Source organism: Topomyia yanbarensis, chromosome 1, assembly GCF_030247195.1.
Source record: "Topomyia yanbarensis strain Yona2022 chromosome 1, ASM3024719v1, whole genome shotgun sequence".
NCBI classification, from domain to species: domain Eukaryota; kingdom Metazoa; phylum Arthropoda; class Insecta; order Diptera; family Culicidae; genus Topomyia; species Topomyia yanbarensis.
In genome coordinates, this window is record NC_080670.1 from 40,291,482 (window position 1) to 40,413,377 (window position 121,896).

Consider the following 121,896-nt stretch of genomic DNA (forward strand, 5'->3'; position numbering starts at 1 on the left):
TTTAAAAATCTGGCAGAATGAGAGGTTTGTCTTTTTGTGTGGAAGCTGCAAAAAACTCAGGCTGTGTCAGATAAATATGGCATAATGGCATCCCTGGTTGCGACTGTTTTGTTCTGTACGCACCGAATGACAGATGGCTGCGTGCTGCGAGAAGAATAACGCGAGCATAACGGAGTAACATATCGCGATTAACCCATTCGTGCCCACATCACACCTTTTTTTTAAAAAAAAAAACGGCTGATATAAAAAGAGACTGAATCCAGCAAAATGAGTTTGAAATTTTATTAAAATATTTAAATCTGCTACAGTTGTGATTCGCTGGTTGGACACTTTTTAACTGGACCGCTTTTTAGTTGGACCTCCGCTAGTTGGACCATTGTCCAACTAAAAAACATCTGAACGTCGAAATCTCGTGTCAAATTTACTTTGACAATCAATTATTTGACGCTTACTTTTTTTATTAAACAAGCAAGATTGAGAGAAGTTGTAATTCTACTAAATTATCACAGTTTGATATTCGAAAAAGAAAGCGAAGCATTGGCCCTAACTTTAAACGTGTGGCTTTTTGGTCATTTACTTTTGGCCTCTTACTAAAACATCAAATCTCGACAAACATATGATTACGGCCTGAAAACCAACTGTCAAAATCCACTTTGAATGGAAATTCCAGACAAACCGTCACTTGTCGAGAAATGGTTAATTGGCCTATTACTAAATTTATTTGTTTACACTTCAAAAAGAGTAATAAACCTATTCAGCAGTAGAGATGGTCGGGTTCGGGTTATTGGACCCGAAAACCGGACCCGACCCGAACCCGACGGGTTTTGGGTCGGGTCCGGCTCATAAATTTGGTGGTGTCATTATGGAGGCTCAAATTTAAAAAGGGCACATTATTTTTTTAAAAGCAGATAATTTAGGCCAAATTTATTTTCTAGATACTGTCTTTGTTGCATCAGACCTATACCTAGTTTCACTTCCGCCATGTTTCGTTGGTCATGACACTCTTATGGTGATGGGATAATAGCACCATTATCAAATCAGTGGTACATATATGATACAAGCACTTTCTGTCACATTGTTCCCAGGCTGAGCTGTTGCATGATCCGGATTTCTTCATGAAAATACATGAATTTCCACGAACTTAACGAAATGATCACAAAAATTTTATGTGTTCTGTTGAAGCCATTAACGGATTTTTAAAAGCTTGGAGTCGTTCCGAGAGCTCCATTGGAGATGTCGAAGCATCTCTATTGGTGCGCATACCGTATAATCTGAAGCATAAAATAACAACCCAATCATAGATCGTCCTAACGCTAATGATGGGACATCAAGAACACGTCAGAAAATGATTGATACCCTTCGATACAGGTTTGACCGTTCCAATCAGAAACGTGGGTGACGTCATGTAAACTGTCGAATACGAATTGCCAATTGCCATAGCTTAATTTAATACATGTAATAAATTATACGAAACTGCCTTTCAGGAATGGTTTCTGATAAAAAATCAGAAATTTTGGTTAATTACGACGGGCAAGGTTGTTGGAAACTGTGACCATTAAGCTTTCTGTTTCCCCATGAGTTGGCCGCCGATTTAACTTAATTTCCGGTTAAGATATCAACGATTTATCAAGTTTCTCAGCACGTTATAAATTTGACGTTCAATAATAGTAAATATAAACGCGGATTCTACTCGGCAGTGATTTGTTTTTTCATATGCAGATATAACTCAATGCGTATGGTGCTACTTCAGATTCGAGTGATTCTACTATTCTTAGATGAGTCAAGGGTCCAGCTCGGGTACCTTGAATTAAAAATCTTCGAGATCTTTGGTTGATTCTCCGTATTAGCAAGTTAGATTCGGATCGGGCTTCTCAAATTTTAAATTTTCGGGTTCGGGTCGGGTTCGGGTTTTCAAATTTTAAAATTCTCGGGTCGGGTCGGGTTCGATTGTTAGGAATGATTTCTGATTGTGCTGGAGCCGTTTTAAGGTTCAAAGAACTTTCGGTGAGCGTCTACACGAATTGAACGCTTGATAGTATGCGTTGGAAGAAATGCGTTCAACTTTGTCACCTATTTATCCATATAAAGCATTCATTAATCTCTAAAAGAAGAAAATCAGTCGATTTATTAGATTATCTCGATTCAAATCATGCAAAATAGTTGGTGGAAAAACAATCCACCGGGCGGAATGGTGCTTTTGAAAAAGTGGCGGTGATTTTTCGTCACACCACCACACTGTCCCGGGGCACGCAACACAACTGCGTTGTGAAAAAACCACAGCCACTTTTTCAAAAGCACTATTCAGCCAAGCCGCTGGTTTTTCCACCAGCTATTTTGCATGATTTGAATCGTGATGATTTAATAAATCGACTGATATTCTTCTTTTAGAGTTTTAAAAAGGTTTAAATCAATAATCCGGTGGCAAAGCTGAATACAATTTTTCCTACGCACACTACCAAGCGTTAAATTCTAACACATGTTCAAAATAGGTAACTTGAGCCTTAAACAAAAACACTAAAATTTAATGCCCCCAAAATGAATATTAAACGAAATTGCTTATTGGCCGATTACTCAAAGAAACGAACAACCTATTATTTCTCACCAAAGTATTGTTGGCTGTTTACTCAACATTGCGATATATTTTTCAAACGATTGCCTAATAGCATTTGGGCTTTTGTTTATTGCATTTGGGCTATTCCTATACTTCGACTGGAGATCCTGAATATGAAATAAAACGAAAATTTCAAATATGTTCTTTATAAATATGTTATATCTGTTGGTGTAAGGATGCCGTACACCTCGGAAATTTGAGCACGGATTTTGGCACAGGATTTGTGCAGTACTGAAAGACGAATGTGACATCACATCCTCAAGAAATGATTTCCTAAGAAACACTTGATTTAATCTGCCGTGTCCTTATCAAACCCACCATTTGTGGATTAGAAAGCGTTTTGTTGACACTATATAATCTAATTCAAGACTTCACAGTTTACTTCAATTATGTCTTTTTGTGTCTTAGGGCCGATTTCTTCACCCTTGCTTAACTTTTAAAGCATGTTTACCAGTACGTTTAAACCTACCTACTCTCTGTCAAGCTCGCTTCGGTTGACCTTCGCCGGGTCTTCTCTTCCCAACTACAACATCCTTCTTGACAGAGTTCGCCTACCTATTCGCTTTTTTTACCACCGGTAAGGACGAACCGACGTGCCACATGGAACAAAAAATGCGTCAGATGTTGTCCTAATTGTTTAAATGAAAATACGTTGTTACACTAGCGGCATCTGTATAATGGTTCGCATGGTAGTCTTCGTCGATAACACAACAGTACGCAAAAACCAAGGTGTATCGACGTTGTACCAGGTATGTTAGAACGAACAAACCTTTTTTGGCATGTTGAAGATCGTTTTTCCAGCTTTTCATTATCCTATGTATGTACTATTTAACAAAACTGTCCGTTACAAGCAAAAAAGAATACAAGCATTTTCAATGAGTTCTGAATACGATTTTGAAGCATATTACCACTACATACGCAGCTGAGGGAATTGCACAGCTTCTGTAATATCAATATACTTATCGAGAAGCCTGCCCAGGTTCGAACATGGCGGAGCGATCTGTCGTAGTTTGACAGTAGTGATCGCTTCATTTCAAAACAATCGTTATTTTGTATGGGACACTTTTCGAATGCCTCTGTCATGTCGGTTCGTCGGTGAAGGAACTGCAGCATTTGCAAGGGGCCCATATTATTGGCTCGAATCAAAACTCGTCGAAATGTCAATTGACGATAGGTTCATCCGGAGTGTTCATTTGTGTTTACCTTTTGCTAGCGTTGCCAATTTTATTTTGTGTCCAGCACCCAATGTGGCTACGCCACATCGCTTTTGCGCGTGCTGTCCGACTTCGCTACCGCTCAGTCGGACTTAAACTAGGGATAGCCCCTATGTTTGAGTAAGCCGGGCAAACGAGTGGATCACAGGTTCGCTTGCTTCCGACGGTGGGTCGGTGGCCACCTCGCCCGGGCCTCGGTTATGCGGCTAAGCCGCATCGAAATGGTACCCCTTAAACATTCTAACTTGAATCGGTTGTGTCACCGGAGCCGGAATACGAATTAGATCCAGTCAGCATTCCGGCTGAGTTAAACTGGGAAGTTTAGTAAAATTTAATCTGGAAATAAAATTTTTTTGGCAACGCTCCAGCAGTTGATTTCACCACCTGGGCGCCAGGTTGACGATATGAAATGAACTTTGTTTACTTTCGACAAGTTTTGATTCGAGCCAACAACATCCAGCCATTTGCAAGCAGTTGGGCTACACAGCCACGTATTGTGGAAATAAAAAAACGGTGCGGCAAATGCGAGGGAGAGCATGAGGATAACTCTTGCGGCAAAGAAACTGAAAAGTGTATTGCCCTGCGTACAAACAGCGCAGGGATAAAATTAAGCCCTCCCTTAAGAAAAGCTATGCAGAAATGCTTAAGAATGCTTCGCCATCCGTTCTATCCGGAAATACCTTTGGCTCGCGTTGAGCAAGAATCTAATGATCCTCAAGAGGGAACATCTCTCGTTAACCTGAGGTAGTTCAGAAAGAGAAGAAATCTTGCCTCCCCTAGACTACCTCGTAAGGGTACCAAAATATCCTCTTCTGAGAGTGTACCAACAACATCTAATAAATCCAACGGAAGTGCTGCCATAAACACGAAGCACGTTGCTCCAGGATTTTAATTATAATAAGGAGTACCCACCACTTCTAGGGACACCAGAAACCCCAAGTGTCCCCTTTTTTCAAACAGACACTCAATCCAGTAATGGACTAATGAAATTTTTTGACATCGTGGACTTAATTTTCATAGCTTTCAGTATTAATGATGCTCTTAAAAGCCTTCTGATACGTTTTCTCTCTATAGTGCAAACATTTTTCAAGCAGTTGGCTACTAAATGGTCCCTCCTCGCAGCGAGCGCATCCTTCGATGGCTAAGTCATCGAATGAGGTCACCGATTCGATCACTGTTCTACAGTGGAACAGCAGAAGTATCCTTACGAAAATCGATTCCTTCGAATTTGTACTAAACAGTTTAAAATGTGATGCTTTCGCATTATGTGAAACTTGGTTAACTTCCTATTCTTTCAACTGAACTAACCTCCCTTCGACACCAGGCATTGAAATTGTCGCTTGTCAAGTTCAAATCAAAGGCAAAGATCTTTGCATTGCTTCCATCTACATTCCTCCTAGAGCGCCCGAAGGGCACCAAACGCTTTGTAATATCACGTAATTCTTACCGGCACCGCAGCTTGTTCTTCACGTTGATAATAGATCAACATTAATCCAAGATCTTAGCGACAATTTCAACACGACCATCTTGAACACGGGAGAAATTACGCGAATTGCTACACCACTAGATTGCATGTGGAATGTGATCTCTGATCCCCAAGGTAGCAATCATTTGCCTATCGTGATTTCAATTGCTAACGGGTTAACGGAAACAATCAATGTCAATGGAAGAGTTACGCGACCGCGATATCCGAGAAAACCGAATCCACTCAAGAACTTCCTCCGGAGTAAAAATTTTTTGGATGGCTTGAATTAAGCTCAGACTAAACCAGTACCCGGTACGAACACCCACGGAGGGTCTCCCACTCCGTAGTGGGACAAAGAGTACTCAGAGCTTTTCGCGGAGAAGTCCACTGCATATAAGGCCTTCCGGGACGACGGATCACCCGCTAGTTATCAACAGTACGCGTCGTTATAAAGGCGAATGAAAAGTCTAATGAAAGCTAAAAAACGCAGTTATTGTAGCCGGTTCGTCGACGGGTTAACGAGAGAAACAGCGATGAGCACTCTTTGGACTACGGCTCGTCGTATGCGTAACAGTACCAACGAGAATACGGAATATTCAAACCGGTGGATATTCGCTTTCGCCAAGAAGATTTGTCCGGACTCTGTTCCGGTACAGAAAACGTACCACGCCGCGTCTCCACACGATTCCGCGACCGAAACATCGTTTTTGATTGTGGAGTTCTCACTTGCTCTCTTATCATACAACAACAACGCCCCAGGGTTAGAATCTGTCTGACACTGTAAAAAGGCGCTTGTTGAATTTATTTAACAAGTTTCTTGAGGGTAACATCACAGACTAACAGACATAACACTATGAGGGAATTCCCTCAAAAAACATCAATCCAGCCATTCTCCTAGAACACTAGCTCCACCGTTTTTTTCACTGTCCCAAGCACTTGTTTGCTGATGGGTTACCCCTCACGTTTGGGACCAATTTTTCACTAGTGGCCTGTCTTCGATATGCTGGTTCATATGTCAGTGGCGCCATAATTTAAAATGTGGCCACTAGAGTGGGACATGGTTATATGAAAAAAATTAAATTTCGCTCCGAGTAACTTTTTGGGTCCCATTTAGCTCCCAGAACAACTCTGCAATTTTTTAGTTCGATCGGTGAAACTATATTTTTGCGCCCATGGTTTAAAGTTTACATGGGATGTCGTATGGGGAAAACGTCTTTTGAAAATTAATTCTTCCAAGAGTCGCCAAGAGTAAATAGAAACAAAGTCTAGAAGACCAAGAAACGATCTGATGCTCTTGGAAAAAGTTATTAAGCAAAAACCAATTGATGCCTTGAAGATTAATGAAAAGTTTATCTTTCATAGCATCACTGCTGCTGGCGGTCGAATTATATACAAAATCTTTAATTTTCTCTTATTATGTACAAAAGAAGACTCAATTTATCCCTCAAAACTCTTACGAAGTGGCCAAACAGTATAGATAAATGATTTAGACACATTAAGAGAAGATCAAAACAAAATTGCATATAATTGGACAACCAACAACAGTGGTGCTAGAAAAAATGAATATTTTATCAATCACCAGAGCATCAATTGGTTTCAGCTTAATACATTTTTTCCCAAGCGTCAGATCGTTTCGTAGTTCTCGAGACTTAGTTTCTACACTAAAAAAAGTAAACGGTATTTATTTTACACGTAGATTTTTGCAATTAACGGAGGTATATAGACACTATTTGCTGGCACATACACCTAATGTGTGTATTTACAAGAAATATTAATCTTACATTCACATTTCATAACTATTAGGTACATAAAACCCCATTCTATATCAATATGCACATATAACTTATGTGTGTGCATACATAGTTTATACAGTTGACACATAGAAGGTATGTGTGCGCGTGATACCAATAGCATTTCTTCTTCATATGAATTATAAGCGGTTTGAAGCAAATAGAATTAACGTTTGGATTTTTTTCAGCGCATGTTAAATTTCCTACAAAAGCCACATAACGGTTTATTTTTAGAAAGCAATGGATGATTCCTGAAGGAATTATTTTGTAAAAGTTAATTTTCCCATATAAAATCCCATGTAAACTTTAAACAGTGGGTGCAAAAATATAGTTTCAGGGATCAAGCTAAGAATTTGCACAGATGTTCTAGGACCCAAATGGTACCCAAAAAGTTGCTCGGAGCTGGAATCTATTTTTTGTCCCACCCTAGTGGCCACAGTTCCAACTACAAATATATTTTAAATGACCGATAAAGCGGGCGAAGCATTGTTTTCGAGTGTTACGTCTGTTAGTCTTTGGTAACATTATCCCTTATGACTGGAGGCAAGTAAAGGTCATCACCATCCGAAAACCAGGAAAACCAGTCTCCGACCACAACTCGTATCGACCGATTGCAATGCTGTCCTATATCTGGAAGTTGTTCGAGAAAATGATCTTATTTCGCCTCGACAAGTAAATGGCTTACTGTCAGATACACAATTTGACTTCCGCAAAGGCAAAGGAACGAACGATTGCCTTGTGCTACACTCTACAGAAATCCAAATAGCCTATGCTAACGAAGAGCAGATGGCATCAGTCTTCTTGGATATTAAGGGGGCTTTTGACTCAGTTTTTATCAACATTCTGTCACAGAAGCTACAATTTTTATGTGAATGACTTTGACGATTGTCTTGTCAATTCATGCACGCTAAGGCAACTTGCAGACGACGGGGTGGTCTCTGCTTCAGGGCCCAAAGCTGCTGACTTGCAAAGACCATTGCAAAATACTTTGGACAATTTGTCTTCTTGGGCTCTCCATCTGGGTATCGAGTTCTCCATGGAGAAAACTGAATTGGTTGTCTTTTCTAGGAAGCGTGAGCCTGCGCAAAACCAGCAGCTATTGATGGGTGATCAACCAGGTCTTCACATTTGAATATTTCGGAGTCTGGTTCGACTCTACAGGTACCTGGAGATGTCACATTAGGTATCTGAAACAGAAATGCCAACAAAGGATCAATTTTCTCCGGACAATAACTGGAATCCATTAATTATCCAACCCGATTTATGTCCTTGTACTTCGACTACATGGCACACAACATCAATTCTTATTCGTAGAATCTCAAACGTGTCCGTTTCCTGGATACTTCTGATTCTACTATGTTTTTGGACACATCCATGAAGGAAGAGATTTGTGGAATACCGGATCATATACGCCCGCAAGTGATCCCTGATATATTTTATAATAAATTCCGAGAAATCGGCTGTGGCAAAATGTTCTACACTGACGGATCAAATCTCGATGGGTCCACTGGCTTCGGTATCTTCAATAATACTATCACTGCTTCCTTCAAGCTCAATGATCCCACTTCAGCTTACGTCGCAGAATTAGCTGCTATTCAGTACACCCTTGGAATCATCGGCACTCTGCCAACAGATCACTATTTCATCATTTCGGACAGCCTCAGCTCTATCGAGACTTTTCGGGCGGTGAAGTCTAAAAAGCAATTCCCGTATTTTCTAGGGAAGGTACGGGAGTCTCTACGCCAATTATCTGAAAAATCTTACCAGATTACCTTCGTTTGGGTCCCCTCTCATTGCTCTAATGAAATGGCCGACTCTTTAGCAAAGGTGGGCGCATTACAAAGGTGACATCTACGAAAGATCAATTTGCTTGAATGAATTTTTCAGTATTTGTCATCAGAGGACACTCGACTGTTGGCAAAACATGTGGAGCAATGGGGAGCTTGGATGATGGCTACATTCTACTATCCCGAAGGTGTCAACGAAGCCTTGGTTTAGGGGGATGGATGTGGGTCGGGATTTCATACGTGTAATGTGCCGGCTTATGTCCAACTACTACACATTGGATGCGCATTTGCGGCGTATTGGGTTTGGGAGAGTAGTCTGTGCGCACATGACGAGCGCTCTCACGACATCGAGCACGTTGTCTGGATATGCGCCGGGTATTGTGACGCCAGGTCTCAGTTAAAGAATTCCCTTTGGGCCCGAGGTAGAACCACAGACTAACAGACATAACACTATGAGGGAATTCCCTCAAAAAACATCGATCCGACAATTTTTCCAGAACACTAGCTCCACCTTTTATTCACAGTCCCAATCACTCATTTACTGGTGGGTTACTCCTCAGGTTTGGGAACAACTTTTCACTAGTGGTCTATCCCCCATATGCTTGTTCATATGTCAGTGGCGCCATAATTTTAAATGTGGCCACAGTCCCAACTACAAATATATTTAAAATGACCGTTAAAGCGGGCGAAGCTTTGTTTTTGAGTGTTATGTCTGTTAGTCTGTGGTAGAACGCCCAATGTCCCAGTTCGTGATGTCCTGGCAAATCGCGATCTCCCATATATATCCATGGCTTGCCCATCTCCTTTATTCCCCTTTTTAGAAGTTTCCTGTCCTGTCTTATGGAGCCGACCAGCACCAGAGTGTCACTATATAACTACCGTTGCCCTTACCACGCCTTCATAAGAGGAATTTAACGCGAGAGCGTCTCGATGGTCTGATCACTCTTGAAGAATTACCCGCGTGTACGAAGAATTCCACCCGTCAACCAGTTCCTTGACATCTTGGTAGCCTGAGGATCTGGTTCATACCGCTGATCTCCCATTTGCGTGAAAGTTGCAAGTTTTGTTCTCCCTGTTATCATGACCGCCTACTCTCTCCTGTACCTGATACAACTGCTGCTACTGCTGCAAAAAATCTAATTTGTATTATATTCCTAGTTTTAACCCTAGTACGTTGCACTTGCGTTTTCCACCCTAGAACCCTGCACTGGGGTATACATGTACCCCACGCGTTTGATCGCAATTTTCGCAGGAAAAAATGCAAACAAAAGAAATGTAGAATACATAATTTTCTTCGTTTTTTAATTGCGAAAACAGCTGTGTAAGTGAAAGTAAGGAATTTACTGAATCAATGATACATAAATTGGTTTGAACAAAATAAAAAGTGAAAAAATCGCGGTTTTGACTTTTTTCACTAAAATTACTATAACTTTGCGGGTTTTCAACCGATTTGAAAAAAAATCAAATGATTCTTAAAGTTGAAAGAATGGTCTTGAAACGGTATGAAATGGAATTTAGATATTTTTGAAAAAGTGCAAATATTTTGAAGAGTGAAAGTTTAAAAATCGTGTTTTGGGAAATACCACAAAATGGGGTGGAAATTGAAATGAAAAAATATTTCTGATCAGTAGTACATTGGTAAAATGCAACGTTACTGTTACAGCAGTTACTGTGCGCAAATTATACTTGCGAGCAATTGCTTTGAAAAACTATAAAAAATAAACAATAAAACAATAAGAATCAGCAAAAATGAGAACGATTTTTTGTTCCGCTTCAAAATTAAATTAAATTAATTAAAGGATTAAAAACGATTATATAATACTAATTGTTACGTACGTAGTAAAACAACTAGTATTTTAACTGGTATTTCATATTTCCACTGACCGCACGAAACCTGACAAAATACTAACGGCAACCGTACAATGGGGTACAAATGTACCCCACGCTAACTTTGACACCTGCTTCCACAAGTACTATAAGCAAACTAGCTATACCATCTTTTCCTACTCTTACTAGGAACTCTAAATTGAATTATGGTTAGGGTCCCAGGTCGGTAAATGCCGAATTCTCGTCTTCACACGGTTCCAATGAAGCCGTGGGGTACATTTTTACTCCAGTGCAACGTTCTAGGGTTAAGATAGCTTTAATTTTTTTCATAAAAAAAAACTATTCTTCCCTATCTTGTATTGCTAGTATTAAGATAGCTATGACATTTCTCATAAAAAAATGTTCCCCTTCTTGTATATTAAGCTGCATTCCTAGTCTTAAGATAGATGTAAAATTTTCCGTAAAAAACTATTGTTCAATCTTGTATCTCGAATCGTATTTCTACTTTTAAGCTAGTTTCTCTCAATATTAAAAAGTATTTGTGCATTATAACCTCTTAGTTTTAAGATATTCAAAATGTAAAAAAAAGGAATTTGTGCCTATTAAATAAACGAATTGAATAAAAAACTCAATCCAATTTTGCTCGAATTCTGACCAATTTCATGTAACTAGCAACTCTGCATACTCTATGTTCGAATCGAATCTTCCAATAATTTTGGCCACAAAATTTATGTTTTTATTTTGATTTGTTCTTGCAGTTATGCTGCTGGAAGTGGAAATGAAATCAATTCATCGAGCACTGAAACTATCAAAACTTGAATTTCAAGCAATTCAATTTTTTTCATGACATATTTCAAACCATCCTCAGGCTGTTCGTGATAAAATATTGATATGATATGATATAAATCATAATTTCAATTAATCAACAAACCACGGAGTGTCATTCACAATATCACCGCTCTATTCCGTCCTACTAGCAACCTGGGATCTAGCAACCAAGCGTCTACATTTGTTTACTTCAAGGCACCCACATGCTTTCACGCGGTTGTCCTCACGGAAGCAACTCGTGGGAAATCGGAACTTCCCCTCCCGGATCCGTTTAAGCGTGTGTGCGTGCTTGTATACTTTCTCTCTCGCTCTCTGCTGTGAGCGAAAGCACAAACTGGAAAAAATCCTGATTACATAAAACCAAGGGCCATTGACAGAAATTTCCTCAGTCCGAGCGAAGAACTTGACCGAGACAGTGAAAAAGGGCGTAACAATCGGTTCGGTTACGGCGGGCGCGTTTTGCTCTTACTATATTGCACTGTAGCTCCTTTAAGGCGAAAAAAGAAAAAAAAAACGGTGACCTCCCTATTTGTCCTCAGCATTTAGACATCGTGACACTTTTCTGGTTTCCCGTACGGTCCCCCGTCGGGTTCAAGTGTAATTGTCGTGTTCGGATCACTGTTGGATTTGATGTAATTAGTGTGGAAGTGTATTTTACTGAACCTGCTGGTGGACGGATATCCGTCCGCTAGGATCCATTGAGCAATCCTCTAGTTGACTCCGTTAATGAAAGGGAATCGACTAGATCTAGATTATAGTGCCGCTGTCAGGCTGTGATGTTCAATTTTGCCAAAGTAATTTAATTTCCTGACGAGGATAATCAACTGCAGTCGGATGGAAACGCTTTCAGCACAGGACAAGTGAAAATGTGAAAATTGTAATTTTTGCTCCCCTTGTGGGGTGCTCTCTTGCTCTCGCGCATTCAAGAATCAGGCACAGCACAGCAGTAGGATGGCTCAAAATAATGTCTAAAATCTGAAATTCCAAAATGATACATTGGGTTCACAAGAAGCTCCCATGGAATTGGTCAATGAAACCATATATGGCTCAATATGGGAAATGCTAAACAGATGTGTAGAGGAAAACGTCAGTTTCACATTTTTGATTCATAAATATAGAACCAACAATGTGAATTGATCGAAGTAATCGATGCATTTTCTTTGTGGTAGAATTGGAATCTACTTGAAGTGGGGAAAAATACTTGAAGAGTGGAGTACTCTAGGTAGAGTGTTGACAAAATGAATTTTAAGCATCCAAATGAGCAGGAATCTGACGTTTTTCATTGAGTTCTACAAGATGACGACACGAATGAACTCATGATGAATGAAGTTCACGTTTGACAATTTACAATACTTTACGCTGACGTCACAAATGAACTGAGTGTTCATTTTAACAGTTCGCTTGTACTGTTTACATGGACTTCTTGTAGAAAAATTCTTTACGATTTGCTTCGAGCGAATCTAGTCGTCTACAAATTTTTCTAAGTCCATGTAAACAGTACAAGCGAACTGTCAAGAAAAGTGAGGTTACCTGTGTCAGTAAAGAACCTAATTCTCGATGGTTTGTTTACTTTGTCAGTTGCGTGAGTTCGAGTTACAGACACTTTATATAAAGTGACTAGCGGAGAGAAAAACAGTAAAACTAGCAACCATGAATGTTAACTAGCATCACGGAAGCTCCCATAAGCTTTGCACGGGCTTCCTCTTGCACTCAAAACCCTCATGCTCGCTTGGCTGCACTTTTTGACAGTCCGTTTGGCTGCAATTTTTGACACTTCGCTACCCGCATAAATGTGCACCATATACCAACCATTGCATTAAACGTCTCAAACCCATTTTCAATATGGTTCGTTCAGCAATAGAATAACCATTGCCTGGTACAATATGGAAGATAACCAGTATCGTTTTTCCATACTCGACCTTACAAACAACGGGTTGTTAAGAACAGTCACCATATCAAAATGAGCTGTTTTCCATATACATTTTGACAGCATATTGCGCACTTCCCACCAACCTGGATTCCGTACTTTCAAAGTGTGAGTGATCTCAAAACTGCGAGCTGTCAAAACACATGTATTTCCAGTGATAGAGATGGTACTTTCATAGACAGACCAGTCGAACTAACCAGTCTATGAGAAGAATTTAATGAAAGAGTGGTAAGTGCGCAGTGCGGTTAGAATCCAGTTTTTAGTGCCACAAACAATACCATTAATGAGTCATACAGATTATGGTGACATGCATATTTTGAATCTAGCAATGCATAAAATATTTGGTGGAGAAAAAGAAATTCCCTTACTTCTTTCAATTTTATCGATTGATGAAATTTTATTTTATTACACGTCATATTCTGAAGAAAGCTTCGTTGACACTAAGTGGACTGACGCTTTGTCCAATTGAGCTATCGCCGTATTATTGGAAGACGAGGGTTGTTGACCATATTAAACTACAAAATTTCGTGAGTAGCATAAACAGATATACGAAGAACAAAGACCACCTAGAGCAATATTAACCTCTGACACAAAAGCACAATGTAGTATACTAATCTCCAATATAGTATACACGGAAGGTATTGGAAATGGTAACTAAATAAGTATGGTAGTATAATAGTTGAATGATAATGATGGAATGTATCAGTAGTATTCCCTATATGGTGAATATTATATGAATAGTTAGGAAATGGTTCCGAAGCTTTCTGGAATGGTATTTATTTATACGGGTAGTCTGTGTATAAAGCGTCTGTAGTTCGAGTGCAACGGGTGCTCATCTGTCACATTCGAACTCACGTAATTCCTATGTAAACAAACCACCGAGAATTGTCAAACGAAGTTCATCCGGCTCATTTTGTGGGGTTATGTCGGTTGGTGTAAAACCTAATTGTGTATACGTCAAATTTCTGCACGCATGGATCCATTTGCTTCTTCTAAGCCGCACTCTGAGTGCTTTAATAGAGAGCGGAAACCAATCGGTTAGGGAAAGGTTTAGTTACGAGCAATCAAAGTGGAAAGCTTGGGTTGTTTATGGTATTTTTCGAAGCAGCTGGCATTAAAGATATGTTATTTGTTAAATTGAATTAGGGTTCAACTGAAAAGGTCTAAATATTTGGCCGGTTTTAAAAAAAGGTTTTTCTTCGCTACCCTTCACACTAAAAATCAATCAGTATATTCGGGGTATTGTTAGACCAGTACGGATTAATTTTTCGTAAGGTTTTACTAACAGCACGCTCATTTTTTGCGTTTTCAAAGATTGCTGGTATTCTCAGTTGAACCTTTACAGGCCAGCAACCACTATCAAATAGGGTCGACGGTAGTAGTAAACATCGACCTGTACTGATTTGCTCATTTGTTTCTATTCACACATAAACAACAACAACAGTTCGTAAAGCCTCTTTTAGTGACCCACATGGATCTTCAAATTACCATGTTAAGTGCAAGATCTTGGAACAGTCTACTTCGTGGAGCTTGTTGCTCAATTTACATCGAAATATATCCGACCGGGATACACAATACTGCTCAAAACATTTTGGGTTGAGGTGTAAAACATTTCAGTGAATTTATATTTTTATTGTTTGATTACAAGTATATTAACTCTAAACTACCTATTGAGAGACCAAAATTACCACGTGTTCTTAAAATTTTGAGAGCTCCTAACAAAATATTGAAGATTCTGATTGGATTGATAAAGGTTGGCATTGATTGGTTCGGAATGGTTTCGAATTTCCAGCATTACTTGATAATGGTTTGAAATGGCTGAGGATGATTTGAAATGTGAAAAAAATCTAAATTGCTCGAAATTCACGTTTTGGCAGTTTCACTGCTCGATGAAACCAAACAAAACATTGCCTGCAGCATAACTACAGGAACAAATCAAAACCAAAACATAAATTTTGTTGCCAAAATTATTGAAAGATTCGAAAATAGAGCACGCAAAGTTGCCAGTTACATCAAATTGGTCGGGATTCAATTAAAATTTGGTAAATTTCTTGTAATTTTTTCGAATTTTTCAGCAATACTCGATTTGATAGAAAAGTGTTTAAATCTTCTAAAATTTCCGAAAAAAAATCATGGAAAATCAAACGGAATATAAAAATTATTCTGAAATGACGTTCTCCTCGGAAAGCTCCTTTAAAAGCAGCCCGAAGAGATGAAACTTCTTGGTTCTGAAAGGCTTCGAACTTCAAATGCAAGTCGTGCTAATTTATCCTAACGCCTTTTGCATTCCTTAATACTGATCGTGTAACACTCACACATTCCTACATCGAAATAATCGGAAAGACTATTCATGATTCTCTTACTTGCCTGCTCATACCATTCAGGTCCTCACTCGAAAAATACGCACTTTGGAAGATTTCCCCATGGCTTCCTGTAAATACTCTCAACATAAAGGCTATCCTCATTGAATCGTTGAGCAGCTAATTAGCAGGGTTGCCATTTTGCAAGATAGGCAACGTTTTTTACGTTTGTGAATACAACACCACCAACAACCCTCGCTGTGAAGGAAAAGTCGAACGAGCATTGCTCTCATCCACAACTAACAGCGAAGAAGACAAGATACCGGAATCACGTGGGAAGCATTTGGCGCTGTCTTGCGGGATTCCTTGCGGGGAGCCGCCAAAAATTAAAGTCTGCGGATCAAACCTGGAGTGGTGGCAACACTGGTCACAAAGCCGAATAGCGATATATATCGTTACGTTGCTACGTACATAGGCATTCGGTTCTGCCAAAGAGATTTTTTTGTGGTGAGATACCGATGAGATGGTGGCTTTGCCGTGACATTCGCGTTGCCTATATTCAGGGGCCACCGCACAGACCTGGGCCCTTGCTTATAGAGCTTGCCAAAGTGTGAGCAATAATATGTGAACATGAGAGCATGAAAGCCGATACCACCTGCTGGGCTCTCGTTCCTGATTGAAGAGCGAAGCATCGATTGCGGTATTTTCTGGTGCAGTCCTCCTAGGACAATTTGGTATTGAATTGGTTTAGCTTGTAGCCTGTATGGTGGAAGCGGAATCCGCTCCATGTGTCAGCATTCGTGAATGGTTGGCCAGGAGCTGGTTGGGAGGTGGTACTTTCCTGGGAAGCGAGGGTGCAGTGTTTCAATACAATTTGTTTTGCTTGTCATCGGTAGCTGATGGTGGTTCCTGACATTCGATCCGGATTGTGCCTGTACGAGTTTTACCGTTTACTTTTAATTCTTTTCCCACTGGTTTCTCGCTTTAGGAACCATCAGGAACGGTCGAAATGAGGACAGTTTATAATATGTACCTAGTTACTATAATGAAGCTACGATGATTGTGTCGATGAAATTAACGTCGTTTGAAGGATCCAACATGATTTAATCAGTGAAGTGGTGATTGCTAACAAGCGAGATAATCAGTAATGGTGATGAATAATGTCAACCTAGAAAAGCGGAAATGCGCGGCAGTAGCATCAATAGTACAGTGAAGCAAGTGTATCTAGATTGAAAGAAACTATCAAATTGACTGAATGATAGGAATAATAGCACCCAGAAGATTTTGAACTGGGATGGCTTCACGGACCAACGATATAGTATTCATCGAGTAACATGGTAAGTAAAGTAGGCTGTGTTGTTTGTTCTCATCTAATTGTGATGGATTACTCATAAAGTCAGAGTTTTTCATAGCAGAGTTTCGCAAAGAGAAACTATCAACACGTGGTTTTATCGATGTGAACAACTTTTCTTAGTGCTCATTCTATGTATGAATTCATTCGAAAGCCTAAATAATTATATTTTCACAACTTTCCTGATTTAGCTCGATTGGAAGACGCGTAAACTTCTTTTTTTAAAAAGTTAGAAGAAATCTGTTCTTATCTGTAACTTCCAAAAATCTGAAGATAAAAACACCTATCTATACTTATAACTTAAAATGCCGGAGCATACACTGAAAAAATATGCATTGTTAGCATAATTTCTATTCCCGTCTTTTTCTTCTGCTGTGATTTTTATGCATTTTCTACAATATACTTCTAGTAAGTATTCAATAGGGCACCTTACACGAGACGCTAGTAATGTCATTACTGAGCAGTAATGTTACTTTTAATGATCGTGTAAGGCGAGTAATGATGGAATTCCCATACAATTCTAGTAATGACATTACTTAGTAATGACACTTTTATTGTACGTGTAAGGGACTCTATTGATTCATACCTAATGTTTCCTCCCCAAGTGCCTTTAGAGTCGACTCCAAGATACTTACATGTTAAAACACGGGCGATCATTCTACCCATTAGCAGAAGCTAAAGTTGAGCTGAATCACGTTTCCAAGAAGAAAACCCTTTTCGCCGCAGAGAACTCTATACTCAGTTTTATAACCTATACAGACAAGTTGTCCAACGTATCTTGCTATGGTCTTTGCAAATCTATAGCTCTGGACCCCGTGATAGAAACCACCAGAATCTGCAATATGTCTTAGCGTGCACGAGTTGGCAAGGCATTGGCGTTAATGTCTAAGAATTTAGATGCTCTCTGCCCTTGCGAAAGCCAAATTGAGTATCTGATAACAAACTGTTCGCCTCAACTGAATTATTAAGATAAGATTATTTTCTCCATCAATTTCCGGATACAGGAAAGTATTTCAATCGGCCGATATCAATTGTGGTTGGAGGTTGAATTTTCCCGTGTATGGATATCAATCACTCTCACATGTCTCCAGTGACGTGGAACAATGTTCTGCCCATGAAACTGGGTAGATTGTTAGAAAAAAGTGGAATTTTATTCTGTTTGATCCAGCAGTATTCTTCTTGCTTGACAGGAGAAATCCAAAATCATTCACCATTCATCAAATTCATCCAAAAAGGTGAATCATTTTCGTAGTTTACCGGCGAGATGTCGCGCATAATTTTCTATATAGGGACAGAGTCCGAGTGTACCTTCCTTGCAAAGTCAAAAACTCGTTCGTTACATTTAGATAACGCATTCTTTTAGCAGTGTTTCTTGGAGAGCTCATCGATGTGTCTCTCGATAAACCATCGACAAACCGACGCCAATAACGGCATTTTCTCCCGCGAAGCAAATTTTTAAACTTGCTGTCTAAAACATCGTGCAACGCTGTAAGTGTTTCGGTTCTCCAATACCACGCTTCCGAAATTCTTTACATCCTCGAAACTTTTCCGCTTGAGTATCAGAACACTCTTTATCACACCGCGGGTTGGGGGGTTCGCATCTTTACCGTCGCACCAGGCATGCACTTTGTTTGAGTTTAAACCGCGGCATCAATGATCCATCCAGCGGAGAAGTCGTGTTCTTCGGTCGGAGGAAGCCCTTGTACCGTGATTAAGGTATCTGTGATCTTACTCTCTTACTTATATTTCTCTCAATCAATATTTCTTGCAAGGTCATACAAAACATTATCGAGCCCACGCGACGCCGTTGGGACCGGAGATTACCTCCTTCGGGGGTATCTCGGTCAAGCATATTGATGGTTAATGCCTTGGACGTTGAGATGTTTGACGTGAGCCATGTTTCATAAAGAGCAAACGCATCACATTTATGGCTATGTATCGAATATTTTAAAAGTATCAATTTTTTTTTCCTGAAATTCCACTGTAGAACAGTGATTATATTCCTGACTTCAGTCGATAAATTAGCCATCGAGGGATACGATCGCTATAAGGAGTCATTGGGCAATTAACTGCTTAAAAATCACTGCTGGAAGTGATTTAAGAGGATCACAAATATCGAAGGCTTTGAAAATCCTGTCGGCAATGTCAAAAAACTTCAGCAGTCCATCTACTCGCTGAGTCTCTGGCCGTAGATTGCTGGGGTTTTCGCTTTCTTCGATAAGGTTCTTCAGAGTCTGTATCACTAGAAGACAAAAAATCAAAATAAAATTCTTTGACATAAGAGCGCCCAGAGCGATTTTTAAAGATCGCTTTGTTTTATCACCTCGCAATTTGTATACGGTACATGTCAAAAGATCTTTGGTCTGGCCACAATAGAGACCATCTCTCATGCAACCATCTTCTTTGTGATGCTGTCTGCCCTTTCTGCATGGCGATCAAACTTCTTACATTTACGGCAGTTCATAATCCGTGCTAGCAAAACGGCGAACCGGCCGACGAACCTTATCAACAAAGACATGGCTTGGTAGAGCTGATCCGGCAAAAGTTACTTTAAAAGAGCCTGATGAGTAAGAAGTCTTCATCCGTTCTATGAACGATATCGAACGCAATTGCTCGCAGTTAAATATTTTAACTGACTGAAACGAGGAGTTCTTGAACCAGCAGTAAGCCTTCAACGGTTAAACTCGAGTCTGTGAGCGCCCCGTTAATCTCCACGTTCTGCGAAGGTACGTATACGTGGTCCTCTAACGACAACTCAAGAGCTGATCGGAGGCGACCGTGTTTGCTTGCTGCCGGTCAGACAAAACAACGTAAATCTTATTTGATCTAACGTTTGTAGTTTCGGTTACGGTAGAATACCGTTTTGTCAGGCCCTTCGCAATTTGGATTATGTAAAGTGGTTTAACTTTAGATCTGAATAAGACCACCCAAGAACCAACCAATTTCTCTTGATAAGCCCCTGAAATTCGAGATGGATGAATCTATAGTGTCGTCCATCTGCATCGTTATCATAATATTTCTGCATATTATTTCCCACACTTCGGTCATGGTTCCATGATCTTAATGATTGACAGTATACTGTCCGAATAATACCCCATAAATGGATCCGATGTACTTATCGTAAAAGTTTACCAATTTCATCCCACTAAAACAGTTGTCTGCTCGTCGTTCAGGAAGCGAGGTGTAGAAAGGACAGGTATCAAAGTTCAAGTATTGGCGTGACGCAGTGCCGAAAGTAGTACTTAATTAGTTACTTTAAATACCATTAAGTACCATAAAGTACATTAAATACCGCAAATATTTAAAAAGTACGCATCAAATTCATTCTACTTTAATTACAGAAAAGATTTTAAGTACAGCAACTTCGTATTTTAAATACGCAAAATATTTTAATTACCTTCAATGTGTACTTTAAATATTTTAAGTACTCACACATCGACGTTAATTACATTAAGTACCTTATTAAGTACAACAGAAGTATTTTTAAATACTTTCATTATTTACTTTAATTATATTCAAAATATGTTTGGTATTTTCAATACGACGCACTCAAACCTGCAAGTGCTTGCCCCTCGGTCGTGAATCTTCTATAAATCGATCTCGATCGAAACACAAAACGACTTGCACAAAAAAACGTGGTTGGAAGCCAACCGGCTCAACTACGATGGCCGCCTCTCGCACGATGTAAATAAACCGCCCGCCTTCCACCACGCTGACACACACCGTTTCGCGAATTCAGCACACTTTTCGACAGCAAGGGAGAATTGTGGCCGATCTAGCCCTATTTTACTTATTCACAAATGTTTAACAAAAAATACTACACCTATCTGAACTAACAAAATCGTTCATAAACAAAAATATAAACAAAATTTTACGTAAAAAGTAAACGATCATATCCCAGTCACGAAGGGCAAGCTGCTGGCTAACGGGGGGCTATTTGCCAACTCGGATGCGCTAATTGCCCTTCAATTTGCCAGCAAATTGCTGGCAATTAGGGGGCTATTTCAAATGCAACATTTGGGCTATTTGCCGCCGTCATTTTTTTGCCGCCCAACCCGCCATTAAATCGCCCCCAAATCGCCCACGGAACGCGCCATTTAGTCGCCCTTAATTGCCTAATAGGAAAATTAAAAATAATACTTATTTTCGGATTCATTATCTACTCACATACACTTACCAGTATACTAGGTAATCACCACCAACTTATAGGAAGAATCAAAGGTGAAATTGGTATTGCACACCAAAACTTATCACAATCTGAAGTTCATTAAGACTTTAGGTCAGAGATCTTGTTCTACTATACTTACACACGATTCCACAATTTTCTACATTCGTTGGCTAAATGAAGTGCACTAGACAAACAAAATACAAGTGAGAACACACCAATTGTTCAAAAAACAATTTTAAGCTTAAGCCAAACATGAACCGCCATGTTTGAAAAACGCAAAAAGCAACCAAGTCCATTTCAGCCGCCAGAAAATTTGTCTAAGAATTGAAATTGCCTTTAAATCGCATTCGCAAATTGCGTTTGTTCCTAGGGGCAATTAGCACAGGCGAGTTGAGTCAAACGTCAAACTTTTTAAATCGCCTGACCATATTCGTCCGCATTTTTTTTTTGACAGGAATGGAACAGCGGTGAGCATAATTTACGTAAACAAGTACACTAGTACGGAGTATATACACAAAAACAGGTATATTCCCACCCAGTGCCAAATTGTTACCCTGACGGGTTACACCTTTCACCAGTTTTTTTACATCTGCCGGTCTTTCTAATGAGCCAGTTGGACAGAAATCGTGGCCCAGCCAGCGGATCAAGACTGAAACCTGTCAAAAATGTTGTAATCAAGTTAATAATCAAGTCTCGACAAACATATGATTACGGCCTAAAAGCCAATTGTCAAAATCCACTTTGAATGGCAATTCCAGACAAACCGTTACTAGTCGAACACAGTTCACAACAGTTTATGAAAGAGAAAACTTTTCTCTTTCGTTTACTATCAACATCTGTGATTGGCGTGTAACGGTTTGTCCGGCATTTCCATTCAAAGTGGATTTTGACAGTTGGCTTTTAGGCCGTAATCATATGTTTGTCGAGAAGTGTACTTTATCAAACAAAAACAAAAATATTTTTTAATGGACGCTTCTGGTTCCAATTTTCACGGTTATTATTTTTTAACTTTCAATTTTTTTCTGATAGCGAGACCTTTTTTTCGTATTCTAGAGTATTATTTTAAACTCATTTATTTATTTAAATATTTATTGTGAGGGGACAGCCGAAAAAAATTGATTTTTTAGTTGCTTGATGGCTTTAGCCTTTAAAAAATTAACTGCATCAAATCCGCAATGCAGCCATATAGCATCAAACAGACTGTCATAATCCTTATCCTGAATTAGTTGCCGTAGTGCTTATTTTGGGGTAGTAATGACAAAATAAAATTAGGAGCCAAAACATGGCATCTATACGAAACGAGCATCACTATTCGCATCCATTCCGGTCAGTAAATTTATGAATTGCACATAAAATTCGCCAACAAAAATGCCTCCCTCAGTACCATGATAGGAGAAGGATAAAAACGTCATACCAACATTCGAGCTACCAGCAAAGCAAGCGTTAATTTTTGCATCGCCATCCATGTTCCAATGTCAGGAATTTAACGGCTGTAGTGGAACGTCAAATTTGAATGCTTTTGGATTGAAAAATTCGAAGCAAAGCTAGTGAAATGGTCTCATGTGCACATGAGAGCCTCTCTTTGTTTACGCTCTTTTTCGTTTGCTAGTCGAAATTAAAGGCTTTCGAAATGTACTGAAAAATCGCTGAAAGGTGCTGTTATCGTTATAATCGAAAGAGACAATAGACGAAGTGAGGTTTCATTTGCGCATAGGAGCATTTGAATAAGTTTTCTATAAAAAGATACAAAAAAACGAGTAAAATAGTAATGCTTTGCCGAACCTTTAGAATACACTCAGGTTTTTTTTACGCGGGGATACATGCCGTGTAAATGAAAACCGCGTAAATTTCAAAATCCGCGTAAATGAAAACCGCGTAAATTTCAAAATCCGCGTAAATTTCAAAATCCGCGTAAATGAAAACCGCGTAAATTTCAAAATCCGCGTAAATGAAGACCACTTAAATTTAAGAATCCGCGTTAAAAGGAACCTCGTTGATGGATACCGCGTAAATTCCAAAATCCGCGTAAAGGAAAACCGCGTAAATTTCAAAAACCGCGTAAATTTCAAAATCCGCGTAAATGAAAACCGCGCAAAAAAACCGCATAAAAAAAACTTGAGTGTACACATTCTACAGGAGAGCAACGTATGTGCAGGCTGTAGGAGCAGGATGTTAACATTCGCAATGAAAACTTTTCAAGCATGCTGATAATGACGACGAAAGCTGAAAAATTTAATGAGTTTTAAGCATTTTTTGAAATTACGAAAAATAGCCTTTCTATCCTCAGAGCACCTTCCTGAATATGAATGTTTGGACGCCCATGTGTACGACGAAAACTTGCTGCTCCAAGTAGGCTGTGCATTAATTTGGTTTCAACGTTACGTAGATAATATGTATCGCTGTAGTTAATTGAGCTTTGAAGCAAGGGTGCGTAGATGCCAGTTGCTTGCCTCGCAAACACAAATTGTGATACGCTTTTGGATTTAGCATTTATCTGGTGCTAAACCAGTGCCAGATATTGATGAGACGAAGTCGAAACGTAATCCATGATTTACCAAATTATCACTATTTTGTCCGTCATACATATCAATAAATTAAACCTACTTGTTTACCTAAGGTGTATTATGAACTACGCAACAGATGGTTTTTGGGTCAGCTCCGATACTCTGTACAAGCTATCTAAATGTTTTATTAACGCGAATACCTCGTATATTTCTTAATTCTTTTTTCTTCCACTGTTTGCAATGCAATAAAACTTAACAATACTCCCCGATTTCCAAGGGCAGCAGATCCACATAACGGAACGGGGGTGGCAAACAACACAATGTGGTTGTTATGATTCTCGATTTCCATCCTTTCGCCTAATGGATGCCACGATAAAAGCTTTTTTTCCACCGATGATAGCGATGGTTATGACGATAAAGATAAATAACCTATTTAATTTCCGGTCGTTTCTTTCCATCAAAACTTCTACGCAAGGCAGTTTCAGTATTTTCTCTTTTAATTTACCACCATTAATTGCATTAAATTAAACAAAATTCTCTAACGTCTGACGGGGCCACGTCCGTCGGTCCATGTTTAGGATGAATCCGGGGATAGATCGATCCGGATGTCGATATCGAACTCGGGCTCGTACAGATCACTCGGTTTCGGCTTTTCGCTGGTGCTGGTGGTCGCCGTTTTGCTGGCCGTGTACCGAAATCGGCTAGCACCATTGAAAAGCTGATTCTGGCTCTGATTCTGCAGTCGGTTCCCGGTGGGTCTTTTTGAACTTGTCGGTGGTGTTGGAGTTGTCCGGGTTACTAGTGGGGCAACGTACGGTCGCTTTGTAGTTGTTAGTGAGGGTGCAAGGTAAGGTCGACGCAGTAACGAAGGTCTGGTCGGTCGTTGATGGACAAAGTACTTGGAAGGTGTTGGCGTTGTAGAAGTTAGCGATGGGGCGACGTACGGCCGGCGAGTCGTAGTTGAGGCTTCTGTCGAACCGAAGTAGAACAGTTGGCTGGGGTTGTCGGGTTGAGGTAACGTATGAGTGTGGAAGTAAGTGTATCCACTGGGAATGTAGTGGTAGCCTCCAGGCAACGGTAAATGACTAGCAAATGGAGACTTTGTCGGAGAAACCGGAACGTTGATGGATTCTTCCGATTCTGATTCGGACCTATGTGAAGTGTCATAACCATTGTACCGATGCGGTGATGTTCGGTGATAATTCGCTGTGTTGTAGAGGGTGTTCTTGGTCAGCGAATGAGCGCCGGGTCTTTGTTTGCTCAGATCCTCGTCGTAGTCACTGTCATCCGCATCGGCGTAGGAGCGAAGAATTTTTTCATGGCTTTCGAATATTGGAAACGAGTTCTGCTGCTTGAAGCTAGGATTGGTCGGCGATTGCTTTTGGTGCGTGAGAACCTGCTCGTAACCGGTGGCGAAGTACTTGTGGATGTACGGCAGTTTGAAGGGTCGTTTGTCCTTTATCAGCTGCGGCAGCTGTTGTTGATTGAGGTGAAATTTGTTTTTGTCAAATCGTGGCGCTGTACCGTCTTGGTAACTGCGAGGAATGCGAAGAGAGAATGGAAATAGGATTAGTCACGTAATAGTGGAATGAGAATCGAAACGGGTAGCAATCTGAGTAGGCGTGATCAGATTTTTACAAATTATAGTCTGTGACTTCAACTTGAATATGATTTAAACAGTTAAAAACTGACAATACTTACTGATAATCGTATTCATGCCCGTTGGAAGATTTGAAGTAGTCAATACGGTGCTCTGCAACGCCATAGGATTTGACAAACTTTGCCAGGCAAAATATGTTCTGTTGAATGAAAAAAACAACGAAAAATATGACAATTAGTTTAGTGGAATACTTGTTGGCTGCAAGGGGTTAGTCGCTTAGCACAAATCGAGTTGTGCTTGCAAACAAACAGCGTGATAGCCTGTACCACGATGTGCCATGGTGCTCAGCAAAACAAAAACACGGTTTGCTGCAAGGGTTGCTGTGATCATTTAGTTACACTTTGTTCACTGATTTCTAGTTTACAGAAGTGTGCCTCAATGTGCCGTATTCTTATATCGTGTTTTCGTTGCTAATATAGTGTGTATAGCACATTGGTCTAAGCGACTCACCCCTTGGTTGGCTGTTTTTATTCATCCCAGTGTGCGGTGCTCATCTTTATTCATGCGTCATATTGACTAACATGGCTACCGGATATAGGTGGTTTTCATGGTGTACCTCACTTTCAAAGGGAATAAACAGGAACAAAAATCGAGTATATGAACAACCCTAACGATAATAAAATCATATTCACATATTCTCTTGACTGAATAATTTTTGATCGAAACACCCTTTATTTGTAAAATTTAGTATGATGTCTTCAATAAAGTTGTAGAATATTTTTTTGGAAAACACCAACGCTCTATATATTCAACGAAAAAAGATTACAAATTTTTTATTGAGCCTTTAAAACCACTTTTATTAATTTATTACAATTGCAAACAAATTAGATTAGTGCCTCCATCTAACTAGTTTATCAAATCTCACTTTTCACCTCGCTTCGCTAATGATTCTAAACCATTAGAGCACCAACTCGAAGTGTAGAGACATTGCCAATCCAAAGACCACCTCTACCAACTAGAGCATATTCAAACTGTCCGTGCACCACCAGGCACCTCTCTAGGCCAAAGCTGTCGCCTTCATAAAAATCCTACCAAACCCAGAAAACACCCAGTTGTCTGGCACAAAATTAATGTTGTTCGCTGAACCACTCACTGGAGCTGTCTACGGTAGCAGCCAACGCAAACCCCAGAAATAATAATCACACACACATACCCGATCGAAAGGAAATGCCAAAATTATGACAGAATGTCACTTTCATAATATTTTTTTCTTTGTAACTCGGGTACCGCACGGACTTTAATAAAAATTAAATATTAAAATTAAAAATGTTGATAGAATTTTATTGTTCACTTCTATTCGGGTTAGCGACTAATGCAATAAAACAAACAAACTAATAGATCAATGCCAAGACCGGCAACTGTGTTCCTACATGATTCGATAAGAAAAGTTATAGACATGAAAACGGAAGAAAAAGCGTAGTGGCTAGTGGGTTCGTGGCGGTAACACAAAATTATACGTTGACAATCGAAATAGTGAACTTGCGCCTTTCGATTTTTCTCCTATTTTCAGCGTGCGGAACTAAAGCGCAACTGGTGTAGATGATGTGCAAGTTGATTCTCTAACAAGTACGCGAGATGCGCTTTAGTTGCCCACTCTGCAAATAGGGAAAAAAAACGAAAGACGCAAGTCAATTTTTCGATTTTCAACTGCAACCAGAATATTCATCGGCTGAGAATGGTAAGCTTGACTATTCTAGAACTTTGAAGGTACTCGATTATTTTTGTTAGGCTGTGTCTTCGATTACCTCTTCACTTTTTTAGGATTGTAACGTAAGACCCGTCATTTAAGGGGCCGTACACAAATGACGTAGCATTTTTTCCACGATTTTCGAGCCCTTCCTCCCCCTCGTAGCATTTGGTCACAAAACTTAAACCTCCCCCTTGAAAATAACGTAGCATTTCCCTACATCCCCCCTCCTTGCGCAACGCGGCCGGGGAATGAAAAAAATACATATGTTTTTCAATTCTTTTAAATACATGTCCTTACAATATGTTTGACGACTTTTATCAACATTTTCATTATAACAGCAAATTGCGTACAAAATAAGCCCATTTCATGACAAATATAGTGTTTATAGTTTTGTTTTGAATTTTATATGTCATGGAGCATTAAAAGAAGTTCTCTCAGTTTAAAATCCTGCAGCTGCCAATGATTCTAAGAAGCATACCTTCATCTAAATTACTAAATTTTGGTTGATTGAATCCGAAAAGAAAAGTCTACTAGTTAGCAACATAAGCGAACTAATGTAGTAAGTAAAATCTGCATACAAAATGTTTTGTTTTTTGCGAGCTTGCAATTCCGGGAATCGTAAAATTTACCACATCAAAAACCGCGTGAAAAGTATCTTGTGTGTAATTAAATTTATTTCTCTTGGGAATGGAGGAGCATTAAATTGTTTTCTCTACTCAATGAGTTTTGATGTCCTTAAAAAAATTAAACTTAATGCTACGTCGCACAACTTCTGACCCTACCCTCCCCCACGTCACACTTCGTCACAAATTCGGTATACCCCCCCCCCCATCCCCCAAAATGCTACGTCATTTATGCATGGCCCCTAATAATAGTTATGATAATGATTAAATGCTGAATTCGGTTTAAGATTAGAGTCATTCCAGGTTTGCTCTGTTTAAAAAATCCATATAAAAATGACAGTTTCGAGCGACTCCGATCTAAACACGAAATGAGCATCACTGAACTAGAACCGGCCTCCTTGGATCAAAAATCTATATCGCTGGATTCAAACCTATGAAATCGGCAGGACGGTGACGTTGTAGTTCCTGCTTTCTAAACTAATTTGGAATCTTTTGTACATTCTGCTGGGCGGCGACAATCAATCACACTTATATGCAGCATACTCATTGCTTCGAGCTCATTGTTTCAAGCTCAAGGACTCAAAATGTTACCACAGACAAACATTGTCATTGCTCATATTTCGATACAAACTGGAGTGCTGTACAGCGGAGAAAAGCTGATTTAATCTAATTGTATACACTAATGTTGATGTTAGTCTTTCAGGATGTTACAAATCGGTAGGAAGGGTTTTTGAAAAAGTTTTATGCGATAAATGATATACAACAATAATTTTATGTAAAAGTATGCACTTTGCTTTTAACTACCTTGATCTATAATCATTGGCTGGGTTGCCTATCAAAAACAGTAATCATTGTCGAATGAGACTTCTGGTGTCTGTCGTTGAAACTCAATTGTAAATCATTCTGAAGTTTTAATGGTTTGAAAAGCATTTTGTTACATTTCGAAAGTTGAGCTTCATTTGATGGCATAAATACGGTATATCATCCATTATTTTTTAGCACCAAGCAACCCTTGCGCTATGAGTAGCTGATAGTGTAGGGAGTAATAAAATAGAAATGAGTTTTATGTCTGTTTACAATGTTACGTGCATTTGCAAACCCCCGAATTCCAAATTACGCCAAAAGGCCGGCCGGCTCTTTTTGAACTAGTGTAAAGTGAACTGAATTTTGTTTCCATATCGCTCGTGAACCGACCAATGGGCCGAAGTCGCAATGATATCGAATAGAGAAAAAAAGCTTTGAAAATTCGCTTCAGAAAATTAAATCATATTTTGTAATGAAATGTTGATTAAACCATTTTCGAGTCGCCCTCTTGTTTTGACGACTCTCAATATCGCCACAAAGAGCAGACCATCCATCTTCAGCATTCAACTTGTGTACAATCTCTAACGGTTTCGAAGGTAGTTGGGATATTCAAACCAGGTGCGCTACTGTCGTCATGTTTTTTGTGGCTGAGTTCGACAGAATTGACAGCGGTTTTTCCTCTACCCAGTCAAACTAATCCGGAACCGGTTCGGACTTCCAGCATGAATTCCAGCTCAAATGCATCAACCGCTAGAAACGGAATCGGTTGTTTTCTTTGAGCAAGATTCCATACTGAATCCATTCAGGATTTCGAACCGGTTCCGGAATGTATTTGACGGATAGTTGGGATAGGTTGGTGTGGCGGCGCTAGTGTTTATCGTATATTAATTCAAATGTTTACACACGTTTTTAAAGTATTTTTGTTCAATCATGGATATCTGTTCTCTGTGATATCGCCCTGTAGTGTCATTAGAAAACAAAAATCAAATGTGGTATTCGCCGTGGTCGCCCGAGGGGATAATTTGTTATTCCCCCGGGCGTAAAAAGCATTTGGTTTTGTTTAGGGAAATTCTTGCCGGACCTTGTAAACAATAATGCTGTCAATTTCGTCCGTATACACTACCTTAGAAATGCAGAGGCGTAACCCGCCTGTTTGTTTGCTGTTGAAAGTCGGATCCGCCGTTTTGCTTTTCATTGATTTTCATGAAGTGTGAAACATTTATAAATGAGTTTTTATATTCATTATGAAGTATTTTTACTCCTCTTTAAGATATTAATCAAACCTCCGTTTGTTTACATTTGGTATTTAGACCAATTTGTCGATTCACGATAGATATATTACAACCTACATCAGAGAAGAGAAGGGCCACTCGAAATCAAAACTTCTCAAGCGGACCCTACACGAGACAAGAATATTATCAATAAAAATATTGTCAAGACTGCTTCAATACGTCAATCCCATTTGAATTCTACAGAATCAATATTTTCAAAATGTCCTTACACGATCAATATATTGATCAATAATTGGTTTATTGTCAATAATTTATTTATTCTGCTCGTGTAGGGTCCGCTTCACAATTCTTTTTAAAATCACTAGCGGCACGTGGTGTCGAAGCCCTGCAAAATACACTGTTAATCAACACATTAGTTCAAAATTATACGACGTTACTGGTATAAAATATCTAGCATTCATCCCCGATAATCCGACAAGTGGTCAGAATATGTTCTTCCAAATAAAAATTGTCATCTTTCAAGCATTGACTGCGTTTTTGGGTTGCAAACAGATATTTTACCTTAAATATTTACCTATCCTTTTCCATCGAAAAGCGTAAGTTTTAATGTTGAAGTATGTAAGCATACATTTACGTTTAAATATCGAAGCTTTTGACTGCACAGTTGATTCTTAGCACACTGACCAAGAAAGATTTTCAATGGATATCTTCCCAATGGTTATTGTGTGTCCTTTCTTTTGAGGACCACCACGCAAGGACATTAAATTTAAACACAAACAGCATTATGTTAGCCAGCCATTTTCCTTTTCCAGGATTCGATAAAAGTTTTTTGGTCCTTATAAAAGTGGAGAAAATTAGTTTATAATTATTTTCAATCTTTAATATTAAATGCTGCTTTGTATAAATTCTCATGAGTACCGTTTCAAGGATTTAACGTCGCATTTCAATTTTTACGAAATGGCACCAAGGTCTGATTAGGTGAAACTCGAAAACTTCAGCGGATTGATTCGTATGAAAAATGCAAACGACAATCATTCTGACCACTCACCAGTGTTGCCACAATTAAATCTGTACTGGGAGTTGAAAATTCTTCGTATGCTGTACCAACACAATGACAAACAGAATCATTTTATATAATTATTTTTCATTCGAAATAGTGATATACTGAGTTGGTGCTGATGCTGATATTTGGATGCGGAAAACCCAAAATTACGACCCGAAATCAGTTGTTTCATTTGCGGTAAAATTTCGCCAGAAACCAGTCAAAATTCCGGAGTGTTTGACTGGGTAATGTCAAAATCAGCTCCAGCCCAGTAAACTAAAAGGCGGCTAGGCGGGTTAAACTAGATGCTAGCGATCGGTAGGCTATTGAAACTTTGTTCTGGGCTATCCGCCGTAACTTGCCGTTTACTGTAAAAGTAGTGTGGGAGTTCAAGTTATCATTGTCATTTTGTTTTCAACCTAAGCTGAGCTGCTGCCAGGGCCACACTGGAAGCTGTGTTTCAGTTTAGAAAATCGTTTAGCCATTTGTTTGGCTTTAAATAGAAGGAAGATCTGTGTAAAATTTCTGAAAAATCTATGAAAAATTGAAATATTTCCAAAAATCTGTGGAAATCGGTGAAATTTTCACGAAAATGTTAAAAATCTGTCTTCTGAAAAAAGAAGCTGTGACCAAAAATTAGGCAATATATGAGACGTTTGTTTGACAACTCAGTGGTGGGTTTTGTCAACAAGATTGTTTTGCTTTACTCCTGCGAACAGAAAAACCCGTCCGACAAACATCTTTCATTAGTTCCGATTCGTTTGATGTTAGATCGAATCAACGGACGTTGTGTCCAGCAGTTCGGAGTAACATCAGAAGAAACAATCAAGAAATAATCAGCTGATCCAGCACGTCTCATGGATTGCCTAATTGTTAAATAAATCTGACATTAAAAAAAAATGTGAATGTGGCAACCCTGGCTGTGGCTTGTACTGACATTTGGCTGCGAGATGTGACAAACCTGGATTCAGCAAATCAAATGAAGCCTATGGGTGCTTACAGAGTGGCGGCGAGAAGCTAAGCTGGGGCTAGAGCTGACATTAGAATGCGAGAAACCTGCTTTCTGCAAACCAAAGGGATGATGTCAGAGTGAAAACCGAGCGGATGTGCACCGGCTACCTGCTTTTACTCTGACAGGTTCCATTTGATATGCTGCAAGCAGGTTTCTCGCATCTCGCATCCTACTGTTAGTATCAGCCCCTACACAGTTTGTCGCCGCCACTCTGTAAGCGGCCTATCACAGTAAACGCAAGTAATCCGCGCAAATCCGCTCGGCTTTCATTAGGTTTGTTTCAATACACGCTTCTTGCTCCTAGTTGCTCCGTAGCAAACAGGAACAAAAAAAACTTGCTAATATTTAATTCGGTTTGCTACTAGAAGTAGAAAAGGAGAAGAGGTACTTCCAGTTTCTCCCGGTACTGTAACAAACCTATTTTGACATCCATCCTTTGATTTGCTGCAAGCAAGTTTCTCGAATCCCGCATCCGCAATGCCAGTGCTAGCTCCAGCTCAGTTTCTCGCCATCACTCTGTCCGTGGTCTAACTCAACATTTACAACCTGTTTACTAGTATGCATCGCAGTGTTAAATTATTTTACATGTCATGTTAAAAAAAATCTGTACCAAACTGTACTTTTTTACAAAAATATGTTATCCGTATCGTACAGAATCTTTACCAAAAATACTCAAAAATGTGTACCTTTCTAGATAAATCTGTACTTGTGGCATCGCTGCTACACACTTTTCAGATCTGCGTACCGAGAAGCAATTATTAATCAGTTACTCAGCAGCCAAGTTAAAGAATTTTCTAAAATAAATTTAAAAATAGTTACTCTAGTTAGAGAAAACAACTCAAATGCTGTTAAGACCGACGATGGCGAGATTATATACGTTAATTGGGTAATTAAGCCATATGCTGTTTTCGATTTTTTTCCGATGCAGCTGACGTTTTATCGAACTTTTTTGTATTATTTTGTTCGCAAAATTACAATTTTTTTTTTGCAAAATTGAATTATCACGACAAAATCTTCCATTGGATTCCCTAATATGTGCTAAGTGCTCTTGTGACCTTAAGTACTCACATTAGTTTTCACTGCATTGGATTGGAATTCAGAAAAAAAGTTTACTTCTTCAGCTCAATTATCACAAGTAATATTTATAACAAATGGAAAAATCCACCACCCATGCGGAAGATCTGGAATGTGATCTGGAATGTGAACTTAGAGGGGTCTACAATCATGTGCTGCTTAGTAAAGGTTCCTTACGAGTTACTCTTCAATGTGCAAAATTAATAAAAGCATTTCCGTCGGACCAGGTAATCAGTGAACATTCCGTTGAAACTGGATGATTCTCCGGACGCCCCGCAAAAATAACAGATAATGTCGTTTTAGAAAACGAGCGTTCAATGATTACATACAGCAATAAACATAATATCAATCGGAAAAGTAAAATCTATGATACTAAATGCAATAATACATTTTCTGTTATTTACTGTACGCTTTAGCGAAGCTCGACCTTACCGCCTGCAACGATTTATACGAGCCAGTATCAAAAGTTATACTAGTTGAAACGTCATACGGGTGCACTCTCAAATCAAAGCAAGAATAACCAGTAGCAAATCCGATTAGCTTTTGTGAGAACTTTCGTGATTTTTTTTGTTCGAAGTGGCAAGCATCACTGGCATTAATGCGAGAACTGCCTGAACAAACAGTAGGCTATTGGTAGGCAATAAAAATAACAAGATGTTTCAGTTTTAGGTGTACCATATTTTCCTTTTAAACCGGATGGGGTCAAAATGCATCGGACAACAACGACGCGAGGCTGTTCCAACACACTCAACCTTTTTCCATTCCGCGGTTGTGTTTTTTTTTCAATACACTCCATAGAAGCTTTCGAGACTCGAAATAATTGCTACCCAATAACTTGAGCGAAGTCACTTTCATTCTTTTACTGTCGATCGGTGTTCCGCTACCAAGTATTGCAGTAATAATCATTTTTTGCTCAACCAATTTGGTGCTGTTTGATTTCTCCTTGTGGCATTGGGCACTGAATTCGATGATCCGACACTCGTGTTACCGCAGTCATTTAAGTCATTTAAATTGTATTCGAGCTCGCTACTATCGGTGGTGGTGGCGGTATGCTTTTGATTTTGGCGGAAAACGGGTAAAACTATCCTTGCTTGTACGACGACTAGGTCGAGATAGAATCAGACACGGTGTCTTGTTAAACTGTTTTCGAAAGCGCGGTAATGCTATTCATATTTGGGGCTCAGCACAAGACATTTCAATGATTGGGTAGACCATTTTATGCTTCAATTTGAATCCGTTCTAATCTAGGGGCAGATCACTCTAAGAATGTATAACAAATTTGCATCAAATTAGAAAAAATGCATTTAATTTCCATTTTTGCATCAGCTTTGCACTCCCTCGCAGAAAAGCTTGTTTAACAAACGTCCTACGCTGATCCACTTTGTTCGACATTTTGCTAAATGTAGGGCTAGTTTTCCTGTAGGGTTTTGACGTCTTACACGCAACGCAAACAACATTGCACGCAACGCAAAAACATTGCACGCATCGCAAAATACATTATGAATTTCTATTTTGATGGAAATAAATGCATTTAATTTCGCTGATTTTTAAAAATGCATCACAAGTGATCTGCCCCTAGGTTCTAATTCTATTTTGAGCTATAAAAATGAACAAGTCAGAAAGCAGGCCGAAAAATAAGGTGATTTATCAAACTTCTATTAGGTTCTTTACTGGCACAGTTAACCTAACTTTTCTTGACAGTTCGCTTGCACTGTTTACATGGACTTAGAAAAAAATTGTGGACGACTAGATTCGCTCGAAGAAAATCGTAAAGAATTTTTCTAAGTCCATGTAAACAGTACAAGCGAACTGTCAAAAATGAACACTCAGTTCATTTGTGACGTCAGCCTAAAGTATTCAATTGAATAATTTACGCATAATGTTGAGTAACCAAAAACACTCTACGGAGTGTATACACAAAAATAGGTATATTTCCATCCAGTGCTAAATTGTTCCCTGGTGGGTTACAAACTTGACCTTATGTTTCGACTTCAGTCTTCGCAGACGGTTACTAGTGTACAGAACAATTGCAGAGCTAGAGCTACGGTCCAACTGACCACTAAGAACCTTTCCTGGCTTGTGTACGATCATACGACGAGTGGCTTATGTCTTACCCTCTGAGCCGCCAGACCAGAGCTAAAAGCACGCATTTAAAACACGCTTTGTAAAAATATTTACAATTAGATGTTTTTAGTCATAAATAAATACAGTTTATATGAAACCGTCATGTAAGAACGCTCTCGAGCAAAGCCTACTGTTCAATAATACATTCATCTCTAATACGATCAAAACTGATATAGTTTTTGAACTACACACCTTTACACGGTGTTGCCAACCAAGTTATCGGAGATAGTTCAACATCTAAAGAGTTCAATCCGAACAATAATACCTCAAATTGTAAGCAACGGTGCGAACATAGCCGCGAACAGCACCATGAAGGCGAAGGCGATTCATCCAAGTTACATAACTACAACGTGTAATGCTCGAATCGATATCGAATCTGTTCGGTCGACTCATTGTATTCACTTATTAAATCATTACGCTGCGGTAACGTTTCCATCAGTTTGCTAGTCTGAGGTCGTTCAACTAATTGGCGAACCATTATCGAGCGAATAATAAAGTAAAGCAAGGCATACCGCATCCAGAATATTGACTACAATGCGTTCTGTGTTGTGTGTAGCAGACTGCATCCGTTTCGTCGATGAATGCCGTAGCGGGTTTTGTTTTAAAAGGATGACCGATTAGATGTATCATGGTACATTGGGAATTCAGCTTGAGAATTCATAGTTTTTTTGTGGATTTCGAGAAGACGTCCGATTCAATAAAATATTATTTATATTTTATTTGATCAATTTAAGCAAATTTAGGTCACTGGAATTAATGTACAAGAAAGCCTACCGGCTTACGTGCTCTGTCAGGTTCATTAAGAACGAAATCGTTTACAGGTCATCGATCAAGTTGGGCTTGACCGATTGTAGTAAGCAACGACTTAGGTACTACTCAGATCAAGCATGATTTTTGAAAACACCGTAACTAACAAATGTAAACAAACTGAGATTATCACTCCCCCGCATTCTACGCATCTTAATGTACATGCTGACAAACATTCGTTTCATTATTCGGTAATGCAGCTGAAAAATGCGCAATCGAAATAATGACGAACAAACAACTGACACGTCAACAGTGCATAAATACAGTTTCGTCGTGTTAGTTACGTTAGGTTTGGTACTACTGTAACACTTACGTTATTTTAATTTAATCGGTTTTTGTAACTAAATCATTAAAATATACTACAATCTTTCTACTAAAATGCTCAATATAGGTAATGTTTGTATAAGGGGAACAAGAGCACGCAGTTCCTTAATTCTAGCCAATATTTTAGAGAAAAAGAATGCAAGTAATGTTATTCTAAGCACCACTAATGCACTTTCCGCACATTTTTATTTTTGATTATCTATATCTATCTTACAGTAGATCAAATCTAAATACTTGTGACAATGCGAGCAAAAATGAGACACTAAAATCGACTATTTGAAAAATGTCGAAAGAATAAGAGTGATGCTCAGAATAACGTAACCTTTATTTGTCTTCAACACACTGCTCAAAAGTGACAAACTACAAATGTTGGTTGTCCTCATTGGCATACTGCCTCGGCGGAACAGTTCAGTTATAGAATTGATTAAAAAATGATAAGATTAGTCACCACAATTGCCGAAACTGAAATAACGTAAGTGCAACAAAGATACCAAACCAACGAAAGTAAATCGACGAAACTGTGAGCGTGATACTAATAACATCGTAACTTTAATTTTTCTTCAATCCGCTCTTATAAATGTGTTGATCGCGAATGTTCGCTCCATTCAATGGAAAGGCGTCTTTGGTGAGCATTTTGGATGAATAATTGGTGTAAAAATCGGTATGGTTTTTAAATAACATTTAAAACAAAACTTCGAAAATGTCATAGCCGTTTTCTCAGTTTGGGTCAAGTGCGAGTTTCGCTGTTTTCAAAAATCATGCTTGAGATGTTTCGAGTAATCTGAGACTGTGATATATACACTGTGATGCCGCATAATTGTCCTTTCTTGAATGGGATTCCATATGTAAATGGGACAGTTATGCATATAATGGCAGTACAACCCAAATACACAATATTTTCATTGTGTTCGTGTAGGACCCATTGAGACCAGTATTACTTCTTGCTAAAGTCGAAATAGTAAAATAAGTGAAAAAATCATAAACACAATAGAATATCTCCAGCAATTTTATTATAATGGTCCAGAGAGTTTCGCTTTGTTCTTTTCTCTTCCGATTATTGCGGCACCATCATGGAACTTTTCAATTAGTTTTCAATTAGTATCGAAAAACTATGATTCTTTCTACCACAATATCCATAGAACTAAGTAACAAATGCAGAAAAGACCGAGTTATTAACAATCCTACCATGCTCAACCCAAAGCTCTGCGCGCATCTCTGAAAGTACTTCTTCCATCGCAGAAGGCCACATTTTTTATGTAATCACTTTCCTTTTTTATTTTCATGTTTGTTTCCATTTAGTCCTACCTACCCATCAAGGGGCAAGGCGCTCAGATTTACACCTGCCATGTAGTATTGGTTGGGCAACGAAACGATGAAAACTAGCATCTGGGCATCCAATAGGGGTCCTTACACGCGCAATAAAAGTGTCATTACTGAGTAGTGTCATTACTGGAATTGTATGGGAATTTCGTCATTACTCACCTTACACGATCATTAAAAGTGACATTACTGCTCAGTAATGACATTACTAGCGCCTCGTGTAAGGGGCCCTAATAACTTTAATAAAATTTCCGACAGGCGGTCATTATACGCTAGTTGCACTGCAGACCGAAAAATTGCAAGTCATTGTGGTGTAATATTGTATATAGCGCCAGAGCTATGTGACTTGAATTTTTTTTTCGCGAATTGTAACTATTTTGACACGGTAATTGACAGCTTTTAGCGCTAGTTTTTACCTAAAATCCGAAAAAATAGTTGAATGGGGTGGCAGGCGCTGCATAAATCGAAAAATTTGAAACCTTTACACATCATTGCATCTTAGACCATTAAAAGGTGTTACCATCAAAAATTTGTTAAACAAGGATGTGTGTAAATTGTTCAAACTTTTAATCAAAAATGTTTCTTTTGCAAGTTAAGGCCCATTTACACTCTCGGTGAAAATGAACGTGAACTAGAGGTGTGCGCCGATGCATTTTTAATCGGCGGCGGCGTAAGCGACATATTTGACCGGCGGCGGCGGCGTTGGCGGCGTCACGCCGTTGGACCCTATCGGCGGCGGCGCGCCGGCGTGTGTCGGCGTGACGAATATTGACGCCTATGTAACTAAAAACAATTCTTGGCAGTAAAATTCCTTTCCCAAATTGGTAACAGACTTCGCAGCACATACAAACAGACGTTACCAGCTTGAAGAAAATTCTTAAAAAAAATCATCGCTCACGATGTACTAGCGACATCTGTTGAACACATTGCACAAAATGGAATTCTCGCAATCATATCAAGTAATTTTTTTTCAACTGAAGCCCCAATAGTGCCCACCTAGGGGCAGATCACTTTCAGAATGTATAACAAATTTGCTTCAAATTAGAAAAAATGCATTTAATTTCCATTTTTGCAACAACTTTGCACTCCTTCGCAGAAAAGATTGTTTAACAATCGTCCTACGCTGATCCACTTTGTTAGATGTTTTGTTGAATGTAGGGCTAGTTTTTTGTAGGGTTTTGACGTCTTACTTGCAACGCAAAATGCATTATGAATTTCTATTTTGATGGAAAGAAATGCATTTAATTTCGCTGATGCGTCACAAGTGCCCACCCTGCTTGCCAAATGCAAGATAATAAATGAATGGCGGGACTATTTTACAGTTGCAAAATTTAAAGAACGAAATAGAAAAATTGTCGATGTCGCATACTACGACTTCGCATGAAATAATGATTGCAATGGACAAATTTAAAGAATGCAGAGTAACGACTGTATTTCAATAACCCATAATAATTATTTATAGTTCTATGTTTGGGAAATTAAAACGGTAAAATAGTTTTTGTTTGAGGAAATTAATTCTAGTTGTCGTTTCATTGTTTTTTGTTTCATTTTAGTCTTCTTTACCGTCGCTCTTTAAGAATCCCACAGATATCGGGTACCCTAACACGAGGCGTTACTAATGGCATTACAGCGCAGAAATGTCACTTTTAATGGTCATGTAAGGAACTTTTACTTCATTTTCCTGGTTGGCATTTACTTTTACTTCTTGTAAGTACAAAATAACGCATACGATTCCGTGACACCACATTTTCTTTCAACTTAAGATTTGCTTCTATCTAGAGTGCAAAGTATGCTCGATTTGCTGGAGTCATACAGATCTACACCATAACGAAACCTAAATATACAGTTACTATCATTCATAATAATTCCACGACTTGATGTTGGGTTGAAACTGATTACTAAACAAGTCTGATTGAAAATGGTCTGAGCGTATCTCTAGTTTTCGTAGCACCTGCACTCCGCCAATTGCTCCAGCAGATTCGGGGACCAACAAATTCGAATCCATTGCATACACCTAGTCAGATTCGATACATCGAATCAATTAAATTACTAACATCCTATTAAGTGCTTACTCAGCGATCGGCATCGTGTTGTAACTTAAGAAATAATTGTGAAAAACTCCCGCCTTGGGCACTTCGACAAGAATGAATTTCACATTTCCGGCCAATTTTGTTTGTTTTGGTTTGCATGAGATTAAAAAAACGGTAACGTTTTTGGGTGGGTGCGGAAACTAAGTAACGCATTTAGCTCTGTGTCAAAATCTCTTCACTAACACCACGCTCGCTGATATGGCGCATTTTTTGTAATGTAAAACGACCGTTTTTTCTACGAGTGATGAAAATTCATCTCGTGTTACGTCTTTTTTGTCTGTGATACCGGGTTGATGCAACTGACACTGAAAATCTTTCCTGAGTGGGGCTAGATCACACGATGAATAATTTTTGAGACCAGAAATCTTACCCTCTGCATCGCCACATCAGTGCACCAGCGTCGCGAAAAATCAAGATTATTCCGTCCAACTATTCTTCGAGAAATTTTTTTTAAAATAGGTCACGACTCAATCAATGACAAGTAAACCTCGCATTGAAAATAATTTTTGTGTTTTCAAAAAACTAGTTCGCGCAAAAAATATGGCATTATACTCAAATGTTTAGTAGGTGGTTGTGTCTGAATATGCTTAATATTTTTATGATTCTAGTTCATAACTTGATGATACATTAATTTGTATTAACTTTATTGACTAAAAAAGTCAAGAATTGAATGATGTGCAACGATTTTCGTAAATTCTCTTCGTGTTAACTTGATATTTTAGTCTTGAGTTTATCGTCGGATTTTTTACACAGAGTCACGTGTCTTATAGTTTTCTTAATTATTTCACGGATTTGAATTGTGGCTAAGTAATGTATTTTTGATGCTTAGCGCAGTTTCATTTAATTCCAAACATTACACTGAATCTTAACAAAATAATAACAGGGTTACAGGTCCTGGTAGTTTCCTTGTATCTAATGCTCGCGCCTATGAGACTGGTTGCTAGCATTTGTACACAATATCTCACATAGAAATTTCAAAACCAAAGAGCATAGCGAATAATCCATGAATAATAGTCTGAGTTCCTTGAAATTGTTTTCGTAAGTATATTAAGATTATGTGGAAAATTAATTACTTCATGAACTATATCATGAACAGTTTCACGAGCTCGACGGGTAATCGTGTCTAGCATACTATCATGAATCGGTTAAAAAATCGATGAATAATACACTGTATTCCAGTGAAATTGATTACGTGCAAAGATTAAGATCAGGCAAATTATCGTAAATTTCATTACTTATATCTTGAAAGTGGAAGCGTTTTTTTTTTAATTTGTGGACATTTCCACGCGCACGAATGGTGAATTGTAACTTATATGCTCGCAATCATAACCAGTTGACGAAGCAAGAATGGATCCATGAATTGTATTCCGAGTGTCGTGTAATGATTTGCGAGAAAATATCAAGACTTTGTTAATGTTGTGATCTAATTCACAACCACTAATACCAAATAAACATCAATATATGATTAATCATGAATCAGTTAACGTCGTATATTCGGACCATAGACAATGTTTCTAGATTTGTGGTTAAAATTTTGAGCCAACGATTGTCGAGTTCGCGAATTGTCGGCGTGGGAAAAAAGCATCGGCGGCGCGCCGCCGGTCTACCTTTCGGCGTCGGCGTTTGTTAAAATTTACCGGCGGCGGCGGCGTGGCGTGGCGGCGCACAGGTCTAACGTGAACTCGATGCGCACCAAATTGTTTTCTCCAATATCTCACTTATTAGTGCATAGAAATTGATGAAACTGGAACTAAACGATAGTACATTAATATACTTAGCGAATCCATGTACAGTTATTGGATGTAATTGAATCAGTGCAATAATATTCATATTCCCCGATAATTTTAAATATACCACGGTGAAATATGTTCGCAGTGGATAATTTACTTGTTCACCGGGAGTGTAAACGCGACGACGGGCGAAATTGATGCGGAGTGGTGAATATAAATGTCATCGTTGTTCACGGTGAACATTCACCTTCGAATACCAAATTGCATTCTGACAAACTGTAAACTGCCAGTTGAGCGTGAAGTCGTTGTTCGCTGATGAAACTGTTCACGACGTCCTCCACCGTGAACAATGAAAGGTATTCAACACTTATTCACGTTCATTTTCACGAGAAGTCTAAATAGTGCTTTAAATTCATACAGAATAGAGAAAAAAAGTATTCACTCGAGCAAATACAAATATAATTTGTAGTTGACTCGAGCTTCCTTTTTATCGAATGCGAATTGCCAGGCCTTTCGTTTGACTCGTTCCATCAAGTTTTGCTCAGCACGGCCGCAGAGCGCCAGTTTGTCTTGAACAACATCTTGCTGAAAACTGTCTTTCGTGTTTTCTTATGGTCCATTTGACGATTGCCTAATGTATTTGGCGGAGCTTTGACGTGTTGGGAGGGTTCATGTCCTTGGGCACTACACCTAGACGTTTTTCGTGGCGTATCACTAGTTGGCCTTTTTTCCGTAATGGCAAAATACCAAATCTGTCCAAAACAGAACGGTGTAATTGTGTTGCTTGAGGAAAAGCTGTAACCGGTGGTTACAAGCAGTGTTGCCACAATTAAATCTGTACCGGGAGTTGAAAAATCTTTTCTATCTGTACTATTCTATAGAAAAATCTGTACCGGATTCGGTACCCAAACATTAAAAAAACCATTTTTCGTATACATATTTTTCATTCGAGGAAATCAAACCAGACATTCTGACTCGGTTGTTTTATTTGAGCTGGAATTCCGCAAGAAACCAGTTAGAATTCCGGATGAGTTTGACTGGGTAAATTCAATATCAGCTCCAGCTTAAATTCTCGCTGCCACTTTATGTGCAACCAAAGGTGGCCAACAGAGTGGCGGCGAGAAGCCGAGATGGGGCTGGTAATAACAATACAATGCAAGAAACCTGTTTGCAGAAATTCAAATGGAGCAGGTCAAAGTAAACGTATGCACTCCGAGAAGATTCGCTCGGCTTTCATTTAGACATCATCCCTTTGATTTGCTGAAAAACAGGTTTCTCGTATATCGCATTCTAATGGCAGCTTCAGTTCAAGCTCATACGGTACCAGCTCCACTTCAGATTCTTGCCATCACTGCTGCCTAACTCAACGTTTATCTGATATTTACTGAGATGCATCTCAGGGTTAAATGATTTTATCTTGCTGTCATGTAAAAAACCTGTACCAATCTGTACTTTTTTACAAAAATCTGAAATCTGTACCGTACAGAATCTGTACCAAAAATGCTTCAAAAATCTGTACCTTTCCAAATAAATCTGTACTTGTGGCATCACTGATATGAAATTCCCATATAAGCCGGAACTCAATTTTTTTTCCAAATGGGGGACCCCATTAAATTTCAGAAATCGAATTCGTATTTTTGATGCCAAACATCTTTAAAATGCATGAAACGTCGAGATTTTATGTTAACTCGAAAAAAAATTTAGACATTCGTGCAAATTTTTGAAGCAGCTAAATAAATATCCTCACATCACACTGCACGGGAGACAGCAAATAAACAAACCGAACAGCTTATTCCCAATCCTAGAGAGTGCGTTCAGTGTTGTTTCTGTTACACCGCAACAACCAATCTCCGGCAGATGCGGTGTGAGCATATTTTCGTGTGACAAAATTATTTTGCTGTGAGTCTATCTAGGAGTAAAATTGGCAATATCGTGGCTGTTTTATCTTTTACAAAATTTTAGAACTCGAATAATGATTTCTTTTCTTGTATATAGTTGTCATGTCATGTATAATAAAAATGTAATACATACATTTGAAAGCTTTTAATGAATATACATAACGCAAAAATTCTCATGTTCATGATTGAGAAAGGCACAATTGCATCGCTAGATGGATGAAAACAGGTTTTCAATTAACCTTGCTTTAGGGTGATTGGGGCTGCCCTCTGGTTGTGAGGATGCCCGAGTTTATTTTTGACCCAAATGAATGTGGTCATCCGGATACACCCGTACACGGAAGGCCCGATTTAGACAGCAACATGATTCTCGCGATGGACTATAGAAGGCCTATCAAAAGAACGTAGCACAGGGCATTCTATTACCTTCTAGTTGCCACGATTTTGCTGATTCGTTCTATTTCGTGCAAGGCTTCAAGCAAGTTTGCAGTGTGCGGCGCGTCTAAAACTCGAGGTACTAAAAAGATGTGAAGTGTGAGATTTAAATAACTTTAATTTTTGTTCGTAGCAAGGGTGTTGGGTGGCGAACTAAGCGGTCAATTCCCACGCGGATCGAGCTCAAGTAAACCAAGCGGAAAAGGGTAAATTATTGGGAACACTTTGATTGGCTTTCCAATATAGTCTGGAATATTAAAGCATGGAATTAATCTTTACCTGAATAGGCCAAGATTGGCCTTTTTCCGTCTGTTAGCCAATTTCGGAGCAGCTTCCCGGTCAGTCAGAAACCCTGAGACGGCAAATATCCTACGACGGAACGGCAAATATCCCTAATTCTAGAGCCAACCCGACCCGTGCTCCAATTGGAAGTTTCGGCACGAGAAGATTATCGACGGCCGAGTGATTGCACGGAATTCCAAATCTCCGTCAAGAAGACGTCTTGGTAGTTTATGCCATATTATCAGCCGAACGCCATCGTCGACGGACAAATCAGTCGGAAGCTATTGCGGGACGTCCCGTTTGGGGCTATTCTGATCGACGACCCCCCCCCCCCCATTTATCGGAAGATTATCAGCAAGTACCGGTTCAGTGCCAGGTGGCCAGGGTGGCTAACCATCCTGGGGGGTGAATTCACCCCCGGTTGAAAACCACTGCCTTATTTATATCACCGGCGCGGCAAGTGTGCACAGCAGACTGTAGGTAGAAACGATTGGTACACTTCGCTGTCAGCAAGTAGAGTGACACTGAGCCAAATAATCACCTATATTTCAAGTGAAAAAGCACATAAATATGAAAAGTAACCAATCACATTAGATTCATATGCAGCAATTAACATTCATACTTACATAGATGGGTTTCAAATAAGAATACAGTGACTTTTAAGTAAGAAGCTCATACATTCGATGTGATTGTCGCATACTTTAAGTTATATGTAAACAATGTAAGTATTACGTGAATATCCGTTGTGCAAAAAACCAAACAGATTTAATATGGCTTCCAGCATAAAGATACTTAATTACTAAAGGAGACTCTCGAGCAGTTTACTGAAGGTAAATTTAATCTATTTCATACAGAAAGAACGATACGATTGAAACTAAGTTACATTTCAGAATGCGGAATTGGAAAAACCAGCATTTTGGAACCAACGGAAACCACGAGAAAGCGTCGATCTATTCAACACAATTCAGGCGTGGTTGAAATTACATGTAGCGGCTCAATTTCGGAGTATGTAGTTATGCTATTTGATTATTAAAATTAAATATATGTTGCATTTTATTTCAAATCAATGTCTGCATTTTCATTCTCCGACCTCCTCTCTTCTGATACACACATGAAAAGCATTTAAATCCTATTTTTAATGCAGTTAAAATTCATTTGAAATTCACTTAAAAATCATATGTTATCAAACTATAAAGTACGTGACATTCCGATAGGAAGTAACTGCACATCACTTAACATATACATGCAATCAACACTGGTTTTAATTAGATCAGCAACAAAATATTCTATGAGTGATACATGTGACATTTATGTGAAAAGTATTATGGAAAATATTTATATGTTTTTGCATGTGATAAATAAGTGATATTTTTTTGAGTGGACTTTAACTACCGATCTGGTCGAGGTGATAAAGTGGACTGACGGGGTGAAATTGGCAATTGTATGACAAGACACAAGTGAATTATATCAGTTACTAAACTTTCATTTATTCACGCCACTCTATGCTTACATATTTAATATTCGTTATATTCATTTATTTTCACCCTTATTCTACGCAGCGTGTGACGATGAATCTCATCTCACCGAGCGCGAATTGTCTCACCCGATTCTGAGCAACTCAGAATTGACTAAGACATGTCACATAGAGTGAAGTGAGATTTTCCGTTCTACATCACACGCCGCACAGAGCTTAGAGTGACGGTCACCCATATTCTGTGCGAGGTGTGACATGAGATAACAAATATCACTTCACTCTACGTGACAATCCTAACCGGATTCTCAACGTTGACTCGAGTGACGTGAGATTTTTCATTGCTATTTAGCGAATCTCACATATCACACGAATTGGCTGTTCAGAATCGGGTGAGCAAAGTCATGTGAAATGAGGTAAGATTAATAATGCCTCCTCGTGTTTTCTTTTCGGCATGATGAGCAAAAAAGAGAAAAATTAAAATACTGTTTAAAACTGTATTCCACTCTCTTCCACTTTGTTAGGATTTTGTTCTCACATGATATATGAATAATATTTTACAAATATTACCTTTAGATAGTCTCGAATAGAGGTACCTTACTTCGTCATTTACGGCAAGTGGGCTACTTTTGCTGCCTAGCTAGACTATATGGTATATTTTCGAAAGCAATGAAATATGTCGAATATAATACATTAGTATTTACTTTACATTTGCTACACTGAAAGCATATGCTTTTTAGATTCCTGGAGCATGTATGAGTTATGTAAATTTTATTTACGTAATATAGAGCTGCCACTTATGCTACATGACATAGCATAACATGACATGACATGACGTGACATGACGTGACATGACATGACGTAACATGACACGATATGACGAGAAATGACATGGTGTGACTTTATTTTATATTGTATATCGCTGTTCGCTATTTTTTGACGGAAACTTCGGTAAAGATCGAAATTTATTTGACAGAAAATACGGCAAATTTAACCGAACAGCCTTGTATACAAACGGTTCTGCCAAAATCTGCAGTTAAAAGTGTAATTCGTACGGTAGTACCGCATTATTCCCGTATACGGTGAAACTTACCAAATGAATGGGACAATTTTGGTTACATAAATCGATTATCCATAAAAAATAGTTGTCAAACTGCGACTTTTTGCTACTTTGAAAAGGTTTTGTTCATTACTTTGTTTAGTTCATTACTTAGTGGTCGGTTTTTTCCTTTTTTAATAACGACTAAGAGTAAGTCAATTTTTCCTTTTTTATGTTGCAACGACATACAACTAGTAAGGAACTAGAAGGTGTGAAGCATTTTTAATATTAAGAACTGTATAGTACTCAAAGAAGCTAGGATATGAAGGAAGAAAATCTAAGAAAGCTTGGAATATGATCATATGAGCAAGCTTAGAGTTTACCCCGCAGTAGTCGGGATGTTAAAGTTATGACACGGGAAGCTTAATATTAAAAATATCGTTAGGAATGGAATAGGGGAGACTGAGGAGACTTGATCCCCGGGGAGACTTGATCCCATCATTGTAACTCAAAGGCGGAACAGAATACATTAATCGAATATACTAGAAAGTTGCGTAGTTTTATCTAATCATAAATTTCACTAACACGAAAAAAAATTAAATTTGACTTGTGGAATCGAATTTTTACCGATTTAAAAAAAATCTCAGAAGAACTGAAGAAGATTTATTTTCTAAATTTTCAAACTTTTATAAAATTGATAAAATCACCCACTACATACTCTACTTTTGCATACAGAATTACAGGAGAATGTCAATTATAAGAATACGTTATAATTGAGCTGATTATTTTACTTTACTATATTTTTACTAAAGTTTGCTGAAATAGATGCTATGGGTTCACTTGATCCCTTGAAATTCGTGGAGATTTGATCCCTTTCGCCATACTTCATACACACCACTGAAAATAATCAAATTCACACCAGAACAATTGAAGTCATTGTTGCCATAAAATAACAACAAAAAATGTCAAAAATGAACGCTTCTTCGTAAAGAACCATAACTGTAATTGTTTACTACAGTATACGTAGCAACCATTCATCCAACATTTGACGTTCCTCAACCATAATAAAGACAGCTTTCAAATAATTACACGGAGATTTGGGGAATTCAGGTGAGAGATGTGTAATATGTAGTAACAAAAATAACAATATCTAATCATAACAATTTAATCAATACCTACTACAATCCATTTATAAAATTGAATGGGGTAAGGTAGCCATTTTTGCCCTATTAGGAAGGATACCACATTATTTCATTAATAATTTGATTATTTCAGTTTCTTTGATTTGTTATAAAGGTCCAGGTGATTTGTTATAAAGGTGTTTTCGATTATAGAGGTTTTAACCTGAAGGTCATTCGCCTCTAATTAAGAGCCAATATAATTACAAAATTGTCTTGAGAATGGTGGAAATCTTCTGTTTGAGCGCAGCAAAATCTCTAATCGAGTACCCTAATTATCGCAATACCATTTAAGTCAATGCTTTGAGCAAAGATGGCAGACGCTGCTCTAACCAAAGGCTTCAGATGGGTAGGGTGATAATAGAAACAGGGCAAAAACAGGCTTATTACCCTGCATGCTATTTTAAACAAGTTTTCAAAAAGGAACCAAGTGTCCCCAAATTAGGGATCGAGTCTCCACTAATCTAAAAATTTTCAATTTTTTTCTCGTTTTCCAGAAATGCTCATAGCTCATGTCCAGTATAATACTTCCATGTAATTTTTTTATGATTATTGGTCATCCCTAGAAACAACATAAAACTACAAAAAATACATAGTTTTTTTATCATTCCACGGAGTTGGACTGCAAAATAAAAAAGGGGATCAAGTCTCCTCAGTCTCCCCTATGGATACACCTCAAGGCGTTATGCGTACTTAAAATCAACATTATATCGAATGACTTCAAGAGTGGGAAGATTCGGCAAAGTGTTCATTCGAAAAGAATATGTGGCTTTTTCCGAAATTGGATGTTCAGTTTCAACACATTAGGAATGGTGTTTTGTTTCCTAGTGTTCATTTGACTAAAATTTATTGATTGCATTTTTGGATTTAATCGCCATCAAAGTGGCTGTCATACGCTGATGAGATAATAATTCATAAATTATTAACTAAGACTCTTCGAATCGGAAAAAATTACACTGTATCTTTTGACGATCTCATGGCGGTTAATTAAGTCGCCCGCAATACATTTTTTAAACCAATCGAGCTAAAAACCAAAAGTGGTAATACTTTCGACAAACAGTACTACCATTCAAATTGCAATTATTCCTATTTTGGTGGCCCTTTTTGTCTCAAAATTAAAAGGTATGAAACTTTATTGATTGGCCTCTAAAATATCGACATAGTCCATATATTTACGAAGTTTAGCAACTGTGTTAACTCGATGTTAACAAATTCAGATTGAACGTTTCTTTCTGTCTATTTCCCATTTTATATCTAGCTTTCAAATGTCCTGTTGTCTTTCTAACTGCCATTACAATAAGTGTCTTTTTGGAAATCTTATATTGAAACAAGAATCTTCTCTGTGATATGAAGCTTTATTATTTTAGGCGCTATTAACTCTACCTTAGGGTACCCAATTTTTTTAGGAGTCCTGCTCATTTGAAAGTAATCTTTGGATCAACTCTGATCATCTTGTGTGTATAATTTTACCTGATGGCGGAATCTATAATCATGTTTTTTCTCGATATATGTTGACATTTTCAAAAAAACCTAATTGTTGACATACTCGGCTCAAAATTGGAAGAGCCTTAGAATGGCACATCCAACTTCATATCTGTATAAACCTGTTCAATGATATTGGCCCCTTAGTTAAAAAATGCCCAGATCCCTGAGTGGTCTTGAGACGCTGCAACCGGACCAACACGGACGAGCACTTTCGACGGAAATGCCGTCACACAGATAAACTTTACTGCATTGGTTATCGTCTGTCGACTACCGTTGTCTGAAATGGTTGCTACTCACACTGTCAAGAACAACAATTCTGCCTTCCACCTCCACCTCTGCTTGTTTCGTATTGAATTCAGCAATTCGGTAACAGGAGCGGAATTGAGACCAAACTAAAATCTACTATTATTTACTATAATTCAAAAACATACCATAAACCAAGGAGTTTTTATTCTCAGGTGATACGATCCTCAAAAACGCCGATCAGCCATGTTGGTTTTAGAAACGACAACTAACAACATTGTTTACTAATTCTCTCCATATGTTTGCTTGGATTTCAGTGGGTAAACAAAGTTGTTCGCTGTCAATTTTCTTCCCCGCATTCTGCTGCACGCTTACCTCACTCCTCACCTAATTACTGCCAAAGACGAATCACTCTAAGCACCTTGCCATAAACCATAATTTACAAATCAGTGACATCTAGGTTTTAGCACTAAATTGCCGATGGTTGCTTTGATCCTTCCTCCCCTCACAGGCGATTAACGTCACATATTTTGTAATTATACTACCCAAACCAAATGAGGTGCTAAAAATAGTTACCGACAATGCAATCTAAAACGCAAATTTCTCTACCATCAAGTGTTGATTATTTTACCATTAACTTGATTTCGTGCTCGGTCAACCAAACCACTCAAATTAGTCGCCCTTTCGTGAAAGAAAATGCAAAGTAGGCTCAGTAAAACTAATATAAATTTAAAACAAAAGGTTAGGCAACAAATCTGATCGCGTTATCCAACCAACTGGACGCGAGGGAATACCCACAATTTGACACACGCAACCGCCGAAGCGTCCCGCCCGAAATCGCAGGAACCGGAGCACAATCGGAAAAACTTTCTACCGCTTGTGAATGATTCTTTTTGCCTTTCTCATATAAAGAAAGGCGATGCAATCACTGAAAAAATCGACTTTTCGACCGAGGCCCGGAGGGCCGAGTGTCATATACCATTCGATTCAGTTCGTCGAGATCGGTAAATGTCTGTGTGTGTATGTATGTGTTTATGTGTGTGTCATTAAAACTCACACAATTTTCTCAGAGATGGCTGAACCGATGTTCACAAACTTAGTTTCATCTGAAAGGTATAACGTTTATCCGACTTCCGGTTCCGGAGTTACAGGTTGAAGAATGCGGTCACACAGCAAATTACCATATAAACTGGTACAACCATGATGTCCAAATGACGTAAAACATATTAAAATGGGTTCAACATTACTCTAGTTTGCGGGTCTGGATCACTAATGATAAATCAAAGCAGCTTTGACCACATTGGTCACCTATGACGGTTCATGATCCCTCCGGGGAAATCGCCAAGTTCCTAAGCAAATATCACACCTATTACCCAGCGAATTCTCTACCGATTTTTACAAATTTGATTTCAAATGATAGATACAGTAATGCCATTCAGTTCTGCTGAATTTCATTCAGTTCTGAATCTTGGTTTAGGAGTTACAGGTTGGTTAGTAAGGTTGCACTGGAATTTCCCATATAAATCGGTACAATCGTAATACCGCAAAGGCTAAAAACTATTGAAAAGGCCACCAAATTACTTCGATTCGCACGTCTAGATCACTGATTGCCAATCAAACATTCTTTGGATATATTGTCTACTATCGACGATTCCGGAAGTTCGGGATTCCGGGGATATTCCACAATTTAAGTCACATCGGTTCTTCGGTGATAACTGCACCGATATTTTTAAGCCAAGTCTCAAATGAAAGGCAACATTTGCGGTTGAGTATTATGTCGCCACTCAGCACCCCCCACCATTGCACTCACACCTAGCTCCTTCATCACTCATCTCCCTTTGGATCACTTTCACGTCCGAATTTCCTTCATCCACCCCGTATACCGAAATAAGATGAAGGATTTTTGACTCATCCTCCTCCTTTCTCCACTTCCAAACCCATTCCACCAACATTTCATATATTTAATCACATGAAGATAACATTGAACTCATGTTGATTAAGTTAATTAAATATTAGCCCGAGGCTAGTTGGTGGTTGGGGTAAATTGGCGGAATCCCTTTGTCTTCGTTTTTATTAGACATATAGCGCTGCCTCTGATTGTGTAGCTCAAGTTATGTGAAACCCATTATCCAATGTGTTTGTTTTTTTGTTTTGTAAAAGTTTTGGGCGATATTGTGTTTTCGAGCATACCTTTGATATAATTGAATCTCTATTTTCTGGCGTATTTATACATACCGCCGGGGCCGGGGTAAATTGGCGGGATTTCCGCGTCACATAGAACGTCACATTGTCTATAAAAACAAAGACAATGCAACAAACACTGCGATAAACTTCAGGGATGTTGGCTACAGCCGCATGTTCTATTTTGCAAGATCTATCTACATCAACGCTGTAAAAAATGGAATCTGAAAACACCGCATACGAGCCCCGGTCTCCCCTATACTTTTTTGTTTAAAGTGAGTCTGCGTCTACTTTCGTGGTATTCGTGGGATACGTGGTAAGTGAAATAAGAATGTAATAGACATTTCCACAATTCTATTGAACAAAACCAGCTAATGAATCATAGTTTGGTTAAATGAGAAAGGCGCAATTGCACCACTAGGTGGATTAAAACAGGTTTTTCTTGTTGTCGTTGCTGCATGATTGGGCATTTTTTCCTGCCTTCGCACAAACGAGAGAGAGACCGCCTCAGTCACAGTCGGTAGCGGTGCGGTGGCGGCAAACATTAGAGTGCACCTAATTGGCTGATTTCACTTGGCGGCGCCGCAATTTGCCATTCCATGGTTGATAGTTTTCCGGCTATATTTAAGTACCACGTGCCGTCGGGCCGATTCCGGACGCCGTCGATGTCGGAACTTGTTGCAGCTTAGTGATCGATAGAAGTAGAATAAAAAGAAGAAGAAAATATATTTCAAATCGATTTAAACCATTTGAGAGCCTGCAAAAAACGCACCACTGGCTTAGCTCTGTCAAGGAAATTGTCGCGATTACCTTCGAGTCAGGGTCGATTCGGCACACTGCACTGCACTGGAAACCCTTCGGTCTTGAGGGGCTTTATGATCGATTATTCGTTATTAGTTATTAGCCAACTATGGCAAGGTGATAATAGGCACGTGTTTCAAGGTGTAAGTGCCGAAAACATTGATCATTTCAATTCTTCCATAGAGTGAGCAGACCTAGCAGTTGTCATTTTTACGAAAATGGGTCATTGAATAAAGAAAATCTCATTCAGAATGCTTTTTTTATCTGCGATCTGACATCTAAGATCAGGTTCGAGCCATCTCGACCCGAATTTTCAGGAAAATGTAAACAGGATCTTGTTTGACATTATTGTTATTACTTGACAATGGTGTCAACTACACGGTTCTATTAATTTTCATAGAAAAAAAAAATATTTTTAATTTCACGTGCACAAAAAATAAGAAAAAGATCGACTACGTATCTTTAATGCCCATTGCATTGAAAAATAATACAAAACATCAATTAATGAGCCATTTGCTAATTGGTTTAATTCTAAATCGACTACTCAACAGCACTTCGGTCGACATCCAGACTGATGGTGATGCCACCAATCGAATGCCATCAAAGTAATCCTTTGTTACCACCTAGCATCACAAAAGCGATTCCTCTGTTCACTTTGTGAATTGATTTCGGAGCAACGGTTGTGGGCGAAGAACCTTTGCAAAACATTTCATTTTTAAGCTGCAGATCGAGCAACAGAAACAGCAAAAAAGCAAAACGAAAAACCGTAACAGAGCTTACCAATCAATCAATTAACGAATCAACCCAAACATACCGTGAATTTTGTCCGTCTGTCAGTACCTATTAATGAACTCATAATCACGCTTTGTTATTTCGCATTTACAGCAACACTCGTCGCTACATACATAATTATATCTGGCCGATTCGAATGCGATGCGATAGCGAATTGCACGCAGTTTGTGTTTTTTTGCCAAATCGGTGGAATCGTGAGTTTCGGGTGATCGGAGAAAAAATGCTGACAGTTTTGGTTTTGGTTCTACACGGATACGAAAAACTACCTAAAATTGAGTTCCTTTGACTCAATCTCCTGGTATCGTGGGGGAAGTTAAAATTAGGTAAACCGTGTTGAAGGTAGTTTCCATTTAACCACGGCAAAAATTAGAACTCATTGATAGGTTTTTTTATACTCAAATTTAAGTTGAATTTACTTAATTTTGAGTATACCCCATACAACTCAAAAGTACCTTCCTCCACGGAAGACCTCGACTGAGTCGAATCTCTCGTTTTGTTTTTGACAACACTAATAAGTGCGAAAGCGATGCACAGCTCAAAAGTAAGTTAAAAGAACGTATTCTGCAGGTTGTTTTATTTAACCGTGTACACAAAATTAAGAGAGAGAGAGAGAGAGAGAGAGAGAGAGAGAGAGAGAGAGAGAGAGAGAGAGAGAGAGAGAGAGAGAGAGATAGCATGTAGATCAAAACCATCAAAGCAACCCGACCAATAGCTGTCAGCTGTAACATATCATGGTCGGGGTTCAAGCGTCAAGGTGAGCAAGCCGATGTCAAAGTCAACCTCTATGACAAGACGGACACAGGTGTGCACATTTTTTTCTGTGTGTGAGTGCGGTTGTCATTTTTCTTTGATGAAGCCGAAAAAACAAGAGGATATGAAGAAGAAAAGCACAAACAAATGACGTAGTGGGCTTTTCTGTTGCCAAAAGTTTTGTTTCGGCTCGGTGATAGTTAATTTAATCGGTTTTTCAGGTAAAAAGTGTCCATAAGTGATCTAATTGATAGATCCGAAGTGAAGCTCGGCCTTTTCTCACTTTTCATCGTGCGCAAAGAATCAGAATGTTTATGTTTACTTCAAGGGCCCCGGTCGGCATGCTTAATTTTGCAAGTATAATACTAATGCACTCAAAAGCGTCAAATGTTCCCACCTTCCTCTCCATCTTGACTCTATGCAGACATTCGCACCGCACCTGTCAAACCGAAGTTCGCAAGGTGGTGCTTACAATGCTTTGTGCTTCGCGACACCCCTGGACTTCAAGTGAGCGGTCATTTACCTACATGCTTGTGCACGAGTCAAGTAAAATGGATCGCCACGGTTTCGTGAATGTGCTATTTAAGGTTATGCAAAGTTGCAAAGAATCGCTTATTTCTTACTAATGAAATGGAACAAAATAATTTTGCAATTTTGTGGGCTTTTGACAACGATTGTCTTTACTATTCATCCTTGACGATAGAATTATATTGAAGTAAATTGTTCAAGTGCAATTGATTGAAGTGTATTTCCGTGCAAAAACGGTTAACATATGCAGAAGTGTTGTCTGAGTCTAGACAGTGTTGAGTCATCATCACAAAAAATAGGGCAGATTAAACGCATTCCCACCGTTGTCAACAGTGGCGTAGTAAGAACATTTTGCGCGGGAGGAGTATGTATATTTTGTGTACATGTATATATAATATATTTTCCCTTGTGTCATTTAGCCCCACAACAAACCCGTTGGCTCCCTGTCCACTGCCGTTCAGAACCGCAACTCCTTGAAGCCTGCCTTCTCGTGGCATTTAGCACCACTTGCTCGCCATTCAGCTCCCAACTTGTTCCTAGCCAAATCCTACGGAGAATTCTCTGGCGACAGAAGTTCGGTCTGGCGATTCCGGTGAAGCAAGGCGTTCGGTTCGATGGTGCCGACGGAGAGTTCTCCGGCGTAAGAAGTTCTCCCGATACCGATTCTGCTTCTATTGTCACTATAGTTCTCTCGGGCCTACCGATAGGGTGCCGTGGTCAGTCCGGCAAGTCTGGGTGGAGCGTAGCGTCCGGTTTGCTGGCGCCCTGGCGACCCATATCCGGTGCTCTAATGCGGTCTACTCGACTAATTCCCAGCAGATCTAGCCTATACCTGCGCAGAGATTCCCGGCGGGGATTTCTCTCCCATAACCGTTGCTAACGTAAGGCTGTCTTGGTCTGCATTAAAACTCTGTAGACCGCGTTCCACGTGATCACGTCACTCATCATTTTGTGGATGACAATATCCGAGTTGATGTCCGTTTTTGCATCTCCTTGTGTATCACTTTGAATCACGGATTTCCAAAGACCACGTGCTACGGTGTCTCCTCGACGTTCTCACACTCCGGGTACAACGGGGACGTTCCGTGTTCGAACCGATGAAGATACTTCCTGAAGCACCGATGAAGATACTCCCTGAAGCAACCGTGTCCCGATAGGAGTTGGGTCAGGTTGAAGTTCACCTCTCCGCGCTTTGTATTGAACTACGTCGACAAGTTTATGATGAGCCGGTAGGTCCACCTTTCTTACGACATATTGTCTCATTTCTGCTGCCACCTCGCCATCGAATTCTCGCCATCTTCCTCACGTTTCTGAAATTTCTCCGATTGTAGCGCGCGATATCCACCGCCAGAATGATGCAGATGGGGATTATCCCGGCGATAACGCCCGTATGGGCTCGCGACTCGTACGGTCATCAGCCGAAACGTCCTGTCAGCTTTACTCGACTCCGCTTAGTTGTCAGCACTGCACTCCAAACAGGACCCGCATATTGCAGTATCGATGACGTAACACTAGCAGACGTCTTGTACTGCTTCTCGGACCACCGACGTTTGGCATGATCTTCGCTATTCCTTTCGTTGCCTTCGCCAACTTCTCACAGACGTAGTCGACGTGGTTGTTGAAGCTCTACCGGTAGTCGATTCTCACACCCAATTGTTTCAGTATACGCTTCCGTGCCATCACGTACCTTCCGACATCGATCTGCATCTGCTGATCCGCTTTGCAGTTAACCAATAAAAACTCCGTCTTGTGGTAAACTATCTGCAACTTGAACCCGTTCATCCAACTCTCGATCGCGTCTATTGTCTCTGTCACCGACACCTACACTTCTTCAAGTGTCTCACCCATCACCGTCCGCGAAATCCACGATTTTCTCTTTACTGAGCAGCCACAGTGTCAAGACCCCATCGTACATCCCGTTCCAAAGTTTTGAACTGAGAATAGAGCCCTGAGAAATACCCGCTGTGAGTCTCATTGACCTCTGCCCTTCGTTCGTCTCGTACAGCAACTCCGCTCTGAAGGAGATCTGCAGCATCTGTCATGATCATTCTGGACAGTGCTGCGGCGATGGCTTTCCAGCTGACGCTATTCAACGCATTCTCTACATCTATCGTTTCCAAAGCACTCTCGAGCATTGTCCGAATTGTCTCCACTGTCGACACTCCTTTGTGAACTCCGAACTGCATCTAGGACAGTCCGCGCTCACCCACCATGCATTTCGTCAACCTGTTGAGGATGAGTTTTCCGAGTGTATCCAGCAGACAAATAGGCCTATACGAGTCTAAACTGCTAAAGCACCATCCTGAACATGTCCGGATATGCCAGGATTGCAGATTTCAGCGCCATGTTTGGCGTTCCATCCGAACCGGGAGTTTTCTTCGACGCGTCAATCAGCTCGTCATTATTCACTTGCCAATCGTCTTTCTTCTTCGCCGTATGGGAAGAGATCCTCATCGATTATCTTTAGCATACCAGGGCGTATTTCGCGACACAGCTCCTTATGGCAATGTGGCTTGATAAGCTTGATCTCCTGTTTTAAAGTGACCCTAACTTCCCGAAACGCCGCCATGCGCTCCTCTTTCCATCTCCGATCATGCTAGTCATGAGGCCACTGTCTGACGCGGAGTCAAGCAGTATGTAGCGTACTAAGCTTATCGTTCTACTAGTAAACTGCACAGCGTCTGTTGCGTTGCTCCCGTTTTTGTGGCATTGTGGCGTCACAAGCCGTCACAATCTTGCAGCAGGGTTTGTACCTTGGGGCCTCTTTTTCGGAGAAAAGAAATCTCTAACCCTATGTGCGGGTTCGAGAATCGAACCCAGGTGACCTACGTACAAGGCAACTGTACAGCGTCTATACCCGCCACTGTACAGTAGGGCTCTGTTGGTCGATGTGGTAGCGACTCTTCTCGTGCTCACTATGGATATAATTCTCACATACTCCATTCCAGTTCGCCATCAGTGACGGACTGCAGAATGTGACCTCGATGACTCCCTCTCGTCTCTCCGAAATGTGCTAGTGGAAGTTTTATTGCACAAACCTACGTCTAACTTCGCTATCGTTTACTGCAGGATACATTCTCTTGTGTTGGTTACTGTACTGCTCCACTCTACAGCCCAGGCATTGAGGTCACCACCAATGACTGCCGGCTTTCGGCAGATCAACTGCTCGGTTAACTGTTTGAACATTACGCTGAACTGCTCAACTATCCACCGTGGAGGTGCGTAAAAGATGCACATGATTGATTTTGGCGATCACGAAACCTTTGGATAACGAGATTTCCGCAGTTAACTCGGAGCCTCGCTTCATCCATGAAATGGCTTAACCTGGGACGGGACGTGCAAAGTGAAACAAAGTAACTGTCATCGCGAACCGCCAATGGCCTGTCATTGCGAACCGGACCTTTCTTGATGATTTTCATTTTCTTGGAATGGACAGTGTCTGGGTAGTATCGTAATATCCTGGCTATATACAAGGTGTTTTTAGAAAACATATTTTACATGTTGCTTAGATGCATGTAGATGGACACAAACAAATATGCAAAATGCACCGGCGGCACGAGCAATTTTAATATTCGGCTCAACAGTTATGGCTAATGTTGCTTCACACAATTCAGACAAACGATAACATAATTCATGTCATGTTTGAGCTCTGTTATTTTCGGCACAAATCAGTACCTCATCGGAAGAAATCTATGCCGCATCGGCACAACACTATCATCGGCATTTGCTTGAAATTATTTAGCAAGTGGATTTTTCCTAGAAAAACTCTAGAAAGAGAACTGCGGAGACTCCATTTTGACTCGATTGGATTCGCGTTTAGCTGTCAAAAAAGGGATCCAATCGAACATTGCCTATCCTTCTAACATTGGACGTGTTGCCATACAATGCCGGGACATACGTTGCCAAAAATGCTGTTTTTCTCTCCGCAGTTCTCTTACTAGAGTTTTTCTAATTTTTCCCTGCAAAATAACATCAATATCGGGAGGAAAAAAGAAGACTATCATCAATTTAGTTCCCGACATTCCTCTTGCTTTCCGTCATTCTCTTCATCTATTACGCTCTAAGATCCTCCGCGTACTTGAGCTATTTAGCCTCGAGCTCCACTCCGATATTACCCAGCGGTTAGTTACCGCACGCCATTTATCTCTGTTTTCTGTGAGCCGTTTAGCTCCAATTTCCGTGAGGTATTTAGTTCCCAGCTTTGTTGCGATCCATTCGGACAGTCTCCGGTGTAAAGACACATTAATCCCACTGAAAGTTTCACTGCAGCGGAATTTCTCCTGAAACTGATCCCTGTTTCCTTGAATCATTTAGCTCCCAGAATTCATCAAGATATACTCGGATATTTTCCGGTGATGAAAGTACCCTACTCCGACTGAGAGTTCCCTGGCAGCGGAATTTCTCTTGATACCGATGTCCGTTTCGTAAACCAATTAGCTCTCAGTTTTGTCACGATATAAGTGAGCTGAAGGCTTCGTCGCGATCTTCTCGATGTAGTCCTCGGCGGTAGACCTAGCCTCCACAACGAACCAACTGGTACGTATCGAGGTCTGTTGCCAATTTTCACTACAAGGAAATATTCTCAGAAGACGACTTTTGCAAAAGAAACCTGAAGATTTTCATTGAAAATAGTAGGGACATTGTTGTCGACCATATTTAAGTTTTCCAATCTTAATAAAATATGTTGTGGGGGAGTTTGTCGTCAACACCCCCCCCCCCCCCCCCCCCTTCCGCTACTACGACACTGTAGCGAATTGTGTGCTCGGATCTCGAATTTGCCGCCGTTCACGGAAATCATGAATTTAAACCGTTTCCGCATCCAGTGTACTGTTTCAAACAGTTTTTGATTGTTCTTAGCTTAGCAGAATGGTGTTTCACGTTTCTCACACGATGGAACCAAAACAGCTGGCTTGAACAGTGTATCTGTCAATGAAATTAACCGTTACCGTTCTATTGTTACCTTTTCCACTTCTTTTTATTGCGATAGTAATACGATTAACGGTTCTTTGAAGCTAATTTATTCCCCTGCATGCCTACTGTGGCCGATTCGGGGAAAGGTAGAAATTCTTAATTATTGTTGGAACTGACGACTACGTCAGTACAGATACTTTATACACAGACTAGCGAAGTGTCGAAAACTGCAGCCAAACGAGCACGATGATATTGTGAAGGGAAGTAGAGGGAAGCCCACTCAAAGCTTATGGGATCTTCTGTGATGCCATTAAATATTCATGGTTGTTAGTTTTACTGTTTTTGTCTCCGCAAGTCTGTGTATAGTCTGTAGGTAAAAGGTATTTCGTCTAATAGCAAACGAATTAACTTTCCCATTGATTTACTGCCTTGAGAATCTGGTGGGTTTGGAGAAAGCCACAATGGTACAACTTGAAACCTTAGAAAACTTACCAAGAACTGTCGAAATATATTTGCTTTGCAAGAACCGAACCAAAAATAGCTCATAATCGAATAAAATAGCTCAGCGAAGGTCACGTTGGAAAATCTCGCTCAAGTAGCAGACAATCGTCCAGATTCGGTTTCGTTTTCCTTCCAAAAAAATGAACTCAGTTTGTTCACCTCATTCCAATAAAGCTTTTGTCATTATGGCTACGGCTACCGTTACCGCTGCCAGCGCCAACCACTAATCCAATTTATCCATCGCGGAAAGCAATATCCAATTAATACCGCGGACGCGAGACAACCAACATTTAAGAATCCATCCGTCTGTTCGGTATGCAGTAGGTACTGTTTCATGGTCACCAGCTGCGAAACTAGGCAACAATAAATCAATAGCGACGATACAGCGGCGGCGGCGGTGGTGGCTTCTACGCATTGCTGGAATCCACAAAACGATTGAACCTTAAATGACCGGGTACGTTGCCTTCTGCTGCTGCCGCCGAGGAAAATACTCTGGAATCGATCAGCTGTGATGAAGCAGTCTGCGCAGTGGCAGCACTTGACGTTCTGGTGATTTTTCGCCTTTTTTCTTGACACTGGCGTTTCTGGTTGGATAGACACGTGGAGAAGGAACAAAAAACATCAGATGCATAATATTCTATGATTTCATTCGAACACGAACGTAGTAGTCGCTGAAAAATTGTTTGAGGTTTTTTTTTTGGAGGACGATGAAGTGGGCGGCGGGATTTGGCATATGTTGATCGTCTCAGTTCGAGTAGCTTATTATTCAATTGCTTGCTCGGTTGGATAACTGGTCGTAATTTTTGTTATTGCTGCAGCAAACGGCATAAACAAAACGTTCGCAAGCGTGGTTTGATCTGCGAAAATTTTGTTCGTGAAGCTCGTTCATGGTCGCAAGCTCAGTTGCATATGTTCGGGAGCGTCCTGGATTTGTCAATGATTGTTACCAGACCGTGAAAGTTGCCGATACGGTAATGGTAGGTTTTTATGAATTATCCTGGTGAAACAGTATTTTCTGGGAAGGAGTTAACGCTTAGTACCGTTTAATGTGGTAACTCATTCCCATTTCGATTTAATTTACAACGTTAACTTTTACTATCATAGTTTGTCATCTTAGCTGACAAATGTGAATGCTAGCAGGTTTTGTTTCATAGCTGGCAATTGTTTTTCATTTTTATGTCAGGGTAGCCGACAAATGGGTTTTTCATTTTTCGCATAAAATTGGACTGTAAATTCGTGTCTTGCTACTATTATACGATAAATAAATATAGTTTAAAGACTTTACTTTCTGTCTGACTAAACTATAGTGAACGGCGTGACATAATACAAGTTAGTGTAACAATACAACTAAATGCAGTTTATATACAAATAAGGCAACAGATATGTTAAAAGTTTCCCTATACCTATGTATTGTAAAAAGATGGGTCGGTGACTGTACTTAGGGTTGACAATAGCTAATAACGGTTCGCACATCTTCAATACTCTTCGCCCAGTAAACTCAATTTTTGTTATCGATTTCCCCTCGCGAGCAACTGAGAATAATAATAATCATACACTGAAAACTCATACACGATACAACTATAGACACTTTATACACAGACTAGCAAAGTGTCAAAAATTGCAGCCAAATGGACTGTCAAAAAGTGCAGCCAAACGAGCATGATGGTTTTGAGAGGGGGAGTACAAGAGGCTTATGGGAGCTTCCGTGGTGCCAGTTTATATTCATGGTTGCTAGTTTTACTGTTTTTCTCTCCGCTAGTCTGTTATATAAAGTGTCTGTAGATAAAACCATACGCTATTAAACATCACTTTCATGTGCGTTCTCGTGTTAAAAAGTAAAAGAAATGATTTCCCTTTGAATTTCACATGAAAATCCATTAAAAAGCATTTCATGTGGTGTTTCAAATTAAGTTCAAACAAATTCCACGTGAATACGACATATTTATCCATTGAATGTTCATTGCCACGTTATTGAGTCGTAAAGTATGAACTTTCCACATGATTTTCGCATGAAAAACTTGTAGTGCATTTCTACATGTAAAACAATGGATTTCACCGATTCTTCTGTCAATGAAATCTGTAAGTAAAACAATATGATATTCACGTGTAATTCATTTGGAAATTTTAGTCAATGGTATTTCTTATGATGAAGTGCTTTTCACAGCATGTTCGCATGAATTTCATTCGAAAACCATATTTCCCACACTCGAATGGATATTCAAACCGTGTGGATTTCATGTGTTTGTGGATTGAAATAATTCAATAGATTTCCACATGATGTTAACGTGTTAAGTTTTTTCAGTGTAGCAAAACTTAGGGTTCTTACAGAGTGGCGGCGAGAAGCTGAGCTGGGGCTGGTACTGACATTAGAGTGCGAGATGCGACAAACCTACTTGCAGCATATCAAAGGGAACCTGTCAGAGTAAAAGCAGGCAGTCGGCGCAGATCAGCTCAGCTTTCACTCTGACTCCATGCCTTTGGTTTGCAGCAAGCAGGTTTCTCGCATCTCGCATTCTAATGTCGGTTCCAGCCACAGCTCAGCTTCTCGCCGCCACTCTGTAAGCGGCCTTATATGCGGAACTATCTATAGACGACGAAAATACTGAGTACCTTCCCTCCGACTGAGCCCTCTGAACGCGCATCCGCATGCTTCTCGTTCGATTACCGATCGACGAATGAAGCACAAAAATAGATACGGGACTTATATAAATTCCCGATATTCGATTGGGACTCTTAAGTGCTCCATATTGCAATGAATTTTTGTTTAACATTTTGAGCACCCAAAACTTCGATTTCTTTTGTGAATGTTTTTTTATTTGCAAAAAAAATTTAGGAAACATTTTTTTTCGATTTTTTTCCCTTTTTTGCTTTTGGTTGAGCGATTCGATTTGGAGAATGTTCAAGTCTCTACAAACCAAACATGCTTCGGAAGAGGGGCATGCATTTTCGCGAGGTCTTTTGAATGTTTGTGCAAACCGGGACTCTTCAGATCCAGAAAGGAAAGAGTTTCCACATAACGCTAGAATATCCACATGGCCGCCGAGACACAGTGTATCCCGCCGGAAGCAGTGTATCCCGCCGGAAGTCGCGTAGATGGCCCACTGAACGAGCAACCGCTAGTACGCTAAGACAATTTCGCTAGATTTTCAGAGCAGCGTGCACTAGCGCGACTTCTGGAAGGGCCATAACTTCCACAATTTTTATTTTTTTTTTCTAATTCATTTTTTCGATGTAGTACCAACAAATTGTTCAAATAAAAATTTGCATAAAACCCCTTTAAAAAATTTCCCTCAATGTGGTATATAACCTCTTGACGTGTTTGATCGCGTGGGCTAGCGTGAATGTAATTTAGCGCGGACCGCGAGTTTGTTTAAAATTGAGTGCACAGTGCAGATGGTTGAAGAGAGTGAGTTCACATATCACTAGAGTACCCGACAAATGTTGCCCTGAAATTTGTATAAGAGCGTAATTTTTTATGAGAATGGTCCAATTGAGGGAATGGATCTAGGATTCTAAAACCGAAGGTAGGGGCTTCAGGCCGTGATCGATTCATGATCGCGTGGCAACGCGATTTTTCTACTATCGCACTTGAAACCGTATTAATAAATTCGTAGGTTAAACCGGATGTTTGCGTTTGGAACCAGGGTTGAAATATCGCGAAACGATCGAACGTTTGTAAGTTAACGGGTTTGATCGCGTTTGTCGCGTTTATGTAACCTCGCAGGTATAAATTTGTTTGTATAACCGTGTAGCCGCCTTTTGAATGTTCGTGCAAACCGAGATTCTTCAGACCTAGAAGGTAATGAGTTGCCCCATAACACTAGAGTACTCACATGGTGTCGTGACACCAACAGTGTATGAGTATTTTGGCTACTTGGACCAACGGTGAGGGCTTGCGGACGTGACCGATTCATGTTCGCATGGGATAATACATTTCTACTCGCAGCAAATGTGAACAAAAGGAATCAACAAGAAATAACTATTAGATTAATATCTATTGCGAATATCAATTCGATCGATACGCGAGAAACTCTAGGCCACTTTTGTGTTTCACACAGTTTGATAACATAATCGTGGTAAGACGGATTTTTTTGTTAATGTTATAATCAAACTATAAAACATCTTGCGTGGAAATGACTAATAAATAGACCACTTTCGATGGTCAGCATTTTACTACACGAGATATGCATTCTAAGCCAGTGTATCGGGTGAAATTGAGATATATTTTGACTTTTTTTAATCAAGACAGTAACTGATAGTAACTGATTTAAATCAATCTTTTATCTTTTGATAGTAGCAATATAACAAAAACTTTCTTTCGCAAAGTTATGTCACAGAGAACAGACGTCCATCTTCAGCATTCAACTTGTGTAAAATCTCTAACGGTTTCGAAGGTAGTTGGGATATCCAAACCAGGTGCGCTACTGTCGTCATGTTTTTTTGTGGCTGAGTTCGACAGAATTGACAGTGGTTATTCCTCTACCCAGTCCAACTTAGCTCAACTGCATCAACCGATAGAGTCGGAATCGGTTATTTTCTTTGAACAAGATTCCATACTGAATCCATTCAGGATTGCGAACCAGTTTCGGAATGGATTTGACGGATAGTTGGGATAGGTTGGTGTGGCGACGCTAGTGTTTATCGTATATTAATTCAAATGTTTACACAGGTTATTTAACTATTTTTGTTCGACCATGGAATTCTGTTCTCTCTGGTTATGTGTCCTGACATTTGTGAAATATGCCATACTTAAAAATGAATATAGAGAGCGCTGCACAGCATTTAATGTGAACATCTCCTGAAAAGTAAATTTGACCATTGTAACATTCTTAAGTTACTGAGAAAAAATGTCCTCACGGTTGAAAGTTTTTAATATGTAGTTCACGATATTGGAGGGCCTTTATGAGGAAGGATAGAAAAGAAACCAATAGTCTTCTTTCGAAAATTTATAGGCACATTAGAAGATGTTCCTTCAATGGGATTGTCAAGCTTGCGCTCTTTTGTGAACAAGGGAGCGTAGAAATTACTCGTGGCCGCTGGCGTAGCCCTTTTCAGTATTTCTACTCGGAGCGTTCCTTAAAATAATGATTCAGTTTTCATGCAGAGTCTTTCTACAGTACAGTACAGTACTTTACAGCATCCCCATCGTAATAACAATTTTAATGATTACCTCTGCACATTTTACACCGTGCCTTGTTTCTTGAATGGGTTGCTGTATGGCTTAATTGTTCATGCCCCGTGGCACGAAAACGTGAAAAGGTAGAAGAACCCAGTTCAAAAGAACAAAGTTTGGAAGATCTGGCAAAAGGACCGAAATGAGACTGACGCGAAATACGTTATTTTTTTATGCTCCTCGATTTTTGATGAACGCAATTGCTTACAATCCAGAATTTTCACTGACTGAAGCAGAGTTTTTGAAAGAGCCAACCCCATACTTCCGCAATAAAAGCCTATGTTAGAGAGTACACCATCAATCTCTACTTCACAGGCGGATACGAAGACAAGATACTTATTCATAAAAAGTTCGCAGCGAGCAAACATATTCACCTCTTCATAGCTAAATATGATTGCTACGTTCATCTGATCACGGCCGAGTATGGTTTAATTAGACCGTGCGATGTTTCGGTGATCTTAAATGGCTTATCTTTGGTACGGAAGTCGACCGTCCAGAGGCCGGTGATATTAGATGGGTACAATTTGTATCAAAAAGTAGACCTGGCGGTATTATTTTTGCCATCCCGGGAAATATTCAATTCATTGAGCCTGAGAGGATGTCGGTTGTCGGAGATACGGGTGTGTACTTCATGCATACATATTGCGAAAATGGTAGTAATACATACACCCTCACTCTATGCTTATAGTAGTACCTACTCGGTTTAAAAATGTTACGCCTGCCTTGGATAGATCAGTTCTATATTTCAACATACGTTTTCTAGTAATAATACTTTTTCTACAATTGGTTTTTTTGACATTTTCAATATTTGCTCAGAAGATCACTATAGTTTAAAAAGTATGGAGATTACGCATTTCGACATTTCATGAAGAACATTCTTAGACAGTACTATAGATCTTTCGCATAGGCCTGCTAAGCCAAGTTTCGGCTTCACTGTCCCTCATTGTCATAAACAGAACTTCTGCTCGGACGGGACATCACGTTTGATCAGTCGTTCGATTGAACCACAAAGTGTGTTTTAGTTTTAAGCGATTTGCGTCAAGCCGGCGCTAATCTATTCCGACAAAAAGTTAGTGTCGGTTTCTGATGAGGCGAAGCCGAAACACACCCGTGTAACATTCTTAGATAGCTTTTTTGGAAACTACTGAAAGTCTAGAAAAGCTACCTTAGTCAAAACAAGCCGGGCTTAGGTTGTCAATTTTCAAAGTGATTATCCACTCTCCGCGATTGCAATGTCCATGGCCTTGAGATACTTTTTTCGATATTATCGATGTTTCCATATTCTTTTCTAAGCATGTTTCCTTGGCAAAAGATAAATGATAGCACAACAAAAAATTTCAAACAAATTATTTCATGATTTCACAAAAATGACTCCACTCCCTGTCGGACGGCCCTGCGATAAAGGGCCGGAACTAAGGTCATAACCGTCAAAAAAGATGTTGGCGTAATCTGTTCACCTTATTGATCAGCTCCTTTGCTGTTTTTGCCACGAAATTTTTGGAATAGCTTCTCCGCTTCAGGTACCCCTCCCCCTCAAAAAATTTCAATCGGGCGCATTCTTAGGGACTGGATCTTCCGAACGTCTATCTCCTCCAGCATCTTCTTCGCATAATGTGCCGAGGCCAAGGTTAGCCAGAACACGATATCGTCCTTCTGGTAGTGTTTCTTAATAAAGGTAGCAATTTCCGGAAAACTCCTCATGCTGTTCATGTGTTCGTTGCAAAGTAAAAAAAAAAAATTCGTCATCCTTTCGCACTGATTGTCAGCCACAAGAGGCCCATTTTTAGGAACATCGTGTGGGAGCTGTACTTTACGTCGATGCTCACCTCCTTCCTGGAGGACGTGAAGCAGCCGCCCCCCTGCCAGCCATTGCTGTCGAGCGTGAGGTTCGTTTTGTTGTCCATGATCATAACCGCGTTAGGTTTCACTGGGAAAACATCCTCGACCAACAACTTCAGCCGCAACTTCTGGATGGCTGCTTGCACTTCCGACATGGCTCACCTCGGCTTCCGCTTCTTCATGACGATATCCATGCTGGCCAGGCACCGAAACCGTCTTCTGCTTCAGTGCTTGCTGCACCTTCCCCGTTCGACGTCCGGAACTCGCTTCGCGCTCGATGCTCTCACCTTTCTTCAGAAGCGTCAGGATGAACACTCGACTGTATCCGACCAACACAAACCATCAAACATAGTAGCTTCTCTCATGGCTGCCGTAAACGAACTTTTAGAGCTGTCATTTTTTTTCTGTACATAGCATACTTATATTTATTGACGACTCACCGGTGGACTCATCCTCAGGTGGCAGCATAATTGCATGAAAAATCGATGAACATTGTCTCTTTTTTATGCAACCATTCTGTCAAAAATGCCAATACAATTGTGATTCTCTGGTTCGTCATTTTTGATAGGACGCCAGAATCTTATGTCAAATTTACTATGATAATTAATCTGACAATAATTAGAGATGTGAGCAGATGCATTTACACTGCTAACGCCTCTTTTGAAGAGTTTTTGACATTTATCCGTCGGTCCAACTAGCAAATCAAATTCATTAGTTGGACAGAGGCTGTGGCCCAACCAGCGAATGACGACTGTATCTAGAACAGTTGTACTTACCTCGGTCAAAACTGTCAAAATAATGTTAATTTTTGCACAATACACTAAACTCCTCTAACAGCGGATTCTGAACAGCGGATTAGGTCACTAAAGAGACACTAAATCTAAAAATGACACAATCTCTGATAAGTGCGGTTAAAACGACTACTCGGGATTGATGTCCTGGTTGGTACTTCCGAGAAGAATTCAAAACACATAAAATTCAATGTTACTTATATGTTAGTTATATGCAACCTTCCTGCATAAATTCGAGGGTGAATCCCAATTTAGCAGATACAGATACGGTTAATCAGAGATACAGCGTCCTTATAGGTTTTATATTTCAGAAGATCGATACAGCAATACTGTACAATAATATGATCAATCACATTTTGTTCAGCATATACAAACCGCATAAGCAAAACATAACAACCGACAATCCAAAAATTCAGGAAACCGCGTATCGAAAAACTGCGCAATTGATGCAATTAAACGATATCAAAATATCATTATAGGAACTTAATTACCGATGCGTTCCAACAATTTACAAACTTCCATGGAAAACGGCAAATGATCATGCCCCGTCATACACGCCACATTACAACCGAGTGCAGCAACGTTGCGTCAATGTTACGAATATTTTACACGCATCACCATCCATCGCCTAGGAAAACCACCAATAATAATCAGCTCAGCCATGACATTCCACACGGCACACACTAGGATGTTGCAAGTTCCAGCGTGGATCTAGCCGGTCTGCTGGACGCAGCAGCTGCTACTTACAATCAATAATAACACCAAAGCTCTCATTGCTGCAGCACTATTCTCGACGCCAGCCAACAACGGCACACATGTAGGCAGGGCACACTGTGTTGCATCCAACAAAATACCCGAATCACTCCGACGTTTTTTTTTCTTTCCTAGAAACAAAACACTTTCCGAAGCTTTCCACCCAAACAAATCGGAGCCGACTAGATCAATTCACTCTTTCACTTCCGACTTTTCCGCTATTCTCGGTTCTCTTCTTTCGATCGGGTACTGAGGCAGCTCATCACTCTCGTTTCGATCCTGCGCACCTACACTACCGATGGAGGCGCAAGGTTATTCGCAAAACAATACAAAATCACCGGTTGCTATTACTACTAGACGCGACCGACACCTGTCCAAAGTAATGCAAAAAATATGTAAGAAATGCCGCGGATCACACACAGACACGATTATGTGCACGTTGGTTGCGAAAGGCGCGCAAGCGGAGTACAGCGTGTTCAGCAGTTCGTTAAAGACTGACGCCCGTGCTGCTGCAGAGTGGCGTCCAAACGCCGCCTCCGTCGAGCGAATAAGCGACGAACGTCGAGCGCCGAGGATCCACGAAATTCGAGTGTCTTTCACTTTTTAATCGGTTCTTTGGTTTGTTTATTTCTTTATTTTTCGTTTTTGGTTTTTTTGAGTGAACTTTCAATTGCTTAGCTCGAATCCGATGGTGGTGATCAATTTTGCATAAACCAACCCACGAAAGAGGCGAAACCCGTTCCGCTAGGACTTGTCTCGGGGTGGAAGGAAATGTGGACAACCTCTAAAGTAGCATTCTTGATCTGAATTCACTTTCTAGCAGGGCACTCCACTTCAAACCTGAGGAAACTTTCCGAAGGTCGTTGGTTCGGTTGTCGGTCGGTGTATAGTTATAAATTGCGGATTGGAATGGTTGGTTGCGTTTATTGCGGTCAATGATAACCACGCGGGTTCGCATTCGGCAAGGATCGCGCGTCAAATGTGAGGAAAGGAATGTTCAGTCACCGTTGGAGTACTGCGACATTGGTTTTTAGGCAATTTTATAGAAGGTTAAAAATTAGAAAAATAAATGAAACATTTTTCGAATGGCTGGACATTAAATAAAACTTGATGACGTTTTCGGAAATTTGCTTCACCTTGCAATTCTAGTTGAGTTACGACAAGTTTACGCCCATTGCGTCCAGCAAATAAATTCAATCCTTTTTGATTTATGACTCTCTAACCAAATTACGACCGGTAACTTTATTAGTCAGTTCAAGTAAAGCACGACCCCCCATTATCTCCCAATCGAGCGATCACGATTTTATCACCAAACTGATTGACGCCCTTGCGTTCGGACCACCAGGAAACTGATCTGTTCCCTTCCCTTCCGTTTTCTGCTCTTTCGCAGGTGCCCTAGGACGATGGAATCAATCAGCAACGAGCCGAAACCGTACGAAACATGATTGACAACATCATGACACGGGACAGCGAAATACCGGCCATATTCAATCCGAAACGTGTTCGCGCCCCTTCCGTCGTGGTGACAGGTAAGCATGCTCCGCCGTTCACCGACAGTTCTTAGCCAGCTTGTTCTAATCACTCAATCTGTAGGAGACTCGCCAAATGGACCGTTTGGCGGAGGAGGCTTTATCAACAATGTGCCACAAATCATGCACTCGGATTCGGTGACCTCGAGTCAGCACGATGGTCAGGACAGTCTGATCGGCGTGACCGTGACCGGAGCCGGATGCGAAACACCACCACCGGGAGTGTCTGTTGTGGCAGGCACAACGGTGGCCAACAACACTAACGCCAATGTCGCAACCGAGGGTACCGCTCCAACTACGGCGACATCCCGACTGAAACGATGTCGGGACTCGTGCTGTTCCGAACTGGCTCAGAAAGTTTGTGGCGGCAATTGGATTCTTAAATAAAACTATAACGCGGTTTCATTTTCAGATGTACTTTGGTGTATGTGTGACGATTCTAGTCACGGCCTCCTGGGTTGGAGCGACACATTGCATCAAATTCCTCTACCTGCGGCGAAATGCGTACGCTTCCACTCTACCGCCGCATTTGACGGCACTGATCACGGACAGTGAGCCGCTGCTGACAGCAGACGCCAACTCGTCGGCTCTGATCGTGCACGGGTTCGGACCGACCACTTCGTTCATGCCATCGACCATCAAATCGATCGTGACCTCGGACCGGATAACGCCACCCAGTTCGGCGCACATCTTTAACGCACCCTTCTTCGCGTCCTGGTTCTGTACGAACTTTTCGATCCTGTTCTTCCCGATCTACATCTTGGGGCGGGTAGCCATCAAAAAGTGTGATGGGACGGGTGAAGTGATTGGGGAAATTCTGCGTGGCTTCCGGGACCGGGGATTCACAATCGGTCGGTTCCTCAATCGCTGTCTGACCTTCTGCATACTGTGGCTGCTGACGACCTATCTGTACGCGCTCTCGCTAAAGGCGCTGTTAGCCACGGATGTGATGGCCCTGTTCGCCACCAATGTGGCGTGCGTTTACCTGCTGGCCTGGGTGATACTGCAGGAGCAGTTTGTGGGTGTTAGGGTAGGTATTTATCACGATTGTTCGAGAAAACAGTCCATGACGTTGCAGTTGATCTTCAGATTGTATTGGTTATATATGGCAAATAATCACATTTTTCATTTCGAACAATTGAAGGTGCCTTTTTGACTTTTCCACTATGTTTGTATAAGCTGGATTTTTTTTTACTTTCTTCCGCTTGCGCGGGCTCTGACCCTGTACGTTGACGTTTTCGTTGGTTCTTTCTCCGGATATTCAAATGTAGGTTGAATCGGTAGCAACTCCCTTCCTTCCCTTCCGGCCCAAGCGCTGCCCAGAACTCTTAATTGGTCCTTTTGTGGTCTTCCTTCGACCTGCTGGATCTTCTTCAGATTTTTAAAGACGAGAAAGAACGGCTCTCGGTTGTGACCGAAATTACAAAGGTCCTCTAGGACAAAGCAACTCAAAGCAGGCAAACGATCGTTCTTGCTAAGAGCACTTTACGCGGGATTATAGTGTATATATTCCAGCTGTAAGGGTAGAAATTGAAGGCGTTGACAACGATGAGAGTTTGACATGCGAGAATCTACTGCAGTACGGAATTGGCAGTTTTAGAGACCGCTTACTTCAGCCGGTGAAAATAGTACATTGTAAACGTTTGAATTCAGTATTAATTGCAGAAGATACCCTCAATCAAACTCTTTTACGAGTGACCTTCGCTGGAATCGTTTCACCGAACTACATCCTCTTGAATAAGGTTTCGTCTGTTTGTACCGCGGATCATGAATTGTTATAATGGTAAACAATTGAGCCATCCATTCCAGCAATAAGGCCCACTTTGGAAAGTGCAGTGCAAATCACGTGGATGATTCGTGCAGTAAGAATTCTGAAAGGTGTCCTTACTGTACAGAGTCTGCATGATATCTCGGCATGTCCCGCGTGCGAACTAAGCGGGGATAAACTAACACGCTCCCTTGCTGAACGTTCCAAGTGTTCTTTCGCAGAAAAGTTAAAAAAAAGTTACGAAATCACTCTCAACGAACCTCTCTCTTGCCTCCTAACAAGGGCTGGGCTGATGATGCAGAAGAGGGCACATTTACTATAGAATAGTTATAGAAAGCGGAGGAACATTGTCTCTTCAAAACTTCCTTGTAGATGCCAGAAGGTGTCCCTTGTATTACATTTTTGTCGTTAGTCACTTATCATCCAATATAGGTGCCCCTTTTTAAAATTTCGGAAGAAAAGTCGTGTTAAGGTCTTTTACTGTACTGGATGGATTTAACCAATTTCTTCGTTATTTTGTCGAAAATATGTTAAGCAATGTTGTATTGCATTTTGGAGTAGGTAAATCTTTCGGTAACTACTCGGAAATGGTAAAATGTTTTTGCTCATCTCAGTCAGAGCCGTCAATATGGTGCACCAACCCAACAGATTTGTTTCATTATCATTTCATACAGCTCAAAACTATATAGAGTGAATGCGAAGCATCTCCTCAAAGCGCTGTATAATAACGAGAAGAAAATATTTGTGAGCTATATACGGCCGGTAGATGAATCAGTTTGCGTCGTTACCTACCATAAAATTATTTTCATTTCTTAATTCGTGCTTGGTTACCGCTAAATTCATGCACTGAGCCGCAAATCTTGAAAAGAAAGAATTGTAATTTTAGTCAATATCTAATAGTCAACCTTTTTACACTACCTTAACTATGGCTGCGAAAGTCTGTCAATCTGAGTGTCACGCCAAAACAACTCTCAATTGGCGCACGGAAAACGATATATATTTCGATAATATTTCGTATTCGAGGTGTTAAACTTTCTAATCTCTAGATCGTTAATAAAAGGGATCATCTTTAAAATTTACACGCAATATTGGTTGCAGTATCTTTTCATATCCTTTCTTGTCAAAGGTTGTTAGATCCTCTCTCAGAACAATTTATTCTCAATATTTCTGTGTATTTAAAACAAGTTATCTACTGAAACAGAGTTAATTATGCCAAGAATATCGCTCCAACCATGCAACTGTTATTCGAACAATATTTCTTGCAGATCGTGGCCGTCATCCTGTGCGACACCGGAATCGCTCTCCTTGCCTACATGGATGGTATTACGGGTAGCCCAACGCTGGGTGGAGTTGTACTGGCAGCCCTGTCAGCTGCCGGTTATGCCGTATTTAAGGTTAGACAAACCAAACCGGCAGTTGTTCCGATAAATAACAAAGTTAAAATGCTTTTTACACTCTCGTTAACAAATCGTTGCTGCAGGTGATGTTTCGGAAGGTGATGGGCGATCCGCCGGTGGGTCAAATCGCGTTCACTTTCTCCTTCATCGGTTTTCTGAATGCGGCCATCCTGTGGCCGGTGTGCATCGCGCTGTACTTCACCGGTGCCGAGGTGATGCCCTGGGAGCCGCTGCCATGGATCGTGCTGCTGATGGCCAGCGTGTTGTTGCTAGGTGAGTTGTTTATCATCAGACTGCTGCGATCTGCAGCCAATCAGTTTTTAATTGGCGCACTTTTTTCTATTATATATGTGTTGTTTCTTCTATCCATTCTTTTCATGTGCTGTGCCGTGTCCGCCTCCCCGCTTACCCACCAACCACCGCTCCGCGACGGATGCATTTCGGCAGTTTTCCACATCTTGACGCAGTTTAGCAGCGCCGTTACGTACAATATGTTTGTTACATTAGGTTTAATTACGGCCGTACCAGTATCGGCAGGTATGTAACTGACGGACGCGCTTATGAAATTTCGGTGTGGAATGTGATCGCAAACAGACCCCCGACACGTCGCCGCGATAGCGACGCGACGAACCGCGTCGAGTGACGCTCAAGCCGGGCACACGCGCCTATTTCAAGTGCGGCATAGTTTCCGTTGTCCGTTGAGTTGTTTTGATCCGGCCAATGCCGATGGTGGCTCGGTACGGCAGCGCTGGCCCCGCTTGTAGCATCCGTACTCGACGAAAGGTACGTACCACGGTGACTTGAATAACCGTTTGCTTTTTGTCTTTTGTTGTTTTCTTCGTCACAGCACTGGACATCGTGTTGTACGGAGCGCATTTCGCCGGAATGAAGCTTTCGGGTATTATATTAATAGCCGTTGGTTTCTTCCTGGTCATGTTCCCGGATAACTGGCCCGACTATATCACCCGGCTGCTCAGGTAGGTCCACTCGCTTCCGCAATGGTTCAGCAATATTTCCAATTTTAGTTTGATTTTTTTCTGGATTAGGAATTTTTATGACATGGAAAAGGTACACGCTTATTCTCAGCTTCTTATTTCAACTAAAACCACATTTACTGAATAATGGGCAACATTTGTTAGATAGTTCATTTCCGTCAAAACAGTAAATAAATAGAAGTGGAAGTGACGAGTGGTGAGGCGGGGGGTATGATATAGTATCAATTGAGTTCTACAAGATGACGACATGAATGAACTCATGATGAATGAAGTTCACGTTTGACATTTCTCGGTGGTATATTTATCAATATTTACTTTGTCAGTTTCATGAGTTCGAGTGCAATGGGTGCTCATCTGTCGCATTTGAACTCACGGAACCACCGAGAATTGTCAAACGAAGTTCACCTGGCTCATTTTGTGGGGTTATGTCGGTTCGTGTAAAACCTAATATCGGAAGATGATAGCCTACTACGATCAGACATCATATTGAGCAATCTAACATGTTTTACTCTTTTTTGAGTAAAATTGCTTTTAGTGGCAATGAGTGGTTACGAAAAAGCGTGTAAGAAGAATCAAAGGGCATCTGCGGGTTAGTTGTGATAATCTGATTCTGGTAACTTGGCCATATCTGTTCCCTATTTGCCCTAGATACTTTATTTATTCTATTAATTTCGATGATTTATTTGTTATAGATTGGCATATCTTTTGAAGCACGCGCGATATATTTTTCATTCGAAAATTTTTTTTTAAACCAAAAAATGCTCAGAACATCCTTTGAACATGGATATTACTCAACTTCTATATTTTTTACGATAAATCATAGGTTTTGGCCATATTCATCATTCTTGTAATGCGATTTTCGAACAATTCTAAATGATTCCAGTTATATGGAAACGATAAATTTGAAAGTTTTAGTTTAAAAACGAGAATAATAGTGACTAGTTATGTAACTTAAAAACTTACATAGCAATGCTGGCTGAACAACAGCAGTTTTAGTAGTTCAGTTTAACAAATAAACTCGAATGTGAAGTTCCGCATGTCTTGTTTCCCTCTCGTTTTCATACCACAGACTAATAGACATAACACTATGAGGGAATTCCCTCAAAAACATCGATCCGACAATTTTCCCAGAACACTAGCTCCACCTTTTATTCACAGTCCCAAACACTCATTTACTGGTGGGTTACCCCTCAGGTTTGGGAACAATTTTTCACTAGTGGTCTATCCCCCATATGCTTGTTCGTATGTCAGTGGCGCCATAATTTCAAATGTGGCCACAGTCCCAGCTACAAATATATTTAAAATGACCGTTAAAGCGGGCGAAGCTTTGTTTTTGAGTGTTATGTCTGTTAGTCTGTGTTCATACATCAACTGAGTTTCGAACCGAGATATTATCCGATTGAAAATTGACTTATTTGACGTCTAGAACACCAACACAGTTACAATTACCTGTATGAGTACGAAAAAAGACACATCGGTTCTCCACCTGATTTAACCTCAGTTGGAAAAAATCCACCAGGTTTAATCTCAATCTCGCACTAACACAAATGCACATGGATTAATTGCACAAAAGTGTATAAAGATATAGAGGAAGGCCTATCAAACGCCTACTAACATTTCATGTTTTTCAATACCGTTGATCCCAGTTCGCAAGTCGTTCGTTTACTTTCAGATTTTACTAGCAATCGGTTCGTTCTTCAGCTTGGACGCTGTATACATAGATTTGCGGAGATAAAAACAGTAAAACTAGCAATCTGTCAATCTGAATGGGTTGCCGCTTATGCTTCTCCTCGCCAACCCAATCTTTCCTGCACTTTTTGACAGCTCGTTTGGTTACATCTTTCAAATTTTCGCCAGCCTGTGAGTAACGTGTCTGTAGATAGGACAATTTCGGACGATAGAAGTTGTGGTGGCTCGACATCTCGGTGTTTTGTTTACCATTTTTAAACCTGTGTAATACTCCTTCGTGATTAGGTTTTCAATAATGTCCCTGCACATATCGATTTATTGTACCATGGTCTGCGTGAATTTTCCCGTAAAATTGTTTTCTATTCATGCGGTACTATTGCTCCATGCTTCGCGATCGTGGTCTTTCTGATTCGTCTTTCACCATCGGGCGGGGCTTAACCCCTGCTGCGTTCATCTTCTTCAGCAATTATTTCTTAAACCAATCAATTTTTTCTTGGGTACTCGTATCTACCGCGGTCTCAGCTGTACCAACTATGACGGACACTTTCAATAGTGGCTTCTAGGTGGTTTGTTGTTTGTTTGTTTTCGCACTACACGGGTTTAGTTTGTTTTTTGGCCGTCTGACCCTTTGTGGCAGGGCGGCACAGATACCTCTACCAATAATTTCGGATTTTTGTAAACAAACAACTGTTACTGTTACAGTTGAGTGCATATGCGGAAAATCCAATCTCTTCTTGCTTACATAAATCTATTGTAAATCCCCTCCCTTTGATCTCTTCTATGGAAATCCTAAATCAAATATCGTTGATCTCATTGTTATTCCTGCAAAAGCTGGTTTTTATCCGTAAGGTATAATACGCTTTAAAAGCCTGGTCTGTAGTGTATTGGCGCTGTGTGGGACTCACGACTCATTTTCATGCCTAAGTACTAAAAACACTCCTTACTTTTTTTTCGCCCTTCTTTTCCACGGAACTACATAAACGTATTACTTGTTGGGGAGGCTAGTTCTGCTTTCTTCGCACCTCTTTCTTTTGCTCAAGAGTTTTCCGCAGCTATCTCGGAGCCCCACTTGATCCATGAAATGGCTCGACCTTTGAGCCATTTAGCTCTCGACTATTCTCTTACTTTTCGTCTCCATCTATAACGTCGCAATTTAGTCCTCTTCTCAGTTAGCTGCTGATTTCTCGAGCCGTTTAGATTCTGTTTCCATGAGTTCAGGTACCAGCCTTATCACGATATACTCAGATAGTCTCCGGCGGTGAACTCACTCTACTCCGACTCCGACGAAGTGTTTCCCGACAGAGGAATTTCTCCTGATACCGATACCCGCTTTCTCGACCCGTTTAGCTCCCAGCTTTATCGAGATCTACTCGGATATCATCCGGCGGTGAATCTACCCTACTCCGACTGAGAGTTCCCCGGCGGCAGAATTTTTCTCGGTACCGATGTCGGTTTCGTGAGCCATTTAGCTCCCCGCTTCGTCCCGGTCTACTCGATCTAATCCCCAGTAGTGGACCTAGCTTATTTAACGGGCCAGCCAGTAGGTGCCAAGGTCTGTCCAGTGATTCCGGGTGGAGCGCAGCTTCCGGTTTACTGGCGCTCCAACGACAAGCTGCTGGTTGTTCGACGGGTTTTACTAGATCTAGTCCCCGGGGGTGGATCTAGCCTACTCAAGAGCTACCCGGTAGGGTGTCGAGGTCGGTCCAGTGATTCCGGTGAAGCCTGGCGTCCGGTTCGCTGGCGCTCCGATAAACCAAACCCTGTGCTTCATAGCGTACTACTCATCTAGTCCCCGGCGGAGATTTCCCTTGCGCCGGATTTTCCCTTAACCCGATTCACCCGGCTAGTCTCATTGTTTGTATCTGGATGTGTCTTCCATTTGATGACATTTCCTGCAGGCACTATCTTGAGCCTTCCCTACATGAGCAGATGTGCTCTGAGAGGTTAATAATTCTCTTAGTTTTACGTAAGGCGAGCGAGTCTCTTTATGTACATTCTTGATTAACAAAAGGTTAGAAGAGCATCAAAGTGTTTGCCCGTCAGTTCTTAATTTCAGTCATCGAACTTCGTTAAAGTTGCTAGGTCAAAGTCCCGAGCATGACTCAGATGCCGTGAAATTAGATGCTACTCCCCTGCTAGCGCGTTCATCGGCCAACTCGTTTCATTCTAATCCCATGTGTCCGGCACACACATTAAAGTGATCTTATATTTGCTTGCCAGATCGATCAGAACTTGCCGAAAGCCATAAACGAGTTTGGATTCGAAGAACCAGGAATTCAAAACTCTAATACCGGCTAAGTTATCTGACAAAATTACCAACTCCTTGCCCCTCAGGTCGCTTCGAAGTGGATACTTTCTGTCACAGGTCCCATTCTAGAACGCCTTCAGGAATCGAACGGCCCCATTTATTCAGGCCTCCTTGTTGATATGGACAAATAATGGTGCTAAATTTAACATTGCTTTCACGGTACTCGTTGTGGCCGATCTCATTGCTCCTGTGATTGCCAGCCACTCTGTGAACCTATGATAGTTTCAGCCATGCCTTTTTGGACTTTGACTCACCAAACCATTGAAGCATATGGTCTGATAACTGTAGTGTAAAACCAGAGTTTCATTTATCCCTAAGAGACTTGGGCAAGCCATCATGTTTTTTAAGGTCGTTTTCGTAGTTGTTCTTTTTACACCAGTTTCATGTCACGTTTGTAGAAGTTTGTTCACGTACCGAAATCATATATTCATTCTTGTTCCCCAATATCACACGTAATTCGTTAGTTTGAATACCAGACCATCAGAAGTTTGTCCTTTACTAGGGCCCACAGAATGGGTGACAGCACTCCTCCTTGAGAACATCCTCTAATAGTTTTCATGGTTATTGTCTCTACGACACTGTTACAATTCGACAACACGTTGATTCTAAATCTCTGAATGTTATCAAAGTACATACTAGGGAGAAAACAAACAAAAACTGAACTAAGCTATTGATCAGCCAATATTGTTATATTTCTTATTTCAACTTATATCTTCCCCTAATTTATAATATGACTTGTTACGAGAATTTGTTATAATTCTGCTCTTACGTATTGAATGTTAGATTTTCTTGCAAAATTGTCAGTTTTTTTAACAGGAAAACATTTATTTTAGCATCCCGAAAGCAATAATCCATTGATAAAAAATAAAAGCGAACAAACAACATCACAGCGAATCCTTCGACACTAAATATTACTTTAAATTCTCTCAAATTTGTTCAAACGATCTGCTTCCTGCTGAGTTGTCTTGGGGTTATTAATTTAGAATTAGCATTAGAAACGTAACTGCAACCTCCGAAAGAAAAATATTTCATGCATCCTTTTTTAAGAATTTTTTAATGTTCTAGTACTGGTAACAAACTTGGCGCACTTTTTTTCGTACCCTACACTTGCCTTGTGATAAACAGCAGTTATCTTCGTTAACGTGCCAAAATAAAAAATAAAACAACATTTTATTTCTGCAAGCTTTGCATCCACAGCCGCCTTCGATTCGACACTTGCTTGAACTTAACTCCGATAAACTCCCGTCACTTGCGTGTGATTTTGTTTCCGACTCCTCTGTTCGTTAGACGTTTACATTAAATGACTACACAATATGTTTCCCCCCTTCGTCACCACACTTTATAAACAATACCACTCAACTGTGTTTGTGTTCCCACCAAAAATTACAGAAAAACTGGTCGTGCATTACTAAGAAACCAATGTTGTTGCCAATCCGGCGATCAAGATTACGAAAATTCGGTAGGAAAATTGTTTTGCAAAATTGTTTTTAACCCTCCCTTTCCCCTTCGTTCTAGAGTCCATTCTGTATTTGTTTTTCTTTTCTATCTGATCTACTATACACTTCTCCCGAATGATTATTTCGGTTTACGAAAATAAACTATGTATGTGTGAGAAGACCTGAAGTGCGCTACCGAAACAATTGTTTTTATAAGCTTCTTTCGCTAGGTTACTTTCATATGCTTTCAGTTTTACCGTCACAGATAAGCTTAGTTTTTTGACAGTTCACTAGTACTGTTTACATGGATTTTTAACATTTTTGCCGATTGTTTGTTTCGATCACAGTGAGATTCTATCATTCGCGACGTCGTTATAAAGGGAATAGAATCTGGTTTTATACTTGTACACAGTGGCAAATCCCTTGCCAGATCATTTGTTTCGATGCAAATTTGTCTGTACATCATCTTGTGCCTTACGAAATTTTGTCCGGTAATAAATCATGTTTCCGGATTTTTCAGGGCTCAGACTTAGTATTCATTGTTTGCGCATCGTTCTTCATTTCACTTTCCTCTGTTCACTTCTAGGGAAAAATGTTCAATAGGACTTAAGTAACGTTGAGAACTTCTCTTTGTGTGCTTTTTTTTCGATTGTGACGGCATTACTATTAAACTTTCCACCAATTTTCTAGTACAGATCGACAAGTGGCTATATTGACATTATATTATGCAAAGATTAACGAATAAATGTGAAGGCGACCGAGTAATTAGAAGTCAAAAAGTAAACACAGAGAACCTTTTCTTAGATGGTAGTTGTTACTTAGGTCCTATTGAACATTTATCCCAGAATAATTGAGTTTGTCGCTAGGGGCTGATCACCCTAGGAATGTATAACAAATTTGCATTAAATTAGAAAAAAATGCATTTCATATCTATTTCTGCATCAACTTTGCACTCCCCGCAGAAAAGTCTGTTTAACAGGCGTCCTACGCTGATCCACTTTGAACTAGGGCTAGTTTTTTCTAGCGTTTTGACGTCTTAGGGTGCTTACAGAGTGGCGGCGAGAAGCTGAGCTGGGGCTGGTACTGACATAAGAGTGCGAGATGCGAGAAACCTGCTTGCAGCATATTAAATGGAGCCTGTCAGAGTGAAAGCGGGTAGTCGGCGCCGATCCTCTCGGCTTTCACTCTGACATCACCCATTTGGTTTGCAGCAAGCAGGTTTCTCGCATCTCGCATTCTAATGTCAGTTCCAGCGCCAGCTCAGCTTCTCGCCGCCACTCTGTAAGCACCCTTAGGGTGCTTACAGAGTGGCCGCGAGAAGCTGAGCAGGGGCTGGCACTGACATTAAAATGCGAGATGCGAGAAACCTGCTTGCAGCATATCAAATGGAACCTGTCAGAGTAAAAGCAGGCAGTCGGCGCCGATCCGCTCAGCTTTCACTCTGACATCATCCCTTTGGTTTGCAGCAAGCAGATTTCTCGCATCTCGCATTCTAATGTCAGCATCAGCGCCAGCTCAGCTTCTCGCTGCCACTCTGTAAGCATCCTTAGGCCGCTTAGGGTGCTTACAGAGTGGCGGCGAGAAGCTGAGCTGGCGCTGGAACTGACATTAGAATGCGAGATGCGAGAAACCTGCTTGCTACAAACCAAATGGGTGATGTCAGAGTGAAAGCCGAGCGGATCGGCGCCGACTGCCGCTTTCACTCTGACAGGCTCCATTTAATATGCTGCAAGCAGGTTTCTCGCATCTCGCACTCTAATGTCAATACCAGCCCCAGCTCAGCTTCTCGCCGCCACTCTGTAAGCACCCTTACAGAGTAGCGGCGAGAAGCTGAGCTGGTGCTGGTACTGACTTTAGAATGCGAGATGCGAGAAACCAACCTGCAGTAAAGTAAAGGAATGATGTCAGAGTGAAAGCAGGCAGTCGGCGCCGATCCGCTCAGCTTTCACTCTGACATCATCCCTTTGGTTTGCAGCAAGCAGGTTTCTCGCATCTCGCATTCTAATGTCAGCATCAGCGCCAGCTCAGCTTCTCGCCGCCACTCTGTAACCACCCTGAGGGTGCTTACAGAGTGGCGGCGAGAAGCTGACTTGGAGCTGGAATTGACATTAAGATGCGAGAAACCTGCCTGCAGCAAAGTAAAGGGATGATGTCAGAGTGAAAGCGGGCAGTCTGTGCAGATCTGCTCGGCTTTCGCTCTGACATCACCCATTTGGTTTGCAGCAAGCAGGTTTCTCGCATCTCGCATTCTAATGTCAGTTCCAGCGCCAGCTCAGCTTCTCGCCGCCACTCTGTAAGCACCCTTACACGCAACGCAAAATACATTATGGATTTCTATTTTGATGGAAAGAATTGCATTTAATTTCGCTGATTTTTGAAAATGCATCACAAGTGATCTGCCCCCAGGTTTGTCCTGTTCATTTTTGCACTCCAAGCTTCCAGCATCGCTTTTCATTTTATGCCAGCTCTCTGACAGCCTTAGTTTTTGAAGTCGTATAGATACAAAGTTCCAAACAAGTTTGTTTTACGACTTACCTTAATTTCTGTTGTTACGATGTTTTTCAACCATTGCAAAGTTTATGTTGAGCAACAAGTTGTTAAAAATTAAAGGTTAAACCATTTTATGATCGAACCAAAATGTTTAGTGTTTTGATTTTTATGACAGCGATGCTATTTTTTCCGCAAAGGGCTAATTTATTTTTCACACTTCGCTTTTCACTTTTCATTCATATTATTTAGTATCGCTATTTGATTTCAAACTGAACAATCGGACAATAATCGACATGTATTAATCCGTGTTTCTGTAATTTTCACAGAAACCATTTTCACCTAATTTCTGAACTTAAGTAGTGAAATGTCTTGCTGTAGGTGTATTTGTTTCCCTTTCAATTGTTGGTAAAGTCCAATAGAAGTAGGCGTTGAAACTTTTTCGTGTCGCTTGCTCAGTTTATCGTGCGTATTCGAATTTTAATCAGTACGGATATTTAGCGAAACAGCGGCGTTCTTTGAAACTTAATTTAAGGGGACCTTCTCCTGGATTCGGCGGAAAATCAAGCAATAATTGAGAATTTTTTGTGGAAATACGAAGACATACGAACTTCTACTTTTGAGTTTTTATTCGTTGCTAGCTAATACCAATTGCGCGTTGCTGCGACTTTTAACGAAATAGGAGAAAAACACAATTTGTTCCGAAGCGCCATCTAGCGGGTTTATCTGCCCGCTAGATGGCGCTTCGGAACAAATTGTGTTTTTCTCCTATTTCGAACCAATAGCACACAAACACGTTCCATAACAAATGCCTACTATGTACAAATATTTATGGCAATCGGTTAAGCCGTTTGAAAGCCTATCTTCTGTATATATAAAAGTCAATGTTTGTATGTATATGATTTATGGACTCCCAAACGGCTTAACCGATCGCCGTCAAAATTTATACGTAGTAGGCATTTGTTATGGAGCGTGTTTGTGTGCTATTGGTTGTGGAGTTTCTGCCCGACAGATGGCGCTTCGGAACAAATTGAGTTTTCCTCCTATTTTGATGAAAGTCGCAGCAACGCGCGATAGGTATCAGCTAGTAAATCATATACATACAAACATTGACTTTTATATATATAGAAGATAGATAGAGAGATTTATCGATAATTAGAAAATGATAATTATTTCTCGAAAACTCAAAATGACGGCTTCAAAATTGAGGATCTCGTCTATCTCTGCGCGTGAAACATCGTCCTACTTTGTCAAGTGCAGGGCCTCTCGTAGTTAAGTGAATTGAGAAATGCATATAATTTATTAAAATATGTAAAATTTCCTATGATTTATACCTAATTTCAACAAAAAAATTGAATAAAATAAAACAATTTTATAGACGTTAAAAAAAGAAAATGAAACTTGTCTCTTTTTTACTGTAATCTTGTTCAAAAATTATAAAAAAATCATTTTTAGCCCCATTCATGCTAATGTTAGGTATAAGCCAGACAAAAAAGTTTATACTTCCAAACAATTTTTGAATAAAGGAAATCAGACCAATAGAATAAGGCCTATTCCTGATGTTAGCAGAAAAAACGAAGGTTTCGAGAAAAACGCAATTTTGAAGCCGCCATTTTGAATTTTCGCAAAAAATCATTTTCTGATTATCGATAAATTCTTAAGTCGGACAGATCAAAAACAGAAGTTCGTATGCCTTTTCATTTTTTCACAAAAGATTCTCAAATATTGCTTTGCTTTTCCGCCGACTCCAGGAGAAGGCCCTTTAAAAAAGAAAACAATTTTAAAGCATAAAATGTTCACCACGGCGTAAAAATATCCAGGAGAAAAATCTTAAAGTAACAGTGACAAAGACCGTTAAGTTTGCTCCAGGGAGTACACTTCGTTCGGCAGAACTAACCTCACTTTTCTTTTTTTATGAGAATTTAAGATCCCGACTTTTCAGAAATTATGCTTCAATTATAATTAAATTTAAAGAAAATAGCTTTCCGTTCACCGATAACAAACATTTTCGTTCGCTTGTTGTTTCTAAGAACTTCAAATAAATTATCAAATTCTTTGACATAAAGGAACAGATCTTAATGTTCCAAAACAAATTCTTTATTCTATTTACTTAATTAAACTAGAACCAATACTAACCACTGAATGTATGTATTGTTGCTTCACTTTAAGTATTATTAGTGTTACTATTGCTGCAATTATAGTATCTTTTCCAATCTGGTAATCTGTTGAGTACGTTGCTCTCACTCTGTCTTTTTACATTCACGTCTAAAAGAAACAATTTCAAACAGCTCTATCTTGTAATACTCGACCTGTCTGTTTCTGTAGTTGAGTCCTTCAACCATGATCAACCCAACCCAATAGATTCTAGTAACTCTAAGTTCGATTGCTTACATCTACCTGCTATCTAATAATAGTCGCGACTCGAGTAAAATCCTATCCTAACCTACCGTAACACCCTATTATTCTTAGACGGAAAATTGCAAAAAAAAACGTAATCTGTGACAATCAAACTCAATTCATGTCACGTTAAGTATTTTTTAACACTTCCGGCCTACTATACTAGTATTCAAATCCACAGGCTAATTCCTATTTCCCAACTGTTTTGATATCTGCAAGGGGAATAATTTATCTTTCACACCTTGCAGCTGTCAATTTTCAACCTCTGTCAAATTTCTCTTCTCTCTCTATCTCTGTCTCATACCAATTTTGCGTAGCAAAAAAAAACATCTTATTTTCCTATATAAAAACCAAAACATATTTCACTATTTTTCCAGAAATATCATCTTGTTGGGTCACAACGCGAGGTGAGTTCAATCCCGTACCTAAATCAAACTAAATATTCTGCCATTTATTTCTCTCTTTTCTTTTTACATCAGTAGCTTGAACCTTCCCCCGTAAACAGCATTTTCTATAGAAAGACTTTTTTTCGCGCGATTAGCAACAAAAAAAAAACACCGGGAGCTTTTCAAATGATGACACACAACTCGGATCCTAGCATCACATTTCAAGAGCTCTCCGTTTTTTTGTTTTCTGTTTTTAGATGCTCTATGTTACTTAAAAAATGACACGCACATCGCGTACACGATAGATTGGAAGCTGAACGCGTGTTAAAACGATGCGACACATTATATAGCAAAAAAATTACATTTATCGCATTACGAGTGCTTGCACACTGTGCTGATTCGGTTCAGCGAACGTGAAAGGTTTCGGGGGTTTGTTATGTAGTTTTTTTCGCTACCGGCAGCTGCATCACAAACAAAAGAAAAATCTGTAGCTTTAGATCGTAACGCACCTTCCTCTATGTGGAGAATCGCAGATTCATGGCCTCCCCTGATTGTATTCGACTAATTTTATTTATTTGACAATTGTGGTCAGGAAAGGTCGTTCATTATAGTCTTCTTCCAGTATTTGATTCTTAAAATGTTAAAACAATTTTTTTTAATGCATGAACAAAAGTTTGTGTACAGGTTTAACGGTTTAAAATTTAAGGGTGAGTAGAGAAATCGGTCCTTAGTGAATATTATACTTATCACATTTTAGACAAATATCTTCCATTTATACAAAATTAAACGGATGCCATTTGTCTAAACTTCTTCCAGTTGATTCGGAAAAAATGGGCAAAAAACTTATTCATGTTTACTCTAGGTAGCTACTAAAGTAAGAAAAAGGAGTCGTTGGTGCATTCAATAAAAACCGCTTTTCTAGAGTATCGAAAAACTGACACGAGTGACTGGTCTGTTTGGCTCTGAAAGCACCATAACCTATGATTAAAACCATTAGCGGCGGCCTCCACCAACCATAACTGCTAAAGCCAATCGAAGGATGAAATTATCTATCACTCACTGAGACTGACCCTCTTTTGCCGACTGAAGGTCATCTTATACCTCGCGATTTTGCTCCTCACGTGCAAATATTTTATATTTTCCGTGATTGATAAAAATCAAACCAAAAAATGCTTTTCGAAGTGTATATTTAAACGCGGAAAACGTTGCGGATCACTAGCAATACAGTATGAAAGCAATGAAGTCATGAAGTCGTGTGCAGTTTTTAATCTATTAAATGAATAATAAATAGAAATTATGTTATGAAATTAACAGTACAATACCTTCCATTCATTCACCTTGCGCTCTAACATTTTTAGGGATAACTGTCAAAAATTCTAACCCCTGTGCCAGAGACGATGGTCATGTAAGACCGATAGCGTCAAACAACTATCTGCTTTTCGAGAAATTCAATTTAAAGTAGTGCCAAATGCTTAAGATTTGGGTAAATATATAATTATTACTTTTGGAATGCTGAGCGTTTTGAATCGATTGTGGTTCACCAGGTGTATTAATTTAACAATGCTCATGTTTTGGTATATTTAACTTTACAGGATCTCCTCTAGTTGTCCAACTACAAAGCGTCTGAATGCCAAAATCTCATGTCAAAGTCACTTTGACAATCAATCTGACAATAATTAGATATTGCTGTCTGCTTTAGAGAATTTCTGACATCTGTCAGTCGGTCCAACTGGCGAATCAAATTCTTAAGTTGGACAGAGAGTGCGACCCATCCAGCGAATCACGACTGTACTGTTTTAGTGTTGGCATGATAATTTGAAATACTTAACCACCCTCAACTGTGCAGACTTTTATTTCAACTTAGCCTACATTATCCATCAATTACAAACGATTTGCAGGAAAGTTCTCCCCCAGCTTCGCCACATCAGCAGTAAACATTTGTGTTTTATGATCCGAAGAAAACCTAATCTGATGTCATAGCCACTGTGAACTACTATACGCGGTTACGGGCGAACGTCTGTGTACCACTTAGCATGCAAATTCGCGAAACAATGGCCTACCCTACTTGAGTTGTAACAGTAATGTCAATGTTGGCATTAAAAGTTGTTGCGAAAAAGTCGTTGCATTTCAGATATGTCCCCCTGTTTTGGGTTGATAAATTCCCGATTCCGTCGCAACCAAGATACCTACAGATTTGCCAATCATGACTTTTAATTCGAATCCAATACTAACAAGGAGCGGACTCACCTAGAAAACGATAGTATAAATCGTGATCGAAAATAGGGACCTCTACCTGTGCAACGGTTTATACGCAGTTTCTGCTCGATAAATCAGCACCATTTGGCCCCAAGGTCGAACAACCGATATTAAAACTGTCATTTATTTACCCCCGTTCCGCTTCGGAGATGGGACAGATTTTCCACGGTCGATAGGGGTCGCGGCGTAGCCTACTGTGGTAGCACATGTTCGTTAGGGCTTAGGTAACCATAGGGTAAAACATGGAGAAGATCGACAAGAAATTGAATTTGGTTTATTTTTTTTCATTATCTTGTATTTTGTAGTTGTATCTGACAACTTGGTCTTAATGAAAAACCTAATATAATTTTCACTTAACTAATTAAAAATACGCATGGTTTGTAAACGTTGTCGAAACGTGCTACTTGACATAATAAAATCGAAAACATTATGTCAACCCTGAAGACGCATGCCAATGGAATTGAAGGGGTCAATTGAAACAAAAGCTGATTTTCTTAGTCTTGGCTGTAGAAATTGCGTGGAATTCAGCAATTCTCAACCTGGGGCCCGCGGACCCCAAGGGGAGCGTGAAGTAGTTTCCAGGGTTCGTAAGGAGCTGTTTTGTAACAGATTTAAAATAATGTTTGGATGGTACACAAAATGGATGTTAGGCAGTGGGGGTCCGCAACAACCCTGGATGATTTCGAAGGGGTCTGCGGGCCGAAAAAGTGTAAGAAGTGCTGTCCTGGATGGAAGGACACGCTCAGGAGCATAAATCCGAAGCCGTCCAAGCAGTTCTACATTGTCGCTTTCAGCACGAAGAATTTTTGCTCCAAAGACAGCTTGATATCTATCATACGACGATTCTGCAACGTTTCGATGGCCAGAAAAACACAGCGGCCTTCACAAGGGAGCATATTTAGCGGATCTTGCCAGGGGTGGTTTCGAAGTGCGTTTTTAACAAACTTGCGTGGGATGAGTTCAATTCTAGCGATCCATACTGCCTCATAAGGGGACCACATATTATTCCAACATCGATCGGGCAAGCGAGCAGTAAAGTGCGCCTGAACACAAGGGATTATCAAAGTCAGGAGCAGTTTTTAAAATAAAACCTAGTTGTCGGTTAGCTTTGTTGACTATCCTGGAGCAATACATCTTGATTGTCAATTGTGAGTTATGTAATACACCAAGATCCAACACTTCATCGATGCGATTGAGTCGCTACCCCTTGAATAGTGTAGTCGTAAATTGTAAACGCTTTCAGAAGCGACAGAATCAAATATTTCGGGATGCCCTAGCAAACAAAACGATACAGGAGCTCTTGAAGATACCTGCTATCAGCTTCACACTGTATTGCAAGACAAATTTTAAGATTATCAGCGTAAATATCCACCGTTGGCTAGGAGGATTTGCAAACGTCGCTGAAAAATAGTGTGAACAACAGAGGACTCAGATTGTTTCCTTGGGGCGCGCCGGAGAGCGAATAAAACCCGATGAGAGAATAAACGTCACCTAGGGACCATTCATAAATTACGTAACGCTTTTAGGGGGGGAGGGGGTTCGACAAGTTGTTCCATATTGTGACATAGGGGGGAGGGGGAGTAAGCTAGATCGTTACGAAACATGTTTTCCCCCAGGAAAATTTTTTTTTAAGGAATTCGTTACGTAATATGGGAGGGGAGGATAAAGAAATTTGTGACAATTTGTTACATGGGGGGAGGGGGAGTCAATTTTGGGCAATTTTTGCGTTACGTAATTTATGAATGGTCCCCTAGGTGCATCGATTTTCGCGGACCATTCTCCTTGCGTTTTGAATTAGCTTGGAGCATTGCATTGCACGTTTTGGATTCCAACGCAAATCAGTAGTAACTTGTATACAAACATCGATTGTAACCGCGAGAGATGCGACTAACTTCAACCAGACTGGAGCGCCACCTACCCAAGGTACGAAGAGGGACATTGGACCAAGCAGGCGAACGACGATGACGGAAAAAATTAAAGGGTTGTGTACAGGACACGACCACGGTGACATTAAAAATGTAGCTTTTTTCAAGAGCGTGCAAATGAATTTTATCTATCACACATATCGACTCACGTTCTTGTTCACTCGCCTGTTTTCATATGTTACAATTTGCTATATACCCTCCCCATCAAAACATAATTTATTGAAGGTCTTTTAACGGTAATCTATTAATTAATCAAGTATCTCACTAGGCGATTGGCATTATTTGGCTGATCCATCTAGTAAAAATAGGCTGGTCTGTCCAGAAAATATATTCAAAAGAAAAGTTCCATATTGAGAGCTGTGATGAGGAAGCCCACGCCCGCCAACGGAAATATACAGATTCTCCATGAAATATGAAATTTCATTTTCCATTTATATTTTCAATAATATGCTAATGAACTTAAGTAAACAATCTTAAGTTTAAGTATTTCTTGATCGATTAGTGGTGGAAAAAATGAAATTATTTGATAAATTACATTGTTATGCAACGTTCGCACTACCAGTTAAAACGGGTTTTTATGCTATCTTGGTGACATTTTTTTTGTTGCTAATTATTAAAACGTGTTATAACTCTGTAGTGTAAACATTGTATTATTAAACCAATTCTGCAGCGTTTTATGTTATATAGGTGTTTTATGTGGTAATAGGACTGACATAATTATATCTTCAATACAGCGGTTTGTTTCATAATTTAAAAGATTTATTTTAAAATTTAAATTAGTATACCCAACCGTTCTATTTGTTGTATACTTTAAAACGCAATTAGAACTGTGTTTTAAATACATAGGGTAGGACAGATATTCTGACTGGATAAACTGGGAAAACAATTTTAACTCCAGTAACGCTTAAGGCATGGCTTGAATTTGAATCGAAAAAGAACACCCGCTTAAACTGCTGCTGGGACGGTAAGTTCTGTTTTAAAATTTTCCGTTGTGTGCAGTACAAAACAAAAGTGTTTGAAATTAGAAAACAAAAAGTTCTGCTGGGAATGTGATTGTTTCCGATGCAATTACACTCAGATTTTTCACGCAGGGGAAACCGCGTAAATTAAAAAAAAAAACGCGTTAATGAAAACCGCGTAAATTTCAAAATCCGCGTAAAAAAACCTGAGTGTACTCTCCTATATAAAATACTACGCTGCTGAACAGTGCAATAACTACAGAAGCACGTTTTCAGATGCCTTACTGATAAAAAACATATAACCGAAATATGAAACATGAAAACCAATAGGCTCTTTACCCTACGCAGCTACAAAGCGCCGTAAACATGGATTAACAAGTTGCAACGCACACGCATGCATAAAAATAAATATATATTTTTCAAACGCTACACTCTTAAGCAGCACACACCGTATTGAATTCAATCCAAACCACCCCGCCCACCCACTTTGCAAATCATTCTGTGACACCGTGCTGGTACCCGAAAAATCCGCACACGGCCACCGCTGCCGAAAATGCATAGCGTCTACCGCTTATTGTAGTGCCCAGACGCTGCAGCCATGATCTTACCCGTTCGACATAAGAACAAAAACTGATTCAAACGGGTACGCGTCACCTCTATTTATAAACTAACCGTATATGGTTTAGTCACTTAGGGTGAAGCCAGAGTGGGCGCGATGCGAAACGCGACGCGATGCGATGCGAACTGCGTGCGATTTCCAACACGACATGATAGCCAGAGTGAACGTGACTGGAAGCGATGGTCATATGCGTTATACGTAAACAAAAATTTCGTTGAAGTGTCGAACGGATTGCGAGCTGAAAAGTTTCTGTGAAAATGAGCTCAGACGAAAAATATTTCATGTCCGAATGCGTACGCGATTCCTTTTTTAGAAACCATAAAGATTTTGGAATTCATCCGATCAATAGGAAAAGAGAAGACGTATCCCCACCTGCACCAAGATTTGCTAAATTATCCAAAAAAATTTCGCGACTATACCCGTGTGAGCATCGAAATGTTTGATTACATTTTAAGCCATATTGAAGTTGTTCTCACTAAAGAGTGGACCAACGTTATTAAAACTCCCATAGAACCACGAGAGAAACTTATAATCACGCTAAGGTAATGCTAGACCTCTCCCTTCCCCGTCGTAGTATGTCTTCACGAACTGCAAAGTAATCACCCCTTAAAAAATAATGTTAAATTTGTAGAATACCACAAATTAATTCTACAATTTCTACGATATATCGTGGCATATTAGCAAAATGTATAAGCTGTTTTTAGATTGAATTATTAAATTGTTTTATTTAAGAACCAATACAGTGCAATATTTCTAGGCTTCTGGCAACGGGTTTGTCGTTCAATGCACCATCCTACACGTTTCGTATTGGAAGATCTACGGCCGCTAAAATCATTAAGGAGTCTTGCATTATGGATAAAGCTTCAGCCAATTCATATGCCACAGCTAACCCAACATTTATTTATACAAAGAGCGTAAGATTACTGGACTTTGTGGAGCTTCCCTCATTGTTATGGCAGCATTGATGGAAAGCACATTCGAGTCCATTATCCGCCGCACTCTAGGACAATGTTCTACAACTACAAAAAGTTTTTTTTTGTAGTACTTGATGGAATCGGGAAAACTAGGCATTCCATCAGAAAGTAATCTCCCCGGAAACAAACATATCCATGATGAAGCTTACCCGTTGTTAAAACATGTTTTGCGACTATATGCTCAACGAGATATCACTGTTTCAGAAGAATATTTTAATTCTAGTCTTTCAAGAGCAAGGAAATCGATCGAGTGTGCTGTCGGGGCAATAAATGCTAAATGGAGACTGCTATGGAAACCAATTGAAAGGAACGGCCTAAGATACTACCAAAGCTTTCTGTATTTGTCGCAATGTTATCATTGATAGGGAAGGATGTATAGATGTTATTATGAAGAGTGAAGATTTCTTACAAAACGTTCAAAAGCCCACACATAATCCTGTCTGTTGCAGCACAATTCGAAGCCGAAGCTTCTTTAGGGGATTTCTTTACATGGGGTAGCGGGCTATCAAAGAAAGTTTTATATCAAGCAGTTCTAGCTTCCTTTGCTCAAGCTCTAAAAGATATTCTGCTTGAGCGTTCTTTTCATTATTCTTTTTATATCGTTGGGTGGGGAGCGAGACAGGAGCACTTGATGATCGCCCAGTGAAGGTATCAGCTACCTCCATTGTTGACTTGGTAGGATTTCAAAAAATCCTTCCAATGCCTTGACGTCCTCAAATACCTCGCTGTTGGAAAATCGAGGCTTGAGATTGCCAATTGCTTGCCTGGACTACATTTGTTGCCGCAAAAAGTAGACTTTTGAAATGCGGTCAGCTAGAGCAAACGCTTTGGTCACCAGCATCCTCGGATCTGAACACCGGCAGCTTGCACAGTTCGCGCCAAAAGTGTCACGCAACTTTTTACACCTTTTCTGTGCAACATCGTCTGAAATTTAAAAATATATAGAGTTTAGAGCAAGTATAACATTTGAGAAAATGTCGGTCACTCACAGTACCCATTAATAACAATTTAAAAATTGTGCATCGATTTTACTTACCAAGTATTCCCCATTAATCCAAAACATATTTCCAACATTGGTTCACAAGAATCCGGTGCCGTTAATGGCGGGGTTGTTGGTCCCACAGTGCACACCTTTGGAAGATAGCTCCAATGCGTGCTTCGACATCGACATAAACATCCTCTGTCACCAAAGTAAAAGCAAATTTTGAATTTGTCAGCATCTTTTCGCGCGAAAAACCTGTGCACGTACTGGTTGGTCGCGCGTCGCGCAAAAAATCGCTTAGCGCATCGCATCGCGTCGCTTCCACTCTGGCATGTACTGTATTATTTTGCAGGAAACAAATGAACGGAGCTCGGTCGCGCGTCGTCGTGCTATCTGTCAAAAATCGCTTCGAATCGCGTCGCGTCGCGAATCGCGTTCACTCTGGCATCCCCCTTAGGTGCGAGTGTGTGCAAATGCCAACGTTACCGAAAACCGATAGCGCTTATTGGCGATTCTACGTTGAAACCGCTCGCAGATAGCGCTGGAAGGAAAGTGTTGCTGATTTTATTCTGTTCTGTCATAGTGCATATATTTTCTGTAAACATTGGTAAAAAATGACTTTTAAAACCAAATTACCGATCAATTTGTTGATAATTGTTTATGAAAATGGAGGAAAATCATCATTTTATCAGACGATGAGTAAACATCTTGCGAAAAGAGTGTAAAACATAGTGGTTTCTAATATTATTCGCAGAGCTATATGCGCGCTGTTTCGAAATGTAATTTGTTGAGCACCGTAGCCGCCGCAACAGCATTTCCCGTTCGTCCTAAGTTAAGCTAAACCTTCATGAGTTGGTGTAAATTCATGAAACTCTCCAGATCACGCGAGGAAAGAATATATCCGGCTAATAGGAAAGTGTCAGCTTTGTATCATGCACAGCCGATCCTTCTCTCCGATAGTCCGACAGTCTCGGTTTCGAGTTGGAACTTTATTTATGGAACGATTTTTTATAACCACAATAATACCCCGATTACATTTCGAAGAAATGTATGAGTGAAATAGTTGCAAATGGCTGTAATTTCAGAATAATTGCAAATAAAACTAAATTTCTTACTCGTTTCATTCATATTTTGGCAGTGGTAAGCTTTTTCCGAGAAGATAATGAAGATTTTGTTGTAATCTACGACTCACTTACGGGTGAAAAAAGCAAACTGTATCACTTTGCCAGTTCATGAGCTGAATCATAGGTGTCGCATGACTAATTTTGGCTTTGCCGCAAATCGCCAATTGTATCGCCCGGAGACGACGTTGCTCGTATGGGATAACAGCAACAACTGATTTAAACGGACATGCGTTGCTTCTATTTATGACTTTTCGTGTTTCATTGAGCAACTAAGCTGCCCTCTCTTGACGGCTGTGTCTGAGAAATCTGCCTCACGAATGGTAATTTTTCCGTTTTTCGTGAATTTTTTAATTTTACCAATTTCCAAAAGTCTACTTTTATTGGGGTGATATTAAATTATTACCAATATTTAAGTTAGGTGTTTCTGAATCGGTTGGTGTATGAATAATTAAAATCCATCTACTAATATCGGAGTTATAAGCGTGCAAACCTTACATAGTTTCGTCACATGGGAGATAGTTTAGATTTTAGAATGACACCTAGCCCCAGATAGTGGAGTAAGACATTTTTAATGTCAAAAACAATAATGTGAACTTTTATGGCAAATGGAAAATCAACGACAGCTTCGGACTGCCAAGACATCATGAACCGGATCGACAGTCGGATTTGCGGGAAATCATCTGATTGTCATAGGGACACAGTGTGGTTGAGAATGCAATCCAAGCAATACTAACGGATCCTTTTTGATGTTTGAAGTAGGAATTCCGAGAATAGTTGAGCAGAATAGATAGAGATGGATAGAATGGATAGAAAAAAAAACAATAAAAGATATCAAAACATATTTTCATTGATTCTTCTATTAATTTATGATTTTACAAATATGACTCCATTCCCTGTCCTGCGGCCCTATGGCAGTTGGTCGCAACTTAGGGCTTAGCCGTTAAAATTGAGAGATGTTGGCATATTCTACAACTCTCTGGTCGCCTTATTGATTAGTTCCTTTTCATTGTTCGAATAGATCTTTCGGTTCAGGCCGAAAGAAGGTCAAGAAATTTTCAATTGATCGCAGCTGGGGCACGTTGAGGATTGGGCGAACGACTGGGATAATCAAACGCTCCAACTTCTCCAGCGACCGATTCGCCAAAATGTGCCTAGGTCAGGTCCGATCAGAACACAGCATCGTCGTTCAGATGGTGTTTCTTCATTAGGCTCGTAAATTTCGGTAAACACTTCCCCATTGATCGTAGGTTGCGACGAAAAGAAAACCGAATTCATCATTCCGTTCTCACTGATTATCAGCTGTAAGAAAGGGCCCTTCTTTGGGAACTTCGCATGGGGGATGTATTTTACTCTGCTGCTCACCTCCTTTCTGGTGAACGTGAAATAGCCGCCCCTGCCAGTGATTGCCGTGTGTGACGTACTTCTTCGCTCCGAAGTGGAACCGGCGGCAATCGCAAATTATCGGAGGTAGTTGCTTCACTGCTTTCGCCGTGGCTGCCGTAAATGGGCTTATAGAGCTGTCAAAAATTATTTGTATATCTGACGTAACGAAGCTTAATCCCTCTGGATAAAGACTCGACATGTCAATCGTTTGTTTACCATTTATCTGTCAGTGTCATTCCAATCGAGCACGAGACCTGTCAATGGCCCTCGTTCCAGAAGGATTCGAAGCGATTTTCTTCGGAATGAAGGCTTTTGACTAGTCTCGTGTTCGATTGGAATGACACTTACTGATAAATAATAAGAATAAGATAGATGGCGAGTCTTTATCCAGAGGGATTCAGCGTCTTTAATCTGACGTTTAAAATACGCACACTGAGATTTCGCATTTTTATACTACCGCCCCTTCCCTTAAGCCCAGAAGTGGTTTGTTTTCCTCCTAATTCAATTGTCCGAATGGCCTACTTGTGTTTATTCACCGGTGGATTCACTAGAAAAACTCTAGAAAGAGAACTGCGGAGACTCCATTTTGGGTCGATTGGATTCGCGTTTAGCTGTTAAAAAACGAATCCAATCGAACATTGCCTATCCTTATAGCATTGGACGTGTTGCCATACAATGCCGGGGCATACGTTGCCAAAAATGCTGTTTTTTCTCCGCAGTTTTCTTACTATGAGTTTTTCTAGGATTCACCATCAGGTGTAGTTTCTGTACCACCCAGGGTCGTAGAGGAGAGCAGCCCTGATGCATTATACGTTAGTGTAATTCAGAAAACTATCAGAATTTTACGAAAACTGCTCTGAATACGAGGTTTAATATGAATTAAAAAGAGACTTATTTTGTAGGAATTCTTCAGGGAGATATAATGATTTTTTGCATAGATTTGCTCCGCATTTCTTTTTTTTTTGAAGGACTCATCTTTTTGTTGCTTTAAGTGTAGATTTTGATCATGGAGTTCACCACGATTAAACCTTTTAAGGGTGAACGGTTCCAAGTCATAAATGAGAACGTTCGAAAGTTTGACCCAATATTACACATCTCTAGTGAAGCCGAAGGTTTGTTTATTCAAAAATGGAAATTTGTTGCAATAAATTTGTTTAGCTAGTCCTTGCAAAACAAAATCACATACATAACGAAAGTAGGTGGAAACATCCCTCCATAATATTGCAAGAGCCATTTGCGGGTGCAGATCGCATCAATTATGCAATTTAATTAAATATATAGCTGCTTCTGTACCCGCACGGTGACCACAATTTCTAACGACTCAAGTGCTTCTACACGTCGCGACGGAGCAATATATTTAGACAGCTTGTCGTCTGTCGTCCCGTACCAAAAAAGCCTTTTCTTTGCGGATAGAATGTGAATCACGTATAGCTAGTTGGGTCCATGTGGGAAAAGTTTTTGCCATTTACGCTCATGATAAATGCGATAGAGAGAAAGAACTAGTAATGGCTCTATTTTGAATCTTCTGATTGATATTTCGAAACCAGATAGTTTGTTTTAGTTTGAACTAGCGATTAAAGAAAAAAAAACATCCGGCGATCTCCCTGCTTTTAGTATGGCAGTATTTTAAACGTCACTCCACTTTTGAAAGCAACAGAATGTCAAAATTTCTTGTTAAATCGGTTTAGATGATCAGGCTACTGCTATCAACTTTTATGAAAAATTCATCAGCTCAGTCGACCTAATTAACGAATTCGAGGTGGTAGACCAACTAACAAATTCCGATTGTATTGCACTCAAGACTACATCGAATTATTTCATAACGACCTTCTTCTGGATTTTGCGATTCTGTTTTTGATCTTTTATTCGTTATTTATTGATAATCAAAAAATGATTTTTTTCTGGAAAATTCAAAATGTCGGATCTCGTCGGGTTCTGCGTGCGAAACATCGTCCTACTTTGTCAAGTGCAGGGACTCTCGTAGTTAGCTGAAATAAGAAATGGATACAATTTATTAAAATAGATAAATTAGATAATTGCAATAATTTTTAAGCCAATTTTATAGACGTTAAGGTTGGAGAGATTCGGCAAAAATCAAAAACGAAAACAGCAGTTTTTTCCACATTGAGTGTTAGATTTTCATAAAAATCAATCAGCAGTACTGTAACAACATTTTACGTAAGCTGATTGATTTTTATGGAGATCTAACACTCGATGTGGAAAAAACTGCTTTTTTCGTTTTCGATTTTTGCCGATTCTCTCTCCAACCTCAAAGAAAAAAAGTGAAATTTGTCTCATTTTTTACGGTAACCTCGTTATGAATACATTTTTCAGCCCAATGTTATGTATAGGTCAGACAAAAAAGTATATAGTACCAAACATTTTTTTGAATAAAGGAAATCAGATCAATAGAAAAAGACCTATTGTTGACGTTAGAAGAAAAAACATGGTTTCGAGAAAAAAATTTGAATTTTCGAAAAAAAATCATTTTCTAATTATCGATAAATAATGCATAAAAGATCAAAGCAGAAGTTCGTATGTCTTTTCATTTTTCCACAAAAAAATCTCAAATATTGCTTGACTTCCGCCCTATCCAGGGGAAGGTACCCTTAATGCATGTGAATTTCCCACACGATAGGCAATATGGCTGTCCTTCAATGAACTATCATAACAAAGAGTAACAGTATAGTAAACTCAAACCCGTTTCAAACTGTCAGCAAAATAGGCCGTAAATAGGGATCTACACTCTACCAATCGATTGTCATGTTGGGAGCTAACCTCCCGTTATGCTTCCTACAACCAGAAAAAAACAGCGTTCGTGATATGACTCACAAAAAACAAGTCAGCTTTTCGCTATACACCTACAATCCCGCTTCACACTTTAGCAATTAGTATTAACTCACTCGTATCAATCTTCACCCTGCACGAATGGAAACCAATTTTCACCGAGCACGTCTTTGGTAAAATTAGACTTTCCCGCTTTGTTACGGTTAGATTCCGAATAAATTTCTGACGACTTGATGAAATCTGTTCACCTGAAATCCTCCCTCATTGTATCCTCGTTCCAGATATACCGCAAAAGAGGTAATGGTCTGACAGAACCTTTGAACCGTTGAGCCGCATTGAGTTCCGAAACGACAAAAATAGACCACTAAATCTAATATCCATAATCATATGCCATTACCACACATCCCCGCGATCAGGTGAGAAGTTCTAATTAGCTTTTTTCTTTATCCACACCACTGCCCCTATGTTCTCTGCCTATCAAAACACCCTGCGCCATTGCATCCAAAAAACAATGGCGCTGCCTACTGTCCCGCTGTTAGTCATCAGCCATGGAAACCATCGGAAATCACTGCAGCTCTGACGAGACAGTGCTCTCCATGATGTCGAGCTGTCTGCTTCTAGACGATCCAAGTAGCGGCTGTCGAAAAATTCCCCCCGTAGACTGTAGAAGAAAATCCTACCATAACTACTCCCGTCTCGGAAAACAAAATAGTGATCCAAAGTAAAGAACCCTGTATACCTACCGTATTGTACCTTCTCTGTCTCACCCGCCAACAGGTTCGTAGATTAGCTGTTTTGCAATTCCCTCTCCTGCTGCTCAGAACCTATCTACTTCCCGCACACAAACACACATCCTCGGTCGAACGGAACACACGGCTTTGCTTGTCTTCTTCAACGATGTACTCAGCTCGAGTCCTAGCGAATACTGCTCTTATCCGGCTAACCCAATTAGAGCGACTCGTCTGATGCTGCTTGATCCGGCTGCTTATCGATTTAGATGCAATCACAAATCAATTTGTATATAAATATATACATATAAACACAATCATTAAAAACATTTGTTTGGGTTTTTTCTGGGCGTTATGTGCATCAGTAGAAAATTCAAGAAAGAGAAAAGCAGCATTTTTGGCAACGTATGCACCGACATTGTATGGCAACACGTCCATTGCTATAGGGATACGGGTAGTAGCTTGATTGGATTCATGTTTGACAACCAAATCCGAATTCAAACGATCGAAAATGAAAGTCTCCGCAGTTCTTTTTATAGCTTTTTTCTGTTTCTCGTCAAATCAGAACTATACTAGGAACTAGGATAATAAGCCTGTTTTGGCTTAATCGATACTTTTGCGTCGTTGCTAAGATCCAGTATAATAAAAATGAAAATTGTGATACATTCGTATTTAGTGCAACAAATCAACTGCCCAAATTTCCTCCCTACCATTTGAAGATGAAAAGGAAAAGGTGGGAACATTTGTCACTTTTGAGTACATTAGATTTATACTTGTAAAACTAAACATGGCTCACTTATGTGACCCAATCGGCTCAACTTTTAAGACAAAAAACAGGTTGCACCAAAGTCCCAGAACCAGAGTTAAAAATTATCGAAGCTCTTTTTTGACGGCTGAAAAAGAACCTGATGCGACTCGAAGTGAATAGAAAAAATATTCATTCAAATATCAATGTTATTCATTCAGTTGAATATCGTACAGTATATTCATTTCACTAATTATATAGGAAAATGTTTTCAAATGCCGGTAAAGCATATGAAACAACAATCATCATCGCTTACATTGTGCCAGGGCCTACTTTGATGCGTTTGATTCATTGCTGCACGGCCGCTTCGTGTAATAATCGGTGACGAATGAAAATCTGCATGGATGAATGGGCGGTTTGTTCGTTTGACGTTTTCAGCTGCGTCACTGAATATTGAAAATGAATGCGGCTAAATATGATCAATTTTCATTCATTGAATGCGAATATTTTTAACTCTGCCCATAACATAGTCTTCAATAGTGCAATCAATTGAGTTACCACTTCTTTCGACAGTCCCTCAATGATTCGTCGTCGATGCTCTGTAAACAACTGCTGGTCCCGAACGAGGCGATCTGTTGCTCACAGATCGAAGTCCCGCTTGACATTCCGGCCGACTCGCGGTTCAATTTCACCCACAAAACAAACATCGTTGCTTCCACTTGCTTCGACAACATTTGCCCTCGAGTTTTTTCCTTTTATCAACCCAGTCGACGAGCTTATGGCCTTCCTTTTAACAGCCTAAACTTTTTTCACATACCTATTGTTTTGAGCTTGCAAAAGCTGTACCATAACCTTTTTTCTGCAATCAACTCACCACCTACTGTAAGTAGGGGTTTGCCCACTGCTCGGGTCCTTGTTTGCCCGGCGGACCCTTCTTTTCAGGGCGGCCGAGGTGTTTTTATCAGAATTTTGGATTTTCGTATGTAAACAAACAAAAAAGTAACCAAACAAATAAATTACTTTTACCGTGTATTCTTCCTCAACTCTTCACTGCTGGTCGTTAGTTGCTCCGGCAGCGGTCCTAAACAATTAGCCAGGGAGGTGATCTTTGCTCCTTTGTTGGAACCTCCCTAGCGACGGTGGTGACGAATCACCAGATTCTTTACTTGCCGCAAAGAATCCCGTAAGACACCGCAGTGTTCTTTCCAGGCAAGGCCGTTGCCCTACCTGCTTCCCTCTCCCTTGCTATTAGCTGTAGAAGAGAGTAGCGCTCGTTCGGCTTATCCTCTACAGTGAGAAGGGCGGGTGCTTAGGATCCTGTGCGATTAGCCAGGGAAGCGAAAACTCCTTTACAATTAGCTTCCCCCGACGGCAATCCTGCACCACTAAAACGTTTAACCGAACCACTGGCCGGCACTTTCGACGGGAATTCCTTTCGTCAGACACACGTAACTTCACTCACAAGCTATTGTGGTGGTAAACTTTTCCGAAATAGTCGACATCTGTCTTCAATCGTGATCCGTCACTTTCTAGCCAAAACTGAATGGCCGCCTTTCTCACGACCAAAACAAATCGTTCAACACCAAAAAACCGCACCTCCGCGTAGCTGTCATCGTTATGGTACAGCATAATGAGAACACTTCTCGAGGAAGAGGAGAGCGGTAACCTCACTAAATCCTATGCTAATTATACAGAAATGTGAAGCAAAAATTACTACACCTATCTGCACAAACAAAACTTCACAAACGCGAAAATGAACGAAAATTTACAACTAAATGTGAACAGTACATAACAGCTGCGAGCATAATGTCGCCAAAACAAATACACTCTACGGAGTGTTAAGTTAAAATTAGGTATATTTCAGCTCAGTGCTAAATTGTTACCCTGACAGGTTACCCTGCTGCGCTCCTTCTGATTTCGTCGTCCAATAGCCGGCACTTTACGAACTCAATGTTTAGGTTCTCTCCTGATATTGTTTCCGGTCTGTCACAACGGTAGAGTACGACTGTCCCGAAGTCAACAACAAATGGCAAATGACCTCCATTTCAGCATCATAATAGTCCCGGACGAGGCGATCAAATCAAGGGGTGAGTCGCTTAGCACAAATCGAATTGTGCTCACAAACAGCGTGGTAGCTTGTGCCAAAATGTGACATGGTGAACAAAAGCAATGGTTGCTATGATTATTCAATTACACTTTGTTGACAGTTTTTATGTTGTGCCTCATTGTGCCACATATTGTGGTAACGAGTAAAATGATCGTCGTGTATTACTGTGAATCGTAATCTTATATCGTGTTATCGTAGGTGATACAGTGTGTATGGCACATTGTTCTAAGCGACTTACCCCTTGGATCAAGTCGTAAAAAATGCAACATTGCACGCGCATTCGACTAGCATTATTTCGCTTTTCAATTATCCGCTGTGTCCCAAATCTCTATCGGAGTCCTTTTCTCCTGAACGTGCTCCAGCTGTGAGTCAAGGATCCGGGCGATTATCATTGACTTACATTTCCGGTCCTGCTTCTTTCACTTTTTCAGCTTCTTCTCCTAGTTTGAAAGCCGGCGCATAAACCTCCTACAACTTCAGATCGTTTAAATTATCAAATTTCGCTTCCAGGAAAACCAATAGATCGTGCTCCTCCAAAAGCACCCTCATCCGGAATATCCAAGCGGTGTAATTTGAACCATTGAAGTGAGCAAGACGGATTGCTCCCTGCCTTCTTCAGGCATCTTCCGAAAAACTTTATAATTCCAGTTCCATTATTTCCTACTATAACGTTCCTGGACCCATAAGCTAAAGAGGTTTTAGTTTCGCATAAACTTGAAAAGTCAATTAAAAAAGACACAAAGATTTAATGTAAAGCACTTGTTAATACAGTTTGTTATTGTTTCTATAGGAACACGATTCTATTCCAGAGATGCCAGATACTTTTTTCAAATGTCTGCAATAATAATAATAATAAGTCTGGGAAGAACAAAAAATGTCAGGCAAACTATTCTTAACCAAAAATGACTTATTGATGATGTGTTAAAATTAAATGAAAATAGTGCATTTATAGCCCAAGATAAGTAGAGAGAAATAGCTTATTGAAGAAAAACCTAAAGTAGATCTGAAACTAGTGTATTTTAAAAAAATTTGTAAATATCTGCAACCGAACTAAAAAATCTCTAAATATCTGCAACCAAACATAAAAATCTGCAAATGTCTGCGTCATCGAAAAAATATGCAGCTAAAATTAAAAGTCTGCGAATTTGCAGACATGTCTGCAAATCTGGCATCTCTGTTCTATTCATTCAGCACGCAGAGGAATCAAGCCTTTTTGAATCATCAAAACGTTTAGTTGAATCTCAAACGTGGCGAATGACTGTTTCAAACTGAAATGGCGTTTTTTGAAAGCATGTATTTGGTTTAGTTCAACAAATATTTCTATATTCATTTTAAATAGAAACATTGTTGTATCAAAATAAAATTTGTTAGATCTGACTGATCCCATTGTTAAAAACCAACAGAATCTTTGTTTAATTTTAACTAAATTTGAGTTCTCTCCTTTGGTTAATACAAAAGATTAAACAAATTTTGTTTTTTGTTTCTTCGAACTTGTTTGTTCGGCTAAACTTATCATGGTTTTGTTGTTTCAAACGAAATATTTGTTGAAATTATTGAAAAGCCAACACTTGAATTTGTTCGTAATTTTAGGCAACAGCATTGATTGAATCAAACCTGAATCTTGTTTATCACTATATCAAACGGGAAAATTGTTATTTAAACCAACATGTTTATTTTTACTATTTTTTTTCTGCGTGAGTACACAGTGAAATCGGTATCACAGTAGAGGCTGTGCACACGGGTGCAGGAAAGCTGCCGTGGTTGCCATTCTAACGATTCAAAATGAAATCTGCAGTTCTAAGAGTGTTTCTTGGTGAAACTATTTCACATTTAAATATTTAGGATGAAATGCTGCCCTTCAACATTAAAAATGTAAATGAGAAAGTCCCAAATGAAAAATGCTCCATCACATCAGATGCCATTGGAAAAATTTCAAAACTGTTTGAAGGATATCTCTTCCTCGCAACCAAAAAACAACAAGCCATGAATACCTAGGTTGTTTTTCTTCTTCTTCCAATTCTGTTTATTTTCCGTTGGCTTATTTCCGCTACAAGGGCAAACACCGACGCCAGAGAGGTGACACTCCCACTATTGGACCGGGCACCAACGGCTTTACTTCCCTTCCGAAGGAAGGCGTGACCTCAGATTTTTCTCACCTCTGAAAAATCTCAACGACCTCGACTGGGATTGAACCCAGACCAACTGGGGTTGTTTTTCAAACGATGCGATATTGTGCTTTTCACCGGAGATTAGCATGCGACGGAATCAATTCAAAATAGCGAAAGAATTGAAAATATACCCTGTTAGCCCCATCCGCCCAGTTTAGAACAAACGTCTAGCAATATATAGACCCTGTTGGTCAGGTATCGGACGGTCATGAATTGACAGTTCATGGATTTATTCACCCCTTCACTACCTGTTCAGCGAAAATCGGAAATTATTTGTTACTATTTTTTGGTACCTCTTTAATGAATTGTTTAGTGTGCCTTTTTGATTCCTAACTCGATTCCTTTGCATCCTCCTAAGTTTTTGCTTGGTTCAAGACCAATAGTCGATCGAACACTTCATATAAAACTCAATTCAAATTACATTTTTGTAGCCTTGCGGAATTGAAAAGGTTAAATCTTAAAAATGGCGGTTTCGCAATCTTGTCGCTATCTTGTTTTTTGCTATTTTGCTAATTTCCAGTGATAACCACAATATTGATGAGGCATTTTTCAAACAGTCAATAGAGTCGACACGTGAAACCATGCCTACTCTGCAAATGGTTTCCTGTCACGAGTCTACCACAATATTGCTATTGTTTTCACTGGATCTGTCCGAGGGCGTCTGGAGATAATTATCATATCTGCAAAGGTTATTCAGTCCTTTTAATACTTAATGATGAGTAAAGTGTTATTTAACGAGTTTTTTTACCCAACACTGTGCGAATATTATCTATGCTAATGCTATTTACCTTTCTAGTAAGAGAGCTTTTCATCGCTGCTATCCATTAATGTAGATGCACAGTTGGTTTCATTCACCAATTATTCTCAATTTGCAAACGAGTAGAGCTTTAGTTACTATATCTTGCATATATGAAGAGGCTGCAGCCATTCTTTTGAATTTGTCGCTTCTTATTTTTGTTACAATTACGTAAATAATTACATTATTTAGCACATTTCTCGATGAATCTGTGATAAGGGGTAATTATATACTTTGAAAGGAAATTTCGAATAAACGCAGCGGTATACCAAATACAAATTAAATACGCCAAGGTCCCATACAAAAGCGTTATCATTTCTTGGTTCACCAAGGAGGCGAATTAAACTACCCAATTCGTCTGAATCGGCTTGTCAAGCCAAAGTGGTCGAAAAAAAATAAAACTGGCATCGCTAGCTGATCGAAGTATGCCTTTTTGTTTTTGGTCATTTTCAGATTGTTTTTGTCGCTAATGAAAAATAATTTGTCTAGTCGGGTGATGAAATTTTTTAAGCAGTCTTATAAACAACACAAAGGTGCATGCTGCTCTCCACCGATCCACAAGATAGCTCATTAACATCAAGTGTTTTGGAAAGGTAACCATGTTATATAGCCTAGTATCATTAACGCGTTGCATTATTGTTCACTAGAAAATCGTCAATTTCTTCGAATCACATGCCGATCGAATCCACCGGTCGGCGACAGAGCACGACACCTAGGGTCCTGTTAATCAAGCGTCCACTAGTGGTTATATGGATTTTGAATCCATACATACATGCTGCTTTGGAATTACCGGCTTCGTATACACCATGTCGTCATGAAAATGCGTCAACTCACCAGCAGACGCCTTATTTTTTAATTTTAGGAGACCGCCTGAGCCGATTTCACTTAGAACATTGTGTAGAAAAGCCTTTTCTGCTTAAATTGACGATCCGCCGTAATACAGAATACATACTGGTCGAAACAGATACAGGACAAGTCCGTTTGAAGCCTTAGGTTCGTTAAAAGAATTTCAAGGAAAGCTAGACGGGTCGTGCCTGTAACCCGGACTTGCTACGTTTGACGCGCAGGTTCCCGTAGGAATGCATTTACCAACAGAATAAGCTAATGATAAAGTAAGCTAATAAATTACAATTACAACAGAACGGATTTGTCCCGGCTCTGTTCCGATCGAATTATTTACTATTTGGTGCGTTTCGCTCTAGTATTATGGCGTAGTGATGCCGAGAGGTATGGGAATATCGATGATGTACAGCCTTTTTATATAATACGGCGGACTACTATTTCGAACGAATGTTTCGTACATGTGGAATAACGACAGCTAATACAACCAGGAATCGGATTTGATCGAACAACATCCGTAGAAGAAATAGATTTCTCGTCATACAGAATACTTTGAGCTTGTAGGAAAAAAGCTCAACGAATTCAATCGCAATGTCATAATGAAATGGGCTTTTTGCCTTTCTTTATTATTTAAATCTGATCAGTTACAACATTAGAAAAACACTACTAGTTCAAAATTTACTATACGATTCCTGCATTAGAAATGACAACATACTGCCTTGTCCGTAATACATTGATTGTATCATGATCCGGCTACATTGATGACGGCAAAGTCAGGCACTTGGAGAACGAATACAGTGCACTGAGGGGCCGTACACAAATGACGTAGCTTTTTCGGCGATTTTCGACTCCTCTCTTGGTGAGGTGTCACAAAATTGTAACTTCCCCATTGTAAATAAAGTATAGTATTTCCCATATCTCCCCCCAGCAACGCGGCCGAAGATGAAAAAAAAATATTTTACAATTCTTTTAAATACATGTCGCTACAAAATGTTTGACGGCTTTTATCAACGTTTTCAAATTGCAAATTGCGTGCAAAATAAGCCCATTTCATGACTAAAATAATGTTGATAGTTTTGTTTTGCATTTTATGTGCAGGGAGAGAAGTTGATTCTAAGAAGCACACTTTTAACTGATTAACTAAATTTTGTTTGGCTAAATCTGAAGAGAAAAATTAATTATGCTACCAAACTAAGTGTTTTAGTTAGTAAGATTTGCTAACTAACGTAGCAAGTTAAATTCGCATTTCGTTTTTCTGCTAGTTTGCAATTCCACGAAGCGAAAAACTTACCATATGCAAAACCGGACGAAAAGTAACTTGTGTGAATAATTTATTTCTGATAGGAATGGAGAAGCATTAAATTGTTTCCCTAATCAATGGGATTTGATGCTTTTAAAAAAATTGAGCTTAATTCTACGTTGCACAACTTCTGACCCTACCCTCGCACTCGACACACTTTGTCACAAATTTGGGATACCCCTCTACCCCAAAAACGCCACGTCATTTATGCATGATCCCTAAACAAGTATTTCTCAGGCTACAACTGGACTACTTGAATTATCAGCCACATCGATGTAGATTCATTTGCGATTCTTTATCGAGTTCCGAAGCTAAAAAACTGGAATACATTGCGTCGTAAAGATGCTTCTGGTTCCTGATCAATATACATACACAACCGATTTGTTAGTGTTTTTACGGTTATGTTGCGCTAGCTAGAACGATAATCACATTTATGTACACGCCATGGATTAGTTTAGATAGCGCTTAAATCGACGCTTCCAGTATTCCAAATCTGGTCCGCGGAATGTTTAGCCGCCTGTCTTCCCGACCCGTTGGTCCTCGAGTTGGACATTACAATCCAGCCTTATTTAAGAGAAAGGGGATCGGGTGGATCCACCTAAAACAAAAATGTGACGCACAATACGGTTTGATTTGAATATGTAATTGATTTGCTGGTTACCTTCCGGTATGTCCACTTCCAGCTTTTACTACTTTGACACTTATTCTAGTAACAAGTGCTTTCGATGATCCGTCACATCTTAGCGAAGTGTGTAGCCCAATCCTCTGTAATGAACGAATCAATCTGACCGAGCGATATCCGCGCAACACAATAATGTATGAGATTTGCCGGAACGGGTTTTCCTGTAGCGTTCTTTTGGCTGAGAAAAATCACGAAAGCGAAATTATTCGGGATTCTTATACAATGGACTTTTATGTAACGAATATAGTTTTAAAAAATCCTTACCTCGAAAGAAAATACAAATTCGAAATTTGCATGCTCAACTGTAATAAATTTTAAGAAAACGCGAAAAGTTATTTTCATATTTTCTGAATAATAACCAGTATCCATGGTGACGTTCAGTATATGTGTTGTTCGACTCCAGCGAGGCCAGTTTTCGCAATATTTCATCATAGTACACTGTCACTTTGACACTGTACCTTTCCAGGTACAGGGTAGCTTAAAACGTGTCCTCGAAAAATCATCAGAGCATTCCGTATTAACAAATTTGTATTTGGGTATACGTCGCTCTGGGATAACTTCAGTTACCAGTTCTAACGAGAAACGTCAGAAGACATAAATAAAAGAAAGATACGCTGAACGCAACGCAAACGTCTCATTGAATATCTATTTGCATAGCTAACTTCGATTGGTGCAGCAAATTCAGACTTCTCGATTGACATCAGATGATTGTCACTTTTATACAAAAACCGGTTGAATTCGCATTTTTCGACAAATTTCCGGTTGAAAAAAATCAATAAACAGGCAAGGTTCACCATTAAGCATTAATTCCTGTCACGTACTTCTCCTTCCGCCACAACCGGCATCGGCCGGCAGCGAATAAGACCAGGTTTGCGAGATTTACAACCGGTACGGTACCATCCGAACATACAGTTATATTTGCACATTTTTCTTAACTATCTTTTCTTCTGTCTCATTCTTTCTGTAGAGCAATTTACTATTTCGCTCCCTATACGCTATACCTGTCCCGCTATATAACACTCTATCTCCCTTACTGTTTGCAAATTTTTGCCGGTCGTATCACGTTCCCACACCCACGAATGGGGGTACGCAGTCGGCCTGCATTCTGTAGAAGGGATGTCGTAATGGCCTCACCCGCATCCACTGCCAGATAGTATTCACCGGCGCCAGGATGGAGCTCCCACCATTTCCGGCTGCACCTTCACCGTCATCAACAGCAACAACAACCACAGCAGCAGCAGCAACAACAACAACTGCAGCTACAACTACAATCAAATCCCCACCAAGCCAATCTAGTCGGAGAGCGCTCAAAGGACTCCTACTAAGTAGGCTACGATAGGTTGCAAACACAGAATTACAACCATTCGAACCAAGGTAAGCGTATCTCTTTCTGTCCTCCAGTAGTCTGTGGTAGTTTTTTAGCCTTTTTCTGCTAGATGTCCGAGACTGTTTCTTTTCGTTGTGTGATTATTTCTAAATGCCTGATATCGATAAAAATGGCCTGTGTGAAGCGATTTTTTGAACATGTACATTTCGAAAGGGCACTTGGTACTCTTTGTCTTTGAACACAGACCAAATGATGGGTCGTGTTTCGTTGCGCACTCTTCCAAACTATCAAAAAAATGAGTGACAGTAACGCTTTGGTAGCTGTTATTCCTTATCAACGGGTCTGAAACTCAGCCCAACTAACTGCTCTGTACGGCAGAATTTTTTTTAAATTTCACGATATGTGATCGTAGTAGTCTAGACAATCTGTTACTCATCCAGTTTGACAAGTTATTTGGTCAGCAAGTACAACTAAACAGTTGAAGTTAAAAGAATCCAATTCCCCCCGTATTACGATTGTATGACACTGTATTGTAATTAATCGAATATATAAAATTATTGCTTTTGAAAAAAATATTAATCTAAGCGGAAAAAAGTGTCGAAACAGAAGGTCAAGTTCGGTAAGAGAAGCATTCCACCGGCAACATTGTATCATTATTTTTCCGTCCCTCGAGGGTGTACTTTTCGCAAATCCCATTATGGAGTGTGTCACGTGTGGTTGCGTGACCGGAGAAAAAATGCGTTTCTGCCGTTTAAATTTTTGTTCTGTTTAGGTCTACCATGTTTCTTTTTTCGCCGTGGAGGAATCGATTATGTGGCGATTGTGGTGTGGTTTTCAGCGAAAACCGGTTTTCATCCAGTGAAGAAATTGACCGCCAGGGACTTATTTTTACTTATTTGTCTCGCTTTCCATCCACACAGACGGTGTGCAGCCCGGATGACAATTCGATCTTTTTTTTTTCTACGTACCCGTATAAAATCACCATATGGACTCATTGAAAATCTCACCGGAAATGCAATTAAAATCAAGCTTTTAGCTCCTGACTTCCTAGCAGTAGAACACACTCTCGTATGAAAATCATGTTCACTTTTCTCCATTTTCTTTTCTCTTTCTCTATCTTTCTTTATTTCTTCCCACTTTCTTCTATCTTCTACGCTACTCACAGTTCTCTCCACCATAATTCCCTCCAGTTCCACCCACTCGAAACTGTGAGTGAGCGTGTTCTTGAATGCCAAAAACCTATATATGTACTAATTTATTGTCACCGCGGCCGTCAAAGAACGAAAATGAAAGAGAACAGTTCAACAGCTGGAACGGCGGGAAGATCATCAGCCAGCGCGACGTCAAGGTAAACAATCCATCCAGTTAATATACAACATATACAGTTCAGTATGTGACGTAGTTGAGCTATTCTTTTGTATTCCATAATTGTACACTATATAGAAACGTAATCCTCCTTTCCATTCTATACAGATAGTTATGGATGTTGATAGTCGTTTTGTGCTATTATTAGTAGTTTTAGCTTTATTTAGGTATTTCCTTCCTCGTTAAACCGTTAATAGAGTCGATTTCTCCCTTCAAACGAAATATGAGGAATGATGTTGCCGTTCGACACGACTGTTGTTAAGTCGCTAGTTAAAATTAAATGTATAAAAATAACTTACAGATTGACATCGGTCTACTGAGCCAATCAATTTTTAGATACACCGAAACAATAGTTTTTCTATAAAGAGCAAAACTCAAACCAAATTTTGCTGGAAACTATACCTTTAACTAAATGACATTTTGGCGCAAATTGTCAATAAAAAACGAACCACCCACTACGATTCATGCCTATGTGTGTTACATCGATTGTGGTGACGTCGATTCGATGGTTCCCATTGTTTAGCGATATAAATACTTTCATCGCGTGTCTCGGTCTGGCAATCTAACAGAATTTACAATCTTTGTACCTCAGGTCATTTCTGAGCTGACACTTTCTGACACAGGTTTCAGATGCATAAAAAAGAGTGACCGTGTGAATATACTTTGTAGAACTTATGGTAAAGATAAACTGTCCCCGTGTTATTTCTAGGGCCCAGCAATGTTCAAAATTTTCTGTTCCTTTTCCGGGGATTGTGTAACATATAAGCGAAACATTTTCAGTATGATAGAAGTGAAATATATAAATAATATTCGTTAAACCTATCGAAAATATGCACTTACTTGGAGTTGCAGGTCTTTTTTTTATTCATTTCGTTTATTTGATAGGCACAAATGCGTTAGCTTGGCGGTGCCAAATTCTTTTGTTTTTACATTTTGGATATTTTAAAACTAGGAGGTTACAATGTTGAAATTTTTTTTTTTAAAAAGAAAAATTTTACAGCTATCTTAAGACTAGAAATAAGATTCTATATACAAGAGAGGGGGCAAAAGATTTTTTTTATGAAAAAATTTTAAAACAAGGAATTCAATAGTAATAATTTTTAGGAAATATTTACAGTTATCTTAAAACTAACAATATAGTTTGGTACACAAAAGGGGGAACAAATATTTATGCGAAAATTCGCAGGTGTTTTAAGACTAGGGATACAATTCTATTTACAAGATGGGGGACAATAGTTTTAACAAAGAGGTAAAATTACAACTATCTTAAAACTAGGAATACAGAATACAAATTTGAACTTTTTTAGCGGAGACTTATGCTTGGTCAAGATATTCAGAGGGGGGCTGTAGAAGCAGTTGTATCAAGGACAGGGGAGAGAAAGCGTAGATGGTGACCGGGAGAGAAGAGCAAAACTTGCAACTTTCGGGCAAACGGGAGATCAGCGAAAGATTACCGCCTCAGTCTAGTAGGTCGGATTGGCGGATGGTATTCTTCGGACCCGCGGGGAATCCTTCAAAAGTCATCGGACCTTGAGTCGCTCTCGCTTCAGTTTCCGTAGTGGTAAGTGCGACGGCGGTTACATAGTTGCAGTCTGGAGCTGATCGGTCCCACAAGGCAGGAGAAAGCTTCTAAAACGAGAAATAAAAAGAGAGGGGCTAAATTGGGATATTTGTCGTTTTTATGAAAGTATAAATAAGGGACATATAGGGGAAATCACGATTTGCCAGTATATCTCGGACTGGGACATTGGGTGGTCTACCTCGGGCCCGAAGGGAATCCTTTAACTGAGACCTGGCGTCGAAGTACCCGGCGCATACCCAGACAACGTGCTCGATGTCGTGATAGCCCTCGTCACAAGCGCACAGACTACTCTCCGCAAGCCCAATACGCCGCAAATGCGCATCCAAGGTGTAGTGGTTGGACATAAGTCGGGACATTACACGAATAAAATCCCGACCCACATCCATCCCCCTGAACCAAGGCTTCGTTGATACCTTTGGGATAATGGAATGTAGCCATCGTCCAAGTTCACCATTGCTCCACGAGGTTTGCCAACTGTTGAGTGTCCTCTGACGACAAATACTAAAAAAATCGTTGAAGCAGATTGGTCTTTCGTATATGTCACCATTTAATGCGCCCACCTTTGCTAATGAGTCGGCCTTTTCATTGCCCGGGATAGAGCAATGAGAGGGGACCCAAACAAAGGTAATTTGATAAGATTTTTCAGATAACGTACACAAGGTCTCCCGTATCTTCCCCAGGAAATATGGGAATTGCTTTTTGGGCTTCATCGCACGAAGAGCCTCGATGGAGCTGAGGCTGTCCGAAATGATGAAGTAGTGATCTGTGGGCAGAGTGTCGATGATCCCAAGGGTGTACTGAATTGCAGTTAACTCTGCGACGTAAACTGAAGCGGGATCATTGAGCTTGAATGAAGCGGTGATAGTATTGTTGAAGATACCGAAGCCAGTGGACCCATCGAGATTTGATCCCTTAGTGTAAAACATTTTGTCGCAGTCGACTTCTCGGAATTTATTATAAAATATATTGGGGATCACCTGCTGGCGTATATGGTCCGGGATTCCACGAATCTCTTCCTTCATGGATGTGTCGAAAAATACAGTAGAATCAGAAGTATCTAGGAAACGAACACGGTTGGGAGTATATGAAGAAGGATTAATGCTCTGTGCCATGTAGTCGAAGTACAAGGCCATAAATCGGGTTTGAGAATTAAGCTCGACGAGCCTCTCGAAGTTTTCAATCACCAACGGGTTCAGAATGTCGCATCGGATGAGTAATCGATATGAGAGTTCCCAAAATCGATTTTTTAGCGGAAGAACGCCCGCCAGCACTTCGAGACTCATCGTATGGGTCGAGTGCATGCAACCCAAGGCAATGCGCAAGCAACGATACTGGATTCTCTCCAGTTTGATGAAGTGTATGTTCGCAGCGGAGCGGAAACAGAAACACCCGTACTCCATCACCGACAATATCGTTGTTTGGTATAACCTGATCAGGTCTCCTGGGTGGGCACCCCACCATGTTCCAGTTATTGTTCGGAGAAAATTGATCCTTTGTTGGCATTTCTGTTTCAGATACCTAATGTGACATCCCCAGGTACCTTTAGAGTCGAACCAGACCCCGAGATATTTAAATGTGATAACCTGATTGATCGTTGCACCCATTAATAGAAGCTGGAGTTGCGCCGGATCACGCTTCCTAGAAAAGACAACCAACTCAGTTTTCTCCGTGGAGAACTCGATACCCAACTGAAGAGCCCAAGCAGACAAATTGTCCAAGGTATTTTGTAATGGTCCTTGCAAGTCGGCAGCTTTGGGCCCTGTAACAGAGACCACCCCGTCGTCTGCAAGTTGCTTTAGCGTGCATGAATTGGCAAGACAATCGTCAATGTCATTCACGTAAAAATTGTAGAGCAGGGGACTTAGACATGAGCCCTGGGGAAGACCCATGTAGCTAAATCGCGATGTTGTTAAATCGCCATGCGAAAAGTGCATGTGCTTTTCAGACAACAGGTTTAGCAAAAAGTTATTTAAAATTGGCGAAAGACCATGCTGGTGCAGCTTCTCTGACAGAATGTTGATAGAAACTGAGTCAAAAGCCCCCTTAATATCCAAGAAGACTGATGCCATCTGCTCTTTGTTAGCATAGGCCATTTGGATTTCTGTAGAAAGCAACGCAAGGCAATCGTTCGTCCCTTTGCCTTTCCGGAAGCCAAATTGTGTATCTGACAGTAAGCCATTTACTTCAACCCAATTGTCGAGGCGAAACAAGATCATTTTCTCGAACAACTTCCGAATACAGGACAGCATTGCAATCGGCCGATACGAGTTGTGGTCGGAGGCTGGTTTTCCTGGTTTTTGGATGGCGATGACCTTCACTTGCCTCCAGTCATGAGGGACAATATTACCCTCAAGAAACTTGTTAAATAAATTCAACAAGCGCCTTTTTGCAGTGTCAGGTAGTTGAATTTGATTCTGTCTAACCCTGGGGCGTTATTGTTGCATGATAAGAGAGCAAGTGAGAACTCCACCATCGAAAACGGTGTTTCGTTCGCGGTATCGTGAGGAGACGCGGCGCGGCACGTTTTCTGTACCGGGACAGAGTCCGGACAGATCTTCTTGGCGAAAGCAAATATCCAACGGTTTGAATATTCCACGTTCTCGTTGGTACTATTACGGTTACGCAGTTGCAGGTCTTTTCAAAGCAGATTCCGCCACATTTTTATCTCCTCGAAAAGCAAACCTCGCTCGAAAATTCCAATCAACTACTTAAACTTTTATATTTATTGCACAATTTTACCTGTCAGCCGGTTTCAAATCGCAATGTACGGCAGACATCATTAATCTCTTTCACATATTTCGCACATCACAGACTACTGCGATAAAACCCACATCAGCCAAAAAGTGACGCTCGCCTAGAAGTTTTTGGAACGCCTTCCGGAACATGCCCGGGAATCTGTTATTGACGATAAAGGTTCCGTACAGCCACACACACCACAAATCGTATCACAAGAAAATGTTCGTCAATTCCCTCTCCAACCGGTCGTTTTAAAACTTTCAGGGAGCAAAGTAAAACGTTTTGTTAAGCTTTTTTCATGTTCGTTTTATGCAATTTTATAGCCGTATCCAAATGCAAGTACCTTTCTCCTATAACTGCTCATAAGGTCATGTACAACGTTTGAGCCAACTTGTTTTTATGTAGAAATTCATTTTTTCCTCATTTCTGCCACCGATTTCACTTCCTTATGTCGTTTTTGCTTAACCTTGAAACTGAATCAGGTTGCAATTCTAATAGCTGTAGTTGATACATTTTTACAGCAATTTGCGGTTAGAACCAACATCACTTTCGCCTCAAGCAAAAACGGCATTAGTATGCTTCCGGAGTGCCTAGTATTTCTCAATTGGACGCAAGGCCGGTGCATTTAGGGAATTACGATTCTTAGGTCCGAAATGGACTTCCATACCATACCAGAACATGTTTCGCCTAATTCAGTTGTTTTCAAACTTTTTCGTTCCATGTACTCCTTTCCGAATATAGCGTTGCCAACATTTTTTTTCAAAGACTGGAACTTGCTTGAAAAAAAGACTGAACAAAACTGGATGCTCGGAAAAGAAACCTAATTTATCCTTGTAATGTTTAAGTCAACGATTCAATGAACGTAATTTTAAGTAAACACGTATGTTCCAATTACAAAACATTCGAATGTTATAGCAATTGTTATAGTTACATTCGAATTTTGTTTTGAAGGTCTCAATCTACACATGTGCAAAATCCTAAATTTGAAATCATTTTCGTGAACTCATGGATGCGCTTGAACCGTTCTTACGATAAAGAATAAAATTTTAGCACAAGAGAAATCAGCCAACAAAACGTCGATCTACCACTATAGCAACTAGTTCAGTATTCAACAAATGTTCATCACAATATTTGACGGTGCAAAAAGCCTTTATGTTTGAGTAAAATTCATTTTAAATCGTATAAAAATTTACATTATCTAACCTTTTTGCTCACAAGTGGGTATAAGAAGAGTTCAGGTGGTGTTACGGTGGATTGAAAACTTTTTCTTGGGTACTCGCCTTCTTCCCATTGATCGCTTGAAAATTGGATGAATCAAGTTACAATTTTGTGAAAAAACTAAATAAATGAATATTAAAAAAAAACTGGACGAAACTGGCTTAAAATTTAAAAGAACTGGAAGATTTCCGGGATTGTCTGACTGGATGTTGCAAAAAAAACTGGAAGAATCCAGTTTAAACTAGAAGGTTGGCATCGCAACCCCTTTCTGAAAATTGCATACCATCATTACCGATCCTGTCAAAAATAAACGATTTTAATATAAACACTACAGAAGAAGCGGCCATTACACAAATTACCTCAATAGGATTTATTACTTCCTAATGTTCACAGATCAACCCTGTTTTGGGATCAAAATGTTCTAGCGGCAACCACTAACACATCCAACGATCGGAAGCTTTTTTTTCACAACAAAATGCGAACAACTTTTTCCATCCATTTCTTCGAGCAGGAAATGCTGAAAAAACCTCTATTTGCACGTAGTGGCACTATAGTTTCCCGATAAACCGGCTGCGGGAAGCTTTTATTCAACTACTAATCATAGCACCGAACCAAGGCAAACCTCACAATTTACAACCAACGAATGGAGCCTTTTTACACCTCCAAAAGCTGAAATGAAAGCGAAACTGCGAGGCACTCTTTTTTCCATTCAAATTATTGAACTGCAAATTTCTTTTGTGTTACACCTCTATTAGAACATCGGGACATACCATGTTCACCAAATTTTCCCGAGGAACCAGATGCGAGAAGCCGCTATTCGAAAAAAGCTAAAACGCGTACACCCGACCGTTCCAAAAAGAAGCCACGCCGCGTTTGAACTGAATGAGAATGAGCTTTTGATTTGAAGCAAGGATGCCAGATACTTTTTTTAATACGACTGTGATCAACATACACGGAGAAAAAAATCAGTGAAAGTACCCGAATTTTTGTTTCATTCAAGTTTTTCTGATTGAACCCTGTCGAAAACAAAACCTGTTTTAATCCACCTAAAGGTTCTCATTGTTCCAAACTATGATTTAACTGCTGGTTACGTCCAATATAACATCTATTACTTTACTTAGCACGTATCCCACGACTACCACTAAAGTCGGTGCTGATACACTTTAAATAAAAAAGTATAATATTTAATCAGTCTAATCAGTATGAGCTCAATGTTGTTTTCATATGATCATATTTTGAAATGCTGGGGGAATGGGTTTGGAAGTGGGGGGGGGGGGGGGGGTTGTAGAGTGAGAGTGGAGGATGCGTCAGAAATCTTTTATCTTAGTTCGGCATGCGGCGTGGAAGAAGGGAACGCGGGTATGAGGGCGGTTTAAGGTAGAGGTGTAAGGGTAAGGTGGGAGATCGATGCAATGATTAGCTGTCAATGTCATTCCAAACATTCAGGAAAAACGCGTGGTTGTCAGTATAAGTGAATGCGATAAATGGCTAGATTAATATTACTCAAGGTAGTGAGGTTAGCAAGTGAATTTTGTTTTAGTTACCACACATATAAATAGATGTCGCTGACATCCAAGAGCTTTCAGTAATAAAAGAAGCAGTTTGATTAGTTATTGAGAAAGCGGTTTTTGGGATTTTGATGACACGAATAATCGTTTTTCAGCTCTGAAAGAAATTACTTTTCTTTGCAATTGTTTTTGAAGGAGATTTCCTTTAGTTCAATTTCAAACAAAATCTGCTGGTTAAACCATTTCCTTTCTCTTTTGCGCAACATCATTTATAAAAATATCGTGTGTAACGTGGAAGGCAGCTTTCGCCAGGCTTTTTTTGAAAGCTACCTTTCAAACAAATATAAAAGTAAAGTGGTATGGCCAGAGGAATTTCGGAGAACTGTTAGAAACGCGATAAAAGCAGCGAAACCTTTAAGCGAACAGAAAAACAACGCGGATACTTTTTTATTCAGGTTGAGAATGATACAGAGTTAGTGTGAGTAATCAAAGGTAGACAAAAATAGCAAGGGGCGCATCGATGCAGATGCATGGATTGCAGGGATTGTAATACTCAACAGCTTGGCGATAGCTGCCACACGTTACATACGATATTTTTATAAATGATGTTTCGCAACAGAGGAAGAAAATGGGTTTAAAAACTACAAGTATTTCTACTAAGTACTTGTATGTTATTCCACTGACAGTAGTTCACTTCGTTCAGCACAAGCCACGGCTTACATATACTAGGCTAGCTCGTTAGAGTGTAAATATTTGACGAGAGCGCGTCATAGAAATCGTCGGCGAAAACAATTACATGAAATTCATATATTGTTTGCTGCTAGCGAATGATCGGCACCTGGTAAATCACAAGGAAGCTATGCGGATGTCCAAAACCTTTGCTATGATCAGAAAATTACGGTGGGATATGTTTTCTATGGCATGCATCCAAATTCCCGATTTACGCTAATAATCACATAGATGCACTGATTATCCACTGTGTCTGGTGTAATTATGGCGTAATTTACGTCTAAAATCCATTGCACACTATTTTTTCCACCGTAAGAGCTCAAATATAGTCAATTAACAACTTTCGAGAAATCCGTTTGTTTATCTCAACGATTTCTCTGACGTCACTGAAAACTGTCAATTCGCGGAATAGCAAGCCTCCTTTCTGTGAGCCGTGAGCACAAGCGACCTCTCAAATAGATTTTAGAGGTTGATTGTTGAGAATGGCTCTAATAATAATCATTCTATTTTTAAAATATTTTTACACAATCTTTAGGTTTCTATATATAGCAACAAAAATCAAGCGTACTTTATCATTTCCGTTCAAATGAAAGCAATTCGGCAGAGCTGGTTCAACCTACAAAAACAGAAAAGCTGAAATAAGATAGAAGAGAAGCTGTCAGTGGACAGCTCATGATTTTTCCTTCCATCCCAAACCACTTCCATTAAATGCCAATTACACTCTCACTAATCTCAATTCCTCGGTTTAATGATCCACTCCATGTTTTTTTTTCTTCATTCCCTCTTTCAGATGGGGCCGTCATCCTCGAAGCGGTATTCCTTCGCAATACCGCGACGTCATCGACTATCGGACGGGCTACATTCGATCGCATCTTCGCTCTCCCTCTGGCCGGGTGAGATGACCGCCGAACAACAACTACAGCAGCAGCAGCAACAAAATGTCCACTTTCAGCACTACATTCGCAGCGAGTACGGCAGCGATAGTGTTGGCTTGAACATGAAACAGCGCCACTATTCAATGGACACGGAAACTAGCTTTGGCCGAAGGGGAAAACGTTGCAATAGTTCGACAACGATGGCACTACCACCCATTCGGCAGATCAACTGCCGCAGCAGTTCATTCGGGTCACTCGAGTAAAACGTTGAAGCGATCATTCGAAACGGTTAAGCGAATCTGGTTGACAGTTTTGAGATTTGTTCTTTAATGTTTACATTTTTTCCCATATTAAAACAAAGTAAACCATGTTTTCTCTTGACAGGTTTGCTAGTTATGCATGCACACAAACATTTGGTCGTCGATTTCATTAACAGGTGGTGGTTGCAGACCAAAATACATTGTAGGTGTCTGAAAGTACACACGACTTCACTCGATTGGGCACGTTAAATGATATCAACGTTCAATATATCGAATAATCGATTTACTTGCAACAATGATTGTCAAAATTTCGTATCAAATACCGAACAAATCGACTCAAAAAGTACCTTCGTGCTTTACCATCAGTATATTATTTCTAAAGAATTATGAAACGAATTAAAGGTGATCTACTAAAATGCAAATAAACATCAGTAATCACTGTTGCAGACAGTTTAGCATCAAAAAAATTAAATTGAAAAAAAAATTCTCATCTTCGGCTAGACTAGTACAATTGTTCTGAAGAACAGTCAACTTAGGTCGGAACAGGTGGTACACAGAATCTCGGCGGCCAGCAGATGGCCAGCAAATCGAAGGAATTGTGATACTTTTAGAGTACTCGTTTTTAAGTGTAATTTCGTTATTACAGTTAGGGAAGATCGGCGATCTAGAAATCCGAAAAAAGATTTTGCGCGATAAAAGCCATATTGTTAATAAAGTTGCTTCGCAGCTTATTTGAGCAATTATGAAAAATATGATCAATAGTCTTTTTTAGTTTGTAACATGTGTTTTTCGGATCAGGCGCTTTTCTCGAGCTTCTGTTGTTCTGACGCTGCTTATGTTTCGAAACTGGTCCTTTCCATTTAAAATACTATATCCCAGAATGCATGGAATTCAGCGCTCAAATTCTGTCCAAATATTCTTTGAAATTAGATGTATCGAATAAAAAGGTTTATTTTTCTCATCCTAGAAAGCTGGTCTTCCCAGTAGTGGTAAATTGAATGTACATTGAAATATTTAGTATAATAATAGTAGAATAGTTTCAAATATATATCATTATGTGAACTCTAAATACAATGGTAACATTAGAATGCTAAAGTAAAAAAACGTAAACGTCGAAAGCAACAATAATTACAGTTACACACTAAAGTGAGAATGCCACATGTTACAGCCAAGTGATACAACGTTAGCAGGAATTAGATATTCATCGTTTCAGAAACAATATTTAGACACTTCGAAAACATTGAAAAAATCTTATTGAAAAAAATACTATTTTCCAATCGAATATCTTCAATGGTCGTTGCTTCATATTTTTCTACATAGTGATCGTAGAGGCTAACAGAATGGACATATTTGCGGGACAATACCATAAAACCGCCCACAAACAAATCGCTTACCGTACACTAACGGTTCGACTTGTCATAGGTAAATAAAACCGAACAAACAGCCAATGGTATTTTTGAACAAATCTAGAAAAAATTTTCGATGGGACGTAAATAACATTGAGAGCCTCTCTTTGTTTACTTTCTCTTTCGTTTATTGCGACGTCATTACAACACTTTGCACTAATTTTCCAGTGCAAAAAATCACTAAACGAAATATTTTCCACTCGTGTAGAAATGCTTTTAGAATTTCTACATTCCATATTTTTTTATTCTACGAAAAAAAAAATTCCAATATAGAAATATATCAGGAAGAACTTATAAATCAGCAGAATTTTAAAACTACAGGATTTTCGGAATCCCTAGTTCCATCCCGCAAATATATCCATTCTATTTGTGCTCCTATCGCAACTACCGCGAAGCGGAACAATTTCGCTATTTACTTCGTAAACTAGAATGAGAGAAATTAACTGTAAACTGTAACAATCAATCTTGAATAGGTATATAATCCACGTTCAGCGAAATGAAATAAGGTCGTATGTTTGTAAATTGCATTATATAAAGCATAGAATAGTAGAAATGTTCGACGCCAAAAAACAGACACGAACAGGCTCGAACAACACGCACATTCATACTACGACCTGCTCGAATGTTCCAATTTACTGATCGCTCGAAACATGAGTCTACATTTGCTGCACCACAATAAGATCACGTACTACGTTAAGGAACATTTGGGCAGCTGCTAGTAAGATTGTAATCATCGAAAATTTAACATTTTGGAAAAAAAATATTCGTTAAGCCGTTCGGCTTCTGATAATCGTTAAATAATTACCATTCGATCTATTATGGGTACTGAATGAAAAATACTCGCTGGAGCTCGTTTTAGATGTCGTTTGTATCGAAAAGATGGTCAAATCACCTAGACACACACACATATTAAATGGAAAAGTTTTAAATTTGAGCATTTTTTAATAAAAGTATTATTCTACCAGTTATCAGATTTTACTAAATTGTAGAATTGTGAAAATATCTTCCTGCTTATGAGAAAGAGACGCTAAGTTTGAATCATAATTCTTTTCTGTTTCTCACTCATGTCCTAAACCATAACCAACAAACAATACGGATCTTTAAATTGGAAAAAAATCAGTTTTTCATATGGATTGATAGAGAGTGTCCTTTGGAGTACACTCAGATTGTTTTTAAACCTCTATTATTTTTTCTGGCTGTAAATTGCACAAACCAAATTAAATTCAGCTAACACAGCGATGCCACATGTTTTCTTGAAATGTCTGTAGAAGAATAACTAAAATGTCTGTAAAAGTCTGTAGATGGTTGTGTAAATCCTAGTTACACTAAAATTTTACTTTAAAAATAGATTGAAAGTAGAATTCTATTGTGAAGGAATCACTCGTATTCGAAACAGTTATTCTAGTGCAATTTTACTAAACACTATTACCCTTTTAAAAGTCTGTAGATCTAGATAGACATCAAAAGTCTGTAAAATACAGACATGTCTGTAAATCTGGCATCGCTGGCTAACACATTGATACCCAAACTGCACGGAGAAAAAGAAAAATGCTAAGTAGCTTATTATATATCACAATTTTAACATTATTTTCTTTTAATTATTGATATGCATATTAAGTATGCATCGCAAGAATAAATTTTATGCATAGCCATGCATTTCACGATTTTATTATTTTCCGTGCATAAAGCGTTACTAGCGTTACTCTTGGGACTTAACAATTTTTCCTCTTCTTTCGTTTGCTTTGCTGGTAAAGATTCGTCACTGCACTGA

At 39.8% G+C, this 121,896-nt stretch overlaps 2 protein-coding genes and 1 long non-coding RNA gene across 16 annotated transcripts; 1 reads left to right on the forward strand and 2 right to left on the reverse strand.

Annotated features, from left to right (window-relative positions):
- Positions 1 to 11,920: 11,920 nt before the first annotated feature.
- Positions 11,921 to 121,089, forward strand: LOC131677427 (solute carrier family 35 member F3). Of its 14 annotated transcripts, none has more exons than XR_009303344.1 (14): positions 11,921 to 12,316; positions 16,738 to 17,086; positions 69,743 to 69,881; positions 69,946 to 70,238; positions 70,294 to 70,911; positions 72,915 to 73,043; positions 73,130 to 73,319; positions 73,494 to 73,583; positions 73,894 to 74,023; positions 79,428 to 79,497; positions 84,736 to 84,765; positions 98,035 to 98,169; positions 108,213 to 108,493; positions 109,726 to 109,797. XR_009303344.1 is itself a non-coding variant. In XM_058957245.1 (13 exons), the coding sequence occupies exons 3-13, from the start codon at positions 69,794 to 69,796 to the stop codon at positions 118,720 to 118,722; spliced, it is 2,055 nt and encodes a 684-aa protein (XP_058813228.1). In that variant the 5' UTR covers positions 11,921 to 12,316; positions 16,738 to 17,086; positions 69,743 to 69,793; the 3' UTR covers positions 118,723 to 121,089. The 14 variants fall into 14 exon arrangements, 9 of the variants coding, with proteins under 9 accessions (XP_058813228.1, XP_058813230.1, XP_058813229.1 ...); XR_009303343.1 differs by lacking the exon at positions 79,428 to 79,497 and adding an exon at positions 98,293 to 98,530 and having other exon boundaries at positions 98,035 to 98,050; XR_009303346.1 differs by lacking the exons at positions 108,213 to 108,493; positions 109,726 to 109,797 and adding an exon at positions 118,375 to 118,511.
- LOC131677429 (uncharacterized) lies at positions 24,252 to 68,556 on the reverse strand. Its single transcript, XM_058957255.1, has 3 exons — positions 68,347 to 68,556; positions 25,474 to 25,571; positions 24,252 to 25,307 (listed from the first exon to the last, which is right to left on the reverse strand). Exons 1-3 carry the CDS (start codon positions 68,371 to 68,373, stop codon positions 24,347 to 24,349), a joined length of 1,086 nt encoding a protein of 361 aa, XP_058813238.1. The 5' UTR covers positions 68,374 to 68,556; the 3' UTR covers positions 24,252 to 24,346.
- LOC131677430 (uncharacterized) lies at positions 106,918 to 107,491 on the reverse strand. Its single transcript, XR_009303348.1, has 3 exons — positions 107,384 to 107,491; positions 107,099 to 107,297; positions 106,918 to 107,035 (listed from the first exon to the last, which is right to left on the reverse strand). It is a non-coding gene; the product is annotated as an uncharacterized LOC131677430 (long non-coding RNA).
- Positions 121,090 to 121,896: the final 807 nt, after the last annotated feature.

Excerpts from the sequence above, each read along its gene's own strand:
- LOC131677429 (XM_058957255.1), bottom strand. The coding sequence starts at position 68,373 with ATGAGAGCTTTGGTGTTATTATTGATT. Across the intron at positions 25,572-68,346 it reads CTTTGGTGTTATTATTGATT|AACATATTTTGCCTGGCAAA; the intron begins GTAAGTAGCAGC and ends TTCATTCAACAG. Across the intron at positions 25,308-25,473 it reads GGGCATGAATACGATTATCA|TTACCAAGACGGTACAGCGC; the intron begins GTAAGTATTGTC and ends CATTCCTCGCAG.
- LOC131677427 (XM_058957245.1), top strand. The coding sequence starts at position 69,794 with ATGATTGACAACATCATGACACGGGACAGCGAAATACCGGCCATATTC. Across the intron at positions 70,912-72,914 it reads AGCAGTTTGTGGGTGTTAGG|ATCGTGGCCGTCATCCTGTG; the intron begins GTAGGTATTTAT and ends TATTTCTTGCAG. Across the intron at positions 73,044-73,129 it reads CCGGTTATGCCGTATTTAAG|GTGATGTTTCGGAAGGTGAT; the intron begins GTTAGACAAACC and ends TCGTTGCTGCAG.